Below are 101,030 nucleotides of genomic sequence, written 5' to 3'. Positions count from 1 at the left end.
AAGCTTTTCAATCTTGCCAGGGCAAGATCTCTGTTATTTGGCAGATGAGGTCGTTCTCTAAAAGGTAGGGGCATTTCAAGATGACCTTGTTGATTTTGCTGAATATTATCTTTTAAAACTTGTACAAACTTTATATCCTCTTGGGATACGCTCTTTTCATTAGAACTTACGTCTGCAAAGTCGGATTCTAGGATTTTGAGTACTTTCGCTGGACTTACAATTGGTAACTCTTGGACAGATATTCTATGACACAATCCTGTCACCTGTCCTGAATCTGCAATCTGTCGTTTTCCTCCAACAACACCCCATCCTAGATCAGTCTGGACTGCGTAGGGTTCACCCTTTCCTCCTGCGATTATCTTTCGTGGCACCAACGCCTTGGGACAGTCGTAGCCTATCAACAGTCCAACACCAAATTCCTTCAGCGGGGACATTTCATGAGATATGACAGATAGGTGTTCCCATTTGTTGGCTGTTTCACAGGTAGGTATGCGATCTCGATCCAGAGGTATGTCATCTTTTGTATAAGCTGGAGGTAGATCTAATATGCAGTTTGAGTGGAGTCCTCTAACTCTCAGTCCTTTGACTCTTTGACTGTTCACCAATGTGTCTCTTCCTGTCATTGTAGTGAGTTTGAGTTTCACTGGTTCTGTGGCCACTTGTAATTTCTTGCAGATTTCTTGATCAATGAAGGTGACGTCACTCTGGGCATCCAGTAGCACATAGGCGTATACCTTCTTGTTCTTCCTTTTAGGATTTGAAATACACACTGGTACAACCATTGATGTGCCATTGATTTCTCTTTCCTTCACTCTGCAAGAGAATACTGTTGCTTTATTTTCTTCCTCAGTGTCCTTGGGCATTAAGGATTTCTGTTTCTTTGGACGTTCTTCATGTAGTGGTGTAGGATGACGTCCTTTACAAACGCTGCAAGTGGCCTTTTTCTTGCATTCTTTAGTAATATGGCCTTTTCTTAAACATCCAAAACACAGCTGATTATCAAACACAAACTTCTTCTTTTCCTCTGGAGACCTTTCCTTCAATTGTTGGCACTTATGTATGGAGTGATTCTCTTCACAGAACATACACTTGAAGGTAGTCTGAAGACTTGTCGGTTCAAACTCTTTACTGATCCCAGTAGTGATGTTTAACTTGCTCTCCTGGGCATCTGGACCTTTAGTAGCTGTGTTGTTTGCAAAGCTAGTTGCTCTTGCACGTCTTATCTCTCTTGTAGGCCTTTCTTCTAAGGGTTTTAAGACATGAGATGCTGTTACTGGATTACATGCTATTCATGCTTCCTCGTTGAGAAATTCAGAGAACTCTTTGAAACTTGGGAAGTTTTTGCCTTGATCTAACTGTTTAGTCACATAACGATTCCATCCAGAAGCCACTTGTTCTGGAAGCTTGGCTAGCATCCTGTGGTTTTCTAGATAGTCGTTCAATACTTCTAGTCCTTGAACATGTGGGATAGCATTGCTGCATGCTTGCAGGAAGTCGCTATACTCTTGGAGCTTGAAGTGTTCTTTAGGACCTATTTTAGGCCAGTTTATCAACTTCTCTCTGAAAGCTCTTTCTACTAAGAAGGGATGACCATATCTTGCATTTAATTTTTCCCAAGCTTGCTTGTAGGCTTCTTCATCTTTCCTATAGAAGTTACCTTCAAGAACCTTTTTTGCTTCTCCGCCAGTATACTGCTGGAGGTAAAATAACTTGTCCACTGGACGGGAGCAATGATGTTCAATGATCATTTCAAAACTTGCCTTCCACTCTATAAACTTCAGTATGTCTCCGGAGAATACAGTAGGTTCCGGAACAGGAAGTTTAGTGAGAAATATTCTCTGAGGTTTCGTCGGGTCAACAGTTGTAACATCCTCGTGACCACTTCCATGACATATGAGAGTTGAATTTTCTGGTTCTCTTTTTCCACTTTGTTCTGAATCAGGTGAGTCTCTCTTAATTTCTCTCTGAGCAGGGATGGAAGGACTATGACTTATTTCTTTACTACATGCTGGAGATTTCCTTCCATTTTCCTGGGCGTAAGGAAGAACGTAGGAGTCAGCTTCTCCACTTAGTACTGATTTGGATCTATGACTACCCTGATTCGTATCCTCTTCGTGCACTCTGAGTCTGGCTTCTATAATCTTAACTTCCTTCTGCCTTTCCAGACTGCCTTCTGCCTTTCCATTTTATGGCGCTGAGCTTCCATTTTATGCCGCTGAGCTTCCATTTCGGCTTCCATTTTATGGTGCTGAGCATCCATTTCCTGGCACTGAGCTTCCATTTCCTGGCGCTGAGCCTCAATGGCAGATTCCATCTCAACTACTGCTCTTTTGGCAGCGAGTTGTTCAGCTAATTCCTTTCTTTTGGCTGACGTACTTGAGAACTCTGTTATGTGGCTGGCGCTTCTGCTAGTGATGGAAGTCAGACTTGAGATTGTGGTTCCTCCTAAGGACCTAGCATAGTCTTTCATGAAGAGCTCATTCATTCTCTTTCGTGCCTTGACTTCATCATAATTTGCTGCAGATGATAGTTCTCTCATAAGCATCACTAAATCCCTAGTGACTGCGGTACATGCATCCATGTTTCTTACAGTATCCTGGGAGGGTGTCAAGGACGACCGCAAGTTGACATATGCTGTCATAAGCTCTGACTCAGAATCTTCTACTGTCTCTATTATTTCACTCAAATTCTCCTTTATGCTTTCTTGTTTTAGCTTACTGCGAATGCCTATAATGTATACTTTCCACCTCTTATACATTCGGGCGAACTTTTTTCCTTTCAGTGCTGCCTCTTGCTCCAAATTTTCTAGCACCTGTTGGGTTGGTTTTCTGTCCCGTGATGAACATCTTAGTTCACCTGTTTCAGCTATATTTGTTTGGGGCGAGACTACCGTTACATTGCACCTTTCAGATTCAGACAGGTTCTCTTGCTCTTCACCTTCTAGCATATCTATCATTGCATCCGCTAACAGTGGGGTGGCAATGCTAGGCTCAGCCATTTCTGAATGCTATAACAATTAATATGAATAATAAGGACCTGTCACTTTAAATGCAATACTAAGGCTGGCCATACATTATACAATTATCTGCAGATTTTTGGTTTAAATTTACCAAAAACCATATAATAGGAGGACAAACCTAAACAACACTTTCAGTTGTATCCAATTAGGCAGGCCCTTGCACTACATAGTTGAAGGTAAATCTAAAGGAAATTGGGCAGAAAATCTGCAGATAATTGTATAATGTATGGCCAGCCTAACAAATGCAAGAATAAATGACTTTCACTTTACATGTAATAGCACCAAAACACAGGCAATAAATGACTTTCACTTTAAATACTTCAGAGTCATAAACTATAACTGTCTCTCTTTTATTAAAAGTCTGTATTCTCTTGAGCACAAAAATGTCTCTTGCAGAAACCTATGTGCATAAGTGAGTAATAAAGGAAAGCTCTGACCTTAATTGAAGAACAGGATACCGTGATCTGAAGGTTGCAGAAACAAACGTCAGTCTTAAAGGAGACTTTTCTTTTCTTGATGCGGTGACTTTTGATGCTCTGCTGTGACTTTGCGATGCTCTGCGGTGACTTGCGATGCTCTGCTGTGACTTTACGATGCTCTGCGGTGACTTTGCGATGCTCTGCGGTAACTTGCGATGCTCTGCGGTGACTTTGCGATGCTCTGCTGTGACTTTGCGATGCTCTGCGGTGACTTTGTGATGCTCTGCGGTAACTTGCGATGCTCTGCGGTAACTTGCGATGCTCTGCGGTGACTTGCGACTAGTATCGTGAACTCTCTGGATACAACATGTGGTCTCTTGATGGATAGCGGTGCGGGCACTCTAGCTCTGGACTCTGGCCCTCCCCCCATGCATCTCTTTCTCTCTCTAGGGGTGCAGGAGGTTTGGCGCTCTTTCTCTGACTGTCTTGCCCTTGCCGGTATGCCACTTTAAGAGTCTGTTGCAGTCTGACTAATGCGCACGTGCTATGGCCTGTACTGTTCCGCTGAGGTGTCTCCGCGTGGCGGTATATGCTGGCGCTCTGTTACTCTAGTGTACTCTTTACTGTGCAAGTTGAGGAGCGCTGTTGCTTGACCTCTGAGGGTAATAGTTCCACTGTGGCAGGCGCAGCACCCTTTGGTGCCTAGTGCGCTGTGGCATTAGAAAAATTATGCAATTGCTGTTTCTTTGTTTGATTAGACTGACTTTACTCTGTAATTCCTCCAATGCCGCTCTATGGATGCAGTAGGTTTAAAGAGCACACCGAATACTTTAGTTAACTTCTTTAATAACTTCAATCTTCTTCATATAACACTGCTTACAATGGCTTGTTTCTTTCATATTACAATGGTTTCATTCGTATTACATTGGGTTGATTCATTAGCATTTCTCGATAGATTCAATAGGTTTGATAGATTCGATTGGATTATGATTACTCTACAGTGACTTGATTCGTATGTTCGTAAATTCGATAAGTTCGGTGGAACTAAAGTAAACACATACAACATTTTTAGACACAGATCCACCTGCACTGCCAAACAATAGAGGAACACACAAGTGAATTAAATACCTATTTGGCCTGCTCTGCTTCCATAAAGCTTTTCTGATTGGAACTGTCTGTTTCCTCTTCTGTCTGGTGAGCATGTGTCTCTAGAAAATCCTAGCAGGGAGTTTTACACAGGCATAAATGTGAAACTGGCTGGGATTGGTTAAGGCTCTGTACAGTGTGAGGCTGTCTGTGATTGGCTCACCTTATACTAACTCTTAAAGGCATATTTTCCTTTTCTGCTTCTGCTAACACAATGAATATATAAATGTCATATAACAATCAAAGACATAAATTACAGCAATGATTCTGCTTTTGGCTTTAACATATGTACATATATACTATACTGAGGTTATTGGCAGGTTTGGTATACACATATATGTGAACCATATTAACAACCTAGGACTGGTCTTAGCTGGCCAGCTACATGCAGTAGTTATGGTTTTAGGATATAAATTAAATTTGGAAGATATTTATTTATGTTTTAGAATATCTTGTGTATTATATGTAATTTTTGTACGGTTTGTGAATGTCCCTGCATTGGCATGGATCCTGACGAAACTATGTGAGCGAAACGCATTGATCCTGCATGCATATTTTCAGCACAGTGACATAGCTGTCTATTGTATATGCACAAACTGATATTACCTGCTATCTTGTTGGATATTGTTCTGCAGATTACATTTTTAATATTTTTGTGACACTATGCCTTGTAATAAAATGTCATACATTTTTTTAAATTGTTATATGGTTGGATTTAAATGGCACACAAAAAAATCCCTTCTCTATACTCTAGCCCCCCTGTTTTAAGGAGGTTTGGTAGTAATATTACATTTTCCATTGTTTATGGGGTGGTGCCTGTTTATAGATTTTAGGTTTTATCCACATCTATATTTTGATACATGCAGAACAATACATTTTGTCCTAAATTTAGGAAGACATTTAATTTTTTTAATCTTTTATTGGATATGTTTTATAGCAAAAAATATAAAATATTGTTTTTATTAAAAAAAGTTTTGTCTTTTTTCATTTATAGATCAAAAAATAAAAAATATCAGGGAAGCCTAGACTGACGTGGTATATTCTATGCACATTTTTTGCACTCTATTGAAAACAGTACCCTAGATCCAAAACAAAGATCCACTAACAGATCCCCTGCTGGTGGATGACAGGTCTGTGTCCGATCAGGTTATGCAGAGCGGACACAGACAGAGCCCGTCTATGGTCTATGGGCGGCTGAGTGTAAATGGACTCCATTGTCCATTTACACCCGACTAACCTCCGATCCGATTTGCCTATACAGAGGAAAATGGATACACTTCTGTTCGTTTTTAGCAGACTGGATTGGAGGTAAGTGGGTATAAATGGACACACGTCCGATTACACCTGCTGATCCATATGGATGAATAATTTGTCTGATTAGGTCCACCTGAAGAACTGAAAAAATGGACCTGATTAGAAGGGTTATGTGAATGCTGATCATAGACACTGTAAATAATCATGATTTTAACACAAACTTGCATCCCCAGCAGCATATTGCAGGTGGAGCTGCACACATCAAATGCTTGGAGGTAAAAAACCTTCACCCTTTACAACCACTTCAAATGATTTCTAAATCTACCGTTCTGTGGAAGTCACTAATTCTACAGTATATGCAGATTAAAATTCTCTTATGTAGACACCTTAAAGTATATGCCCCTAGGTGTCTAAGCCAATGAGAAGGGAGAGACTGAGATGGTGCTCAGGTAAGTGTTAGGAGACTGTGGGGGTAGCTGCATACTGAAGGTTTCTTACCTTCATGCATAGAATGCACGAAGGTAAAAAACCTTCAGCCTCTACAACCACTTTAAAGTGTATATCCACCCCTTCTTTCCCTATACCTGTTGCATCAAAATTTTAATATTTGGATATTCATATTACCTCCTCTCCCCTGGAGTTTGGATCATTGATCATCGCCCATTTATTAGCCAGGTTTAGGGCTAAAACTAAAATTTGGACAAAACTGCCACTGTCGGTGGCAGGTAGGGCGACTCTCATTAAGATGATAGTAAACTCTATTTTCTGAGCTGTTCTCTGGGGCAGTCATCCCTCTAAAATTAAATTAGAACAATTACAGCACCCTAAGGAGGGAGTGGGGGTTGACCCTACCTAACCCTTGGCTTTATTACACAGCAGCCCAGCTACAACACTTCCTCGCTTCCCTCAGTTCAGCCCATAACTGCCCCTTGCCCACGACTCGTATTTTGCTTTTCCAAACGCAGAGGGACTTGATCACTGAGGGCCTCTGGATTTTGCAAAAGTGCATAAGCACTTCCCAACTTATATAGATATATATATATATAGACCATATATAAGGTGCAGCGCTATAATAACATATAAATATATATAAAAACACAAAAGTGCCAATATCAAATCACACTGCGGTGAAGTCAAGTGAGATGAATGATAGTCTCAAAATTAATCAGAAGTGGGGATCCAAACGATCCTAGTAGGTGCGTGGGATAAGATTCTGTGCAGCACACGGTGAATCTGAGGTAAGAATTACGCACTCACCAGAAGTGCGTCAAAAAAACGCATGTAGGTTTTATCCTGTAATATCAGAAAACGATCATCCGTTGCCAAGATAGGGATAGAATCCTACATCTTCCAGATCGCCCCTTGGTTATGTGCTTCAAGTTTCATAAGCGCATCTCAGGCATATCACCATCCGGGGTCCCCTTTTAAAGGCAGATTCTGCAAGTGGGGACTCTCATAGAAGAGAGCCCAATAAGGGACACCACATAGTGTAATACCGTATGAGCTAGGTTTATTAAAGATGCAGCATGAAAATAAATACAAAGGAGTAAAATGGAACACTGACCAGATACTGTAAAGGATGACCACCAGCGGTGGTCAGACGTCCAGATAATGCAGCCCCTCTGACGCGTTTCGTGCAGTGCACGTTATCAAAGGGTCATGGGCTTGCATAGGGGGACGCCAAAAACAGCAGTTTATATGCCCAAATCTTTGTGGAAAAGGCGCCAGCGATTATCGCGGCAGCCATTTTCCCAACGATCGGCGCATGCGCAGAACGCCGGCGCCATTTTGCCGCGGATATCCGGTTTACAATGATATCCACCATAGGACGACGCCATTTTGTTGGCAGTTTTCAAGTATATATCAATGCAAGTCAGTGTAAATCATACTCTGACCTACAGCAAGTGTCTCTTATAGGATGGCGCCATTTTATTGGTAGTACAGGCGCACGTAAACAGTATACATCAGTAAGGTCAGGTAATTTAGGAATAAAAAACTCATATCTAAAAACGATAAAGTTATCTTTAAAAAATTCTTACAGCAAATATAGATGAACCCAAATAAATAATAAAGAGCTGGGGCAATCTATAAAGCATCATAATAGGACTATCCTGAACAGTACATGGTCAGATACAGATAAAATGCAGGTAATAACGGAGTTCAATTAATAGAGATATCTCATAATGTTATCAATATACAGGTAAAATATATGTATACACATATAAAAAATATAACATAAATGTAAAGAGATCGTAAAATAAATAATCACTTATTAAAAAAAAAAAAGAATAAAAGTCGATCAATCCCAAAAATCGACATACTCAAAATAGTATAGCAAAGATGGATATAAAATCTTGTTAAAATGAATTAACTGTAACACTAACAGCAAATATAAAGGGAGAAAAAACGAATATATATGAAATAGATAATATATAACTCAATGAGTCGGTATAGCTGGGTACAAGCAACACTTAATAGTAAATCAGCTATTCTCTATAAAACAGTTTAAGTCAAAGTCAACATTAAGCCCATTAGGGTACAGAGAGCCGAGCTCATATATCCACTTAGATTCCAATTGCGACACTATTCTCTTGCTATTGGATCCTCTCCAATGGGCGTTAGCAATTCCAATACCCATAAAACTCAATAAAGATGGATCATTATTGTGTCGTTTTTTGAAGTGGTGTGATAGGGAATGATCTTTAAATCCCTCTTTTATGTTAGATACATGTTCCCTGAGTCTATCCTTTAAACATCTAATGGTGCGTCCCACGTACTGTAATTTACATGGGCATTGAAGAAGGTAGACCACGTTTTTGCTGGTGCATGTAATACAATCGTCTATACGATATGTCGTCCCTTTTACAGTGGAACTAAACAATTGGCTTCTTCTAGTAAACTTACTACATCTGCAAATGATACATTTATTGCAGGGAAAAAAACCTTTAAGGCCTGAAAACGTCTGACCACCGCTGGTGGTCATCCTTTACAGTATCTGGTCAGTGTTCCATTTGATCGCAGTGTGATTTGATATTGGCACTTTTGTGTTTTTATATATATTTATATGTTATTATAGCGCTGCACCTTATATATGGTCTCTATATATATATATATCTATGTACTTTATTTGAAGGTTTTCTCTTGGTTACCTTTTGGTGTTCTAGCCGCTTTCAGATTTCCGGATAGCGCTCGCTTTTCATTTATTTTGTATTTCTGTACCTATACCAGTTTTTTGCTAGTAGCTGCTATCCAGTAGTCCATTTGAATATGGCTGATATTTTCGAAATTAGATCTTCACGAGTACGTATCTCTGAGGATGTATTTACTGTCGAACATGATACAGATGACTTTTCAAGTATTTTTGGTCATTTGCATAATTTAGCCTCAGCCGAGATTAGGACTTTATGGGACATATCCTTTTTAGATAAATATATTAAGGAAAATATGGTTCCGAGGTCCTTGAGGTGGGAGATTCCCCCTGAATACGAAGACATTAACGGTAGTGTTGAATGGTATCAGTATTTTAATAAAGCAGGGGTGGATCTTTTGAGGTTTTTGATTCTAAGAAAGAAAAAGAAACTTCAATATCTGGATACAGAGATTAATAAAATTTGAGATAAACTCACCCCTTATATGGATGGGGAGAACTATAAAGTCGAATCTAATAAATTAAAGTCTTACATGGAAAACCTTGAAAAGGAACAAAGGGTTAAAAAACGTAAAAAATACTGCAGAGATCTAAAAGATTATAATTAGAGATGAGCGAATTATTCAAAAATTTGATTCGGCTGATTCGCCGAATTTGCGGGAGAAATTTGATTCGATGCGAATTTATTCGCCGCGAATTTAACTTATTAAAAGGGTTTCTAGGCTTCAGATAGCCTTTATATTAGTGCAGAACACTGTACCTTTAATTTAAATGCCCTTGGAGTCTGCTGGGGAAGAGAAATAATACTGTCAGTCAGTATGACATGCAGATGAGTGCCGTCGATCTTAGAATCACCGCACACTTCACTCATTTGGGCAGTCACGGGGCACGACGAAGAAGAAGAAGAAGAAGAATGAAAAGAAGAATGAAAAGAAGAAGAATGAAAAGAAGAATGAAAAGAAGAAGAAGAAGAATGAAAAGAAGAAGAAGAAGAATGAAAAGAAGAATGAAAAGAAGAAGAAGAAGAATGAAAAGAAGAAGAAGAAGAAGAAGAATGAACAGAAGAATGAAAAGAAGAAGAAGAAGAAGAAGAAGAAGAAGAAGAATGAAAAGAAGAATGAAAAGAAGAAGAAGAAGAAGAATGAAAAGAAGAAGAAGAAGAATGAAAAGAAGAAGAAGAAGAATGAAAAGAAGAATGAAAAGAAGAAGAAGAAGAAGAATGAAAAGAAGAAGAATGAAAAGAAGAAGAAGAAGAATGAAAAGAAGAATGAAAAGAAGAAGAATGAAAAGAAGAAGAAGAAGACTGAAAAGAAGAATGAAAAGAAGAAGAAGAAGAATGAAAAGAAGAATGAAAAGAAGAAGAAGAAGAATGAAAAGAAGAAGAAGAAGAATGAAAAGAAGAATGAAAAGAAGAAGAAGAAGAAGAATGAAAAGAAGAAGAAGAATGAAAAGAAGAAGAAGAAGAAGAATGAAAAGAAGAAGAAGAAGAATGAAAAGAAGAATGAGAAGAAGAATGAAAAGAAGAATGAGAAGAATGAAAAGAAGAATGAAAAGAAGAAGAAGAAGAATGAAAAGAAGAAGAGGAAGAATGAAAAGAAGAATGAGAAGAAGAATGAAAAGAAGAATGAAAAGAAGAATGAGAAGAATGAAAAGAAGAATGAAAAGAAGAAGAAGAAGAATGAAAAGAAGAATGAAAAGAAGAAGAATGAAAAGAAGAAGAAGAAGAATGAAAAGAAGAATGAAAAGAAGAAGAATGAAAAGAAGAAGAAGAATGAAAAGAAGAATGAAAAGAAGAAGAATGAAAAGAAGAATGAAAAGAAGAAGAAGAAGAATGAAAAGAAGAAGAAGAAGAATGAAAAGAAAAATGAAAAGAAGAAGAATGAAAAGAAGAAGAAGAATGAAAAGAAGAAGAATGAAAAGAAGAAGAAGAATGAAAAGAAGAAGAAGAAGAATGAAAAGAAGAATGAAAAGAAGAAGAAGAAGAATGAAAAGAAGAAGAAGAAGAATGAAAAGAAGAATGAAAAGAAGAAGAAGAATGAAAAGAAGAAGAAGAATGAAAAGAAGAAGAATTAAAGTACAGCAAAAAGTGTATCTGCAGAGAGCTCCGCTATTTCTGACAGTTCTCTGACAGTTCCTTCACATTTACAGCGGTTGAAACATTGTATCTATTTATTTCCGAATAAAAACATCTGTATCCTAAATGGAAACAAATCGATACAATGTTTCAACCGCTGTAAATGAACTGTCAGAACTGTCAGAAATAGCGGAGCTCTCTGCAGTGACACTTTTGCCGGCTGATCGGGAAAAATTCGATTCGTGCACCCGAAGTTTGCTAAAATTCGGATTCGATGCGAATCGAATTTTTCCTGATATTCGAAACGAATTCCACTTCGCCAGGTTCGATTCGCTCATCTCTAATTATAATGACCAACTTGTTTTTAAATGGCAAACAGCACATGATGATACTCCGCTAACATCAGCAGCCACTATAACTAACAATACCTATCAGACCCCTAAACCGCAGAGATCATCTCGGAAGTCAAAAGGACATTCTAAACAAGCACCTAGGACTTATAGCCAACAAAGGTCTGACACAGATTATGTATATAATGTACCCACCTATAATTCGTATGACCCACTTTACAGGCATGATGATGTTGGTGTACGGAATCTTAATTGGCATCCTGGTCCACCTTATCCTAATACCCAATCCAGAAATTATTCGGGCCGTAAACCATAACAGAAACAACAATACTATAGACCCCAATATGCCTCACCTAGGCATAATGAAGGTGGAAATCCTTATTGGAGAAATTCTGATTATAGACCTCCTCCGCCCTATTATCGAAATGATAATAGGACACCTAATACGCAGAATGGTTATAATAACCCACCTGACAGAAACTATATACCGTGTGGTTTTTTAGGAGGAAACCAGGCACAAAAGAGAAGTGCCACCGAAGAGGGAAAAGGGGAGGTAAAAGGGTCCACAAACCCAAAGAAACGAAAACTGTAAGCGAAGGTGGTATTTTTAATTTAAGTGGGACTACCCTTACCGTACAGGAACTAAACCTTTTAAATAAGGGTCTCAAATATGCTCCTAAAGCACCTCTAAATAAGTTTCAGACTTATATAGATGTTAGAAAATATGTGAGACAACTATCACTTAAGAAGTATTTTCATGCTAAACCACCGATACCTACTATGACTAACACTTCAGGGATTAATTCTAATCTGAGGAATGCCTCTACTTTTAACCCTCAGCCTCAGACCAATTCTTATATTAATACCTTTAGAGATATGGTATTCAAGGATCTAGATGCTATTAGATCTAAACCAGTCAATAAACATGACCCTTCTAAAAAAGCTATTACATCTCTATTAAAAAGGAAAGACTTGGTTGTACGTCCGGCAGACAAAGGGGGAGGAGTGGTACTATTAAATAAGTCGGACTATGTCAAAGAAGTGTATAATATTTTAGAGGACAAAGAAACATACTTATTATTATCAAAAAACCCGTTGGGTCAATATAAAAGATCGCTTAAGGCCGTTATCCAAAAAGGGTATGATGACTATATCATCACCAAGAAAGAAAAACTTTTTCTGTGCCCGACGGCACCTAAACTTCCAATTATGTACATTCTTCCGAAATTACATAAGAATCCACTCCATCCACCAGGTAGGCCCATTATTAGTGGCATAGGATCTCTCTGCTCGAGAATTGGCGAGTATATAGATCATTTTCTACAGCCACTAGTCGCTATGACCCCGGCCTACCTGAAGGACACCAAACAGGTGCTCCAGGATATTAATATTATAACCACGGATGTATCCACTTTGCTTGTAACAGCAGATGTTACCTCTTTATACACCAGTATTAAACATTCCGATGGGTTAGAGGCAGTTGAATTCTTTTTAAGTAACTTTCCTGATATGACTGGTTTACAAAAGGAATTTATCTTAACCATTCTCAATTTTGCTATGACCAAAAATTATTTTTGGTTTAACCATCAGTTTTTTCTTCAGAAAAAGGGCGTTGCAATGGGGGCAAAGTTTGCCCCCAGTCTGGCAAATCTCTTTATGGCCAGATAGGAGGAGGACGTCATCTATGCTAGAGACTGGCCTGAGCTAGCCTTCTATAGGCGCTATATAGATGACGTCCTCCTCATATGGAATGGAGAGGAACAGTCCCTTCTTAATTTTTTTACTACGCTTAATTTTAATACGCAGAATATTAAATTAACTTTTAATTATAGTAAAGTGAGCATTAATTTCTTGGATTTGACTTTGATTAACTTTGAGGGTAGGATTGTTACAGAAACTTATTTCAAACCTACAGATAGGAATAGCTACATTCCGACGGACAGCTGCCACCATCCTGTCTGGTTGCGGAATATTCCTAAAGGACAATTCTCTAGAATTAGACGCAATTGCACTACTACGACTGCTTACCAAGAGCAAGCGTCAATGATTAAAGCTACATTTTTAGAAAAGGGATATGAAGAAACAATATTGGACCAAGTTATTGATGACATAGGTAGATCTAATAGAGACACCATGCTTGCTAATAACACTATACAGAGAACGAGTCGAGTTTGTCCATTTATCACAGGATATTCGATACAGCATAAAGCTATAACTCGAATTATTAAAAAGAATTGGAAAATTTTAAAATTGGACCCTGTGTTAAATCACTTACTACCGGAGAAACCAGAAATTACCTTTAGAAAGGCCACTTCACTTAGGAACATCATATCCCCTAATATAATAAACCCTCCTAATAATATTACAATGTTTTCAGGCCTTAAAGGTTTTTTTCCCTGCAAAAAATGTATCATTTGCAGATGTAGTAAGTTTACTAGAAGAAGCCAATTGTTTAGTTCCACTGTAAAAGGGACGACATATCGTATAGACGATTGTATTACATGCACCAGCAAAAACGTGGTCAACCTTCTTCAATGCCCATGTAAATTACAGTACGTGGGACGCACCATTAGATGTTTAAAGGATAGACTCAGGGAACATGTATCTAACATAAAAAAGGGATTTAAAGATCATTCCCTATCACACCACTTCAAAAAACGACACAATAATGATCCATCTTTATTGAGTTTTATGGGTATTGGAATTGCTAACGCCCATTGGAGAGGATCCAATAGCAAGAGAATAGTGTCGCAATTGGAATCTAAGTGGATATATGAGCTCGGCTCTCTGTACCCTAATGGGCTTAATGTTGACTTTGACTTAAACTGTTTTATAGAGAATAGCTGATTTACTATTAAGTGTTGCTTGTACCCAGCTATACCGACTCATTGAGTTATATATTATCTATATCATATATATTCGTTTTTTCTCCCTTTATATTTGCTGTTAGTGTTACAGTTAATTCATTTTAACAAGATTTTATATCCATCTTTGCTATACTATTTTGAGTATGTCGATTTTTGGGATTGATCGACTTTTATTCTTTTTTTTTTTAATAAGTGATTATTTATATTACGATCTCTTTACATTTATGTTATATTTTTTATATGTGTATACATATATTTTACCTGTATATTGATAACATTATGAGATATCTCTATTAATGGAACTCCGTTATTACCTGCATTTTATCTGTATCTGACCATGTACTGTTCAGGATAGTCCTATTATGATGCTTTATAGATTGCCCCAGCTCTTTATTATTTATTTGGGTTCATCTATATTTGCTGTAAGAATTTTTTAAAGATAACTTTATCGTTTTTAGATATGAGTTTTGTATTCCTAAATTACCTGACCTTACTGATGTATACTGTTTACGTGCGCCTGTACTACCAATAAAATGGCGCCATCCTATAAGAGACACTTCCTGTAGGTCAGAGTATGATTTACACTGACTTGCATTGATATATACTTGAAAACTGCCAACAAAATGGCGTCGTCCTATGGTGAATATCATTGTAAACCGGATATCCACGGCAAAATGGCGCCGACGTTCTGCGCATGCGCCCATTGTCGGGAAAATGGCCGCTGCGATAATCGCTGGCGCCTTTTCCACAAAGATTTGGGCATATAAACTGCTGTTTTTGGCGTCCCCCTATGCAAGCCCATGACCCTTTGATAACGTGCACTGCACGAAACGCGTCAGAGGGGCTGCATTATCTGGACATCTGACCACCGCTGGTGGTCATCCTTTACAGTATCTGGTCAGTGTTACATTTTACTCCTTTGTATTTATTTTCATGCTGCATCTTTAATAAACCTAGCTCATACGGTATTACACTATGTGGTGTCCCTTATTGGGCTCTCTTCTATGAGAGTCCCCACTTGCAGAATCTGCCTTAAAAGGGGACCCCGGATGGTGATATGCCTGAGATGCGCTTATGAAACTTGAAGCACATACCCAAGGGGCGATCTGGAAGATGTAGGATTCTATCCCTATCTTGGCAACGGATGATCGTTTTCTGATATTACAGGATAAAACCTACATGCGTTTTTTTGACGCACTTCTGGTGAGTGCATAATTCTTACCTCAGATTCACCGTGTGCTGCACAGAATCTTATCCCATGCACCTACTAGGATCGTTTGGATCCCCACTTCTGATTAATTTTGAGACTATCATTCATCTCACTTGACTTCACCGCAGTGTGATTTGATATTGGCACTTTTGTGTTTTTATATATATTTATATGTTATTATAGCGCTGCACCTTATATATGGTCTCTATGTATATCTATGTACTTTATTTGAAGGTTTTCTCTTGGTTACCTTTTGGTGTTCTAGCCGCTTTCAGATTTCCGGATAGCGCTCGCTTTTCATTTATTTTGTACTTCCCAACTTATAGCCTTGTCCAGAGAATATGGAACAAGACCAAGTAACTCCAACGTGCCACAGGTTTTACAAAATACAGCCCGATGTGGCATAAGAATACATTTGTGAAACTGGCAAAATTGCAGCATGGTGCTTGCTGGAAGGCACGCAGAATTCCATTTCTCTCCCAAATCTTCCAGAATAATGTCCTACTGCCTTTTGTACTGTTACGGTAGGCCTACTCTCTACCTCCCACTATGCATTTTTATTATCTACAGGCAAAACATGCTATTAGAGCATGAGACAACATGGGGGAAAGGACTGTGTCTCCCACTCCCATTTTTCATTTGGTTCAGTCAGCTGATAGCTCCAAAGGCTTCATTACCCACTGTTATAATCTGCTATTAACCGAATTCCACAAAGGCCATCTTATCAAGGCAACAGATGGGAGAGAGATGTGGGCCCCTTGACTGGTAATCAGTGGGGTGAGGCATTTCAGGCCATGGTCACTTGCTCTTTTAATGTTTCACAGAAACTCTCTCATCTATATATTCTATTACGCATGCACTACACCCCCCCCTTTATAAAATGGGCCATATCACGGACCCCTCTTGCCACAGATATGGGAGAGACCAAAGAGACCTAATCCACTTACTTTGGCGCCGCCCTAAATTACACCTATATTGGCAAAAAGTGATAGCTACCGTAAAAAAAATATTTCAGGTCACAGTTCTATTGGAATCTCAATATTGCCTTCTGGAGATTTTGGGTGATGTTATACTGGAGGAGTTTTATAGAATAGCAATAGGCAGTACCCTTTTTCATGCACGACAGCTGATTTTACAACTTTAGAAATCCTCTGCAATGTAGGCAATGCTCTTCTTTTAGAATGGGACATCTGTCAACGGGTTGTCCCGGTATTTGGAAAATTATGGGGTCCTTGCATTGACACACCGAGTCTTAGTCCTAGTGACCTTACTTATCAGCATATCTTTCAATGCCTTGCTAGACCATGATCTCCTTGAATTGTTGCTTTGGGCTTAGAACCCTTTGCTGGATGTGGCCACCAATGAATGTGATACCATTAGAATATGCAGATACTGTATTAACTGATTGTTTTAACATTCTGTCATGTATCTCTTTTGAGGTTAATGGAGTATATTGTCTTGAAATGCTGTACTTTGTACTCTCCTATTCTCTTTCTCTTTAATAAACATATTTTTGATTAAAAAAAAAAAGTGTATTTCTATTTTTGTAGTCAAATTTGAGAAAACCCCACTATATGTTTTTGACGTGTTCCTATTACAGTGTACCTAACATTAAAAAAAAAAATTCTTCTTACCCTTTACATATTTCTGAGGTGAAGGTGTCATGGCTGGCTGCAGGCATTTCTCAGCTAGCTCAGCATGATCTGGGCTGAGCTGAGGACTGGCCAAGTCCAGGTTTCATTAATATACAATGGAAAAGTCATGTTACTAATATTTTACAGTGGTTCTAAAGCCTAAACCTTTAATACTGTGCCAGTGTGTAGCAGCTAGGGAAAATGTCACCAGCACTCCGAGGATCACCAATATGGGTCCAAAAGTTTTAATGAATGATTACATAGTTACATTAAGGCAACGTTTCGGAGTCTCGCATGGCCCCTTCATCAGGCATGTGACAAGGGGTCCTGCGAGACTCCAAAACGTTGCCGTGCTGTAACTATGTGATCATTCATTAAAACTTTTGGACCCATATTGGTGACATTCTTCCTTGCCCTACCCCCCCCCCCTCATAACAAACAACAAACAGTAAATTTTTTTCTTTGCTGCAAGTTCCAGAAAAGAGCAGCTGAAAAGGTAATCTGCAATTTGTAAATATTTTTTTTTCTTTTAATGTGGACATGTAACAAGTATAAAGTAGGTTTTATCCCAATTTGGCTGTAAAGAAGTAAATGCCTACAGGGCACTTATACCCCCTTCCTTACCAGGCCAGTTTTCAGCTTTCAGCGCTGTCGCACTTTGAATGATAATTGTGCGTTCATGCAACATTGTACTCATATGAAATTTTTATAATTTTTTTCTCACTAATAAAGCTTTCTTTTGGTGGTATATACTAACCACTGGGTGTTTTATTTTTTTGCGCTATAAACAAGAAAAAAGCAAAATATTTGAAAAAAAAAAGTTTCTTTGTTTCTATTATAAAATTTTGCAAACAGGTAATTTTTCTCCTTCACTGATGTGCGTTGATGAAGCTGCACTGATAGGCAGCACTGATGGGCACTGATAGGTGGCACTGATAGGCAGCACTAATGAGGTGGCACGGATAAACAGCACTGATGAGCTGGCACTGATGATGGGTGCTGATAGGCGGCACTGATAGGTGGCACTGACTGGCGGCACTGCTGGGCACTGACTGACGGCACTGCTGCGCACTGACTGGCAGCACTGCTGGGCACTCGTGGGTGGCACTGGGGGGCACTGATGGGCACAGGTGGGTGGCACTGCTGGGAAAAGGTGGGTGGCACTGCTGGGCACTTGTGGGCAGAACTGGTGGGTGGCACTGCTGGGCACCAATCATCAGGGCACTGATCATTAGTGCGCTGATGATCGGTGCGGATCCCTGCTCTGACAACTGCTGGTTCTCGGCAGTACTTTCCTCACGCACTGACAGTGTGATGAAAGTGCAGCCAAGAAACGGCAATTGCATTTCCCGGTGATCAGCATGTCATTGAACACGGCTGATCATGTGGTAAAAGGTCGCTGTTATTGGCCATTTACCACATCACGTGGTCATCACGGAGATCGCTGGGTGCATGCCTCCAGGGGCGTGCAGGAGAGTGTGTTCTGGGAGGACGTCATATGATGGCCTCCCAGAACTGGACGGCTGCAGTGCAGCCGTCATTCGGCTACCTGCAGTCGGAAACTGGTTAAGGCTCCCTTTACCCCTGTAGAGTTCTGCATTTAAGTGGTAATAAACTCCAAACTAAAGATGTAATTTATTGCAGTTTACCATTTATTAGATGCGGTGACTGCACTGTCATTTTTTAGGCTCCCCCCCCCCCCCGTTTTCTCCTGATAATCTGGTCAGCAATGCATCTTCTGTGTTAGGCGGCCTACACTATGGAGGAAGGAGCAAAAGAGACACCTTTGGGGTGTGTGTGTGTAATAAGCTAACACTTATTAAGCAGTTATATCAAACGGTTTTGTTCCTTTTGGGACAAAGGTTTTACATATATAAACAAACTCTAATTATTGTAACCACCCCTGTAAGTGTTAAATGGTTTATCATACCTCTCTAACTGCTACAGTACAGCTGCAGGACAACCTTAAATGTAAGATTATGCACTTGGGGGCTAAGAATATGCATGCATCATACATACTAGGGGGGTACAACTGGGGGAATCAATGGTGGAGAAGGATCTGGGGGTTCTGGTAGATCACAAGCTTAATAATGGCATGCAATGCCAAGCTGTGGTTTCTAAAGTGAACAAAATCCTCTCTTGTATTACAAGAGGTATAGACTCCAGAGAGAGAGATATCATATTACCCCGGTACAAATCATTAGTAAGACCTCATCTGGAATATGCAGTTCAGTTTTGGGTACCAATTCACAAAAAGAACATTGGGGAACTGGAGAAAGCACAGAGAAGGGCAACAAAACTGATAAGAGGCATGGAGGAGCTCAGCTATGAGGAAAGATTAGAGGAACTGAATTTATTCTCTCTTGAGAAGAGGAGATTAAGGGGGGATATGATCTCCATGTATAAATACATCAGTGGTTCATATAGTGAACTCGGTGTAGAGCTATTCACTCTGATGTCATTACAGAGGACAAGGGGGCACTCTTTACGTCTGGAGGAAAAGAAATGTAATCTCCAAACACGGAAAGGTTTCTTCACAGTGAAATGTGGAATATACTCCCTCACGAGTTGGTTCTGGCCAGCTCAGTGGATTGCTTTAAAAAAGTCCTGGATTCTTTCTTAGATACACAGAATATAACTGGATACTAACATTTATAGGTAAAGCTGATCCAGGGAATATCCGATTGCCTCTCAGGGGATCAGGAAGGAATTTTTTTCCCTGCATGAACAAATTAGATCATGCTTTGCTGGGTTTTTTTTGGCTTTCTCTGGATCAACTGTGGGTATAGGATTATAACTTTTTTTTTTGGTTGAACTGGATGGACTTTTGTCTTTTTTCAGCCAGACTAACCATGTAACTATGTAGCTTGTTCTGTCAAACGACAAAAGAGTTACTGGCAGGGTCACCAGGTGAAAATAAAAGAAAGCCTAAAAAAGAAAACTAATGCAGCCATCATGTCCAAGAATTGGTAAGCGGCAAAGTAAATGTTTGCTTTTGGGTTTAATAGCGTTTTACGATTTGTTTGCCCCTCCAATCGTAACACTAAGATGTCTATAAAAAAAAAAATTGTACATTGGTTACATTGATTTTCCTTCCTCTAGCATTCTCTCCTTAGATTTTATTGCTTGTTACAAAGACATATGGATTTCCATTGCTCCGTGGCCCCATCTAGTGGCCAAAATATGGTACTGCTTGTGTTTGGGGGCACTGTAGCTAGTGTGGGGTACTGGATGTGTTGGGCATCACTGTGGACAATGTGGGGTACTTGTTATATTTGGGGCCACTGTGGATAGTATGGGGCATTGATTGTAAATAGCGGTCACTGTTGATATTGTGGGATGCTTGTTATATTTTGGGCTACTGTGGACAATGTGGGGTACTTGTTATATTTGGGGCCACTGTGGATAGTGTAGGGCACTGATTGTAATTGGGGTCACTGTGGACAATGTGGGGTACTTGTTATATTTGGGGCCACTGTGGATAGTATGGGGAATTGATTGTAATTGGGGGTCACTGTTGATATTGCGGGGTGCTTGTTATATTTTGGGCCACTGTGGACAATGTGAGGTACTTGTTATATTTGGGGTCACTGTGGACAATGTGGGGTACTTGTTATATTTGGGGCCACTGTGGATAGTGTAGGGCACTGATTGTAATTGGGATCACTGTGGATAGTGCGGGGTACTTGTTATATTTGGGGTCACTGTGGATAGTGCGGGGCGCTTGTCGTATTTGGGGTCACTGTAGATAGTGCGGGGTGCTGGCTGTTTTGGGGTCACTGTGGATAGTTTGGGGTGCTTGTTATATTTGGGGTCACTGTGGATAGTGCGGGGTGCTTGTATTTGGGGTCACTTTGGATAGTGCGAGGTGCTTGTTGTATTTGGGGTCACTGTGGATAGTGCGGGGTGCTGTGTTTTGGGGTCACTGTGGATAGTGCAGGGTGCTCGTTGTATTTTGGGTTACTGTGGATAGGGTGGAGTGCTTGTTGTATTTGGGGTCACTGTGGATAGTGCGGTGTGCTTGTTGTATTTGGGTTTACTGTGGATAGTGCGGAGTGCTTGTTGTATTTGGGGTGACTGTGGATAGTGCAGGGTGCTTGTTGTATTTGGGGTGACTGTGGATAGTGCGGGGTGCTTGTTGTATTTGAGGTGACTGTGGATAATGCGGGGTGCTTGTTGTATTTGGGGTGACTGTGGATAGTGCGGGGTGCTTGTTGTATTTGGGGTCACTGTGGATAGTGCGGGGTGCTTGTTGTATTTGGGGTGACTGTGGATAGTGCGGGGTGCTTGTTGTATTTGGGGTCACTGTGGATAGTGCAGAGTGCTTGTTGTATTTGGGGTGACTGTGGATAGTGCGGGGTGCTTGTTGTATTTGGGGTTACTGTGGATAGTGCGGGGTGCTTGTTGTTATTGGGGTGACTGTGGATAGTGCGGGGTGCTTGTTGTATTTGAGGTGACTGTGGATAATGCGGGGTGCTTGTTGTATTTGGGGTGACTGTGGATAGTGCGGGGTGCTTGTTGTATTTGAGGTGACTGTGGATAATGCAGGGTGCTTGTTGTATTTGGGGTGTCTGTGGATAGTGCGGGGTGCTTGTTGTATTTGGGGTGTCTGTGGATAGTGCGGGGTGCTTGTTGTATTTGGGGTCACTGTGGATAGTGCGGGGTGCTTGTTGTATTTTGGGTTACTGTGGATAGGGTGGAGTGCTTGTTGTATTTGGGGTTACTGTGGATAGTGCGGGGTGCTTGTTGTATTTGGGGTTACTGTGGATAGTGCGGAGTGCTTGTTGTATTTGGGGTGACTGTGGATAGTGCAGGGTGCTTGTTGTATTTGGGGTTACTGTGGATAGTGCGGGTGCTTGTTGTATTTGGGGTGACTGTGGATAGTGCGGGGTGCTTGTTGTATTTGGGGTCACTGTGGATAGTGCGGGGTGCTTGTTGTATTTGGGGTGACTGTGGATAGTGCGGGGTGCTTGTTGTATTTGGGGTCACTGTGGATAGTGCGGGGTGCTTGTTGTATTTGGGGTGACTGTGGATAGTGCGGGGTGCTTGTTGTATTTGGGGTCACTGTGGATAGTGCGGGGTGCTTGTTGTATTTGGGGTGACTGTGGATAGTGCAGAGTGCTTGTTGTATTTGGGGTGACTGTGGATAGTGCAGGGTGCTTGTTGTATTTGGGGTTACTGTGGATAGTGCGGGGTGCTTGTTGTTATTGGGGTGACTGTGGATAGTGCGGGGTGCTTGTTGTATTTGAGGTGACTGTGGATAATGCGGGGTGCTTGTTGTATTTGGGGTGACTGTGGATAGTGCGGGGTGCTTGTTGTATTTGAGGTGACTGTGGATAATGCAGGGTGCTTGTTGTATTTGGGGTGTCTGTGGATAGTGCGGGGTGCTTGTTGTATTTGGGGTGACTGCGGATAGTGCGGGGTGTTTGTTGTATTTGGAGTCACTGTGGATAGTGCGGGGTGCTGGCTGTATTTGGGGTGACTGTGGATAGTGTGGGGTGTTGTGTTTTGGTGTCACTGTGGATAGTGCGGGGTGCTTGTTGTATTTGAGGTGACTGTGGATAGTGTGGGGTGCTGTGTTTTGGTGTCACCGTGGATAGTGCGGGGTGTTTGTTGTATTTGGTGTCACTGTGGATAGTGCGGGGTGCTGTGTTTTGGGGTCACTGTGGATAGTGTGGGGTGCTGTTTTTTGGGGTCACTGTGGATAGTGTGAGGTGCCGGCTGTTTTGGGGTCACTGTGGATAGTGCGGGGTGCTGTGTTTTGGGGTACAGGGAATGACATTGTACACATGATGGCTGTGGGGTGACAGCCTGGCTTTGTACCCGTTCGCCCCGGTTACACTCGCCCCCTACAATGTCTTTACTGTAAGGTGTAAGCCTGAGCTGTATGAAATGTGACGCCACATAGTAAGCCGCCCGTCATGCACAGCCCTGCAGGTTAATCATCAGTCAGAGCTCGTGAAGAGCCGCCAGCCATCCACCTAGGTGTTAGCCCAGGTATCCCAGCCCCCTCCCCATCCCCACAGTGTGCACTTCCGGGATGCTGGCAGGAGGTGAGGCACTTCCGGTTTGTAGCTCCGTGGCCGGATGACGTGGCTGAGCGGCCGCTGAGGAGGCGGCGGGTGTCAGAGAACGGGCAGCGAGTGCAGTAACGGAGGGAGAACCGAGGAGCCTCCGAGACATAAAACCGCTGGGTGTGCCGAGCCGCCGGGACAGGATGAGGCCGCTCCGGCTGCTGCCCTTGTTGTGCGTGTTCGTGCTGGGTGTGCGGGCGGATGAACACGAGCACACGGTAAGGCGGAGGTGGCCGGTCGGGGGGGAAGGGATGCGGCCTGAATGCTGTGCGGGGAGTGCTGTGTGGCCTGCCCAGTGCTGAGGAGCCTGTCCGCATAGGCCGCTGTCAGTGCAGTGTCAGGCCTAAGCCGGCTCGCCTCAGTCGGTGAGAAGACACAGGCCTGACACGGCTCTATCTTCTCATCAGGAAGTGCCTGGCCTGGGAGATGGCGGAGAACTGAGCTCAGCGCCCTGATTGCCTCTTCCCAGGAAATCTTTCCTGCTGACAATCTCAGCTGTGCTGTGCCTGGTGATAGAGGAGACCGAGCCTGGGTGTCATGGAGCTCCCCATTCGCAGGCAGGGTGTCATGGAGCTCCCCATTCGCAGGCAGGGTGTCATAGAGCTCCCCATTCGCAGGCAGGGTGTCATAGAGCTCCCCATTCGCAGGCAGGGTGTCATGGAGCTCCCCATTCGCAGGCAGGGTGTCATGGAGCTCCCCATTCGCAGGCAGGGTGTCATGGAGCTCCCCATTCGCAGGCAGGGTGTCATTCAGCTCCCCATTCGCAGGCAGGGTGTCATAGAGCTCCCCATTCGCAGGCAGGGTGTCATAGAGCTCCCCATTCGCAGGCAGGGTGTGATAGAGCTCCCCGATCGCAGGCAGGGTGTGATAGAGCTCCCCGATCGCAGGCAGGGTGTGATAGAGCTCCCCGATCGCAGGCAGGGTGTGATAGAGCTCCCCGATCGCAGGCAGGGTGTGATAGAGCTCCCCGATCGCAGGCAGGGTGTGATAGAGCTCCCCGATCGCAGGCAGGGTGTGATAGAGCTCCCCGATCGCAGGCAGGGTGTGATAGAGCTCCCCGATCGCAGGCAGGGTGTGATAGAGCTCCCCGATCGCAGGCAGGGTGTGATAGAGCTCCCCGATCGCAGGCAGGGTGTGATAGAGCTCCCCGATCGCAGGCAGGGTGTGATAGAGCTCCCCGATCGCAGGCAGGGTGTGATAGAGCTCCCCATTCGCAGGCAGGCTACACTCATCAGCTGCTGCATTCATGCGGATCTGTTCTGTAATATTCAGCATGTTTCCTAGCTGACCAAGCGGCTCCTTCAGTTCTGATCAGTGTAAGGAGGAAAGCCCAGCATTTATATCTACACAGGAAGCATATTCTGGGATTTATTTTACTAATCCTGAATCTGCTCCCTTCTAACACCTACACTAGATAACTTGTGGAAGAAAGATCTGTATATTTGTCTGTTTTCTGCCCACTCCAGTCCGGTCATGTGATCCGGCTCCCCTGTGTCATCCAGCAGTGGCTGCAGGGGACAAGATGCCAATAACAGATGGGCCTTTGAAGCCTATAGTTGATGTGACTGCTTAGGCATTACCAGCCATTTTCGAGTGTTCTCTCCTCCCCCCTGCAGCCGGCGCTGGCTCACATGGGTGATCAGAGTGGCCTGAAAATAGGTAAGTATACAGATTGTTCTTTCACAGGTTAGTAATGTTAGGTGGGGGCTGTTTACATGTTATACTTACCTGCTCTGTGTAATAGCTTAGCACAGAGCAGCCTCTATGCTCTTCTTTTTGGGTGCCCAAACCCCCCCCCCCCCGACTCCACCAACGGTTTTGACTTCTCCCCCCTGCTGAGTGTCCCTAATAGCAAGCCTTGCTTTTTGTGAATGGACATTGTCCACTTACACACACAGTGCGGCTCAGCCTGTCTCCAAGCCAATGACTCCTGTTCTGTGTGAGCCGATGAGGAGAGGCCTAGGAGAGCTGCTTCTCTCTCATGCACATTGTTCGATCAAGATGGGGCTCAGGTAAGTATAAGTGGGTGCTGAATGGGGAGCTGCACCCTGAAGGTTTTTAACCTAAATGCATAGAGTAAGCTATGGCGCATAGACTTTAATGAAGTGTTATTTTGTTAAACTTGGATAAAGTTATAAAAGTAAAGAAATGAAACCGTTTGCACTGCACAAATTCAGCAGCTACAGTTTTTGTGGCTGCTGACTTTTAATAAACACAAAAACGGCTGTAACTCCGCTTTACGGTTATGGCTACCTCATCTTTTATTTGTAATCCAGTATGAAGAAACCCTATGTCACTAGATTATTATGGATTGGGTTATATACGGTTGTTTTGCACATAATTGCTTTCTACCTCTTTTTGCAAAAAAAAAAAAGTGTGTGTGTATATATATATATATATATATATATATATATATATATATATATATTCAGGCACATCACTTTCAAGGACAATCATCAAGGGAAATAGCAGTGTAAGTGAAGTGATCTATGGCTGCCGGCATTGATTGTAAATCTCATCTCAGTATTGTAAGCCAAATGTTGATTGTTGTGAGTTACAGTTTTCAGTGCGCTCTATGCTTCAGTAAGTGTGGTTAAGTTGTAATATATTTAGTCTTTACTGTAAACGTCAAGCAGGTTTATATCCTGATGATTAAACTCATAACTGTAATGACAGCCTTATGCACAGTTTTCAGTGGTTAGTATGACTTCCTGAGATATTATCCTACACACCTGAGCTGATGAGACTTGCATTTCCTGGTTTAGTATGGTAGGAACTGCCACATGCACAAGTCTCAGTCATTCATTTTTGACACTGCAAGCTAGTGTTGAAGTTGGATCTGTAATCTTTTCTGCCTTGATTTTTTTTTTCGGTTTGTCTTATTTGATATACATGTTAGGTGACCAGTTTACTATTAATACCTTCATAGCACGAAAATGTTTGGAAAAATAGGTTTGTCATTGTACCCTTGTGAGGGTTTTTTTTTAAATTTTATTCAAAGGTGCATGCATTCTATAACTCTGTCATCAAAAGTTATGTATGGGGGGAAGTAGATGAAATTCTGTATTTGGGTGCCACAAAGTAAAATCATGGAGCCCACAGAATGTTTTAGTGAACCACATACTGTATAATGTTCACTTCAGCCCCCTTAACAGGTAAATTACTTTCAAAGTGGTTTTCAAAAAGTGAACAGATATGTTCATGTCAGCCCACCAAGACACATTTAATTTCATTTTTGTGGTTTGTAGTTGTTAAAGTGGCTGTAAAGGCTCAATGGTTTTTTACCCTCATGCATTCTATACATGAAGAAAAAAAAACTTTCTCTGTGCAGCAGCAATTGGCTCCTGCTACTATCAATCACTGTCAGTGAGCCAATGAGAAGACAGCGGGGGACAGGGCCAAGCCACATCTGTGTGTGAATGGACACAGAGCAGTGGCTTGGGTGCCCCCACAGCAAGCTTCTTGCTGTGGGGGCACTTGGCAGGATGTGGGGGGGTGGGCAGGAGTGCTGGTGGGAGACCCAAGAAGAGTAGGACCAGGGCTGCTGTGTTCTTAGCCATCACAGAGCAGGTAAATATATCTGTTTAAAATGAAAAAAAAAATCTGCCTTTACCATCAATTTAAAGTAGACCGATCACACTACCTTTCAAGCCTTCTGTAATTCACCTGTTAAATATTCCCACTGGTGTCATCAAGGAGATGGCTCTTACATGAGGAATCGTATCTAAATCTGCTGGTACATCTAAAACTCCCTCCTCCAAGACTGAAAGTGCTGTTCACCAAAGATGTCTCTGTTCCTTCATCCAGAGTGTAGGCACACTAACACAGAATGTGTGTTACTATCCAGATCACCAGGTGAAAACAGAGGGAAAAAGCCTAAAAAAGAAAACTAATGCAGCCACGACACCTAATGATCGGTAAGCTGCAATATAGCTCTGTTTTTGTTTTGGGATTAATACCATTTTAAGCACTGCTTACTTTCTCCATGTTCCATCACTGCCTTTTGTGTCATCATCCTCTGCTAGCTAGAGTCATTTAGTCATTACTTGTGAGCCCCGTTTTCTTGCTCCATCATGCAGCTAACACATACTACCATTAACAGTGGAACGCTTTATAGAACAGTGCTTACAAATCAAAATTTAAGTGCTGTTCTAAGCATCCGTGAGGACTGCGTGGCAGATGTCTTGATTTAGGTTATGTATACTTTAATCACGTAAAAAGGTTAGGGGGAGGTGAAATAATTTGAGAGTTAAAGTATATCCAAAACCCAAACTTTTTTTGTGGATAGATTTTGAGAGTTAAAGCTGTAGCAAAGTCCAGGAAAAAAAAATTGGACCCTTGGGCAGTTTGTCATAGTGGGCTAGTATGCACCGCGTAAAATGAAGCCCTTCATTGATGGCCATCTAACTAGGCAGGGATGATATCACTCCAGTGCATGCGTATGGGAGTCATGGACAGTGTACTCTAATATGCTATCCATTCTGAGTGCCGTGTGCATGTAGCGGTGACATCACCAGCCTCTACAAATGTGACGATCTCCTAAACAGTAGCTATAAGTCATAAAGCAGAATTTACTACCACTTTTGTTGTAATTTTTTTGGTCTCGTTAAAGGTTTTCACTTCAATTTCTTTCCTGTGGACTCAGCAAGGAGTGAGAAGATATCTTACCAATGTGAGGGAAATACTGTCTTATACAGTTGTCAGAAAGAAGTGCCCCCTTTTGAAAGTTTTCCCTTTTATTCTTGTGACCAGTAAAAATGTCTTATTTGGATGATTTCCCCTCAAATCGTAATCTCAGAATTGTAATTTTACCCTCTGTTTTATTTCTGACATTTTTCATCACAAGAATTAGTGTGTAAATCTGCCTAATAGGGACACAGACAGCTATAAAAACCTGACCGTAGTTCTTATACCTAAAACCACCACTCTATCCAAATCTAAAAAAAGTTTTGCCTTTAGCTATATTTTAAACTGGAAGAAAAGCTTAGGTCTCTGTTCTTAAAAATGTTATCTCTCTCCTACTACCTTTCCTGCCTAACCTGTATAAAAAAAGATACGTGTACTTGCTTAAATTTAATTTGCACCGGTCTAGTTACTGGATCCTGCAACTCATTGCCTAGAGGTCTGTGCCAGCGAGCTCCATTGTGAGGTTACAAAATGAGGTACATTCATCTTTCTTGACTGTTCCAAGCTCTCTGCTGAGATCTGTACTGACCTACAAGTATCCTAATTGTTGTCTGATTTATTTAATCAGGATCAGATCATCGTAAAGTGGTTATAAAAGTTACCTTTGTACATGGGTTTTGCTCTGAGTAGCCCCAGTCTTCCTCTTCTTGGGTCCCCCCGCCGATGCTTCTGGCCCCTCCCCTTGTTGAATGCCCCTGGCGTAAGCTGCTTGCTCTGGGGGCACTCGTGCGTGCTTGCTCCCAAGCCGGCTCTGTGTGTCCATGGGACACACAGAGCATGTGTCAGTCCCTCTCCTCACTCCCTTCTCACTGGTTGTCATTGAGAGCAGCGGGAGCCAATGGTTCCCACTGCTGTGTCTCAGCCAATGAGGAGAGAGATACCCGAGAGAACCACTGCTTACGTGCACATTGCTAGATCGAGATTGGGGTCGTATAATAATTGGGGTGGGGCAAGCTGAAGGTTTTTTACCTTTACATAGAATGCATGAAGGTAAAAAAAAAAAAAAACCCTCACCCTTTACAGCCACTTTAAATGATTGCCCAAGCTACTGTTATGTGGAAGTAACTATATACAGTTTAAAATTCCCTTACCTTGACACCTTAAAGTACATGCCACTAGGACTGGGGGCATAATATTGTCTAAAGCAGCATGTATGACATCTTACCCGGTATTTTATTCATCAGTTATTACGCACAATATCCAGTCACATTTGACAGAACATTGGCCAAGTTCTTTGTCAACATGTGCTTTTCACTGGGGAATGGTACTTCATGTAATGCCATTGTATTTATAATGTAGCAAATGTCATATTATGTAGCAGTGTTCAGTGCAACAAGTTAACAAGACTAACCAGACTGTTTGGAATTTGGGGGCAGAGGCGCTTTCAGCCCATAGAGGAAAACTGTTTTGTTTTTTGTTTTTTTTACAGACTCATCAGATATATTTTGTTACTTTTGTCCTAGGACATTAAGGGGGTTATTTACTAAAACTGGAGAGTGCAAAATTTGGTGCAGTTCTGCATAGAAACCAATCAGCTTCCAGGTTTTATCATCAAAGTGTAATTGAACAAGCTGAAGTTAGAAGCTGATTGGCTACCATGTACCCCAGTTTTAGTAAATCTCCCCCAAAGTGTTTAGAGGTTACAGAACACCTCCCCCTCTCCATCTCCATCACATAGGACATGTTCTGTAGTCCTATAGTGAGCTGGGAAGGGCAGATAACATCCATTGGGATAACAGTGTGCAGGAACTAATCTCACTGTATTTCTGATAGCAGCAACTAGGGTTTTTTGGGGGGGTTTTTGCACGTAGAGAAAAATGTGTTTATTAGCAGACCAAAAGGGAGCAAGTAATTCATATTTTAGGTTCCATCTAGATGTATGCATGTTTGTACGGAATCTTCTGTAGCAGCAGGCAGGTGCAATGTCCTGTGTCGGTGTGCTTTTCCTTTTGTGTGTGTGCATGCATCATTTAGGCGAGTTGTTACTTATTGGTGCATTTTCAGTGCATTTTTTGCTTTAGGATTTGGAGTGGTTAGAGTTAACCGTAAGCTGTTGACCATTACTTATGAATACCTATTGCCAAACCATGAAAATGAACGTAACGTGCATTTTGATGCATTGATATTGACTTATATGGGCCTCCAAAGGTACTAAAATGCAGAAGAAAAACAGACCAATTGTGTTTTCAAAAACAAACTGCAGTGCTGGGATTGTAACATACATGGAGAAGTTGAAAACATCCATTTTAGCACATTAAAATATGTGCATTAAAACACAACAAACGGGTCCTGAAGGTTAAAGTTGAACCTGTTTTATCTGAAATGTGCAAAACACAGTGTCACTGAATGTGGCCATAGATGGATTGAAGTTTGGCTGGTTCAGCAGGGACCAACCTAATTTCAATCCATGTGTGGACATTACAGTTGAACTAAAGTCGATCTAATGATCATCCTCTGTTCAGGCACCCTGTCTGATAAAAGCCACTTAGTGGCAGTAGTGCTGTTCTGTGTATTCTGACAGCAGGGAGGATGGCCAGCTTTAAAGCTGCACACGTTGGTTTGCCGGATCAGTGATATTGGATCTATGTATCATCTGTTGATTACAACAGTCCTTTTTCTGGGCAATACCAAAGGTTGGGAGATGTTTTGTTTTCTAAATGTTTTTCTCAAAGGAGAAGAATGGCCCAAGCACTTCGTTCTGTGATCTGTGTTCAGCCGACAGCGGGCTAAAGTCTGTCAGCTCCTGTCACTCAGCTGGTCCAGGCTCTGGAGTAATTCCTACTTTAATGTCTGGATCCACCCACATGCCCAAGGGGCAGCTGGCTCAGCCTCTGAGCGCACTACATCCACCTAGGTGAGTATAAATGTGTGGGGGGTTTTTCCCCATTCTTCCTTCTAAATCTATTTAAATGAGGCTTGCACATTCAGCAATGTTTCTCATTCTGTGTCTGATATCAGTTAGCTGGCTGACACACAGACCTTCAGTTTTGCATTGCTTGTGCAGCTTTTGAAAGATTTTAAAGATTATTATAAAATGATTAGGGTGGAATTTGTTTGCAGTGCATCTGGTTTTAATTAGAACTGATTATAATTCTAGTTAGAGAGTAAATAATATAAAGCTAACATCAACAATTATCATAGTTGGCGGACTTTAGCTGTACAATGGTAAATCAATAATATTAGGAGGTAAATGATTAAATATTGACCATGTAAATGAGCCCCTGGTATGGATGAACCAAAATGCCTTTAAGGAAATCATTTTGTAAAGGCTTACGTATAGATGAATTTTCCCGTAGCATCTTTAAAATGCAGCATGATCCTTGCACATTTTATATTCACATCAATGTGCTTCTCTAGGATTGAATAAAATAGAGAACCCAGGCTGCTAATAGGAAGTGTCATTTATGTTTTGTAATGTTAGATATTTAGTTTACACTTTTCATGTGTATCACTTTGTTTTCAATCCAAACGTGCTTGTTTGCATAAAAATGTGTTCTTATGTAAGAATAAAATGCTCCATTATGTGTGGACCTTTCATTGCAACTCTTCAGCATGCAGCTCTGCATGCTGATGTGAAATTGGCTAACCATAATTTTCTTTTTAAAAAAACAACTTTTTTACTTTTTAATATAATCCCCTTTTCTGGTTCTTCTTAGGCACTGGCGACGTAGCCAGAACCTCGCAGAACAAAGGATTTGAGAATGTTCACATAATAAAATATGTGCAGATTCACTTCAATTTAATGAGTTGTGAAAAGAAGATCCAGGTTTACTTATTTTATCTTCATTTGATTTGAAGTGAATAGTCAATTGTTCGAACACTTTCAAATCTTTTGCAGATCTTTCCAAATGGTTGAATGTGTTTAGCACCTGCTTCCTACTGGCATTAAAGTGGTCCTAAAGGCTCAATTTTCCTTTCTTTTAAATAATAAATGCAACATTCTTACCTTCACTGTGCAATGGTTTTGCATAGAGCAGCCTAGATCCTCCTCTTAGGTCCCTGCTGGCACTTCTGGCCCCTCCCCCTTGCCAAGCGTCTTGCTCTGGGGGCCCTCGTGCATGCTCGCTCCCGAGTTGCTATGTGTGTCTATGGGACACAGAATGTGGCTCAGTCCCACCCCCACTCCTTTGGTACTGGCTGTGATTGACAGCAGTGGCAACCAGTGGCTTCCGTTGCAGTGTTTCAGCCAATGAGGAGAAACTTAATCACACATAGCTGGAGAACTACTCAAATTCTTTTTTTCATGTTTTTTCTCATGGTTCCTGTGTAATTGTGTGAATGCATCAATGCAGTGCATGTTCTCTCAGATTGCAGAGCTTGGATTCATTGAATGAGTTTACCAAAAATGTAAATGTTGCAAAATATACAGCCTAATGCTACATAACTAAGCTCCATTTCATGCTGAATAAACTAAATTATTAATGTATCTTAAATAGAAAACATCTTTAGATAGATTTTTTTTTTACTCCAAAAGCATTTTATTAAAATAAATTTGATAAAAATAAAAACAATCCAATTTTAAAATTTTTATTTTTTATTTTTAAATCATCGATTTTTATCCACCCTGCCTTAGAACCACTGATCTGGTAAATAAATACTATACTGCTTTGTGACCTTGAAATGTAAAGCTGAACGTCACGCAAATGGCTAAGTAGACATTTGCTTTTGTACAGCACAGTCCTGCCTATCGGGGACCTGATTTTTTTTTTTTGTCTGCTTCAGTTTCCTTTTACCTTGCACTGCAACACAACTAGTTGTTGCTGTGTGCTGCTTCTTTTCTCTCTAGAAGCTTTGCTGTAGAATGACTTCCAAGAGCCTGATGTCAAGTCAAATTAGACACGTACACTGCTTGCCTTACCACAGATAGATGGTGTTGATTGGTCCTAACAAATTTGCCAGCAGAACAAGCAGCTCTAAGGATCTCACCCTGGTACAGAGAGTTCAGCAGGTGGAGTATCAGCGTGTCAGGCAGTGTGCAATCTCCACTGTGAATTAGGAGGAAAGCTGGGCGGCCGGAAGCAGGGACCACAGTAATTCTTCCACAAACAGTGTTGGATTTTTCCCCTCCACTCCCCCAGCCAGCCCACTATCTAGAGGGGTTTTCTCAACCTGCAGTTTTCAGCATTTTCAGCCTTAAGTTTCATTTGCAAGGTGTGGATAGCAAATGTGTGCTCTACTGTATTCTCTTCCACGTGGCTAACACGCTGTTCAGCAATAGTAAACCAAGGGCACATTTTGTCTTGCTGGATCATTCCAGTGTCAAACTAAACAGTATCTGTCTTAGATGTCAGTGCTGCCTGGCAGGTGGAAATAGCTGCCATAACATTAGGGATGCCATATACTGGAGGAGCTGTCTCCTCCTGTCTGGGAGGCAATATTGAAAAACTTCTCAGGAGTTCCCGCCACACCGGGCTCTGGGCTAGCTAAGAACTCAATGTGCAGGGGAAAAAGTTTCTTACCCCCTTTAGGTCGTCCCGAGAGTTTGAGGCATTCGGAGCCGACGCACCATCATGGAAGAGAGAAGTCTCAATACATGTGAAAATCTGGATTGCTGTCTAGCACAGCTCCAGGAGAAGCATTTGATCTGCTCGCCATCTTGGCCACGCCCCCATCGATTTTGTCTTTAAAATTAATCTAATTTGCCTACTAAAAATATTTTTGTGGTTTTTAGAATTGCCTACATTAATATTTTAAAACCAAATAACCTGTGAAGGGGTGGTCTGAACATGCACAAAATTTTCCATATACTTATAAGGAAGACTTTCCAGTGTATAAGAGAGGTCTGGTGGGTAGCTAGGAGCAGAAGGCTGGCACTGGATTATCAGAGGAGAACAATATCAATTAGGACAGCCTTTCTAATCATCTTGTGGTGAGAGCGATGGCTGGTATGTTCAGAGACTTCCTATACCTGTGAGATTGTCGTCTGTTCAGGCAGCTGTCATCACCTGTGTGTTCTGGTGTTTGCTGGTGTGTACAGATGTGGTGTGTTCTGGTGTTTGCTGGTGTGTACAGATGTGGTGTGTTCCCTGCATTACACATAAGCTCAGTCACCCATGTGACCCTTTGGACTCCAAACCCTGAAAATAGGGATGCTTTCCTCCAATTGGCTGAGGTGTAAATTGTGATGTCAGCTGTCCACGCTCCACCTCAGCCAATCAGAGGAAGCCTTGTATTCACTGACGAAAAATACAAGGGTTTTCTTGAATGACAGAGCAGCACTCTGCCCAACTCTTTAATTCCGGCAGCAGGAATTTGCAGATACTGCTGCCGGAACACCATGCCACCTACTGTATGTAGCTTATGCTACCAGTGCATTACTGCATACCTAGCTTGGCACAGACTAACTATTCAGGCTATATTTATACATCAGTAAAATAATTTACTGATCTGTTTTTTTTTTTTTTTTTAATTTGTAAACATTTTCCTTTTCTTTTTTTTTTCCCCCAATACCAGAATGCATTTGAATCAAGTAATTGAATAGCTCACATCCTCCGATGCAGATTTTTGGATTTTGTATTCCCTATTGAAAACGAAGCATCTGCTTTCAGATCTGTCAATGAGTGCATTTTTTTTATTTTTTTACAGCAGTGTGAATGTAGCCTCCTAGTGCATTGAAATTCTACATTAACCACTTCCAGTCCTGGCCAATTCTGACATTCCTCTCCCATTGCTAGAAGACTATTTAGAACCCCAAACATATTTTATTTATATATATATATATATATATATATATATATATATATATATATAGCGCTGCATTTCTTTACCATATGAATGTTTGTTTTTGTTTTGTCTACCTATATATGTGCAAGCTGCTTTGTCCTTATTGAAATTCCTTTTTTTTAGTTGAGGCCCTAGAGACTAAAATGTTGATGTTGCATATTTATATGTGATATGGTATTTGCACAGTGGTTTTTGAAACACAAAATTTTTGGAAAAATATACACTTGAATGAATTTAATGCACATAAACACATTTTATATATATTATATTAAAATATAAAAGATGTTACACAGTAAATCGATATAACATTTCTCACACTTTAATATTGCCTACGTCCGTGGAATATTTGAGCCCGAAACCGGAAGTGACAAAATCCTCATCGCTTCTGGTTTCTGACGTCACACCATGGAAGGATTCGCATCCGTTCCTGCAGATGTGGCTCAGGAGCAGGGTTCCGCCAGACACATCCTTACTGGACTCCCAGATCGCACTGGTAGGGGGGTCCCCTTTCTGCTGCTTGTAAAAATAATCCAACAGCTCTTTAGGCGCTCAGATTACTTTTACAAGACCTAGAATCGCCAGCTGAAGTGTATATCTCGGATATTACCCTTCCTATCCTATGGACGGTAAGTGGTTAAAGTTTTGCTATGTGAATGGGAACCTATATCAAATCTATAATGTACATGCATTCCCAATTTGACTGTAAAGGTGGGAATACACTTTAACCCCCTTCTTGACCAGAGCAGTTTTTGCACACCAGTTTACAAAATCATTTTAGCCCTGCAGATTGCAAACAACCCCCACAACATTATATATTGTATGAAATCAGACACCCTAGAAAATAAAATAGTGTTATTTCCAATTTTTTTTTATGTTACACAATATTACCACAAAGGACTAAGAAATGCAAAATTTCAGTAAAAAATACATTAAAATGTGTTTTAGTGCACACAAATGCAATAAATTACTGTATTTTTTTGTAAAAGATGAGACATAGAGTAAAGAGGTACCTAACATGTCAAGCCTTAAAATTGCATGCACCCATGAAATAGTGACAAACTGTATTTTCCATGGCCGATGCTTTAAAACCCCCTTCAGGTTGTCAGTTTAGAGTTGCGTTAATTTTTTTTATTTTTTCTTTACTTCATCACATAGGGGACACAAAGTGTTCTTTAATGAGATATTCGGGGACTAAAAGACCTTTCCTCCAGTGAATCTAATGCAGTGCAGTAATCTATACTGGCTGAGGAAACTGACCAGTGACGTTTTACATTGCTTCTGGGTCAGTAAGAAGTTGTGGAGGAGAATGTAAAATTTGCCTCTTTTTCCCTCTACCTGGCGGCACCTGGGTGTGCCAGTTGGCACAAAGAACCTGGGATGCAAGGTGAGGGCGTCTGTTACTGGAGGAGTATGTGACAGTCAGCTTGTCAGATATACACACAGTGTGTGTATAGCCCTGTACACACGGGTCGAATATCTTCTGGTATCAGCCGGCTCAGTAGAAACTGGTTAACATTCGGCCTGTGTCTACACCCGCCAAATTGGCATGCTGGAAAACGAGCATCCGATCAGTGCTGGCAGCCAATAGCAGAACACAATACCTCAGCGGGGAGATCACTGTACTAACACCCCCCCCAAAATTGAAAGTCAGCAACTACAAATACTGTAGCTGCCGACTTTTAATATAAGGACATTTATAGTGGTGCACCGAAATGAAAATTCTGGTACCGAAAACTAAAATTCAAAATGCACTTGGCCGAAAACTGAAATGCGCAGTTTTTAAAAATGAATATATATTTATATTTTTTTAAAAATACACATTGATTAAAAAAAACAATATGTACCCCAATTTTTTTTGTAAAATATGAGAGGATGTTACAGTGAGTAAATAGATACCCAACATATCACGCATTAAATTGTGCACGCTCGTGGAATGACCTGAAACTGCGGTATTTAAAAATCTCCATGGGCGATGCTTTAAAAATTTCTACAGGTTAGCAGTGTAAAGTTATAGAGGAGGTCTAGTGCAAGAATTATTGCTCTTGCTCCGACGTTCGTGGCAATACCCCACATGTGGTTTGAACACCATTTACTTATGTGGGCATGGCCTACATATGTGTTCACCACTACGTGCGAGCATGGGGGAAGGGGGGAACATTAAACTTTTTTTTTTTTTTTTTGCACTGTTCCATTAGAAAAATTTTTTATTGCTTTTATTCTTATCACAAGAAATGCATACATCCCTTGTGATAGAAATAATTAGTGACAGGTCCTCTTTATGGAGAGATATGCGGTCAGTAAGACACCATCTCTCCTCTGCAATGTAAAGCATTGGTTCAAAAAAAAACATTGATCTAGTGCTTTAAAAAAAAAAAAATGGCCGTAAGGGGAAATGACATCGCTCTGGTTCTCCAAGGGCATAGAGTGGCGGCCATCTTTCCTTCACTCATCTCTATGCCCAGCGCCGGGATCAATGGTTTCTCAGGTAAGGCTGAACTACCGAGTGGCGGCGAGGGGCGGGTTTTTTCGGCACCTGTATCGGTGCTTTTTTTTTTATTTTGGTCAAAGGTTCTCGGCTGAAACGTTTCGGCCACCGAAATTTCAGTGCATCCCTAGACATTTACCTGTCTGGGGATCCAGCGCTATCCTCACCTGAGCCGATTCTTCAATTGGCTTCATGTCCAGGAGCTGGCATCTTAACTAAGGGAAACCAGCAATGAAGCCTTGCGGCTTCAATGCCGGTTTCCCTCTGCGCATGCGTTAACTGCACTGCACTTTGTAAATGGTCCTGCAGTCTTCTGGGACCTGTGATGTGTCCCAGAAGGCTGGGGTGGGGGGCAAGCTTCCTCTCTGATTGTTGAGGAGATCTGACCGCAAGTTAAAACCAGATTAGTAAGCATAGCTGTCAGGAGGGGGAGGGGACAGATTTAAGAGTAGTTGGTTAAGCTGGAATTCTACTTTAAGGTAAACTGGGTGAGCTTTCAAATTTTTGCTGAATAGTATAGTTGGCTTACTGATTGCATTCATATGCTGCCCGGGACCGCTCTGTATAGGATACTTCTATACACTAGTGGTATCCCAATTTTTGATCAATATTGACTCCACCTTCTTTGGAGTCTCTCTCTGCTAGGTGCAGATACAGTATATCCAAAATAGACAATATCTGCAGCTAATAAGAGAGAGCTTGAGACTTAATTGTCATGACAGGTTGATGGACTTTAAAGCCTCACACACAATGTTTTCTTTTCCCCATTCAGCCCAGCGGGCTGATAAGATTGTAGCAAGAAATTCTCCGCACCCACATTAACCTAAAGCCTGAAATACCAGTTTTGTTCAAACTGACCATTTTCAGTTGAAACTCTGCTCTTGTTAAGTGAGACAGGCCCTAATTCTAGCTTAAAATAAACTGAAGGAAAAAGAGTGTTAAGTGGTAGGGTCAGTTTGCTATAATTATATGATGTTCTAAGAGAAAAGCAGTGAGCTAATCACTGGAATAGGAAATGAGGCTTCTGGAGGCGATCTGAGCAGAACTGTGTACAGAACACCTCCAGTGCTAAGGGAAAGTGATATATAAATGTTTGGCACAGGAAACCAGGGCTGGCTGCAAATTGAATTTTAAAGGTGATTTCTAATAACCTTCAATTACAAAATGGCTTGTGTAGCAGTGTTTATAAGTGTGTATTTCCTGTTATGTAGTAAACAGTTACCTTACCAAAAAGGTGATAGACTGTCCTTTGTTCTTCCAGTAATTAAGTCATATTTTCTTTTTCCGAAGAGTTTTATTTAAACTGGTATGGCAGGCAAATGGCTAATACACAGTGGAAATGCATGCATTTTACCATTTTTATTTTTTACCTGCCAAATTATTAGTAAGCTTGTTCATTGAAATTTACACTAATCTGCTGCAATGCACAGCTAGTTTGATTACTATATTTTTGGTTTCAGCTTCATTACTCCTTGGATCACCTTTCTGGAGAGAGGTGATAATGGGAGCTAGTCAATTCTCATTCTCCATGTCTGAGCTGTGAGTTTGGCACTTTTACCCCCTTCCTGCCAGTTGCACAGTCATGCAACACTACCCATAAAAAAATTATATTTTTTTCACTAAAATAGAGCTTTCTTTTGGTGATATTTAACCATCACTCTTTTTTTTTTTTTTTTTTTGATAAACCAAAAAAAAGACTGAAACCTTTTGGAAAAAATTTGTTTTCGTTCGTTTCTGTTATAAAATTTTGCAAATGACCTTTCTAGTTCAAAATGTATTCTGATACATTTCTTTGCTGAATAACCCAAATTAGTGTATATTATTTAGTCTGTAGCAAAATTAGTCCACAATGCAATGAAATTTCAGCAAAATGGACTAGCCTGCTGCATAATTTTTTCAGTTTGATTTTCGGGGTGTCTTTGAATTCAGTCCTCTGTAGGTTGATAATTTTCATTTCCACCAAACGATGAGACATACTTACATACCTATATATAATATAATAAGGGACCAAAAGTAATTGGACAATTTAATCAAAAGCTGTTTCATGGCCAGGTGTGGGCTACTCCATTATTTCTTCATCATTTAAGCAGGTAAAAGGTCTGGAGTTGATTCTAAGTGTGGTATTTGCATTTGGAATCTATTGCTGTGAACCTACATCATGCGTTCATAGGAGCTGTCCATGCAAGTGAAACAGGCCATTGTAAGGCTTCAAAAACTAAACAAATCCATCGGAGAGATGGCCAAATCAACAGTTTGGTACATTCTGAGGAAAGAAGAACGCACTGGTGAGCTCAGCAACATAAAAAGGCATGGACATCCACGGAAGACAACAGTGGTGGATGATCGCAGGATCCTCTCTATGGTAAAGAAAAACCCATTCACAACATCCAGACAAGGGAAGGACACTCCGGGAGGTGGGCATATCCTTGTCAAGGCTACAATCAAGAGAAGACTTCATGAGAACAGATACAGGGTTTACCACAAGATGCAAACCATTCATGAGCCTGAAGAATAGAAAAGGCAGATTAGACTTTTTGCCAAAAAAGTCTAAAAAAGCCAGACCGGTTCTGGAAAAGCATTCTTTGGACGGATGAATTTAAGATTAATCTGTACCAAAATGACGAAAAGAAAAAAGTGTGGAGAAGGCTTGGAACAGCTCATGATCCAAAGCACACAACGTCATCTGTAAAACTTGGTGGAGGCAGTGTGATGGCATGGGAATGCATGTCTTCCAGGGACACTTGGTCATTGGTGTTTATTGATGAAGTGACAGAAGCAGCTGATGAATTCTGCAGTGTTTAGAGAAATACTGTCAGCCCAGATTCAGCCAACTGCAGCAAGGTTGATTGAACGGCACTTCATGGTACAGATGGACAATGATCCAAAACACACTGCAAAAGCAACCCAGGGGCTTTTGAAGGATAATATGTGGTATATTCTGCAATGGCCGAGTCAATCACCTGATCTCAACCCAATTGAGCATGCATTTCACTTGCTGAAGGCAAAACTAAAGGCAGAAAGATCCACAAAGAACAACTGAAGACAGCTGCAGTTAGAGCCTGGCAAAGCATCAGAAAGGAGGTAACCCAATCTTTGGTAATGTCTATGGGTTCCAGACTTCAGGCAGTCATTGCCAGTAAAGGATTCTCAACAAAATATTAAAAATGAACATTTTATTTATGATTATATTAATTTGTCCAATTACATTTGAGCCCCTGAAAATGAAAGGACTGTGTATAAAAATGGTTGCAGTTCCTAAAATTTTTACTTGATATTTAGGTTCAACCCCTTGAATTAAAGCTGAAAGTCTTCACTTTAAATTCATTTGGATTGTTTCGTTTTAATCTACTCTGGTGGCATACAGAGCCAAAAGTATGAAAATTGTGCCCGTGTCCAAGTGTCTGTGTGTCTTTTATATATTTATTAAGGAAACACCAAAATTTTGGTTACCGAAAACAGCATTTTGCCAATAGGAAAAAATTTAGCCGATATGGGACTATGTGTACTGCAGATGTGTGTGGGGGGGGGGGGGGGGGGCGGAGAAAGGCAGGAGAGTTTCTTTCCTGAGCTTCCGCAAAAAACAGTTTCCTTTAGCCCTTAGTTGGCAATTGCATTTAAAAACCAGCACTGACATATAGTGAGAGCCAGTGAGGGAGCCTCTGTGTGTACACTGCTCCCTCACTGTATACACTGCTCCTCTCCTGCCTCCTCCTTGCACACACTGCCTCCTCCGCCCTACAAAGATGGCCTGTCACTCACTATGTGATAGCAATAAAATCATAAGTTAAAAAAAAAATTGGAGCCTCCCCACCCCCACATATACGCAGACATTTCGGTTGGTCTTTGGCCACGTGCTTTCTGAATTTTCGGTATCGGTTTCAGCACCTGAATTGTCTGCATAAAATCAAGAACCTAGGCATGCATAATGCTTCTACAAACATTTGTGAAAGAATGGGTCGCTCTCAGGAGCTCAGTGAATTCAAGCGTTAGTACCATTATAGATTGCCACCTGTCCAGTAAATCCATCCGTGAAATTATCTTGTTACTAAATATTCCACAGTCAACTGTTAGTGGTATTATAACAGGGTGGAAGAAACTGGGAACAACAACAACTCGGCCACGAAGTGGTAGGCCACGTTAAATGACAGAGCGGGGTCAGCACATGGTGAAGTGCACAGTGCTGAAGTCGCCAACTGTCTGCAGAGTCGGTAGCTAAATTTATTTATTTCAGGTACTTGTATAGCGCCGTCCATTTGCGCAGCGCTTTACATATATATATTGTACATTCACATCAGTCCCTAACCCTCAAGGGGCGTAAAATCTAAGGTCCCTAACTCACATTCATACATACACATACTAGGGACAATTTAGACAGGATCCAATTCACCTACCAACATGTCTTTGGAGTGTGGAAGGAAAACGGAGTACCCGGAGGAAACCCACGCAGGCACAGGGAGAACATGGAAACCCCAGGCAGGTGCTGCCGTGGCTGGGATTTGAACCAACGACCCCAATACTGCCAGGCGGAAGGGATAACCATTTAGCCACTGTGCTGCCCTAAATACCTCCAGACTTCATGTGGCCTTCAGATTAGCACAACAAATGTGCATAGAGAGCTTCATGGAATGGGTTTCCATAGCTGAGCAGCTGCATCCAAGCCTTACATCACCAAGTGCAGTGCAAAGCGTCGGATGCAGTGGTGTAAAGCACGCCGTCACTGGACTCTAGAGCAGTGGAGACGTGTTCTCTGGAGTGACAAATTACACTTCTCTCTTGCAATCTAATGGATGTGTCTGGGTTTTGTGGTTGCCAGGAGAGCAGTACTTGTCTGACTGCATTATGCCAAGTGTAAATTTTGGTGGAGGGGGTATTATAGTGTAGGGTTATTTTTCAGGGGTTGGGTTTGGCCCCTTAGTTTCAGTGAAGGGAATTATTAGGGTATGAGCATACCATGACATTTTGGACAATTTCATGCTCCCAGCTTTGTGGAGATGGCCGTTTCCTGTTCCAACATGACTGCGCACCAGTGCACAAAGCAAGGTCCATAAAGACATGGATGAGTGAGTTTGGAGTGGAGGAACTTGACTGGCCTACACAGAGTCCTGACCTCATCCCGACAGAACACCTTTGGGAGGAATTAGAGCAGAGAATGCAAGCCAGGCCTTCTAATCCCACATCAGTACCTGACCTCACAAATGTGCTTCTGGAAGAATGGTCAAACATTCCCATAGACACAATCCTAAACCTTGTAGACGGCATTCCCAGATAAGTTTAATCTGTTATAGCTGCAAAGGGTGGGCCAACTCCATATTGAACCCTACGGTCTAAGACTAGGATACTGTTAAAGTTCATGTGTGTGTAAAGGCAGGTGTCCCAATAATTTTGGCAATATAGTGTGTGTGTGTGTGTGCGCATGGGGTGCTGGAAATAGTGGGTGTATAATGGACCACTCCCAGGAAGTGTGAAATAGAGGTAGGGAACTTTTGTGTTTGACATCAGAATTCAGATCAAGGGACTGCTTTCTAAAGGGGATTACATTGTACCTTTTTAGAGAAGGAATGTCCGGGGACAGGTTATGGGAAAGAATAAAATGTCATACTGTTGTGACACTTCAGTAAAAAAGAGTAGTTCCACCTGAAAAAAAATAAGTCAGCTGCTACAAAAACTGTAGCTGCTGACTCTTAAAATACAGTCACTTACCTGTCCCTCTTTCCAGCGGTGTCCTCACCACTGCTAGTTTCACCGGCCATCTTCTCTCTGGCGCTGGCATTTTCAGTGTGGGCATTCGGCTGTGACAGTTTGCGGCTTCACAGCCGGGTGCCCACTGCACATGCCTGAGAAGTGCCACGCTTTGTGAATGGCCCTGTAGTTTTCTGGGACCTGTCACGTGTCGCAGAAGACTACGGGGAGGGAAAGGGGGAGGACAACTTCCTCTTCTGATCGCCTAGGCGATCGCAGCAGAAGTGGGAGCCAGGTACCTGTCAAATACGGGGTACCCCCCCCCCCCAAGGCTTAAAGCGGAACTTCCCCTTTTGAGTGGAGCACCGATTGAAAAGAAAAAAAAATACATTGCTCTGCCCTTTAAAAGCACAGTGAAGTAGTGGTGAAATACGTATCTGGATTCATTCAAGTGGATTACAATAGTAGACAATTTGTTTACACTTACTGAAATCTTTCTTCTGTGATCACATATCAAATTACTGCTACTGTATAGCAGGGTTCTGTTAAACAGCCATTTGTCTTTCAATTTTCAGCCGCACAAAGGGATTTATTTACTGAAGCTGGAGAGTGCAAAATCAGGCTCATTTCTGTGCTATTGTACTATAGCGGGCTTGAGGACACATGCTTCCAAAGATTATTTCTCAGGATCAGAGATGTTTAGGTGCCAGGTATTTTAGGTGCCATGTAATTGAAACAGTTGAGGCAGATGTATGTTTTGTCCACTAGTGACATATCCACTAATAGGTGGGAATTCCAGTGCTTACCTTACACCTGCCTCATAAGGGTCGGTGTCCTCAGGGTATTGTCCCCTTCGGAACTCTTCCTCCCCCATACTAGTCCTTAATATTTCAGAAGCAACCAAATAGGACAAATGCAGATGAACTGCTTGTGCAAAGAATTCTGATAATCTCAGAACCATTTCAAGCTGATTTCAAAAGCATGCTTCTTTACCCATTAAAACTTGTTGACATGAGCCCTCAGACACAGTATTTTACAGCAGTGCAATGTCTTTTGGCCACCCTGGCATCCTGACAGCAAGATGGGGATCCTTAAAGTGCTACTAAACCGATGACCCTGCATTCACTCTATCTGGTCTCCCACAGTACACACTACATGGAAATGCAATTATTTTAGTAAATGTAAATTGCTAAATACCTTTTCTCATCAGCAGATAGAGCAGTCTTGCTTTCAGTATCCAGCCAAGCACATGTTTAAGCTTGTAGGAGGAGTTTTCTTTCTGCTCTAGGAGGATGCAAAACCCCTGACCTCTGTTTGGACAGTGCTAATTGGCCCTGTGCTGATTACATGCACTTTCTCAAGAAGAAAAAAAACCTCTCTAGCAATATTATTATTATAATACAGTATTTATAAAGCGCCGATAGTTTGCACAGCGCTGTACATTACAAAGGGGGACAGAACATGTGACAGAACAATAACAATACAATGCAAAACATGAGGGGATTGAGGGCAATACACACTAAACTGAGCATGTGCAGAGTCTCCACAAGAGACTCTTTTATCAAGAGATGGGAGGGGGGCACTGGAAGAAGAGGAGGATCAGAGAAGTCAGGATCAAGCAGCATTTTTAAACAGTGCAGAGGATTAACCCCTTAGGTTCCACAGTGAGTATAACAAGCATGCTTTACTGCATATGCAGACTGATTTCACTGTTGTGGGTTTAGTAACACTTTAAGGTAAAAATGAAGCACTGCAGTTTTGAATGACTCTTCAGGTGTGCTGGCATATATAGCACCATTATGATGACCTATAGCACAGGTACACAATTGCAGGAAGTGCTGCAAAACTTGAGCCGTATTAAAGCAGACACTTTCAAACATGAAGCCTATTGTACTGTGCAACCATACAGTATGCATATTGTGTTGAAAATAAAGCATTCCCTTAAGACTCAAAAATATTTTCTGATTTTGCTTATTCCATATGTGTTTAGAACTAAATTAATGAGGTTTTCTTAACATTTCCATTTGTGTTTACATTTTTTGTGGATCTGTATCTGATAAGTCTTTTGATTTGCTTGCAGTATCAAGAAAAAGAGGAGGTGGTTTTATGGATGAACACAGTGGGACCATACCACAATCGGCAAGAGACATACAAGTACTTCTCCCTTCCATTCTGTGTTGGAACAAAGAAAAGTATTAGTCACTATCATGAAACATTAGGAGAAGCTCTGCAAGGAGTTGAATTAGAATTTAGTGGTTTAGATATTAAATTTAGAGGTGAGTATGTGTCCTTTTTTTTTTTTTTAATCTGTTAGGTCTCTTAACTGCTTTTTTTTTTTTTCTGATGGGTGTGATAAACAGGAGGTGATTATGAACAGACAATACGTCGACCTCTGGTAGTTTTAAAAAAAATATCTTCCCTGTCTTGAGATCGATACCCTTATCTTACTCTAGCTTCTTCTCATATGCACACCATGTAGCCTGTTTGACAAAAACAGATTTTGTTTCCACTTTGTCTGAAATCTTTAGAAAACGCTTGGTACTTCTAGAATCTTTGGTTTCCAGTGGCCAGAATTGCTGCACGTCCCGTTTCCCCTGACCCTCTTCAGAAACCCGTGATTGAATCTCTCTCAGAGGTTTTTATGGAGGAAAGGGTTGAGGACCCTTATTTTGTAGTGGTAACAGTGTATTTTCCTTCTGCATTTTATGAGGTACAAGCTATGGCTTTCCACCAAATGCTGTCTACTGTGGGCAATCTAATTGATGTGGTGTACGCTAATCTTTGTCTAGCACACTTCACTCTCCATAGCTCAAACAAGCCCCTATGAACACTAAAAAACAGGCTAAGTCAAGAAAGACTTCCAATATATGCACAAATTGATTGTGCAGTTTAAGGATTGGCCCAGTCCTGAAAGATTTTTTACAGTTCATAAGTTTTTCACTGAAATGTCACATAAAAGAGACATTGAAAAGGAAATCGTAGGATCCATGACAGCCAATTTCTGTTTTCAATAAACTCCTTACAACTTCTGTTGAGGATGTTCCCTTTTTAAAGGGTTCTGTTGATAGGAGTCTGGGTTCACTTCTAAAGACTGCTTTTGCCCATGCAAGTTCTGTCCTGCAGCCATGTTTAGTTGCCAGACTTTTCCTAACTGGACAAGAAAATGAACAGTGACCAGGATCTGTCTTTGAGGACCCCTTTCTCTCAGAACAATTACAGCTGATGTCTTCGGTGTTTTTATTTTATGTTGATGTTCTAAAGAATGTACACTCACCGGCCACTTTATTAGGTACACCTGTTCAATTGATTGGTAACAAATTGCTAATCAGCCAATCACGTGGCAGCAGCTCCATGCATTTAGCCATATAGACATGATGAAGACAACTTGCTGAAGTTCAAACCGAGCATCAGAATGGGGAAGAAAGGGGATTTACGTGACTTTGAACTTGGCATGGTTGTTGATGCCAGACAAAAACTGCTGATCTACTATGATTTTGATACAAAACCATCTCTAGAGTTTATAGAATATGGTCTGAAAAAATAGCGGCATACTGGTTCGAGATGATAGAACGGAAACAGTAACTTGTGTCAGTATGGACCTCAATCTCTGAGGAATGTTTGCAACAACTTGTGGAATCTATGCCACAAAGAATTAAGGCATTTCTGAAAGCAGAAGGGGCGTGTGGGGTGGGATTCAGCCAGATACTAGTAAGGTGTAACTAATAAAGTGGCGGTGAGAGCATATTGCCAAATCTCTAGACTGTCCCTTATTTACTGTACATTTGAGCAAGATTTTGTGATTTAAAAGCCATGTCTGCCTAACCTTCTTGTAAAAAGCATATTCTATGCATACTTTTTGACCGTAAATTCCTATTTGGGGAATGTGTTGATAAATTCATCAAAAAAGTCACTGGGGAAAAGGTACTGCTACCCTGTAAGAAAAAGCATGAGTCTCCTTGTGGCTACTCCCTCTGCTTAGGGACCTTTTCACTCTCCCCAGATGTCAGCTTCAAAACTAAGACTTAACGCCTTGTTTTGTTGTAAACCATAGACTTCCAAGCCTGCTCAGGAAGCCTTCCTCAAAATAAAGGGGTGAGCCCACTCTTGCAGTGGGAGGGATGCCTGTTCGCTTTTGAGACCAATACATTTCTTCCTACCTAAGGTTCTCTCATCTTTTCACTTAAGTGAGAACATTGTCCTGCCTTCCCTCTGACCTGACCCAAAATATGACAGGAATGTTGTTTGCATGTGGTCAGAGCTGTTAAAGTCTACCTGGCAGGCACAGCCCCTGTTCGCAAGTCTTTGATCTACATGTGGGCCTTTGTAAAAGGCATCCTGCTTCTCACTCCGCCATTGCCATGTGATCAGACATGTCATCTCCAGGTCTCTTACTTGTCCCCTGAAGATGTCCACTTGTAGATGAAACGTGCATTGCGTGGCGCCAGCGGACTGTGACATAATGTTAGATTCTTTTATGTACTCTGTAATTTTTCTGGGCATTCCTGTGAATTTTGGATTGATTGGATATGTTTGGAAAGTGAGAGTGGACTCTGGGAGTGATCTTACATATGTGTTCAAGCACTTTTGATCTTTTGCTTAACGAATGTGGTAAGGAGGTGGCTCTTCTAGTTATTTGGTGACCTTGGGGAACTGCATGCGGAGGTCATAGCACACATTATTCACATTTTAAGTGAATCATCCTTTTTGGACTGTAATTGGACACTGGAAGATGACTTTTTATGTTAATTTTTTTACCTTTCACTTATTTGTTTGTAATAATGTTTGAATTTTTGGTCACACTGTGTAGTTTAATTTTCAAGGTGAAATTTCACACTGGTTTCAAACAATGTTTTCATATATTTAAATGGGTAATGAGATATCATCTTTTGTAATTGTGGGTATAGTAATACAGGAGTTTTGTACACCTTTTTATCTTAAATATCTCATCTCCAGATCCTACACCCCTAGGGACAGAGTTCCTTCATCTATCAGAGCCCATTCCACCAGGGCTGTAGGTATCCTCTTGGGAATTTCAGCATCAAACATCTGCTTTGTAAGGCTGTCCCCTTATCCTCTGTTCATACCTTGTTCTCTTCATACTTTGGCTGATGAAAGCATTGGTATTCAAGGTGCTTCAAGCAGTTATCTGAGTGTTTCGTTCGAGCTTTGCAGCCTTGTTTTTCTTGTGGGCTTGTTGGCAGTTCTGTTTGCCATGTTGCCCACCCCTTCTAAGGTACGTCCCATGCCAGTGTCCAGTCACCAAAGTAAGGATAATTAGTATGTAGCACACTTTCTGTCTTCAAAAAGACCCTATCAATCTGATGTAGTAATGAAATGTATGAGGGTTGAAGACCCTTCCACTAAAAAAAAAAAAAAAAGCTAGCACTGAGGATAACAGAAAGTGTATTTATTAGACTGATTTAAATCAACTCCTCTGTTAATAAAATTGAAATGGTAAATAATGTTAAAAGAGATGTGTAAATACTCCTGCCTGCCCTCCTGACTGCACCACTGGACAAGTGTTCTAAATTCGGCACTTCCATGAGTGCTATGTCTGCCCCCCCCCCTCCCCCCCACACTGCGGTTGCTCCAACTGGGCCCACAAATCACTGTTGTGTCTTGTTGCTACAAGGGACTGGCAAGTGGAACCACAATGCACAGTTAGACACTAAGATTTCAGCACTCCCAGACGTGTCTTGGTCTCAGATTGGTTATAAGATGACAATGTATAGATTTGTTTCGTGTTTTTATATTTGTTGTAATATCTGTTGAATGATAAGACTTGCAGGTATGTAAAAACAAAAAAAACAACCTTGTTTTTAATGGAATCATTCTCAATGCTTGAAAATTTGTTTTCTTTTTAACAGAGGATGTCATGCAAGCAACATATTGTGAAATAGAGTTGGACAAGGCGAAGAGGGATGCGTTTGTTTACGCAATAAAGAACCACTACTGGTACCAGATGTACATAGATGACTTGCCAATATGGGGTATGGATCTAAGCTTTTTAAAATGCATAAGAAATAAAACTATATTTCATGCTTCATAGCCTGTCCTACTGATCTAGTCCAACATGCAATGTTTGCAGTGTACACATTAAGTAAAGGCACTTTGTACTTTTTGTCCAGGAAGGGTGGATAGAAACCTTGGGGAGCACTATGCAAATATAGTCAAATTCCTGGATACCTTCAACCAGTCAGTCCAGGGTTTTTTATTCACACATGCCACAGGAGTTACATGGAGCGCTCATTGTGCCTGCTGCTTTTGCATCAGGTAGAGTAGAAGCAGGAGCAGTGTAGCAAGGTAGTTGGGAACAGCCAGGACATGGAGTAAGGAGGATCTAGCTCAGCAATGGGCAAACTACGGCCCGGCGGACCTTTTAATCCGGCCCGCGGAGCTAGGCTCCCGCAAAGCCAGTGGTCGGCAAGCCGCGGCTCTTTACAAATTTAGATGCGGCTCTCCTGTGTGCCGGGCGCCCGCTCCCCTCCCTCCTCTCCTCCTCTCCCCTCCCTCCTCTCCTCCTCTCCCCTCCCCTCCTCTCCTCCTCTCCCCTCCCCTCCTCTCCTCTCGGATGGCCGCCCCCCCTCTCGGATGGCCGCCCCCCTCCCTCCTCTCGGACGTCAGGACTCTGCAGCTGTCAGGATGTAGGCGGGGCAGCGTGACGAACTCCTCTCACAGTCCTCCCTGAAGACCAGAACGGCGCGGGAATACGAGAGGAACGCGCGGACCAAAGGTAAGTGAATTGACACAGGGGGGGGACTTACTATATGGGGGATGAATTACTATATGGGGGACTTACTATATGGGGAATGAATTACTATATGGAGGACTTACTATATGGGGAATGAATTACTATATGGGGGACTTACTATATGGGGAATTAATTACTATATGGAGGACTTACTATATGGGGAATGAATTACTATATGGGGGACTTACTATATGGGGAATGAATTACTATATGGGGGACTTACTATATGGGGAATGAATTACTATATGGAGGACTTACTATATGGGGAATGAATTACTATATGGAGGACTTACTATATGGGGAATGAATTACTATATGGGGGACTTACTATATGGGGAATTAATTACTATATGGGGGACTTACTATATGGGGAATGAATTACTATATGGGGGACTTACTATATGGGGAATGAATTACTATATGGGGGACTTACTATATGGGGAATGAATTACTATATGGGGGACTCACTATATGGGGAATGAATTACTATATGGAGGACTTACTATATGGGGGATGAATTACTATATGGAGGACTTACTATATGGGGAATGAATTACTATATGGGGGACTTACTATATGGGGAATGAATTACTATATGGAGGACTTACTATATGGGGAATGAATTACTATATGGGGGACTTACTATATGGGGGATGAATTACTATATGGGGGATGAATTACTATGTGGGGGATGAATTACTATATGGGGGATGAATTACTATGGGGGATGAATTACTATATGGGGGATGAATTACTATGGGGGATGAATTACTATAGGGGGGATGAATTACTATGGGGGACGAATTACTATATGGGGGACGAATTACTATATGGGGGACGAATTACTATATGGGGGACGAATTACTATATGGGGGATGAATTACTATGGGGGATGAATTACTATATGGGGGATGAATTACTATGGGGGATTAATTACTATATGGGGGATTAATTACTATGGGGGATTAATTACTATGCTTACTATGGGGGAATATTACTATACTTACTATGGATGACACATACACATCATTCATCTACTCTTGGTCCGGCCCCCGGGTCCAATATATGAACCCATTGCGGCCCTCAAGTCAAAAAGTTTGCCCACCCCTGATCTAGCTCCTAGGGTCTCTGAGAGATAGCTGGCTTCACCACTAGCTAGAATATCACCTGATGGTAAACTGTTTTTTAACAAGCCTATACTGTATGCCAGGGCTTGACAAATTCCAGGTCACCATGGTGACTAGAAATTGCATGCTGGCGCCTTGGTTCACACATTGCCTCCCTCAGATTTCAGTGGGCAGTCGCGCCTCCCACAGACTTCAGTGGAGAATTGCGCCTCCAAATAGCAATCCTATGTCAGCACTTATCTCCGCATGCCACCCTTCTCTATCACCTGCGAGTCTGGAACACACCATTACAAACTTGCAGAGGAACCTTTTCATAATGCCACTCAGAAATGCAATTCGTGTGAATCACAGCTGTGTGAACCACCTTAATAGGAACACAAAATATGTAGCCTGTCATGCGAATCTGTGAGTTTCAAAACAAATCCAGAATTGCATATGTGTGAACCAGGGTGGCTCCATTCACACATGGGCATTTTGGGATTGCAGCAGGATTGCTGTGATCGCAAAATACAGGTTCAGGTTCCCTTATTTTCAATGGCGCCTAAAACATGGATCGGTTTTGCCATGATTGTCGCGTGGCAAATTGCATCACGTGAAGTCCCAGTGCGCTGACAACCCACGCTACGCTAAAAAAAAAAAAAACCTGCCTCCTAACTTTTTAAGCTGACTCCTAGATTCAAAGCAAATTTATCAAGCCCTGCTGCATGCTTTGCGACTAAATGGGTATCTTTTGCTTAAGTAATACATCATTGGCGATATTCACTATGATTTTCAATGCTTTGATACTAAGCATAGCTGCCCAGATTGTGTTCTATTCAATTTGTTTAGTGGGCGTTTACTACATAAAGGATTTGTGATAGGAAGGCAGATTACAAAACATGACATAACACAGTCCGAAGGCAGAGTGTTCATTGATGATGAGCAGTTTTAGGGTTCATATTAATATCAAACCTTGTACAGTTGTATTGAAAAGTTAAGGCATACTGTATGTGTTTTTCACCAGGGAATACAGGTTACCACAATCTCTGCAGGGAGTAGACAAATACATGAGAATTATTTGTTTAACAGGTGAAAGAGTAACGCGTTTAACGTTAGTACACCACTTTGACAAAAATCACAGCCTCAAGCAAGTTCAAGGATAAGTTTACCTTTCGTAACATGTTACATGCTACACCCTTATTCAGGCCCCTGCTCCCCCCGGTCCTCGCTTTAACAGCTAGCAGGGGATCTTCTCCCCACTCACTAGCTGGCAAATTGAAAAAAATGGCCATGTGGGGCTCCGTCCACACAGCCACATCACTTGTTCATAGTCCTCTGTGAATGAGAAACTACAAGTCCTGGCAGCCTTAGCAGCTGTCAGCTTGTAGTCGTCAAAGAACTACCACAGCTCTGTGAAGCGCCGTTGTAGTTCACTCATTCTTCCTGTCAGTATATCTGCTTGCTTGTACATCCCGTACGAGAAAGCAGATATACTGAAAGACCTGCAGGAGACCTGCATGGCACCAGCATTCTGCTGATCGCTTGTGCAATGGCTTACAGGCTTCTGCAGACAAAAATAGTGCACTTTTTTTTTTACCTGCAAAAAAATGTACATTTATTTTTTTTCTAAAAGGTGAACTTCTCCCTTAAGCAAACTAACATTCTTTTTATTCTTACTTGAGACGTGTTCTTGTACATCCTTGCAGAACACTATTGGATTAGAAATGTCCTTGGGTCATCTTACTTGCATTGCACGTTTTGACATTTACACAGAAATTTTATGTAAAATTATTTTCAATAATACTCAAGCCTGGGGTATGTAAAGAACTACTCAGAATCTTAAATATTAATTTTACATGGTTTATTTGGAGTTTTGGATCATAACAACCCTTCACTATCATGCCTAGAAATTTGCAAGGTGTTTTTGTTGCCCAGTTCTGCTTTTTTTCTTGTAAGTTTTTTTGTTATTGTAGCCAGAAGGTTCAATTTTGTTTCATATGTTAACCACAGAATATCTTTTATCTTAAACTGTTACTAAATCCACAACAGTAAAATCAGTCTGTATATGCAGTAAAGCATGCTTGTTATACTCAATGTGGAACTTGAGGGTCAATCCTCTGCATTGTGTAAAAAGGATGTTTAAGCCTGCGTTTGATCTTCCTTTTCTTCCACTGTCCCTGACTCATCTGCTGATAGAACAGAGCCTCGGGGGCAAACCGCACATGCTTCGTTTCATGTGTATTGCGAGAGAGTTTTTTTTTTTTTTCTTGGGAGAGTGCATATGACCAGTAAAGGGTCAGTCAGCACTGTCCAGAGAGGAGAATGAAAACTCCTCCTACAAGCTTTTACCAGTGCTCTACTGGACACTGAAGTCACAAGACTGCTTTGACTGCTGATGGGAAAAGGTACATAGCAGTTTATATTTCCTAAAATAATTGCATTTCCATGTTCTATGTACTGTGGGAGACAAGATCTAGTGAATGGCAGGGTCTTGTGTTTAGTAATACTTTAGTGTTAATTAAATAGTCAGACTCTGACATTTCTGTGCAATGTTTCCTTCTGATGGTCTTCACAGAAAATGGTGCAGCACCTTGACTACCAATTTTCCCAATTGTCCTTTTTGGGACTTGATATTGTCTACCTGATCAGACTAAAATACATCAGAGATTTATGTTGGACTTTCAGATCTTTTTTTAACCTAAAGGATGTTTTTTGCCATTATTGGAGTGCGGGAGGCCTAAAGCTTTTGTAAAGGTTGTGTTTTTTTTTCTTTTTTTATATAATAAACAAGTTATATTTACCTGCTCTGTGCAGTGGTATTGCACAGAGCGGCCCCGAACCTTCTTTTATGGGGTCCACTTCCCTGGCGCTCTAGACTCCGTCTCTTCTCAGTGTGTCACTGTAGGAAGCCGCTTCCTCAGAGGGTGCACCTCCTCTCCAAGCAACCAGACTGCCATTTATTCCAGAGCCTGACACAAACCTTTTGCCTCTTGATGATAAAGAAGCAAAGGTTTGTGTTGGGCACTGGAATAAACAGTCCAGTTGCTTTGAGATTATTTTAAGGAACGTTGGAGTACTTTTAATACTGATGGAGGATCCGGCATATTGTGCATTCAGTACATATTGAGTCCATTCTGATCCAGTGTGTGGAGCATTCAGTATACGCAAGTGCAGTTTGACTTTCTTGCTGCACACAAGGGGTCAGTATGGTCCGGTGAGTGTGCAACTTGTTACCTGTACTTCTAGAAGGCTTCGCAAGTAGAACCCAGTGCCCAAAGTTCACATGCCAGAGTAGCCCCGCAATGGTCAGGGAAGCGGGTACAGCAAGTCAGGTTGAAGAAAGGCCGATCCAAATAGCTGCCATGTAGAGAGTGTCTTAAGCAGTGATGAGCAGGAATCTTGAATGCAGAGAAACCTGAAGGAAAGAAAAAAGCTAAGCCTAAACTTAGCAGATGAAAAACTGAGGCATGATGAGAGTTGAAGGGGAGTCTTGACTGACTTAAAATTTGTATTTTTTTGCAATTGTGTAGTTCTCTTGTATTTTACAATAAATACAGGATGATGTTTTCCTTTTACTAATGTATCTTCAAATGCTAGTAACCTTGTTGATCTACTATCTTTTATACTATTGGCGTTATAGATCCTCACAAACTATGCTGATCAGGAGTTCTGCCTTCACATGACTTTCTAATCTGCCTGCTTGTATTGGGTTAGTACCTTAGCCAGTACTGAATCCGTGTACAGCCAGGCTTACAAGCATTCTCGGGAGGAGATTGGTGATGGCTGCTCCTATATGCCTCAAAGTAGATTTCGATAATTCTTGCTAGGTCAGCCCTTTAGACACTGAATTGAGATCACAATGGTTACAAAGGTGTGCGTAGTCACTAATCCTTTCACAGGTAAATTGATAGCTGTGAATTCTAAAATTCAGTTGGCTTGTGTGTTCCTGCAAGTTTTTCTTACCTTTTTTTTTTATATCCCTTCCATTTGGATTTTTCCCCCAAGTTTATTGTTTAGCTCTTACTGTTGTGCGTTAATGGCAGGTATTGTTGGAGAGGCTGATGAAAATGGAGAAGATTACTACCTTTGGACATACAAAAAGCTTGAAATTGGCTATAACGGAAATCGTATAGTAGATGTAAATCTCACCAGTGAAGGCAAAGTAAAGCTTGTCCCCAATACCAAGGTTCAAATGTCCTACTCTGTAAGTAAACTGTACAGCTAATGTACTTGTATTTTCTTTTTTCTTTCTAGAACAGAAACTTGTTACAATTTAGGTGTTTGCTAAATGTGAGACATGTATTTGCCTTACTGATCAGTTTTTTGTTACTAAGATTGTCTGCTAATATATTGTTATTGAATACAAGTGTATATTATGAGTTTACACTCATTTTGTGCCTTAATGGGCAGTAGATAGGTGAAACCTGTTCAAAATGATAAAAGGTTTGTACTTTAATCCTTTTAGAGCGTAAATTAACAACTTCATGTGAGTTTTTGTTTGACACTGCATTGATTTTATCACCAGTTTTCTGCTGGAGCCACTGGAAGTCATTGATAGCCAAAATTTAAATTAATGGCCTTCCGATCCTGCTCCAGAGTCTTGTTTAAGTTCTTTGTAGCAAAGTGTCCTTCCAGTTCCCTCTTGTGGTTACAAGAGAAACACTAGTGACACCATCTCTTTATCTGAATTTTCTGTCAGCTTTCTTATTCAAGCTTGCTGAGCATATTTGTGTGTTACAAAATGCTTACCTTGCATTTTCATCTTCACCCAGTCTTTCTGAGCTTCCAGACATCTCGACTGATCGGGATGACTTAACTCATGAACTTTATGTGCATGAGAGCTGCTCTGTCCTGGTCCAAAATTAAGATGAGTATGTACTTCATATGTGCAGCTCAGTGTACACTCGGGTAGGGGCTGAGAAGAATTAATGACTGATGGGACATACAGGGAGTAGTTAGAATTGCTTTTTGTACAGACCTTTGATGGGAAAGCATTTGAGAGCAATTCCTTTTTTCACAAAGATGGATGAACCACATCCTATACTTGGTGTAATTTATCTCTAGCCCCCCCTCCTCCCTCTCCCCTCTTTCTGCTTGATAGGTAGTACAATGCAGATAGTATTTACCTGAAAAAAATGTTGGAGAGCAATAAACAAAGGCAGCAGCAGGGAATACAATATAGGCTAGCTTGTGATCATCACTAATCTTTTCATCATGGAATGTCCTTCACTAATGTAATTTTTTTTTAAATGTTCCTAGAGATGTTCTTAATGCAATATTCACAAATATGCTGAATCTTACATTTCTGTTATATTCTTTTAGGTTAAATGGAAGAAATCCGATGTCCGGTTTGAAGATCGATTTGACAAATACCTTGACCCTTCATTTTTCCAGCACAGGGTAAGGCCCTCCAAATTGACTATATTCTTCACAAATGCAAACCATATTTACCTTTTCCTAATGTAGGCCATTGTTTTACCTGTGATTGCGTTTGTGTATGTAGTGATCAGTGTGTGGTTATCATGCATACCTTTTACAGATTGATGAATAAATATGGGAGCATACATGTTCCATTCTTAAAGTAAAACTATAGGCAAAACTTTATTTTTTTCCAGTTTGAATAGAGTAAGGGTTATAAATGCTGTCAGATGTTTTTTTTCACCATCTGTGTCCCACTGGGGAGATTTTCCTTCACATCCTGTCCCATAGCCAAACAGGATGTAAAAGGAAATCCCTACATAGTTACATGGCTTTGAAATGACAGAGCTCAATTCTTTAAGGACCTGTGGGTGTATGCCATCCGATCCAGGTGCTTTATTCACCTTTATACTGTCTAAATATTTTTGGATCATATCAATTGTGAGCTAATGTGGATCATCTGGAGCGGTGTCAATACCATGCCCATTATGGACAAGAGCTCCCCCATGCTCCTTTGTATACACAGAGCTGAAGAAGGTATTAAATAAATTTGCCTTCTTTTTGTCCCCAGTCACCCACTCTAGATTATTTTGTAAAGGGCCTACATGCTCGGACCGAACCATTTTACTATTAATATATTTGAAGAATTTTTTGGGGTTGGTCCTGCTATCTTTTGCAATCTGTCGTTCGTTTTCAATTTTTGCGGCCTTTATTTCCTTTTTGCATATTCTGTTATATTCTTTATAATGTTTAAATGATGATAGCGTTCCTTCATTTTTATACTTAATAAAAGCTCTTTTCCTATTATCTATAGCTTTTTTTTAACTTTGGCCATAAGCCACTTAGGTTTGATTTTTAGCCTTTTAAACTTGTTGCCCATGGGAATATATTTTGCAGTGTGTTCACATAGTCTTTTTGAAGAACTCCCATTTCTGTGTTGTGTTCATCAATGCCAATATTCCCTCCCAGTCCAAGTCTTGGAGAGCAGCTTTCAGCCTTGGAAAAGTCTCTCTTGAAATTGAGCGTTTTTATTTTTACCCGTATGTGCTCGCTGTTTACAGCTAACAATATTACAAAGTAAGGGAATTCCTTGGGGACCCCCAGGTCACCAGAACTAGTGTTGTCACAAAAACAGCTAAAATCAGGATCCCCAGGCACAAAAAAATGTATATAAATTGTCTGTAGATGTTGCCGACTCATCCAAAAGTTGAAGGAGGTGCTCTCAGGACCAAACGCATATAATAGGAAAAATGTCAGTGGGTAGAGCCCCCCTGGAAAAGAAGTCCTCAGGAGAACAGTCTGCTGTTTAAAACATCATGTTTATTGACATTGTAATAACAAATGACACACAAAGCACCCTCCACCTGATACTTGTAAAAACAATGACAATGTTGCCATAAAATTAAAACACCCGTACCGGGATCCTGGTCAGACCACACAAGCACATACAATCACCATACACTAAGCAGAAATGCCAAAGTGGAATAGCATAATACCAAAAAGGTCATACAGTCATGATCGTGGATGGTGAAAATGACTGACATATCATGGGGTCCTAATAGAGAAAATAATATCAGCAGCAAGGGTCGTTAAGATCATCAAAAGATCACAACTCAGGATGTCCCCAATTCAAAAATGTATCCGGATAGCTCTGATATGTAGATGGATCACCAGATGACCCCAGTTGAGCCCTTAGGATAACGGGCAGGAATGAATCTGCCGTGAGGCTATATAATGTAGTATGACAGCCCAGTCAGGCTTATCGATAGCACCGCCCAGTTTTGGCCTTAGGGCAAATGAGAGGCAGTCATTATCATGTTGCTTGTAATCTACAGGTGGAATCTAGGCCAGTTGACCAGCAGTGGGCAAGGGTGTACGTAGCCCTAAAAACCTGTCTTGAATTACGGTATAGTATTCCATTTAGCTATATCTATAGCTCAGCCCGGTTTTAGCCAAGAGGCAAAAAGAGACACTCAATGTCATATAAATAATGATATGCAAAATCGGGTCTAGATCAATAGGCCTATAGTAGGTATAGATGCAGATGACTCAATTGACCCATGACAAGTTGCTCCAGAAGTGGTATCTTCAATAGAGAAAGCGAGTAGTAGTAGAATGTTTCATAGTAAAGCTGAAGTGGGTAAGTATGGTAGCATGAGAGTCCCGACAGTGGTGGATGTGTGCTGGTGATAGAGGCAGTGTAATAGCACCGTCAAGTGAAAGAGCGGTGGTGTCAGCAAGAGTCAGAGTGGCTCAACCAAGCCGTTATCCATACAGGCTGGACAAAGTCCTCTCACCCAACCTGGTATTGTCATCCAGGGTAAACTGCTCCTGCTCTAGGTTCAGTGATACCAGACAATTGGTGTGAAAGTGGGTGAGCAGGTCCTCTGCAGTTCGGTCTGATGGTCAGACAGGGAGTGCGTGGCGGTGAGATGGTGTTCAACGCGTAGAGAGACCGAGATGCCGGAAGCGCGGGCGTCACCACACTGTGACGTCAATGCGTTTTCGCTCACCGAATCACGTGAGCTTCTTCAGGAAGTGGTGGCCATATTGTTCAGGACTTATATAGCAGACAAAGGACGTCACTTCCAGCAATCGCAGGAAAGATGGCCACCACTAGTGTCCCCATTGGAAAATTTTTCTTCTTTTAGTTTTCTGGGGACAACCCAAAATTTGGGATTTTCTTTACTTTCCCTTGGTAAACAGAACAAATAGGGTGAATTGCTCTAACGTGCCCGGAGAGCAATAAAAACTGACAGGTGTTCTAATTCCTCTCCACTCTATCCAAAATGAAAAAATATAAGTTTTGCCTTTAGCTATACTTGAAAGTGTAACTCCAGCTCCTGTGTGTGACCTGTAAGTGATGATAAAGCTTGTTCTGTGTCTATGCCATCTTTTTCCACATCTTTTACTATATTCCATATGGCATTGACTTGGGGACACGTTAAGACTTTCTATTGGTATTTATTTTGCTGGTTTTTTTTTCCCCCAGATACACTGGTTTTCAATCTTCAATTCTTTTATGATGGTTATTTTTTTGGTGGGATTGGTATCCATGATTCTTATGAGAACCTTAAGGAAAGATTATGCCAGATACAGCAAAGAGGAGGAAATGGATGACATGGTAAGAGTTTGTTTCTTTGGTCTTGTGCTGGTAAATAACAGCAGACGGCTGTTACTGCTTTCCCTTTGCATATACCCATCACTGGTCAACAATATTCATGGAATGCAAAGTATTCTTCGATTCAAGTCCATTTTAATAAGGTTTTATTTACCATAGTGGTAGGAGAGATGTACTTGGCAAACAATCAGATTGTTTTTGATTCTTTATGTGAACTTTGGAATTTAAAAGAAGAATGTTGTTACTTCTCAAACATAATTATCCTAGGGAACACTTTGATGAAGATCCTCTGTTCTCCCACTATGTTTAAGTTTTATTTCTTAACCGCTTTCCTTCCACCCTATAGCAGATATACTGCTACAAGGCGGCAGGGGTGTGCAAGATCATGTGATTTTTGCATTCCCAGGTAGGGGGCGCACAACGCTATTAGTGGCCTCGGCTGTCCATCACCGGGTCCCGGATGGTGATTACTCGCCAGCACCCGGTGATTGAGGAGCATTACCAACGGAGGGAGAGAACTGTAAGTAAACAATACAGTTCTCTCCCTTGTCAGCTCCTGCACACTTCTATGCATTGTTTTTATATAGCAGAGCAATGCAAAGCAGTGTGTTTACAGTGAAGCACACACACATACAGTGGGATAAAAAAGTATTTAGTCAGCCACCAATTGTGCAAGTTCTCCCACTTAAAAAGATGAGAGGCCTGTAATTGGCATCATAGGTAGACCTCAACTATGAGAGGCAAAATGAGAAAAAAACCCACACAATCACATTGGCTGATTTGGAAAGAATTTATTTGCAAATTATGGTGGAAAATAAGTATTTGGTCACCTACAAACAAGCAAGATTTCTGGCTCTCACAGACCTGTACCTTCTTCTTTAAGAGGCTCCTCTGTCCTGCACTCATTACCTGTATCAATGGCACCTGTTTGAACTTATCAGTATAAAAGACACCTGTCCACAACCTCAAACAGTCACACTCCAAACTCCACTATGGTGAAGGCCGAAGAGCTGTCGAAGGACACCAGAAACAAAATTGTAGACCTGCATCAGGCTGGGAAGACTGAATCTGCAATAGGCAAGCAGCTTGGTGTGAACAAATCAACTGTGGGAGCAATAATTAGAAAATGGAAGACATACAAGACCACTGATAATCTCCCTTGATCTGGGGCTCCACGCAAGATCTCACCCCGTGGGGTCAAAATGATCACAAGAACGGTGAGCAAAAATCCCAAGACCACACGGGGGGACCTAGTGAATGACCTGCAGAGAGCTGGGACCAACGTAACAAAGGCTACCATTAGTAACACACTACGCCGCCAGGGACTCAGATCCTGCAGTGCCAGACGTGTCCCCCTGCTTAAGCCAGTACATGTCCGAGCCCGTCTGACGTTTGCTAGAGAGCATTTGGATGATCCAGAAGAGGATTGGGAGAATGTCATATAGTCAGATGAAACCAAAATAGAACTGTTTGGTAGAAACACAACTCGTCGTGTTTGGAGGAGAGAAAATGCTAAGTTGCATCCAAAGAACACCATACCTACTGTGAATCATGGGGGTGGCAACATCATGCTTTGGGGCTGTTTCTCCGCAAAGGGACCAGGACGACTGATCCATGTACAGGACAGAATGAATGGGGCCATGTATCGTGAGATTTTTAGTGCAAACCTCCTTCCATCAGCAAGGGCATTGAAGATGAAACATGGCTGGGTCTTCCAACATGACAATGATCCCAAACATACCGCCCGGGCAACGAAGGAGTGGCTTCGTAAGAAGCAATTCAAGGTCCTGGAGTGGCCTAGCCAGTCTCCAGATCTCAACCCCATAGAAAACCTTTGGAGGGAGTTGAAAGTCCGTGTTGCCCAGCGACAGCCCCAAAACATCACTGCTCTAGAGGAGATCTGCATGGAGGAATGGGTCAACATACCAGCAACAGTGTGTGCCAACCTTGTGAAGACTTACAGGAAACGTTTGACCTCTGTCATTGCCAACAAAGGATATATAAAAGTATTGAGATGAACTTTTGATATTGACCAAATACTTATTTTCCACCATAATTTGCAAATAAACTCTTTCCAAAACATCCAATGTGATTGTCTGGATTTTTTTCTCATTTTGTCTCTTAGTTGAGGTCTACCTATGATGCCAATTACAGACCTCTCATCTTTTTAAGTGGGAGAACTTGCACAATTGGTGGCTGACTAAATACTTTTTTGCCCCACTGTAGCTTACAGTAAAGCAGCACACAGTTAACCCTTTGATTGCCCCACATATTAACCTCTTCCTGCTCAGTACCATTAGTACAGTGTCAGTGCTTTATTAGCACTGATCACAGTATTGGTGTCACTGGGGATGTCAGTGACACCTGGTCAGTTCCCCGTAGTGTCAGAATGCCAGCCGCAGTCCTGCGACAATCCACTGTTGTCTATAGATGCACACAGCCCGGCTCAGGAGCACTCCCGCACGAATGCCCTCATAGGAAGTGGCTTCCTATGAGGACATTGGAGAAGAGGAAGAGCTGAGAGTGCCGGTGGGTGACCCCAAAAGAGGTATACAAATAAAAGATTGCACTGTACCACATACAATTATTATGTAGAGAAAAATGTATGGAACAGGGAAAATATTCCCTATTACAAAAAGGTAACAGACTTTATTGGCACAACACGAGACAATACAATACCCCTTTGTTAAAATATAACCCGTTTATTGCAATCCAATTTAAAATCACAGACAAATGTTAACGGGGAAATGAAACAAATCCCCCAATAGAAAATATATAAAATCAGTACAACATTTTGGATTGTAAGTGAACACCTCCGAGAGCATAAAAATATATATATAGTGTGTGTGTGTGTGTGTGTGTATATATATATTATATCCTATTAAAAAGACCATGGGGAGTACCCCCAAGGGGTATAACCTCCTCATAGCATATACAGTGAGGAACAGAAGTATTTGAACACCCTGCGATTTTGCAAGTTCTCCCACTTAGAAATCATGGAGGGGTCTGAAATTCACATTGTAGGTGCATTCACACTCTGAGAGACAGAATTAAAAAAAAAATTCAGTAACTCACATTGTATGAGTTTTAAAGAATTTATTTGACTTGCACTGCTGAACATAAGTATTTGAACACCTAAGAAACAGCAAGAATTCTGACTCTCAGAGACCTGTTACTGTGCCTTTAAAAAGTCCACCTCTACTCCACTCATTAATCTAACTTAGTAGCACCTGTCTGAGCTCTTTAAAGACACCTGTTCACCCCACAGTCAGTCAGAGGCCAACTACTAACATGGGCAACACCAAAGAGCTATCAAAAGACACCAGAGACAAAATTATGGACCTCCACAAGGCCGGAAAGGGCTACGGGGCAATTGCCAAGCAGCTTGGTGAAAATAGATCAACTGTTGGAGCAATTGTTAGAAAATGGAAGAGGCTAAAGACGACTGTCAGTCTCCCTCGGACTGGGGCTCCATGCAAGATCTCACCTCGTGGGGTATCACTGATAAGAAAGGTGAGGAATCAGCCGAGAACTACAAGGGAGGAGCTGGTCAATGACATGAAGAGAGCTGGGACCTCAGTTTCAAAGGTCACTGTCGGTAGAACACTACTCCGTCATGGTTTCAAATCATGCATTGCACGAAGGTTCCCCTGCTCAAGTCATCACATGTCCAGGCCCGTCTGAAGTTTGCCAATGACCATCTGGATGATCCAGAGGAGGCATTGCAGAAAGTCATGTGGTCAGATGAGACCAAAGTAGAACTTTTTGGTCTAAACTTCACTCGTCGTGTTTGGAGGAAAAAGGATGAGTTGCATCCCAAGAACACCATCCCTATTGTGACGCATGGGGGTGGTAACATCATGCTTTGGGGGTGCTTTTCCGCGAAGGGGACAGGACAACTGCACTGTATTAAGGAGAGGATGAATGGGGCCATTTATTGTGAGATTTTGAGCAACAACCTCCTTCCCTCAGTCAGAGGATTGAAGATGAGTCGTGGCTGGGTCTTCCGACATGACAACAACCCGAAGCACACAGCCAGGGTAACCAAGGAGTGGCTCTGTAAGAAGCATATCAAGGTTCTGGAGTGGCCTAGCCAGTCTCCAAACCTAAATCCAATAGAACATCTTTGGAGGGAGCTGAAACTCCGTGTTGCTCAGCGACAGCCCCGAAACCTGACAGATCTAGAAGAGATCTGTGTGGAGGAGTGGGCCAAAATCCCTGTTGCAGTGTGTGCAAACCTGTTCAAGAACTACAGGAAACGTTTGACCTCTGTAATTGCAAACAAAGGCTTCTGTACCAAATATTAACACTGATTTTCTCAGGTGTTCAAATACTTATGTTCAGCAGTGCAAGACAAATAAATTCTTTAAAAATCATACAATGTGATTTCCTGAATTTTTTTTTTGTTTAAATTCTGTCTCTCAGAGTGTGAATGCACCTACAATGTGAATTTCAGACCCCTCCATGATTTCTAAGTGGGAGAACTGTTCAAATACTTCTGTTCCTCACTGTAGTTTCCTTCAGCAATGTGCCCCCCCATGTGAACCTTTTTTCTAGTTTACCAAATGTGTATGTTATTGATTACAAATTGGAGATTAATGTATGCTATATTTCCTACAGTATTAATGCTTTTATCTACTCAAATATACGGTCCCGAAGAAGATGAATATGAAACGTGTAGACCGTTGAAGATGGATGAAATATGAACACGTTTTATGTACTCATGTAAGCTATATGTTATGAGGAGGTTAAACCTTTGGGGGTACTAACATATAATTTACATGAGTACATAAAACGTGTTCATATTTCATCCATCTTCAGCGGTCTATGCGTTTCGTATTTATCTTAAGGACCGTATATCAATAATTTACACATTTGATAAACTAGAAAAAAATGGGTGGGGCACATTGCTGAAGGAAACTATATGCTATGAGGAGGTTATACCCCTTGGGGGTACTCCTTTTGATCTTTTTAAGAGGATGCGTGTATGTATATATTATTATTATTTATTCCCCTATATGTAAATTTGAATGTGGCACATTGAAAGCTTCTATGGTTTATATAGAAAAGAATCCGACATACAGGTGATCTTGTCCAAATCCAAATGTGAACATTGAGCTATAGTTATGTCAGTTATATCAAGCAATGCATGTTTAAATTGGTTGGCTTCAATGACCTCTATTCATGAAAGGAGACAGTTTGCATTGCTTGGAAATGTTCTGTATGTATCAATTGAAACATCTTATATTCGAGCAACTGTGCTGTGCATATTTTTAATGTTAATATTGTCTGTTTTACAATCTTATTTCCTCCTAATGTAGGATCGAGATCTAGGCGATGAATACGGTTGGAAACAGGTCCATGGGGATGTTTTCAGACCTTCCAGTCATCCTCTTATCTTCTCATCACTTATTGGGTCAGGATGTCAGATCTTCTCAGTGTCTCTTATTGTAATTATTGTAGCCATGATTGAAGATTTGTACACAGAGTGAGTATGATCTTTTTTACACTTTATTATCAGTAAGATTGACTTTGTGCTACTTTGAGAAAGGTTCACCACAATGAATGAAGATTTAGCAGACCACATTGTTCATATTAACTTTCACCAAAAAACAGATTTCAAAAGTTTTATGTTTAATGCTGACAGTTTGTCTTGGAACAGTTTCACCAAAAAACAAGGCAATCTCAGTTTATATTGTCCCTGATCTCTTGCCCAAAGGTGTGTTATCCAACATGGGATCTTTTGCTTTTTACCAAGGGGCAGATGGCACCAGAGATTTTTTTTGTTTTTTTTCCCATGAGCTTTGTTTTGTAAATACAGCTTGAGATGTTCATTTGTGGGGGATTTGTCCTTTAAGCCCTGTACATGGGCTTTTGTTCATGTGAGAACTATTTTTCTAGCCATATGTGTCAATAAAAATGCCAAAGTGGTTTGATACAGCTTAGGAGGTTGGAAGCACTTGTAAAGAAATTTAGAAGGATCTCACGACACCTAAAACTGACTGTGGCTTCAAGTGGAATGCATCTGAAAGTAAGCTGCATTCGCCCAGCTACTTGAGCTTGTAAATTGCACTTGAATATCCTGTGAAGTAATACTTTTTTCCTATTCTTCCTATTATAGTTTTTCACTTTATTATTGCAGACATATAGTGACACTTTTTCTACCACAATCCTTTTGTTTTTTTTGGTTTAGACAGCTACTATTCAGGAATGACTATGCAACATTTGTCTCTGTTCAATGGGACTGTGAGTATTACTTCACAGGGTATACTGCCCTATTGGTCACTTTTATTGGACGATGAAGGGTTGGGGCAGATAGGTTGGCTTAGTCCCAAAATCCAGGAGTTGGTCAGATTGGTATACAATTGAGATTTTTCTAGATAATTAGAACAGCAGGGTACAAAATAAGAAATTGGCAATTAGGGATATATGCAAAACAAATCCAAAACTTATTGAAATACACAGTACATAATACTAATCCCTATTTGCATGACACCCTCAGCCTAAAAAAAAATCCAGGAGTAGTTAAAATTATTACAACGTAGTCAAAACCTCTTGGAAATTCCAATGAAGGCCAAAATATCTTAAAAAACAAAACAAAAAAAAAACCACTCAAACACATGGTCAAAACGCAACATAATGAAAACCAAACACAAGTATGATCGTAAAGCATCAGGCCCCTAAAAAGGTAACTTGCTGCCTAATGAATAGTGATACTGAGTGACATGATAGCAAATGAATAAATATCCATACATCTGAAAAACTAGTCTGCTGTGAAGTAAAAGCAAAAAATGTCAGCTCAATAAAGAAAACAGCACTGAGCACACAAGCAGTATAGACATTTGGTGGAGATTAAGCCTGCTACATTTGCATGTCACATTGTATCCAGTGTACACACATGAAAAACTGTAAATTTCAGCTCTGTGGTCTACCAAAGAGGAAGATGACCACAAATGATGTATGATATCCAATGGATCATGAACTTCGCCAGGAATGTGTAGTAGATGCTGCCCTACTCAACCAAGGAAGTCTTGTGAAAACTACAAAAAAGAACAGAAAGCTGTGTAGTCTTGCAGTCTTAGTCTCGGTTCACACTACTGCTACCTGAAAGTTGTGCAACTTTGCCAGGCGACTTGAGTACTACTTTTAAGCAACTCTGAAGCAACTTTCAGGGAATGCCTGGGTAATCTTACTGTAATGTGAGATCCAAATCGCATCAATATAGATGAGTATTCGACTTGGAGGTAACCTATTAAAATATATGGACACAAGTCGGATAGAAGTCGTCTTGAAGTAGTACAGGAACCTTTTCTAAAGTCTGAGCGACTTCAGTAGTGCTAAATAAGATGGCTCTTATTGACTAACATGGGATTTCACGTCATGTGACTTGGGGTCTCACAAGTCAGATCTCAAGTCGCGGCAGTGTGAAACGAGCCTGACGAAGTTTGTTTACACACTGATCTGATACAAAGTTATTCACCTGTTAACTGGTCAGTGTACAGAGAATTATCTAAGTATTAATAGGCTATCTGAAAACACAGGATTCTATCACTCAACACTGGATACGATGTGAAGACTACAAAAAGAACAAACCGGAGGATGCAAATGACTAGTGCATTACCAATGATGTATTGTTCACAAAACATAGATGTCAAATGGATATTAACAGAATTAAAATGCATAAAAACCTCAAGATGCCACAGCACAGGGAGTTGTGTGTGTCTGTGCAACCCAGCTGGACTGGCAAGCTGATGTGTTTTGGCGGCATACCTCCTTCCTCAGAGCTATGCTAACCAACATGTGATAGAGCCAGGTGTATATTTATATTGAACCATAGATTGAACATCACTGGCCTCACTATAGGGGGTGGAGCCACCGGTCATGTCAAAGGTCAACAAACACACCAAACTGTGAGCCAAATAAAAAAAAAAGAGGAAATAAAGGGATGAATAAGTAAATAAACATACTGACCAGATAAAACTGTTTGGGCGGCTTAGCATCTATATAGAAAATGTCAAAATGGGCTCATATAGAAAGGCTGTGTGTATGGATGGAGGATGTCCATCATGGACGACGACTGCTGGAACACAAGCTAGAGACTTCTGCAAATCGGAAGTGTACCGTTCTTCCACTTCCAGGAGGTCACAAAAGGTGATGTCATGTACACACAGGAAGTTCACAGAGTGGGTCAAATAGCTGAAAATGCTCTCACTCATGCGTGATCTATAATCCTGTGGACTAAACGGACGAAGGAGAGGGGAAATATTAAAAAATACAAAATAACTATAAGCTTGAAAGAGCAGGGCCCTCGAACCCCTCGTGTATTGTTTTGTTACTGTATTGTCTCATGTTCTGTCCCCCACTATAATGTACAGCGCTGACCAAACCTTCTGGCGCTATATAAATACTGTATAATAATAATGGTGATGAAAATGAGATGTGAAAAACAGAAAAAAACAAAAACAAACGGAGGTCGACGAACGGTAAACTGCCGGTTATTTACTTATTCATCCCTTTATGACATATATATATATATATATATATATATATATATATATATATATATCAACATAAATGAGTACACCTGAGCAGATTTGTCAGAAAACCTTTACTCTTCTTTCAGAATCAACATTTTCTATGGGACACTATACTACAAAATACTCCCACAAATACGGGCCATTGATTGCAAACAAGATTTGTTTACTTGCGCGCACACACACAAGTATTTTTCCTAACAAATTCATTCAAGGCCATGTTGCAAAAATGAAAACACCCCAATAAAAGTCTTAGGAGCAAAGCTAAATTTTAGACAACAATATCCTAATTAATTCAGCTACAGGTGAGTCTAATTCTTTAAACAGTTGTCCAGCAATCAGTGGATTATAAAAGGGTGTTACTTAACAAAGAATACCCCTTCCCGTTTCATGCTGTCAGCAATGGCACCACATGGAAGATAAATTGTTGTTAATATTATTATTATCCAGTTCCAGAGGATGGGGGAAGCCCTGGAGACGGGCATGGGAGGAGGAGACCAGGAAACTAGAGAGTAGGAGGTCTTGTGAGGAGCGAAGAGTACGTTTTGGATGGTAAATGGATATCAGGTCGGTGATGTAGTTTGGGACAGTGTAATGAACAGCTTTGTACGTCAACGTTAGTAATTTGAATTTTATGCGTTGGGCAATCGGAAGCCAGTGGAGGGATTGGCGGGGGGGTGGCGGATATGGAGCGGTTAGTAAGGTGGATGAGTCTGGCCGCAGAATTCAGGATAGACTGAAGCGGGGATAGTCTCTGATAAGGTAGGCCGGTCACAAGGCTTGAGAGAGAAAATTTCTTTACACAAGAAAGGTGAAGGCTACAAGAAGATCAGCAAAGCTTTACTTATCAGTCAGAATACTTTAGCAAAAATGATACAAAAATTTAACAAAGATTGAGTTGCAACCATCTCACAGAGACATCCAGGCCATTCATGGAAGTTAATATCTCAAAAGGATGGTCTTCTGATGAGAAAGGTTGAAGAAAATTGCCATGCAAGTTCACAGCAGTTAGCTAAAGAAGTAGAAAACCAAACTGGGGTGATTGTTTCCTGTGGCAAAATATGGCGTACACTGCAGAGGATTGGCATGCATGGGTGTCATCCACAAAGGAAACCTCTCCTAATGCCCATGCTCAAAAAAGGCCCGCCTAGAACTTGCCAGGGCCCATGCACAAAAAAGCTAGCCTAGACCTTGCCAGGGTGCATGCTGAAAAAGGCTACTGGGGCTCTGTACTCTGTAGTGATTAGACCAAGATAAATGATTTTGGAACTGATGGTTTCAAAACTGTATGGCGTCGCAAAGGTGAGGAGTACAAAGAAAAATGCATGGTGCCTACAGTGAAACATGGTGGCAGTGTCCTCCTGTGTGGCTGCATGACTGCTGCTGGTGCCGGGGAACTGCATTTCAGCGATGGTATCATGAATTTACAGATGTACTGCTCTATATTGAAAGTGAAAATACTACCATTACTCCGTGCCCTTTTTTTAATTTATTTTTTCATTTGGCTCAGAGTTTACCCTGTTTGTTGGTTGGTTTAGTTGGTGACTTTTGATATGATCGGAGGCTCCACCTCCTATAGCAGGGGTCCTCAAACCTTTTAAACAGGGCCGGTTCATGGACCTTCACACTGTTGGGGGGCCGAACTAAAGTTTGAAAAAATATGACCAAATTCTTATGCACACGGCACATATCTTATTTGTAGTGCGAAAAAACAATACAATATTTAAAATGCACTGTACACTGTAACGCACTGTACATCGTAATGCATTGTACGCTGTAACGCACTTGGCACCACCATTCACTGTACACTGTAACACACTGGACACCAAAATGCACTGTACTCTGTAACACACTGGACACCAAAATGCACTGTACACTGAACACTACATGCACTGTACGCTGTAACGCACTGGACACTGCAATGCACTGTACACTGAACACTAAATGCACTGTACGCTGTAACGCATTGGACACCGCAATGCACTGTACTCTGTATATTATATGCAATTTTTACTTTCCACTTCTGTGAGTATCCATTTGGTATTAATGTTTTGTGAACAATAAATCGTTGGTAATGCACTAGTCATTTGCGCCCTCCTGTTTGTTCTTATTGTAGTTTTCACATTGTATCCAGTGATTAGAATCCTGTTTTCAGATAGCCTATTAATGCTTAGATTATTCTCTGTACACTGAGCAGCTAACAGGTGAATAACTTTATATCAGATCAGTGTCTAAACAAACTTTGTCAGGCTTGGTTCACACTGCCGCAATTTGAGATCTGACATGTGAGACCCCAAGTCACATGACATGTGAAATCCCATGTAGGTCAATAAGAGCCATCTTAATTAGCCCTACTGAAGTCACTCAGACTTTAGAAAAGGTTCCTGTACTACTTCAAGACGACTTCTATCCGACTTGTGCCCATATATTTTAATCGGTGTGTAAACAAACTTCGTCAGACTGCAAGACTACACAGTTTTACTGCTGTAACTTGTTAGGGAATGATTAGCATACACAGACTAGCCTGCATGAATGGCAGCGACAGAAGAGGTATATGATTTCACCCAGCAGAAGAGCACAAAAGCTAACGGACATCAACTAATTCCAACTCTTGCGTGCAGTTAACTCAGTGCCAGATTGCCAGGACACACTTTACAGATATAGGCATGTGATGACCGCAATCTCACAGTACCAATGTCTTTCCTGGGTATGTGTGACGTTAAAGCTTGAAATGGGCATGTCATCTCTGTCCCCTTTAGTATATGTCTGCATTGTGCGTCCAAAGAGTGTCTGCTGGTACAGGATATTAAGGCAGGCCATACACTATACAATTTTCTTGTACCCTTTTCCTTTACATTTACCAAAACCATATAATATGAAGTCAAACATGAATACTTTCAATTTGTGTGCAATCAGGCAGGCCCTTGCACCACATAGTTAAAGGTAAATCTAAAGGAAATTGAATAAGAAAATTGTATAATGTGTGGCCAGCTTTAGATCATGCCAGTAACGATTGTCAGTCTTTCCTGCTAGCCATGCAGTGCTAAATTGTCAGGGCATGCTGTTGAAATGATTTTTATTATACAGAATTTATATAGCCCCAACAGTTTGTGCAGCGCTTTACATTATAAAGGGGAACAGTACAATTACAATGCAGTTCAGTACAGAAAGATTAGGAGGGCCTTGCTCATAGAGCTTACAATCTAAAGGGAGGGGATGGTGGTACAAAAGGTAATGACTGCAGGGGATGATCTTATAGAGTTGACTTAAGTCCAGTTTTTTAAGTGGAGGTGGTGTAGGCTTCCCTGGATAAATGAGTTTTCAATGATTGCCTAATAGAGACATACAGAGATGGCACACTCACAGAACAAGTATTTCCATTTATGTGCAGACTGGAAGTAAAGCTCTAAAACAGCATGTTGTCTTTGCATCCTCTGATGAGCAGCTGCACTGTGTATCCCAAAGACATATCTGCCAGAGGAGGAAGCTATGACCATGTTGGTCCTGTCCTCCTCTCTCTGCTCTGCAAGGGGACGATAGAAATCTTGTGGTATCTGTCCATTTGCAGGAGTTTTCTTTTGTAAAAACGACTGAAAAAATCACTTGAAAGTATGTTTTGGTCATACTTAGTTTTTTCTTATATTTCAATAACTGCTGATTTAATAAAAAAAAAAACAAAAGCAGGTGTGAAACTAAATTGTTATCGACACATTTCACTTTCTGCTGTTATAATGCCATCAGTAAGAATGTTTGTTATTTTTGTGTTGGTTAGTCTTTCTTGTACCCAATTCCTGTTATTTTGGATTCTGATCCTCTTCTCCTCTGACCAAGTGCAAGATAAGTTCGGGGGGAGAGTCTGCTAATCCCTATTTTAGTAAAAATATGGTTTGTACATTTTTAATTCTGTAGCATCTGTTATATGTTGCTGTCTGTATATAATAATGTATGCAACCAGAATTCCAAAATAGTAAAATCTGCATAAAAATAGAATGCAATGATTCGTTAATCTCATTAGCCCATATTTTATTCACAATAGAAAATAGAAAACCTTTCAAATGTTTAAATTGAGAAAATGTACCTTTTTAGGAAAGGGTAATTTTGAAACTGATGGCAGGAACACATCTCAAAAAAGTTGGGGTAGGGCAACAAAAAGCCAAAAAAAAAAAAAAAAAAAGAATAAAGACAGGGTTTGGGATCTAGAGATAAAGGGAAGCCCAGGTGATCATGTAAGAAGCGAACATCCTGAACCCAGTAGGTTTTTACAGTAGGGCATGACCATACATGAAAGGCTAAAAGATTGCTGTTTGCATCATGCATAGGACACATAATGGACTGTGGGAAGGCTTGTAGTGGGATACCCGTATCGGAGTCAGGTAATCTCTGTGCAGTATGTATAAATGAGTTAAGCAATCAGAGACCCTTGGGATACTTGGTGGTGAAATAAGATGCTAGAATGAGTAAGCTGGTAGCCAAGACTCTGTGCCCCTTGGCAAATAGATTGCAGGGGTGTATAAGCTGGATGCATTGGTAACCCACAGACTAGAGTTTGGTACCTTCCCAAATCAGTCTTGTCAAAATGGAAGAAGTGAGATAACAGAGCTGCTTTATAATACAAATTAAAATCTGGCAGGGCGACACCTCCCAAGAAAACTGGGTTTTTCAGTGTCAACAAAATTACAGAAACTGTATATATATAATAGTATATAATATCAAAACAGAGAATCTGGAGAAATCGTAATGTGCAAGGAAAATGCTGAAAGTCAATATTGGATGCCAGTGATCTTTGGGCCCTCAGATGGCACTGCATTAAAAATAGGCATGATTCTGTTATGGACATCACTGCATGGGCTCAGGAATACTTCCAAAAATAACTGCCTGTGAATTCAATTCTCTGTGCCATCCAAAAATGCAAGGCAAAGCTCTATCATGCAAAAATGAAGCCATATCTGGACATGATTTGGAAATACCGTTTTCTTCTCTGGGCCAAAGCTCATTCAAAATTGGTCTTTTCCAAAGCGAAAAACTGACTTTCTTTTGGAAATCATGGGCGCCGCGTCCTCCAGAGAAAAGGGACCTTTCAGCTTGTTATCAGCGCTTGGTTCAAAAGCCTGCATCTCTGATGGTATGGGGGTGCATTAGTGCGTATGGAATGGGTAAATTTCACATCTGGAATGTCACTATCAATGCTGAAAGATATATCTAGGTTATAGAGGAGCATATGCTCAGACAAGAATGGGAGAACATTCCTCCCCCAAAATTCCAGTAACTGGTCTCAGTTTCCAGACAATTAGAGTGTTAAAAGAAGAGGGGATGCTACACCGTTGTAAACATGGCCTTGTCACAACTTTTTTGGAATTGGACTCTGTCAGCTTTTTTTTGTCCTGCTCCAACTTTGAGATGTTGCTGAAATCTATTTCAAAATGACCTTATTTTATGCCTTAAAATGGGACATTTTCTCAGTTTAAACATTTGATATGTTTTTCTTTTGTGTATAAAATATGGGTTTATGAGATTTGCAAATGACTGCATTCTGTTTTTATGTAGATTTAATAGCATCCCAACTCTTTCAGAATTGAATGTTCTCACTTTCCAGTAATGAAAGTGTCACTTGTACATTTGTTGTATAGGCATATGTGTATGAGGTCTTTGGTTTTAAATGCGTTTTTTTCTTTTCCTCCTAGGAGAGGTTCAATGCTAAGCACAGCAATATTTGTTTATGCTGCTACATCCCCCGTCAATGGTTACTTTGGAGGAAGTCTCTATGCCAGACAAGGAGGTAAATTATTTTTACACTCTGTGTGTGTTTTGTTATATAACAAAATACCCCATTTTCATCCCTAATCGCCCATAAAAAAAACACGTGTTGAATCATTCCCACTGCTCTGTGTAGTAAAACTCTGACTGCCATAGGTTTAAAAACTTTTAGTAAGTACCAGAATCCCAGTCTTTTGATTTTCAAGAAGCTAAGCTTTTTCTTTCTATTAAGAAATGCTACCACTTTTTGACTACAATTCTAAATTGACCAAGTCCACTGTCAAGAGTTGCCTGTACACAGCCAAGGTGAAACTTGAGCTCTAGGTCAACCAAAAGGATATGGATTGCTGCCTGTGTTTCTATTTAGAGGCATCAAAACCTAGGGCTTGAGTTAACGATAATTTTCATCATCTATTCATTTCCTGATTGTTTTGATTAATCAGATAAAAACCTCAAAAAAAAGTTTGTTGTAAAATTTAGTTAGTATGCAAAGTTTAAAAAAAACATCTATTCTTAAATATCTACAGTATATGCTGTGGTAATTATACTGTAAATAACTATCTATATAGTTAGAGAAAAGATTTAATCCACTCTGAGAATAACAGAAGAGATGAATATACAGTGCATCTAGAATGTATTCACAGCACTTAACTTTTGCCACATTTTGTTATGTTACAGCCTTATTCCAGAATGGATTACATAAATTTTTTTCCTCAACATTCTACAAACAATACTCCATAATGACAACCTGAAAAGTTCATTTTGAAATCTTTGCAATTTATTAAAAGTAAAAAACTAAAAAAAAACATGTACATAAGTATTCACAGCCTTTGTGCAATACTTTTGTTGAAGCACCTTTAGCACCAATTACAGCCTCAAGTCGTTTTGAGTATGATGCTACAAGCTTGGCACACCTATTTTTGGTCAATTTCTCCCATTCTTCTTTGCAGTATCTCTCAAGCTCCATCAGGTTGGATGGGGAGCGTTGGTGCACAGCCATTTTCAGATCTCTCCAGAGATGTTCACTCGGGTTCAAGTCTGGGCTCTGGCTGGGCCACTCCAGGACATTCACAGAGTTGGCCCATAGCCACTCCTTTGTTATGTGAGCTGTGTGCTTAGGGTCATTGCCCTGTTGAAAGATGAACTGTCGCCCCAGTCTAAAAGTCCAAAAGCTGTGGAACAGGTTTTCATCAAGGATGTCTCTGTACATTGCTGCATTAATCTTTCCTTTGATCCTGACTATTCTTCCAGTTCCTGCTGCTGAAAAACATCCCCACAGCATGATGCTTCCACCACCATGCTTCACTGTAGGGATGGTATTGGCCAGGTGGTGAGCAGCGCCTGGTTTCCTCCAGACTTGACGCATTGTATTCAGGCCAAAGAGTTCATTCAATCTTTGTTTCATCAGAACAGAGAGTTTTGTTTCTCATGGTCTGAGAGTCCCTCAGGTGCCTTTTTGCAAACTCCAGGAGGGCTGCAATTTTGCCTTTTACTGAGATGTGGCTTCCGTCTGGCCACTCTATCATACAGGCCTGATGGGTGGAGTGCTGCAGAGATGGTTGTTCTTTTGGAAGCTTCTCCTTTCTCCACAGAGAAACGCTGGAGCTCTTTCAGAGTGACCATTGGGTGCTTGGTTACCTCCCTGGCTAAGGCCCTTCTCCCTTGATCACTCATTTTGGCCGGGCGGGGCCCGCTCTAGGAGGCTTCCTGGTGGTTCTGAACTTCTTACTTTTAAGAATGATGGAGGACACTGTGCTCAGTGGGACCTTCAATGCAGCAGAAATTTTTCTGTACCCTTCCCTAGATCTGTGACTTGATGCAATCCTGTCTCGGAGGTCTACGGACAATTCCCTGGACTTCATGGCTTGGTTTGTGCTCTGACATGAACTGTTAACTGTGGGACCTTATATAGAGAGGATTATAATTATGTCCAATCAACTGAATTTCCCACAGGTGGACTCCAATCAAGTTGTGGAAACATCTCAAGGATGATCAGTGGGAACAGGATGCACCAGAGCTCAATTTTGAGTGTCATGGCAAAGGCTGTGAATACTTATGTACATTATTTTTTTTAATTAAATTGCAAAGATTTCAAAACAAACTTCTTTCATGTTGTCATTATGGGGTATTATTTGTAAAATGTTGAGGAAAAAAATGAATTTAATCCATTTTGGAATAAGGCTTTAACATAACAAAATGTGGCAAAAGTTAAGCGCTGTGAATACTTTCTGGATGCACTGTACTATTTGATCTGAGTCTGATGATTTGTATCGGATTCAATCTCTAAGTTTTTATTTAAAGAAAATAAAAATAAAAAATACTTATGGCTTTTTTGCAGGTTTTCAGACAGGACTGTAAAGTAATATTATACAGGACAGACTCCCTTGTCATAGACAGGTAGCTTGATACAAGCTACTTGCACCAGCTGTCGCTTATTCTGACCATACACAAGCAAATTTTTTTCCTTAGAAAATTTTCGTTGTAGTTGGATTTAGTGGGGTCAAGTTGACGCTTGTTTTCGACCACAATGATTGAAAAATTTGAAAGAGCAGAAGAGAACTCTTCTTAATTGAACACCTTTTCGGACAGTATATGTGGGTTTTTATTCAGATGTTACATTAATTTTTAAATTGAATGTGAAAAGCAAGTTAAATCTTCAAACGACATTCGTCCATCGCAAGTACAAAGAATTTTTGTATGAATATTCTCTAAAAATTGTGTATGGCCAGCATGAGTGATTTATCTGTCATAATGGGGTAAAAAAAACCCCTAAAAATAGCCCTTTATGTACAAAAGCAGCAGATGGTCACTACTCTAAGGGATTAATTTAGTGAAAGATATAGACACACACCACACACCACACACCACACACCACACACACACACACACACACACACACACACACACACACACACACACACACACACACACACACACACACACACACACACACACACACACACACACACCATATTGCCAAAAGTATTGGGGTGCCTGCCTTTACATGCACAGGAACTTTAATGGCGTCTTAGTCCGTAGGGTTCAGTATTGAGTTGGCCCGCCCTTTGCAGCTATAACAGCTTCAGCTCTTCTGGGAAGGCTGTCCACAAGGTTTAGGAGTGTGTCTATGGGAATGTTTGACCATTCTTTCAGAAGCACATTTGTGAGGTCAGGCACTGATGTTGGACGAGAAGGCCTGGCTCGCAGTCTCCGTTCTAATTCATTCCAAAGGTATTCTATTAGGTTGGGGTCAGGATTATGTGCAGGCCAGTCACGTTCCTCCACCCCAAACTCGCACATACATGTCTTTTATAGACCTTGATTTGTGCACTGGTGCTCAGTCATGTTGGAACAGGAAGGGGCCATCCCTAAACCGTTCCCACAAAGTTGGGAGCATGAAATTGTCTTGGTATGCTGACGCCTTAAGATTTCCCTTCATTGGAACTAAGAGGCCAACCCCAACCCCTAAAAACCAACCCCACACCATAATTCCCCCCTCGACCAATCTTAACACTTGGCACAATGCAGTCAGGCAAGTACCGTTCTCCTGGCAACTGCTAAACCCAGACACATCCATCGGACTGCCGGACAGAGAAGCGTAATTCATCACTCCAGAGAACATGTCTCCACTGCTCTAGAGTCCAGTGGCAGTTTGCGTTACACCACTGCATCCGGCGCTTTGCATTGCGCTTGGTGATGTAAGGCTTGCATGCAGGTGCTGAGCCATGGAAACCCATTCCATGAAGCTCTCTACACACTATTATTGTGCTAATCTGAAGGCCACATGAAGTTTGGAGGTCTTTTAGCTATTGACTCTGCAGATAGTTGGCGACTTCTGTGCACTGTGTGCTTCAGCATGCACTGACCCCACTCTGTCATTTTACGTGGCCTACCACTTTGTGGCTGAGTTGCTGTTGTTCCCAGTTGTTTCCACTTTATCATACCACTAACCGTTTCCACGGAATATTTAGTAGCAAGGAAATGTCACAGATGGACTTATTGCACAAGTGGCAACCTATCACGGTACCACGCTTGAATTCACTGAGCTCCGAGAGCGACCCATTCTGTCAATCACAACCAGTGAGCCAATGAGAAGAGAGGGGGTGGGGCCAATCCGCGGCTCAGTGTGTGAATGGACACACGGAGCAGCAGGTGCCCCATAGCAAGCCGTCTTGCTTTGGGGGCACCCGACAGGAGGAAGGGGCCAAGAGCACTGGCGGGGGACCCGAGAAGAGGAGAATCCTGGCTGCTCTTTGCAAAATCACTACAGAGAGCAGGTAAGTGTCAAGCGTTTGTTTATTTAATAAAAAAATGTAGGCCTTTAATATCACTTTAAAATACATTAGACCAGGGAGGAGAAAAATAATCTGCATTTCAATACCCACAGATTGCAATGTAATTAATAATTGTCAATAACACATGATAAATTCATTGTAGGTCGACGGTGGATAAAGCAAATGTTCATTGGAGCTTTCCTAATCCCAGCAATGGTTTGTGGGACAGCATTCTTTATCAATTTCATTGCCATATATTATCATGCTTCCAGAGCAATCCCATTTGGAACAATGGTAAGTCAGCAGATTTTTGAAGTTTCCGTCACTGGTGTGTAAAACAGCGTTCATGCAGCCATGCTAGCCTGGCAGTTTTGCTTTAAAATGTATTGCTTAATGGCTCCGTCACATTAGAGCTGAAATGGTTTTTAATTTCATATAGCAGAAGTTGAACATGAGAGGTTTGTACAATTTCCTTTTGAGTAAGCCATTGATTTACTTTGTCAGCTTTTAGTTTGCTTTACACCTGATCCAGTCAAATCAAAAACATTTTGTACCAGTCAAGCACATCACAGGTTTGTTATTACACTGACAGGACAGTAATAGATAACCTAAATTCAGCAAGTCTGTTATCACTCATCTTGTAAATGATTATTTCAACACATTTATGTGAACAGAAAGTTATTCATGGTTTTCCAGGGGGGTTTTTTGTTCTCATGGTTTTATTTATAATGCCAGCAATCAGCTGGGATGGGGAGTACAATGTATATTGTTTGGGTTTAGATATAAATACAGCTCCCTACCTCAGTTTTTGTTTTGTTTTTGTTTTTTTAGCTGCTAGAAGTGAAAAATAAAAGTATGACCTTTTGGATCACTGACTGTTAATAGAAATAATGTTTTCAACTCCTACAGAACCACACAGCTTCAGTCCTTCGTGGCCCTATACTGATCACAATTTAGAATTGAGTAATTTTGCTTGGCAAGCTCAATGTTGCACAGTTCCCTACATCCTAAAATTGCATTTAGAACTGGAGCTGGGCATTTTTGCTTTGTGTGAAAATGGTATACAACTTTTGCTGTTCTAGATTGCTTACAATTTGGGAACTTACCTAAAGCTGTAATATGGTCTTTTATCACTAGATGACGCTACTGAGCTGAAATGCACAACAGCTCTTTCCTGAGTATGTCTCTTGTTAAGATAATGGATTCATTACTTTCTAACATAATTTCTGAATGGTCTCCTTTATTAATTTACTAATTCTTATAAAGAAATTCATGTTTGCACTGGTACTGAATATAGTGATTTGCTAGAACACTTATTTAAATCTCTTGTTTTTATATCCTAATTTCATACTGAAGTGGTAGGGAATTTTATTGTTTTCTGTATAATACCAGCACAAATCGCTTGTCCTGTCAGAAAGTTCTGAAGCTAATTTTTTGACATGTGCTGAACATGCGTTTTACCGATAATTCATTTCTTAGCTGTAATCTGATTCATGCTTCAGGAATGCTGACAGCAGGGCATTCCACCTGCATTAAAGATTACTTTTTGGTTCTGTGACTCCGCTTAATCCCTCTCTTCATTTAAGTACACAACTTCATGTCCAACCTAAAGCACCATGCTTTACTTTGCATGTTAACTGGGGTCACCCAAGGATTTGCCTTTTCTAAGAAAGGCATAATTTAAGCTCGGTATTTTACATGTTTGGATGTCGTCCAAGGTAATTGTGTACGGGCACTCTGCTTACAAATTAAGCCTGCTCTGACTTGTTAGATACAGTTTATATTCCAAGCATGATGTTTGAATTTCTGCACTGGGATTGGAAATACCTCTCTTTGTCTGTATTGAATTTTCTTTTTTCTTACTGTATTCCTATAACTGTTTTGTGATTTAAGGGTTTGTACGTATGTTTTTTGATTTGTGAACGTGGTGTTTTGTTGCATTACTAGTTTGCATTCTTCGAATTAGTTTTGTGAGCCATTTTTGCTGACAGCTAATGAAAGGCCTCAAAAAAATTGCATGCCAGCTTTCAACTGAGCATATATAACAGAAGTTTGCAGAGAGCTTTGAACCTTTTCGAGAAAGCAGGCTTCAATATTCCACAAACACATCAACTACTAGTATTTTGTGTCACTGATTAGTGTGTAGAGCTAGTGAGAGATTACAGTACAGAAAATGTTACCAGTGAAGCAATAGAGAGCTGGTGGTGGGTGCTGCAACTCCTAAATCATGCTTTTTCAAAGATAACAGAATACATCAGTGTTGCCATTAGTTTAGACAAATATTCATGTGTTTTTTGCTCCTCTTGCATTTTGTCAGTGTGATTGGCAACGGACCCATTTAGTGACTCTGAAACAGCAGGGTAATCTCTGTAGTTGTCAGTGATTGATCCACCGGAAATGTACAGAGTGCCCCTGGAATGAATGTAGCCCTGATCTCACTGAATGACTGTTTAGTAATTCATGTGACTTTGCTGTCCTAGGTTGCTGTATGCTGCATTTGTTTCTTTGTGATCCTTCCATTGAACCTAGTGGGAACAATACTTGGTCGAAATTTGGCAGGACAGCCCAACTTCCCTTGTCGTGTCAATGCAGTTCCGCGACCCATCCCAGAGAAAAAGTGGTAAGGTTTTATCAACACACAGTACATTTTGCAGCTGAAAATGTTAACTGTTCTTAAGAGGTGCAACAACGTTTTAGATTAAAGAGGTTTGTTTTGTTATGAAGTCCTGCATCAAACCATTCCACAGAATAACATCAGAAATCTAAGAAAAAAGCTTGGGGGCAATCACAACTGAGCATGGGTTCTTGGGTTAAAGTGCACCTGTCAGGAAAATATTTGGGGAGCTGCTACTGCTAATAAATATAAATATATATATATATATACACGTACGCACGCACACGCGCACATATATACACACACACAGTTGTGTTCAAAATATTAGCAGTCAGACATCACTAACCAGATCAATCACTGTTTTTGGTAGAAATGATATTTCTACATGGCAAATAATTTACTAGCAGGTGTAGTAGAGTAATAGAAATCCAACAGACCCAACAGTCATGACATGCATGCTGCTGATTCTGTGTAATTGAATCACTAATTGAAAGGGGCATGTTCAAAATAATAGCAGTGTGGAGTTCTATTAGTGAGGTCATTCATTCTTTGAAAAACAGGTGGCAATTATTGCCCTTATCGAAAGAAGAAAGGCAGCAAATGTTGTACATGCTGGTTACAGTGCATTTCTCTCTGAAATTCTGAGGAAAATGGGTCGTTCCAGACATTGTTCAGAAGAACAGCGTATCTTGATTAAAATTGATTGGAGAGGGGAAAACATATAAAGAAGTGCAGAAAATGATAGGCTGCTCAGCTAAAATGATCGCAAATGCTTTAAAATGGAAACCAAAACCTGAAAGACGTGGAAGAAAGTGAAAAACTACCATTCGAATGGATAGAAGAATAGCCAAAATGGCAAGGACTCATCCAACAATCAGCTCCAGGAAGATCAAAGAAGGTCTAAAGTTACCTGTGAGTACTGTTACAATTAGAAGACGCCTATGTGAAGCCAAGCGATCTGCAAGAAGCCCCCGCAAAGTCCCACTGTTGCAAAAAAGACGTGCTGAAGAGGTTACAATTTGCCAAAAAGCACATTGACTGGCCTAAAGAGAAATGGTGCAACATTTTGTGGACTGATGAAAGTAAGATTGTTCTTTTTGGCTCTAGTGGCCGGAGACAGTTTGTCAGACGACCCCCAAACACTGAATTCAAGCCACAGTACACTGTGAAGACAGTGAAGCATGGTTGCGCAAGCATCATGATATGGGGATGTTTCTCATACTACGGTGTTGGGCCTATTTATCGCATACCAGGGATCATGGATCAGTTTGAATACATCAGAATACTTGAAGAGGTCATGCTGCCTTATGCTGAAGAGGAAATGCCCCTGAAATGGGTGTTCCAACAAGACAACGACCCCAAACACACCAGTAAATGTGCAACATCTTGGTTCCAGACCAACAAGATTGACGTTATGGAGTGGCCAGCCCAATCCCCGGATCTTAATCCAATAGAAAACTTGTGGAGTGACATCAAAAATGCAGTTTCTGAGGCAAAACTAAGAAATAGAGAAGAACTGTGGAATGTAGTCCACTCATCCTGGGCTGGAATACCTGTTCACAGGTGCCAGAAGTTGGTTGACTCCATGCAACACAGATGTACAGCAGTTCTCAGAAACAGTGCTTATACAACTAAATATTTAAGTGATTCAAAGGAAAGCAAAATCTTCAAACATTTTTCAGTTTATATAGTGAATGTTTGAGTTTGTAAAGAAGAATACAAACACTACTATTTTTTTTAACAGTCTAATATTCACTTTTCTTCAATTTATTTAGAGGAACAACACAAATTTGATATATTTTTCTTCATGTTTTGATTTGGAATAGAATGTGTAGTGTTCCCAATGCATTTGTGTGTATGGAAATAAAAGCTATTAGAAGGATTTTGAGCTTTATTCACTTTTTTCAACACACTGCTATTTTGAACACAACTGTGTGTGTGTATATATATATATATATATATATATATATATATATATATATATATATATATATATATATTTACAGTATCTCACATTTTTGTAAATATTTTATTAGATCTTTTCATGTGCCACTTTGCTACAATGTGACGTAGTGAGTGTGCAGCTTGTATAACAGTGTAAATTTGCTGTCCCCTCAAAATAACTCAACACACAGCCATTAATGCCTAAACCGCTGGCACAAACGTGAGTACACTCCTACGTGTAAATGTCCAAATTGGGCCCAAAGAATAAAATATTTACAAAAAGGGGTGTTCTCACTTCTGCGTGTGTTTGTGTGTATATACTATATAGATAGATAGTAAGTATGTATGTATGATCTGGTAAGAGAGTAATTCTTGCTCTTAAGAAAATGCTAGTTGTCTGGCTGTAATGCTGATATGGTGATTTTAATGTTTTTTAGTCATTGACTTTAAACAAGTAGATATCACTTTCTGTTGGATGATTATGCATCTGTGGAGAGCTTGGCAGCTTGCATTTTTAGGAGGAGGTCAGCAGTGGCATCCTTCATATTTCTCAGTATAGGCTTCTTTGAGAGGTGCAAGCTCCCAAATTTCAACCTTATGACTTCTTGTTTACTAGTTAGTGAGTCACTGATTCTGAATACCTAAGCGTTGATATTGGATTTCAGACTTACTTGTTCAGGGCTAGTAACTCACAATGGCAACTACTGCATTTTAATCAGTGGTAGTGTCCATATTTTCCTGGTATATTTCTTTTGAAGAATTCAGCACTGTGTGTGGCAAAGTTTATGCAACGTAGTTGACTAAGCCTTAAAATGCACACCCACCTTTTTATTCTTAAGAATAATAAATGTATTAGCAGTACTCTGTTCTAAAATGCTAATTTCTTGTAATTAAATTGCTGTTCACAGGTTCATGGAACCAGCTGTCATTGTATGCCTTGGTGGAATACTACCTTTTGGATCCATTTTTATTGAAATGTAAGTTGTTTTTTTTTGTTTTGTTTTGTTTTTTCTCAGCTCTTGAGAAGGCGCTCACATTGTTGAGACTGTAGGTTAAGATGAAAGTTGGCCAAGTGTAAATACACAAGCTAAAGCTGGCCGTACACAAAATTAAATTTTGGCTGGTTCCTTATGAACCAGCCGAAGTTCGCTCAGTGGCTGGCCCTGTCAGCTGCCTCTCTCACCCAATGCCCTTTGACTGAAAAGTCACTGTTGGACAGAAAATTGCCAGTAAACAACATTTCATGTACTCTAGCAGTTGGCGGGGCTGACTTTCAAAATACAGTCACCACAGCAGGAGAATCTATAGGTGTGTGGCCAGATTACAGTGGTTTTAAAGCTTAAACGTTTACCTTCTATGCATGAAGGTAAAAAACCTTCAGCATGCAACCCCCTCTAATGCTTGCCCAAGCCCTATCCAGTGATGTGCATGAGAGCGACTGCTATCCCAGCTCTCTGCCTTCTACCCTTGGCTCCCGCTGCTGTCAGTCACAGCCAATAAGAAAGGAGCGCTGGCGAGGCCAAGCCACGTTTTGTGTGTCTCATGGACACACAGAGTGGGGCTTGGGAGCAAGCTCCAAGTGCACCCATAGCAAGTGGCTTGCTTTGTGGGCCCTTGGCAGGGTGGTTGGCCAGAGCACCAGCAGGGGACCAGAGAAGAGGTGGATTGGAGCTGCCCTGTGTAAAACCCTTGCACAGGGCAGGTACGTATAACATGTTTAAAAAAAATTAAGCTTTTAGTATCACTTTAAGCAGTTGATAAATGGTTGATGGATTTAAACACTTTGTGACAGCTGAAAGGGGCATACACATTATGGAACAACTTTTAAAGTTTTTTATTTTTTGTTTTTTTTCCCTCCAGGTATTTCATATTTACCTCTTTCTGGGCATACAAGATCTACTATGTATATGGCTTTATGATGTTGGTTTTGGTCATCCTCTGCATTGTGACTGTTTGCGTAACTATTGTTTGTACATACTTCCTTCTAAATGCCGAGGATTACAGGTGGTAAGTGGCTTGGTGAATATTATTGGCTATATGCATAAATGACTAGATCTGTTATAAATTGGTCACCTGACATTCAGGTTGATGGCTATATTTGCTGGGAGGGGCCACATGGTGAATAGGATTATGAAAGCTGCCACTAAGACTGCTCCTTCTGAAAATGCTAATAGACTGGCTTTCAAGATGATAAACTTCTGTACATTGAGTCATGGACTAGGAACAGGTATACAGATAAGTTCAGATCCCACTGTTGGAATGCTTGCGTGTTCCAGATGTCAGACAAGAACTTCAGAAGGTCTGCAATCACATCCTTTATGTATCAGAGCAAGTTTCCTTTAGGAAGCAGAGTTTGTTTTTCATGATCTGAATCTTTATTAAAATCTGCACATGATGGAATCTTGAGAAACTTTTTCAGATTAGTTTTTTTGTGATTGTAGAAACTTAAATCTACATCATTTTTAACAGCAAATTTAGTTGGCTCAGGCAAGTTTGACCAAATTACCTTCTTAACTGGGGTGACTCTAAAGATGAGGGGGGAAAAAAAAGACAGTGGGTGCGGGAGAGTTCATGAAATATAGAAAGAGAAGTTCAATTGCAATGGTGTATTCACATCTGTGAGGTCGCTGAGCTCTTTATGGGAGATCAGACAACCTGGAGTGGAAGCCTGCAGGGAAAAAGACTGTCCCTGTGCCCACGATGTTTGGTTTGGTGATCCAGATGATCCTACGCTCTGTGGTCTCAAGATTTGTCTGTTCGCAGTAAGAGGTCTTTGAGTTCCCAAAAATGGGAAAGTGATGTTAGCAGAGGCTCCTAAATGTGAAGGAGAAGCTGAGAAATGAATTCTTCATTGATTCAATATTTATTGCTAAAAGAATAGTATAACACACCAGCAAAAAGGTTTCTGGCACTACAGTGGACACTTCTTCAGGATATTGTACTATTCTATGAGCAAAAAATTATCGAATCAGATTACCTTCACAGCACTGATTATTTTTGGATCTTAAGATATCTAATTCTTTATTAAATTGTATGTAACTGTTGCTTTCAGAAAATAGGTTCATAACAAAGGATGCCAGTGAGTTTTTATTGTTTGTTTCCTTTTGCAGGCAATGGACAAGTTTTCTTTCTGCTGCCTCCACTGCAATCTATGTTTACATGTATTCATTTTACTACTACTTTTTCAAAACAAAGTAAGTGCTGCTTTGTCTTTGTGCGTGGAGGGATTTTATTATGGAAGTCTATTTGCTGTGCAATCCATCTGGGAGTAGGGTGGCCAAGCAGTGTATTTTGGGTCAGAGGGAGATGTTGCAGGACTGAGTTCAAGTGTCAGCTTGCTCAGACTTTGTAATGTCGCCTGTTAAGGGGAACACATTCATCAATGTGAGATCTGGGAGTATAACCTAGTATGTAAGGGCAAATTGACACTGCTTGTAAGTAGTGTTGCACCGAAATAAAATTTCTGGTGCCGAAATCGAAAATGAAAATTCAAAATGCACTTGGCTGAAAACCAAAATGCGCAGTTTTTAAAAATTAATATTTTTTGGGGGGAAAAAATACACTGATTAAAAAAACAATATATACCCCAATTGTTTTGTAAAATATGAAAGAGGCTGTTACGGCAAATAAATAGATACCCAACATGTCTCGTTTTGAAATTGCTCGTGCAATGGCGTGAAACTGCGGTACTTAAAAATCTCCATGGGTGATACTTTAAAAATTTCTACAGGTTAGCAATGTAAAGTTACAGAGGAGGTCTAGTGCGACAATTATTGTTCTTGCTCTGACATTCGTGACGATACATCATGTTTGTGGGTTACATATGTGGGCATGGCCTACATATGCGTTCACCACTACGTGCAAGGACGGGGGGGGGGGGGGCACATTAAATAATTTTTAAACATTTTTTGGGGGGTTTTTTTGCACTGTCCCTTTTAAAAGAAATTTTTAATCACTTTTATTCTTATCACAAGAAATGCATACATCCCTTGTCATAGAAATAATTAGTGACAGGTCTTCTTTATGGTAGATATGGGGTCAATTAGACCCCACATCTCTCCTCTGCAATGTAAAGCATTAGATCAAAAAAAAAAAAAAAAAAAGCATTGATCTAGTGCTTTAAAAAAAATGGCCAGAACCAGAAGTGACATCTCTCCGGCATAGAGATGAGCGGAGGCCATCTTTCCTTCACTAATCTCTATGCCCAGCGCTGGGATCGTTCGATGGTATTTCAGGTAAGGCTGAGCACTACCGAGCAGAGGCCAGTGGTGGCGAGGGGCGGGGTTTTTTCGGCACCTGTATCGGTGCTTTTTTCATATCGGCCAATGGCCAAAACATTTCGGCCACTGAAATTTCAGTGCATCCCTACTTGTAAGTTAAATCGCAGAGCAGTTCAGTGCTCCAGCTGCTCTGTATTGACTGCTGACTGGGGGGCAGTGTACAAAACGCACACTTCGTTCATTGCAATGTTGGGCGACGCACAGCGTGACATTGCAGTGCGCTTTGGTCTGGTGTGCTGCGATAAAATGCAGCATGTCTGCATTTTATTGCAGAACTCTTCAGTGCAGAGCTAGGCTCTCACCGCATCTGTTGCGGAATCACCCTAAAACTAAGGAATTGGCTTAGCAACAAAGTGACTTGGTGTGGTGGGATAGACAGGCTAGTCAAAATAGTTGGTGTTTTTACTTCAATTGTGGATCCTTTTTAAAGTAAACCTATATTTAAAATCATGGAAATAATGGACCATGTAGTAATAATAATGGAATTTTATGTCATTAGGGGTTTTATTGCCACATGAAAGCAGGAATCTTCTAATAAATCTTGTTTTACAGTAGACTTTTTTAATTTATATTACATACCAATACAATTCCCCAAAAATTCACATCACATAAATGTATCGTTTTTAATTGCATAAGAAATTTTTACTTTTGCAAACGTTTACTTTTATTTGTTTGCATTGACTTTATAATGGGTGTTGTGAATTTTTGCCCTCACTTTGGTGTTCTTATCAGTTGTAAGCAATATGAAGACTTATGAATACTGATGCGTAAATCAATTTTTTCCTTTTTGTTTCGTTCAGAATGTATGGATTGTTTCAGACATCATTTTACTTTGGATATATGGCAGTTTTTAGCACCGCTTTGGGAATTATGTGTGGTAAGTTTTGTTCTCTTTATTACATGTACAGTATGTGTTAATATTTAATTTCTGGCACATGTAGGAAGAGATTTTTTCAGTGTATTTGTTGCGTTAAAAGAATTTACATTAAAGGTATGTGCACGTTGCACAATTTCAGGACAATGCGTAAACTGAGATTATGAAACATTTGCCGCTATGTATCAATCCTATTAAACTGATAGTGTCTGTGTTTTACACAAGACATTTGTTTGTGCCAAGTTTGCTTTATAATACAGTAAATATGGGCAGCAAATAAAACTAACACCTGTTGGAAACTATTCAAATCTTGATAGTGTATGTCGTTTTGCATAGAGGCATTCCAAATTTAAGAGTTCCATTTTTAGATTTTAGCTGCACAAAGGGGATTTATATATATATATATATATATATATATATCTCCAAAAGTATTGGGGTGCCTGCCTTTACACGCATATGAACTTTAATGGCATCCCAGTCTTAGTCCGTAGGGTTCAATATTGAGTTGGCCCATCCTTTGCAGCTATAACAGCTTCAACTCTTCTGGGAAGGCTGTCCTCAAGGTTTAGGAGTGTGTCTATGGGAATGTTTAACCGTTCTTCCAGAAGCACATTTGTGAGCTCAGGCACTGATGTCAGATGAGAGATCCTGGCTATCGGTCTCTGCTCTAATTCATCCCAAAGGTGTTCTGTCGGGTTGAGGTCTGGCCGCATAAACATGGACCTCTACGTGTCTTACACTTATCTTTGTAATGAAGCCCCAGCACTAGTCAAAGCTCTTCTCCCCTAGGCTACAGAAGAGGACTGCCTCTTTGAAATCGGCAATATCTCTGCAGTGGTTTGATGTTCCCCTTGCTGACTTACAAAGTGCTGCAATCAGCAAAGCTCACTATTCATGCTGATTGCAGAACTCTAGCTTAGACTCAGCATAAGGCATCTCTGACTACTGCAGAGAGATGCGTTTCTAACTCAGAGAACAGCAGTCCTTCTCTTAAGACAATGGGAGAGGAGCTTGGACTGGTGTTGAGATCCAATAGAAAGATGTTTGCAGATTAAAGTTTTTATTCAACCTCAATAGTGTTTTTCTGAAATTTGAGTTGGCTTCTGTTCACTCCCCCACTATGCTGTTCAGCTGCCAGAGCAAACCTTGCAATTTGCTCCTCAACTACCCAGTGCTGCATTGTGGGAGAAAAGTGAGAGTTGCACCATACCCAGAAATACTAGGTATTTCACATTGCTGTGGCACGGGAGTGCATGTGAGTTAGGTATAATAATGTAAACGGGGGGTTTGTGGTTAAGTGAAGTGGCAATGACAAGTTCATTAAACCAGTCTTTAATGCAAATTTACATTTTGTTGCCAGTGTTCATGTTATCAATTAAAGAAGTATTCATCTCTAATAGCAACATAACACACTAAGGCAAAATGCACCTAAGACACATGCCTTGCAGTGCACTATAACGCACAGTTATGCTTTGTTGTACATTGTGGTGCACTGCATTAGAGGGAAAAAGGAGCTTGTCCAGTTTTGGAGCCATTTTGGTACTTTGGCAGCCAGTTTAGGTGTATGAGCTGCCTAGGGAAGAATGGGCCCTCAATCTTTATCAAGTCATATGCGTATCAAATAAAGTTTTTGTTGCCCATAGGAGTCTGAGCCTTTTTATTGTGTGTATTGTATACCTACAGTATATTGTATTGATAAAGTAGAACTTTTTCCTTATAAAATTATTTGCAAATGTACTGATTACTTCAATTGATATTGCCTATATCACAGTCTGAGATGACTAATTTTTTTTTTCTTTAATCCTGCCCTCCAATAGGAGCGATTGGTTACATGGGAACAAGTGCCTTTGTCCGGAAAATTTACACTAATGTGAAAATTGACTGAGAGATCCAGCGGGAACGGGAACTGTGGATCAGTTGCTACTTTTTTTTCCAGGGCTGGGGGTGAAACATGCACATTAGTGCCAGAAGAGATTGGGTTTTAACACTGGGTACTGTGTTGGTCTCCGTTCTGTGGATGGCTTAAAATGGCATCTCTTTCATTGATCCTAGTTTTCTTACAGACTGCTCTTTCCAACTGGTCACAGCAAATGCTTGGATTTTATGCAGTAAACATTACTACAGTACATGACTAATCTCCCCCCCTCCCCCCCCCCCCCAAAAAAAAAAGAAAGAAAAAAAAACTAGCTCATAAAAGATGAATAGACTAGCTCTCTTCAGTGAAGAGGACACGCAGTTTATTTAAAGCATTTGTTCCATTCAATAAATAAGAGGGAATCTTGGCTGCTCAAACTAGTTGATTAGTAGTCTTCTTGGTACCTTCTAAACACTCTATAAAATGGCTGTTCCAGGAATCTTCCTTTTTCTTTCATTTTTGTTGATGCTTAGAAATGTCTGTTTATATTTTGCCTGTGGGTTTCCTACCAGTTTGTGGCGTGCAGTAAACCTGCATCCATTTTTGTATTCTGAAGGCGGCAAGACAACAACTGAAAAAAAAACTGCATGTAAAATAACAGCTTTCAATGTATTTGGACCAATTCCCCACATATTTATCTCTGAAAGAATAAAATGAAACTGCATTTTAAGAATCCATCCAAAGAGGGCTGAAAACAGCTGTTCTCGGCACTGTATTTCACTGTATAGTAAAATATGTTTTTATGACCCTTATGAGGTCTACAGAAGACATTTTAACGGAATCTGAAAGTAACCCCCATCCTTTCGATGTACTTCTTTTTTTTTTTTTGGAATAATTTTATGTTTTTTTTCTTTTTTTTTTTTTTTTATTTTGTTGGGGTTTCAATGAAGGCTTTACGTAAATATGGGAAGATGTGTATATAACATTAAATAATGTAACTTAGGTTTAGATCCCAAATGTATTTGGATGTACAGGTTTATTAAGGAGTTTTTTTTTTTTTTCTTTCTGATGATTCTTTGATGTACAAAATCTGTGGCGTCAGGTGGCTTTTCACATCTTGCCTGCCATTGCATGACTTTTTTTTTGTTTTTTTTCCTCCCATTGTTGTGTGTCTAATTTTCTGTTCTTCCTCTGAAGCTCTTACACATAAAAGTCAAATTTGTAATTTAGAAAAATATAATTTTTTTTTTGCTAATCCTATCTGGACACTTGTGTTACATCTGAAGCATTGTGGCTTTAGAGTGTTCAGAGAACTGAAATAAAATTTTCAGACAAAAAAAAAAAGTTCTGGATGTCATCTTTGTGAGTTTTTTCCTCTTGATGTCATCTCAGCCTTGGAAAGAAATATTCTTGCATTTGTCCTCAAACAATGGTGATTTTTCAGTACAGCACTTGATGTTCCAGTGAACAAAAGGTGGAGTTCTTTCAATACATACTGCTTTTTCTATTTATTCTCTCCTCTACATTTATTAGACATGATTGCACTGATATATTCAACACAATGACAATGCAGAAATCCTTGTTTCTCTTATGTTTAGTCGATTGAATAATGTTAAGATGTGTCAGATTGGGAATAAAAATTAAATTAAGCCAGTAAATCAGAGTGTATAATTGAAGATGTGTGTGTACTTTTAGCATAGTGTTACCCAAAGCTTTAATATAGTGTGCCCTTGCAGAGTTTTATTACCACTTGCTGTTCTGGTACTTTAGGGCACCTTCTGCATGGCAAAACTTACTTGGTGAACCCTTTAAAAGGCAATTCTGTATATAATGTAAATAGAATATATAGTAGTGAATGTAGCTGGCAAATTCAGTTATAAAGTAGCTTAATCTACAGCATCTGTCCACGGAATGATTTGGGGAAGCAGATGTTTTTGTTGCAGTTTTTCAAACTGCTGACTTTTAAATGTCAAGGACAACATCGACACAGAATGGTGTGAGAAACAAAACATCCTGTGAACTGTAGTTTTCTTGGTGAAAACACATGGTTGACAGAGGTAATTGAAGAATTGCCAATTGCTTAAAGCTGATAGGAAGTCTGTAGCTACTCACACTTTACAACATTGGTGTTCACAGGAACATCCTTGAACACACATCAAAGATCACTCCAGCTTTCATTTTTGTTAGCCAAGAATAGGAAAATTAGGCTACAATGGGAATGATCACAAAAACAGAAAAACCTTTAATTGGTCTTACTAATCTCAGCTGCTGTCATGCATTTGATAGGGTCGGAATGAGGCTTACAAACCACAAATCTATGGATCTGTCTTGTATGTGTTGTTAAAGGAGAAGGTCACCTTTTAGACAAAAATAATAAGTGCACATTTTTTTGCAGAAGCATTGCACCAGCAATCAGTAGATTGCTGATGCCATGCAGGTCTCCTGCAGACCTGTCAGAATATCTGCTTGCGGTATGGGATATATGAGCAAGCAGATATTGTGACAGGAAGCTTCAATGAACTACCACGGCGCTCCAGAGCACCATGGTAGTTCATTGAAAACTACAAGCCCACAGGCTTGTCGTGACGTGAATTCATGGAAGTTGGTGAATGAATGATGTGGCCTTGTGGGCAGAGCCCTGCACAGCCATGCTGTTTTCAGATTTGACAGTACAGGGAGAAGTCTCCCTGTACTGTCTGTCAGAGGGAGGGGAGGTGGCTATGGGAACATGTTACATGTTCCACCCTAAAAACTGGTGGAACATGTTCCCCATGGTGATCTTATCCTTTAAATCTTGTATTACAGTGTTTAAATGGTATGAGGAATGTTTTCATCTTAGGTCCCTTTATATAGCTGAGCATCGTTTGAATGCTACACTATACCTAGGCATTGTTGCTGATCTTGTACACTTTATGGCTAAGTTACATGGGTGCATTTAATCCCTTGCAACTGGGAGATTTAACAACCTTTTGACAGGTACCTCGTAAGGCTTGAGCCATACAGGAGATTTTTAAAAATGGCTAGCATTGAAGAAATGGTTTCCTATGGAGTAAGCTACACAAGTAGCATGTAGCAGCAGTCACTCATACGAATGCTTCAGTTGATAACTAAAAGATGCCACTTGTGTAGCTTCTATAAGAAGCACTTTGTTTCCTAAAGAACAATTTGTTCTAAGTGTATAGTGATCATTTACAATCCCTACTTACAAGTAAGTATTACTTACCACTTACAAGCAAATTAATAGCTCAATTAAGGTGGCCATATACTTGTAGATTTTTGAATGAACATTTTTAAAAAAAAAAATTCTTAGTAAATTCAATGATTTGACAAATGCCATTTAAAAGTACTTGCTTTTAACATTGGATTTTCGTGGTGTAATTTCCCCAATAAATCCAGATACATTGTTAGATATTCGTTCATTGAAGAAATAAGATTTCATCCTGCTCATTCGAATCTTCTTACTACTGTGGTCAAAAATTAACATTTATTACGGTAGTAATGATTAGAAAATTGAACAGACGTTCTTAAAATGAAATGATCCAAACAAAATTCTACTAGTGTATGGCCAGCTTTAGCAGTCAATAATTTTTTTTTAATAGGAAAAAAAATTAAAATATCCCATGTATCTTTATTCTATAGGTATATCTAATGAGTCCGCCTACGGGTGTATATTTTTCATCTGTACCTTCCTTCTGCTTACCTGGGCCATGAACACACTTTTAATTGTGAGAAAATCATTAGGATGTTTCTGCACATGTGACTACTAAAATACATGGTAGACACATATTTTATATTGCCCCATCTGTTTGAAAACAAATCAAGGTGGTACAAAAGTGTGTGTGTGTGTATGTATGTGTGTGCTTGTGCAGTGAATATAACTTTTAGGCAGGTATGAAAAAGTGCTGTAAATTAAGAATGTTTTCAGAAATATAAGTGTTAATAATTTTTTGTTTTTTTTAGCAATTAAAAAAAATGGAAAGTAAATGGACAGAAGAAAAATCCAAATCAAATCAATATTTGCTATGACTTCCCTTTGTGTTCAAAGCATCATAAATACTTCTAGGTACATCTGCACACAGTTTTTGAAGGTACTCTGCAAATAAGTTGTTCTCAACATCTTGGAGAACCAACCACAGATCTTCTGTGGATGTGGGCTGCCTCAAATCTTTTTCTTCATGTAATCCCAGACGGACTCAATGATATGATCAGGGCTCTGTGGGGACCAAACCATCACTTCCAGGACTCCTGTTGTCACTGAAGGTAGTTCTTAGTGACATTGGCTGTTTGTTTGGGGTCATTGTTTTGCAGTAGAATGCATTTTGGAGCCAATCATACATCTCCCTGATGATATGGCATAATGGAGAAGTGTCCGCCTGTATTCAGCATTGAAGAAACCAGTGATCCTGCCCAAATCGCCATCTCCATTTGCAAAAATGTAGCCCCAGACTTTCAAGGAACCTGCACTTTATGCTTTAATATTTGCAGACACTCCTTGTACAGCGAACAAACTGCCTCCTGCTACAGCCAAATATTTCACTAGTCCTTGTGTTTTTGTGTAGGTGAGTTGTTTTCCCCATTTCTGAGGTATGGCTTTTTGGCTGCAATATTTCCACTAAGACCACTTATGGCCAAACTCCTCCAGACAATAGATGGGTGTACATGGGTCTGACTGGTTTCAGTCAGTTTGGTGCGGATGGCACTGCTAGACATCTTTCGATGTCGAAGGGACGTAAGCATGATGTGTATTTTATCTGCTGTATTGTTTTCTTGGCTGATCCCTGTGTCTGTAGAACTCAACTTTTGCCCATTTATTTGTGCTTCTTCAAAAGAGCTTTAACAGCACATCTTGAAACCCCCGTTCTGCTTTGAAATCTCTACCTGGGAGAAACCTCGTTGATGCAGTATAACTACCTTATATCTTGTTTCTGAGCTCAGTCTTGCCGTGGTGTATGACCTGGACATGAAACTGTCTTCCACAACCTATCCTTAGTAGCAGAGTTTGTTTGTTCCTCACTGTTTCAACAAGCATATGACATTGATGATCATGATCACCTGCTTCGTATAACTGATTAATGATGCACCTGACTATTCCTATAAAATCCGCAACTTTACAAATAGTGCAAGAATTGATGCTGGTTTGAAGGCAAAGGGTAGTCACATCAAATACTGATTTTTACTTTATTTTTACAAAATGAACAGAAGAAAAATCTGTTAAAATATATATTTTTGAAAACATTCTTACTCTACAGCATTTCTTCACACCTGCCTAAAACTTTTGCACAGTATGTGTGTATATATACAGTACTCTGCATAAATGAGTACACCCCAACAGATGTGTCAGAAAACCTTTACTTTCATTTCAGAGTCAACATTTTCTATGGGACACTATACTACAAAATAAAATTGCAAACAAGATTTGTTAATTTGGACACACAAAGTATTTTTCCTAACATTCATTTAAGACCATGTTGCAAAAATGAATACACGCCAGTGAAAGCCTTTAGGAGCAAAACCAATTTTTAGACAACACAATCCTAATTAACAAAAATTCAACTATGGGTGAGTCTAATTATTCATTAAACAGGTGTCCAGCAGACAGTTGATTATAAAAGAGCATTACTTAACAAGGTAAAACCCCTTCCCATTTCATGCTGTCAGCAATGGCACCACCTGGAAGAGATATATCACAAGGCCTGAGAAAGAACATAATTTTATTACACAAAGGTGAAGGCTACAGGAAGATCAGCAAAGCTTATCAGTCAGAATACTGTAGCAAAAGTGATACAAACATTTAACAAAGATGGAACTGTAGCCATCTCAGAGACGTCCAGGCCGGCCATGACAGTTAACACCTCGACAGCGTCTTCTAATGAGAAGGGTTGAAAATTGCCATTATAGTTCACTGCAGTTGGCTAAAGAAGTAAAAAGTAAAATTGGAGTGATTGTTTCCTGTGACACAATACGGTGTACACTGCAGAGGAATGGCATGCATGGATGTCGTCCATGAAGGAAGTCTCTCCTAATACTGGGACTTGAGTGATGAGACCAAGATAAATGTTTTTTTTGGAACTGGTGGCTTCAAAACTGTATGGCATTGCAATGGTGAGGAGTACAAAGAAAAATGCATGGTACCTACAGTGAAACGTGGTGGCAGTGTCCTTCTGTGGGGCTGCTGGTGTCGAGGAGCTACATTTCATTGATGGTGTGAATTCACAGATGCACTGCTCTATATTGAAATAGAAGATGCTGCCATCACTCTGTGCCCTTGGTCATTATGCATTTTTCTAACATAACAATGATCCAAAACACACATATAAGGCCACTGTTGCATTTCTGAAGAACAGAGTGAAAGTGATTTAGTGGCCAAGCATGTCTCCTGATCTGAACCCAATCGAACACCTATGGGGAATTCTGGAGAGACAAGTTGAGCATCACTCTCCATCCAACATCCAGGCTCTAAAAGAGGTCATACTTGAATGGAAAAAGATTAGATGTTGCAATATGTCACCAACTTGTTCATTCCATGCCTAGAAGACTTGGTGCTGTACTTACAAACCATGGAGGTCATACAAGATACTAGATGTAGTAGTTTTTGTTGGGTGTATTCATTTTTGCATCCCCTAATTTGAGTAAAACTGAAGATTTTATTTAAGTTTTATTATTAACCTTACTTTCATGTAATGAGTTAAACAATTGTTCTATAAAACTTTGTTTTTGTCAAAATTTTGGATATTGCTCGTGTTCATTGAGATATTGATTAAAATCTTACTTTTCAAAAGGGGTGTACTCATGCTGAGCACTGTATGTGTATATGTGTGTGTGTGTATATACAGTGGGGATCGAAAGTTTGGGCACCCCAGCTAAAAATTTGTATTAATGTGCATAAAGAAGCCAAGAAAAGATGGAAAAATCTCCAAAAGGCATCAAATTACAGATTAGACATTCTTATAATATGTCAACAAAAGTTAGATTTTATTTCCATCATTTACACTTTCAAAATAACAGAAAACAAACAAATGGCATCTGCAAAAGTTTGGGCACCCTGCAGAATTTATAGCATGCACTGCTCCCTTTGCAAAGCTGAGGCCTGCCAGTGTCATGGATTGTTCTCAATCATCGTCTGGGAAGACCAGGTGATGTCAATCTCAAAGGTTTTAAATGCCCAGACTCATCTGACCTTGCCCCAACAATCAGCACCATGGGTTCTTCTAAGCAGTTGTCTAGAAAACTGAAATTGAAAATAGTTGATGCTCACAAAGCTGGAGAAGGCTATAAGATAGTAAAGCATTTTCAGATGTCAATATCCTCTGTTCGGAATGTAATTAAGAAATGGCAGTCATCAGGAACAGTGGAAGTTAAAGCAAGATCTGGAAGACCAAGAAAAATATCAGACAGAACAGCTCGCAGGATTGTGAGAAAAACAATTCAAAACCCACGTTTGACTGCACGATCCCTCCAGAAAGATCTGGCAGACACTGGAGTTGTGGTACACTATTCCACTATAAAGAGATACTTGTACAAACATGGTCTTCATGGAAGAGTCATCAGAAGAAAACCTCTTCTACGTCCTCACCGCAAAAATCATCGTTTGAACTTTGCAAATGAACATATAGACAAGCCTGATGCATTTTGGAAACAAGTTCTGTGGACCGATGAGGTTAAAATTGAACTTTCTGGCCGGAATGAGCAAAGGTACGTTTGGAGAAGAAGGGGCACAGAATTTAATGAAAAGAACCTCTGTCCAACTGTTAAGCATGTCGTTGGATCAATCATGCTTTGGGGTTGTGTTGCAGCCAGTGGCACAGGGAACATCTCACGAGTAGAAGGAAAAATGGATTCAATAAAATTTCAACAAATTTTGGATGGTAACTTGATGCCATCTGTGAAAAAGCTGAAGTTAAAGAGAGGATGGCTTCTACAAATGGATAATGATCCTGAACACACCTCGAAATCCACGGGGGATTACATCAAGAGGCGTAAACTGAAGGTTTTGCCATGGCCTTCACAATCTCCTGACCTCAACATAATTGAAAATCTATGGATAGACCTTAAAAGAGCAGTGCGTGACAGACAGCCCAGAAATCTCAAAGAACTGGAAGACTTTTGTAAGGAAGAATGGGCAAAGATACCTCAAACAAGAACTGAAAGACTCTTGGCTGGCTACAAAAAGCGTTTACAAGCTGTGATACTTGCCAAAGGGGGCAGTACAAGATATTAACTCTGCAGGGTGCCCAAACTTTTGCAGACGCCATTTTTTTGTTTTCTGTTATTTTGAAAGTGTAAATGATGGAAATAAAATCTAACTTTTGTTGACATATTATAAGAATGTCTAATCTGTAATTTGATGCCTTTTGGAGATTTTTCCATCTTTTCTTGGCTTCTTTATGCACATTAATACAAATTTTTAGCTGGGGTGCCCAAACTTTCGATCCCCACTGTATATATAATATATATATTTCACACACACACAACTCTCCATTTGTTGACAGTAACCTCAGACTAGTTACAGGTGAAACTCGAAAAATTAGAATATTGTGCAAAAGTTAATTTATTTCAGTAATGCAACTTAAAAGGTGAAACTAATATATGAGATAGATTCATTACATGCAAAGCAAGATAGTTCAAGCCGTGATTTGTCATAATTGTGATTATGGCTTACAGCTCATGAAAACTCCAAATACACAATCTCAGAAAATTAGAATATTGTGAAAAGGTGCAATATTCTAGGCTCAAAGTGTCCAACTCTAATCAGCTAATTAAGCCATAACACCTGCAAAGGGTTCCTGAGCCTTTAAATGGTCTCTCAGTCTGGTTCAGTAGGAATCACAATCATGGGAAAGACGGCTGACCTGACAGTTGTGCAGAAAATCATAATTGACAACCTCCATAAGGAGGGAAAGCCTCAAAAGGTAATTGTGAAAAGTTGGATGTTCCCAAAGTGCTGTATCAAAGCACATTAATAGAAAGTTATGTGGAAGGGAAAACTGTGGAAGAAAAAGGTGCACAAGCAGCAGGGATGACCGCAGCCTGGAGAGGATTGTCAGGAAAAGGCCATTCAAAAGTGTTGGGGACTTTCACAAGGAGAGGACTGAGGCTGGAGTCAGTGCATCAAGAGCCACTACACACAGATGGATCCTGGACATGGGCTTCAAATGTTGTATTCCTCTTGTCAAGCCGCTCCTGAACAACAAACAACGTCAGAAGCGTCTTACCTGGGCTAAAGAAAAATAGACCTGGTCTGTTGCTCAGTGATCCAAAGTCCTCTTTTCTGATGAGAGCAACTTTTGCATCTCATTTGGAAACCAAGGACCCAGAGTATGGAGGAAGAATGGAGAGGCACACACTGCAAGATGCTTGAAGTCCAGTGTGAAGTTTCCACAGTCTGTGTTGATTTGGGGAGCCATGTTATTTGCTGGTATTGGTCCACTGTGCTTCATTAAGTCCAGGGTCAATGAGGCGTCTAGCAGGAGATTTTGGAGCACTTCATGCTTCCTTCCGCGGACGAGCTTTATGGGGATGCTGACTTCATTTTCCAGCAGGACTTGGCACCTGCCCACACTGCCAAAAGCACCAAAACCTGGTTCAATGACCGTGGGATTACTGTGCTTGATTGGCCAGCAAACTCGCCTGACCTGAACCCCATAGAGAATCTATGGGGCACTGCCAAGAGAAAGATGAGAGACATGAGACCGAACAATGCAGAAGAGCTGAAGGCCGCTATTGAAGCATCCTGGTCTTCCATAACACCTCAGCAGTGCCACAGGCTGATAGCTTCCATGCCACGCCGCATTGAGGCAGTAATTGCTGCAAAAGGGCTCAAACCAAGTACTGAGTACATATGCATACTTATACTTTTCAGAGGTCCAATATTGTTCTATGTACAATCCTTGTTTTATTGATTGCATGTAATATTCTAATTTTCTGAGATTGTGGATTTAGGCTTCAGAATGAGCTGTAAGCCATAATCATCACAATTATGACAAATCACAGCTTGAACTATCTTGCTTTGCATGTAATGAGTCTATCTCATATATTAGTTTCACCTTTTAAGTTGCATTACTGAAATAAATTAACTTTTGCACAATATTCTAATTTTTGAGTTTCACCTGTATGTTCCTATTATAAACTTTTTTTTTTTTTTTGGATAGAGTGGAGAGGGATTAAAACACCTGTCAGTTTTTATTTCTGTCTGTGCCACCCTCTCATTTATCCTGATAACTGTTATCATTGAAAGTAAAATAAATCCCAAATTTTGGGTTGTCCCCACTAAAGTAATACAGGGGATATCTTCCAAAGGGGACACTAATTCTGGTGACCTGCGGTTCCCAAGGAATTCCTTTAATTTACAGAGATTTCCTCTCACTTCCTAATTGGCTATGGAACAGGAAGTGAAGGGAAATCTTTGCCGTGTAGCACAGATGGTGAAAAAAAAAATCAGACGAGTTATGTTCCCTTACTCTATCCAAAATGAAAAGTTTTGCCTATAGTTCTACTTTAAATCTGAGCTCCAGGGTAAGCAATTTTTTTATATGAATCTGGGTGTATTTCTTCCATAGCTGTACAGTAATCTAATACAAATCTTTGACTCTGTACTGGAGCTTTTTTTTTTTTTTTAATTCCAGTCACTGCTACTTTCCCTCCATATGCAGTATAACTGGTTTTGTATCTGCCCATCTGTAGTTTTATGCATACAGCCTGTACTAGGTGATCTAACTGGTTCCCTCCCACAGTTTTTCTTACTGCATAGACTGTGCAGCACAGGGATATCAATTACTGGCTTAGCAGTAGTATTTTCAGTAACCTTTGGGGATACTGAGGAATGTATGTAAAGTTTTGGCCTGGGGTTCAGCTTTAAAACCTGTACTTTTGTAGATTTTTTTTTTCCCCACTCCTGTACTAACTGACCGTTTTTTATAATTTTTGATGTTTTTCTTTAAAGTCATATTAACGTCAATTTGTTTTCATAAATACTATTACATTTTTTTTAAATATACATATACATTTTATTTTGCGTTTCCTTTTGAAACTGTCCAGTGGCTATACTGCCACTCTCATTTATTCGTGCCACTGGGACTTATGCAGTCTCATAGGAATCTCCTGTGTGTGTTTGTGTGCCTGCCTGGAACTACAACTGTATGTGCTGCCATTCAGAGCACTGCATGTGCAGGCAGCAGAAGTGGGAGAAAAAGCTGCTGTTAATCAACATGGTGGAGGTGTGGCCTTTGCTCTATATTCCTCTTGTGCTCTTCTTTTCACCAGGAAGATTTGGTACAGGGCAGGCTACACCTTGGTTACCATGTACACCTTTATTTTATTTCCCACACACTACTCTGTGAGTATCCCCCAGGTAATACACATGTCCCACACAAAAGACAACCTCAGAGGGACAATCCCTTGCATCGGATCAGGACTCGGTTCTAATACTGTTGTCTGTCTGCATGCAATTCTAGCTCTACTTCAGGCACTTAACATATTGTCTACCTGGCAAAAGCAGAATTGTATGCATCTACAGTGGATATAAAAAGTCTACATGCCCCTGTAAAAATTCCAGGTTTTTGATATTTAAAAAAATTCAGACCAAGACAAACCACTTCTGGATTTTTTTCTATCTTTTAAAGTGACCTATAATTTGTGCAAACTGAATAATTTAAAGAGTGGGGGGGGAGTTACAATGTGGTTTCATAAATATACACACTCTTGAAGGATAAGTTCACCTTTTAAAAAAAATAAATAAATA

General features: G+C 40.5%; 1 protein-coding gene across 1 annotated transcript; it reads left to right on the top strand.

Moving 5' to 3' along the window:
* Window positions 1-23,167: 23,167 nt before the first annotated feature.
* On the top strand, window positions 23,168-90,951 carry TM9SF3 (transmembrane 9 superfamily member 3). Its single transcript, XM_089656195.1, has 15 exons — window positions 23,168-23,413; window positions 44,849-45,044; window positions 48,636-48,758; window positions 54,669-54,829; window positions 55,948-56,025; window positions 59,036-59,167; window positions 64,486-64,652; window positions 73,380-73,474; window positions 77,890-78,020; window positions 80,207-80,346; window positions 83,193-83,261; window positions 84,145-84,291; window positions 85,395-85,478; window positions 87,365-87,441; window positions 89,256-90,951. The coding sequence occupies exons 1-15, from the start codon at window positions 23,339-23,341 to the stop codon at window positions 89,321-89,323; spliced, it is 1,743 nt and encodes a 580-aa protein (XP_089512321.1). The 5' UTR covers window positions 23,168-23,338; the 3' UTR covers window positions 89,324-90,951.
* Window positions 90,952-101,030: the final 10,079 nt, after the last annotated feature.

This window comes from Staurois parvus, unplaced genomic scaffold, assembly GCF_062004578.1.
Source record: "Staurois parvus isolate SC_StPar_1 unplaced genomic scaffold, SC_StPar_1.0 ptg000894l, whole genome shotgun sequence".
Lineage (NCBI taxonomy): Eukaryota > Metazoa > Chordata > Amphibia > Anura > Ranidae > Staurois > Staurois parvus.
Note: the sequence above shows the minus strand (reverse complement) of the source record. Positions and strands in the feature narration are given on the sequence as shown.

Coding starts and splice junctions, on each gene's coding strand:
- TM9SF3 (XM_089656195.1), top strand. CDS start 23,339: ATGAGGCCGCTCCGGCTGCTGCCCTTGTTGTGCGTGTTCGTGCTGGGT. Junction 48,759..54,668: donor AGATGACTTGCCAATATGGG/GTATGGATCTAA, acceptor CGTTAATGGCAG/GTATTGTTGGAGAGGCTGAT. Junction 78,021..80,206: donor CAATCCCATTTGGAACAATG/GTAAGTCAGCAG, acceptor TTGCTGTCCTAG/GTTGCTGTATGCTGCATTTG.